The 144,179-nt window shown below is 42.8% G+C and overlaps 5 protein-coding genes and 1 long non-coding RNA gene across 10 annotated transcripts; 3 read left to right on the forward strand and 3 right to left on the reverse strand.

Moving 5' to 3' along the window:
* Positions 1 to 10,853: 10,853 nt before the first annotated feature.
* On the reverse strand, positions 10,854 to 25,424 carry LOC139543861 (proline dehydrogenase 1, mitochondrial-like). Of its 2 annotated transcripts, XM_071350353.1 has the most exons (15): positions 24,977 to 25,424; positions 20,927 to 21,135; positions 18,010 to 18,044; positions 17,880 to 17,921; positions 16,974 to 17,123; positions 16,694 to 16,758; positions 16,454 to 16,570; positions 16,121 to 16,200; positions 15,916 to 15,997; positions 15,566 to 15,658; positions 14,772 to 14,918; positions 14,114 to 14,289; positions 13,754 to 13,852; positions 13,426 to 13,514; positions 10,854 to 13,009 (listed from the first exon to the last, which is right to left on the reverse strand). In XM_071350353.1, the coding sequence occupies exons 1-15, from the start codon at positions 25,325 to 25,327 to the stop codon at positions 12,819 to 12,821; spliced, it is 1,926 nt and encodes a 641-aa protein (XP_071206454.1). In that variant the 5' UTR covers positions 25,328 to 25,424; the 3' UTR covers positions 10,854 to 12,818. The 2 variants fall into 2 exon arrangements, with proteins under 2 accessions (XP_071206454.1, XP_071206455.1); XM_071350354.1 differs by lacking the exon at positions 17,880 to 17,921.
* A 4,649-nt stretch (positions 25,425 to 30,073) lies between these two features.
* Positions 30,074 to 39,303, forward strand: LOC139544479 (scavenger receptor class F member 2-like). The gene is made up of 11 exons (XM_071351616.1): positions 30,074 to 30,502; positions 30,937 to 30,995; positions 31,139 to 31,240; positions 31,795 to 32,314; positions 32,726 to 32,944; positions 33,063 to 33,191; positions 33,327 to 33,430; positions 33,620 to 33,719; positions 33,836 to 33,939; positions 34,485 to 34,634; positions 35,325 to 39,303. The coding sequence occupies exons 1-11, from the start codon at positions 30,399 to 30,401 to the stop codon at positions 36,419 to 36,421; spliced, it is 2,688 nt and encodes an 895-aa protein (XP_071207717.1). The 5' UTR covers positions 30,074 to 30,398; the 3' UTR covers positions 36,422 to 39,303.
* A 5,470-nt stretch (positions 39,304 to 44,773) lies between these two features.
* On the reverse strand, positions 44,774 to 46,049 carry LOC139544480 (cytochrome b-c1 complex subunit 9-like). The gene is made up of 2 exons (XM_071351618.1): positions 45,872 to 46,049; positions 44,774 to 45,076 (listed from the first exon to the last, which is right to left on the reverse strand). Exons 1-2 carry the CDS (start codon positions 46,010 to 46,012, stop codon positions 45,035 to 45,037), a joined length of 183 nt encoding a protein of 60 aa, XP_071207719.1. The 5' UTR covers positions 46,013 to 46,049; the 3' UTR covers positions 44,774 to 45,034.
* Positions 46,050 to 52,987: 6,938 nt separating this feature from the next.
* On the forward strand, positions 52,988 to 57,923 carry zmat5 (zinc finger, matrin-type 5). Of its 4 annotated transcripts, none has more exons than XM_071351619.1 (6): positions 52,988 to 53,165; positions 54,134 to 54,310; positions 56,227 to 56,289; positions 56,380 to 56,460; positions 56,779 to 56,887; positions 57,035 to 57,923. In XM_071351619.1, exons 2-6 carry the CDS (start codon positions 54,184 to 54,186, stop codon positions 57,183 to 57,185), a joined length of 531 nt encoding a protein of 176 aa, XP_071207720.1. In that variant the 5' UTR covers positions 52,988 to 53,165; positions 54,134 to 54,183; the 3' UTR covers positions 57,186 to 57,923. The 4 variants fall into 4 exon arrangements, with proteins under 4 accessions (XP_071207720.1, XP_071207722.1, XP_071207721.1 ...); XM_071351621.1 differs by having other exon boundaries at positions 52,989 to 53,340; XM_071351620.1 differs by lacking the exon at positions 52,988 to 53,165 and adding an exon at positions 53,297 to 53,576.
* Positions 57,924 to 72,412: 14,489 nt separating this feature from the next.
* cabp7b (calcium binding protein 7b) lies at positions 72,413 to 109,640 on the reverse strand. Its single transcript, XM_071351623.1, has 5 exons — positions 108,505 to 109,640; positions 77,169 to 77,312; positions 76,921 to 77,033; positions 76,061 to 76,208; positions 72,413 to 73,033 (listed from the first exon to the last, which is right to left on the reverse strand). The coding sequence occupies exons 1-5, from the start codon at positions 108,617 to 108,619 to the stop codon at positions 72,909 to 72,911; spliced, it is 645 nt and encodes a 214-aa protein (XP_071207724.1). The 5' UTR covers positions 108,620 to 109,640; the 3' UTR covers positions 72,413 to 72,908.
* On the forward strand, positions 78,109 to 78,615 carry LOC139544483 (uncharacterized). Its single transcript, XR_011668882.1, has 2 exons — positions 78,109 to 78,341; positions 78,447 to 78,615. It is a non-coding gene; the product is annotated as an uncharacterized lncRNA (long non-coding RNA).
* Positions 109,641 to 144,179: the final 34,539 nt, after the last annotated feature.

Here is a 144,179-nt window from a genome sequence, read left to right on the forward strand (position 1 = left end):
TTCTTTACCATTCGGTCATCAGATTTTCCACCAATGCTCCTTATAGGACATATCACTGCACTCTATTCTCCTCTATAAACTGGTTATCTGTGTATAACGGTCGCAAGACCCACTGGTTGATGCTTATTTATAAAACTCTCTTAGGCCTCACTCCCCCTATCTGAGATACCTACTGCAGCCCTCATCCTCCACATACAACACCTGTTCTGCCATTCACATTCTGTTAAAGGTCCCCAAAGCACACACATCCCTGGGTCGCTCCTCTTTTCAGTTCGCTGCAGCTAGCGACTGGAACGAGCTGCAAAAAACATTAAAACTGTACAGTTTTATCTCCATCTCTACGTTTAAAGACTCAATCATGGACACTCTTACTGACAGTTGTGGCTGCTTCAAGTAACGCATTGTTGTCTCTACCTTCTTGCCCTTTGTGCTGTTGTCTGTGCCCAATAATGTTTGTACCATGTTTTGTGTTGCTACTATGTTGTGCTGCTGCCATGTGTTGCTACCATGTTGTTGTCATGTTGTGTTGCTACCATGCTGTGTTGTCTTTTGTTGCTGCCATACTATGTTGTTGTCTTAGGTCTCGTTTTATGTAGTGTTGTGGTTTCGCTCTTGTTGTGATGTGTGTTTTGTCCTATATTTTATTTAATTTTTATTTTTAATCCCAGCCCCCATTCCTGCAGAAGGCATTTTGCCTTTTGTTAGGCCGTCGTCGTAAATAAGATTTTTTTCTTAACTGACTTGCCTAGTGAAATAAAGGTTAATTAAATAAAAACACAAAATGAAAGAGGAAGAGGCAAAGCAAGAGGGTTTATGTAACAGTTTTGCTTCCGTCCCTCTCCTCGCCCCAAACCAGGGACCCACTGCACACATCAACAACAGCCACACTCGAAGCATCGTTACCCATCACTCCACAAAAGCCGCAGCCCTTGCAATGCAAGGGGAACAACTTCTTCAAGGTCTCAGAGCGAGTGACATCACCAATTGAAACACTATTAGCATGCACCCCGCTAACCATTTCACACCGGTTACACTCACCCCCCTTTTGACCTCCTCCTTTTCCACAGCAACCAGGGATCCGAGTCACGGCACCAATGTAACAGTTACGCTTCCGTCCCTCTCCTCGCCCCTACCTGGGCTCAAACCAAGAACCCTCTACACACATCAACAACAGCCACCCTCAAAGCATTGTTACCCATCGCGCCACAAAACCCCTTGCAACAACTACTTCAAGGTCTAAGAGCGAGTGACGTCACCGATTGAAACGTTATTAGTGCGCACCCCGCTAACTAGCTAGCCATTTCACACCAGTTACATTTACTCCACCCAAAATCTGTCCAAGAAAATAAGACCACCAAATGAGGAATTTTTGTATGGAGGTCAAGGAGAGTTTCGCATTTGGTCAACAAAAAATGTCATTGATAATTTGCTACGTTTGGCTTATTTGATGTAAAGATCTAATAGTTGTTTAATGGTTAGGCTGTTACGAATGCACTGAAGTGGAAGCATGTGGCATTTTGGCAACTTTGAAAAAAACTACTTAATATTTGCCCTCTCATTGGCTAGAATGGTCCAACCTGTTCTTGCCTCCTCCTGCCTGCCTTACATATGTAAGGAAATGAATTTCCATTGATAGTGCAATGACTGCTCTATCTTGTCAATATAATATATAATCTTTGCTTGAGATGTGTAGGCTGTGGGCTTCGCCCCAGTCACTCGCTAGCCACACCCATAGTCACTTGGTTTGAGTAAGTAAGGGCAGAAGTAGAGAGGAATCCCTCTATTATGCCCTGTTTTGACTGATTGACTGTTGCTGTTCAGGACACTTCCACATCCTGTCAGTCACATCCTCTCAGGTATCAGAGATCGGATTGGATCACATTACAATGCTCCCTCGCCCCCTTCAGCTCTCAAGACACAACATGGTAAATCCTGTGACTTTTGTTTACTACTGAATCCAGTAGCTGCTGGGTTTGACTTGACTGCCATCGTGTGGTTGTAATGTATAACACTGTACCACAGGTTCTTATATCTAAACCAAGATTGTCCCGTCCTTTCAAATGGGAACAAATGAGTCATAGTGGGCAGAACAAGCAAGGAGGTGGGCAGAGCCAAGCGCGAGCTAGCGAGATCCTATTTGTGCGTTCAAGCATATATTTGCATATTTCCATTAGGGAACGCCTACTCTGTGATGTGTGCGTGTGCAATAACTCAATTAGCCTTTGCACTCCTTTGACTTTGGCAAAGGGTAAAGTCTACAAACTTCACTCCACTCTGTTCGTAACAGATTATAGTTTTGGGAACAGAAAACTGTATTGAGATCAAGTGTTTCATGGATTAGAAAATTTGCAGAATGTCGGCCAAAATCCATCTCATTCCATCTTCTCCCACTGCCAGGCACTGGGCTTCCTCTCACTACCATATTTGGTAGTGATTGGAAACACCAAGCGGATGCTTCACATTTGACATCCGGTGAAATATCTGTCTCGTTGTTCTGTCCGCGACTGTACCATTAAAGATAGTACAGTTTGCTTCTCCCAATGTCATCGCGATGTTGGCTGGCAAAGCTCCAGCGTAGAAACACGTCATCGGGTCTAACAGTCGTCTGCGCCGATATAACGTTTTCTTTACGAAAATGTGTCAATTTGTCACTTTCGCGAGATTGGAGTAATAACATCTTCAACTACTTAAGACATTGACTTGAATATATAACAGGTTGTGCCTTTAGATTTAGAAAAAAACATTTTGTCACTTCTCTCATTGACTTCTCAAACCCCAAACCCCGGCCTCGTCTGTTTCGCAAGTGTTCCCGGAAGTCTCCCGATATTCCACCTCATAGATTATAAACTCTGTGGTGGCATGGTGCACATGTTATTATTTTATTTATTTTTTTACCTTTATTTCACGTACTAGCGGCATTGCTCTCAAAAAGTCACGACTTGGCATAATGATTTATATCATCACAATTCACGTCTAGTTGGACCTCAATGAAGAATATGCTCATGTGAATATTGTGTAGGAGACACAGAGGGAATGCAAGGCCTTCATCTTCACCTTCATTCTGCTCAATAAGCTGTCAGATAAATACATCAGTTCCTCCTTCCTGTCTGACAGTAATCTACTGTAGCCAGAGAAAGGTTACCAGGGATAATTAATTGATAATGCCCTCGAAGCGAGTGTTTGGAGGATATAGTGGGACAGGTGTTGTTAGGCCCGAGGCGACGTCGAGGCCCGGCAAACCGTGCCAATATATCTTCCAAACACCGGCTTCGAGGGCATTATCACTTCTATACAAAAGGTTACCAACATATTAAAATAATGTTGACATATTTTCATTAAAAACGTTATTTTGATTCATTTATTCATACCTTTTCATCCTTCCACAAAATATAGTCCCGACACAAATCTAGGGTTGTTGGAGACGCGACCCAGTCGTTCAGTATTTTTGTTTTGTATTACTATTCACCCGTTGTATAATAAAGAATAAAAGTGTTCCAACACTCCGCTATCTGTATAACACTTTTTTTCTCACTGTCATCTGTGTTGTTCTTTGTAATCTACCATAGAACATGTTCCACGCTGGCACAGCTGTGATACATGATGCACTGTACACTACAATGTTGTGTAGGAAATACTAGCACATCTGCAAATCATGGAGGGAAACCCATTTCAGCCCTCATACATCACTCTGTCGGCCCTGTGTGTCATCCTCATTCTGTCTTAATGTCCATCCCCTGAAACCCACCAACTCCCAATCTTCACCGAATATAGATTCAGTATAGAAAAATGATTTGAACCACAGGTGCATGCAATAAATTCTCTGTGGGTGAATTGATAATGATAATATTGAACTGAACCTGATTTACATTTTTATGTCCCCATGCATCCCACTGAAGCTATTATAATAAAGCTGTGTAGGTGCATGTGTGGTGCGCTGGTTGGAGTATAATGTTTATTATACAATGCTTGAATGCCATGGAACATTGAGTAATCCTGCACAGCAGTGGAACAATAGCTCTGTATACTGTCTCTACCATCTGCTGCAGTCTGTGCTTGCTTGCCAGAGACAGATTGTGTCTGCCCTGTTTGTTATCACAGCAATGTCTGAAGGCTAGAATCACTTCTGGAATGGAGAGATACCAAGGTCTCTAGACTCTCGAGAGCCACACAAACAAAAATAAAACATCAGATACTATTCAAATCATAGGAAAATATCTGAACTTTATCTTTTTCTCCTTTAACACAACTTCCCAAAACATTGGCAACGACTGCTTATATTCCTTTTTAGAAGTGGAGGCATCATTTCATGTCCTTTCCAAATTGCATGAATGTCTTAGGTTATGTAAGTTTCCGTGTGAGATATCCTATGTTAATTTTGACCTCAAGGGGACATCATAAGTCGACAGATGACAACGTCACGTGCATCCTACCATTGTCACTTTTGCATGAATGGTTGGGCGAATTATAATTTGCAGTCGCATGGTTTGCACAGTCTATAGACTGCTTTTAATTGTCATAGTTATTGGCTAGCCGGAGCATCCTAAATACATGCAAAAGAAAGTTCGATGTTCCTAACAGACTGGACATGTTTGTGGAATGAGCTAACATGTAGGGTCAGAAAATCATGTGTTATGGGAGATTTACTCTATTCACCAACTAATTGGTTCCATTAACCAGTTGCATAAGCAGGCTTATTTTAACTTCCAAACTTACATAACAATCTCTATTAAGTGGCTAGGCACCTGGCACACACGTGTATCAACAAAAGACAACAGGAGGGAAAGACTAGAAACATCTGTGTATGTGTAACTCATTGTTATGCCAACTATGCCAACTCCAGATGATCAGGTTGGACACCTCAAGTTGGACACTGAGGTTGGACCCCTCTCTGTAATGCTTCAGTGCTGTTAATGTAACCGTTGTGAAATGGCTAGCTAATTAGTGGTGGTGCGCTAATAGCGTTTCAATCGGTGACGTCACTCGCTCTGAGACCTTGAAGTAGTTGTTCCCCTTGCTCTGCAAGGGCCGTGGATTTTGTGGCGCGATCGGTAACGATGCTTCCTAGGTGTCAGTTGTTGATGTGTGCAGAGGGTCCCTGGTTCGAGGCGAGGGACGGAAGCTAAACTGTTACATTAATGTTAATGTATTACAGAATTGTTTTTCATTCACGGGACAGGTAACATGAATCCTGCAAAAAAAACATTGCATGCTTTACACATCAATCTGAAAACAACTACATACAGACCTTCATTTGTTCATTGTTCATTTATTGTTCAACTTTTCATTAAATAGTTTGGTGATACAGTATCTGAACGGCATATTATTTGATAAACAATCTACATTAACATCTGATTTCTGATACACACAGATATGACAGTTGAGGCAACAACAACTGAACTTATAACTCAACAAAGCACTGCTTATCATTTGACAATACATGAGCTCCATCTTCACATCAATACCCTAAAAGATTAGATATTTCTGTCACACCCTGGCCTTAGTTATCTTTGTTTTCTTTATTATTTTAGTTAGATCAGGGTGTGACATGGGGGATGTATGTGTTTTGAATTGTATAGGGGTTTTGTATGTTTATGGGGCAGTGTTCAGTCTAGGTGTATGTATGTCTATGGTTGCCTAGATTGGTTCTCAATTAGAGACAGCTGTCTATCGTTTTCTCTGATTGGGAACCATATTTAGGCAGCCATATTCATTAGGTAGTTCGTGGGTGATTGTCTATGTGTAGTGTTTAGTGTCAGCACTATTTGTTTATATAGCTTCACGTTCGTCGGTTTGTTGTTTTTTGTTTAGTTTGTAAAGTGTTCTTCTTTTCGTCTTCAATAAAAGAAGATGTATTGTTATCAAGCTGCGCCTTGGTCCTCCTCTCTTCCACAATACGACGATCGTGACAGAATCACCCACCAACAAAGGACCAAGCAGCGTGATACAAGGCAGCAGCAGCGATCGCAGGACTCATGGACTTGGGAGGAAATTCTGGACGGCGGAGGACCCTGGGCACAACCTGGAGAATATCGCCGCCCTCGTGAAGAGCTGGAGGCAGCTAAAGCCGAGAGGCGGTGGTATGAGGAGGCAGCACGGAAGCGCGGCTGGAAGCCAGAGAGGCAGCCCCAAAAATGTATTGGGGGGAGGCTCTCGGGGAAGGTGGCAAAGTCAGGTAGGAAACCTGCGCCAACTCCCCGTGGAGAGCGAGAGTACGGGCAGACACCGTGTTATGCGGAAGAGCGCACGGTGTCTCCTGTACGTGTACATAGCCCGGTGCGGTACATCCCAACTCCTCATATCGGCCAGGCTAGAGTGGGCATCGAGCCAGGTGCCATGAAGCCGGCTCAACGCATCTGGTCTCCAGTGCGTCTCCTCGGGCCGGTGTACATGGCACCAGCCTTACGCATGGTGTCCCCGGTTCGCCAGCACAGCCCAGTGCGGGTTATTCCACCTCCCCGCACTGGCCTGGCTACAGGGAGCATTCAACCAGGTAAGGTTGGGCAGGCTCGGTGCTCAAGAGCTCCAGTACGCCTTCACGGTCCGGTCTATCCGGTGCCACCTCCTCGCCCCAGCCCAGTACCACCAGTGCCAACACCACGCACCAGGCTTCCAGTGCGTCTCCAGAGCCCTGTTCCTCCTCCACCCACTCGCCCTGTGGTGCGTGTCTCCAGCCCGGTACCACCAGTTCCGGCACCACGCACCAAGCCTCCTGTGCGTCTCCAGAGTCCTGTACGTCCTGTTGCTGCTCCCCGCACTAGCCTTGAGGTGCGTGTCCTTAGCCCGTTACCACCAGTTCCGGCACCACGCCGGAACTGGTGGTAAACAATCTACATTAACATCTGATTTCTGATACACACAGATATGACAGTTGAGGCAACAACAACTGAACTTATAACTCAACAAAGCACTGCTTATCATTTGACAATACATGAGCTCCATCTTCACATCAATACCCTAAAAGATTAGATATTTCTGTCACACCCTGGCCTTAGTTATCTTTGTTTTCTTTATTATTTTAGTTAGGTCAGGGTGTGACATGGGGGATGTATGTGTTTTGAATTGTCTAGGGGTTTGTATGTTTATGGGGCAGTGTTCAGTCTAGGTGTATGTATGTCTATGGTTGCCTAGATTGGTTCTCAATTAGAGAAAGCTGTCTATCGTTGTCTCTGATTGGGAACCATATTTAGGCAGCCATATTCATTAGGTAGTTCGTGGGTGATTGTCTATGTGTAGTGTTTAGTGTCAGTACTATTTGTTTATATAGCTTCACGTTTGTCGGTTTGTTGTTTTTTGTTTAGTTTGTAAAGTGTTCTTCATTTCGTTCTCAATAAAAGAAGATGTATTGTTATCACGCTGCGCCTTGGTCCTCCTCTCTTCCACAATACGACGATCGTGACAATTTCCCTTTCTAAAAAGGCTATTTGCATTAAGATAACATGTTGATAGACCTCTCAAACTAATATCAGCGACAAACATTGCAAAACTCAAGAATAACATGCACAGGACTTTTCTCATTGGCATTACTTATTCCTTAAACAAATTGGAGAACATCTAAATAAGACTCTGTCACTACCTTCAATGCCGCTACAAAAAAAACGGATGAAAAAAACCCACATGGTTTTCAGACATATATGAACACATGTGAACAAATCACATGACCAGAGAATCTTGTTTCTCATGGTCTGAAAGTCCTTTAGGTGCCTTTTGGCAAAGTCCAAGCGGGCTGTCATGTGCCTTTTACTGAGGAGTGGCTTCCGTCTGGCCACTCTACCATAAAAGCGGGATTGGTGGAGTGCTGCAGAGATGGTTGTCCTTCTGGAAGGTTCTCCCATCTCCACAGAGCAACTCTGGAGCTCTGTCAGAGTGACCATGGAGTTCTTGGTCACCTCCCTGACCAATGCCCTTCTCCCCCGATTGTTCAGTTTGGCTGGGCAACCATCTGGTGGTTGGTGGTTCCAAACCTATTCACTTTTATGATGGAGGCCACTGTGCCTCGACACAATCCTGTCTCTGAGCTTTATGGACAATCCCTTCAACCTCATGGCTTGGTGTCTGCACTGTCAACTGTGGGACCTTATATAGACAGGTGTGTGTCTTTCCAAATCATGTCCAATCAATTGAATTTACCACACATGGAATCCAATCAAGTTGTAGAAACATCTCAAGGATGATCAATGGAAACAGGATGTACCTGAGCTCAATTTCGAGTCTCATAGCAAAGGGTCTGAATACTTATGTAAATAAGGTATTTGTGTATTTTGTATAAATTGGCAAAAATGTCTAAAAATATGTTTTTTGCTTTGCCATTATGGAGTACCATGTGTAGATTGATGTGAAAAATGTAATCAGTTTTAGAATTATTATAAAAAATGTTTAACTTTATTTAACCAGGTAGGCCAGTTGAGAACAGGTTCTCATTTACTACTGCGACCTGGCCAAGATAAAGCAAAGCAGTGCAACAACAACGACACAGAGTTACACATGGGATAAACAATCATACAGTCAATAACACAATAGAAAAATCTGAATACAGTGTGTGCAAATGAAGTAAGGAGGTAAGGCAATAAATAGGCCATAGTGGCGAAGTAATTACAATTTAGCAATTAACACTGGAGTGATAGATGTGCAGATGAAGATGTGCAAGTAGAAATACTGGTGTGCAAAATAACAGAAAAACAAAAATGGGATGAGGTAGGTAGTTGGTTGGATAGGCTATTTACAGATGGGATGTGTACAGCTGCAGCGATCGGTAAGCTGCTCTGACAGCTGATGCTTAAAGTTAGAGAGAGAGATATAAGTCTCCAACTTCAGTGATTTTTTTCAATTCGTTCCAGTCATTGGCAGCAGAGAATTGGAAGGAAAGGCAGCCAAAGGAGGAGTTGGCTTTGGGGATGACCAGTGAAATATAGCTGCTGGAGCACGTACTACGGGTGGGCGTTGCTATGGTGACCAGTGAGCTGAGATAAGGCAGGGCTTTACCTAGCAAAGACTTATAGATGACCTGGAGTCAGTGGGTTTGGCGACGAATATGTAGCGAGGACCAGCCAACGAGATCATACAGGTCGCAGTGGTGGGTAGTATATGGGGCTTTGGTGACAAAACGGATGGTACTGTGATAGACTGCAGCCAATTTGCTGAGTAGAGTGTTGGAGGCTATTTTGTAAATAACATCGCCGAAGTCAAGGATCGGTAGGATAGTCAGTTTTACGAGGGTATGTTTGGCAGCATGAGTGAAGGAGGCTTTGTTGCGAAATAGGAAGCCGATTCTAGATTTAATTTTGGATTGGAGATGCTTGATGTGACTCTGGAAGGAGAGTTTATAGTCTAGCCAGATACCGAGGTATTTATAGTTGTCCACATATTCTAAGTCAGAACCGTTCAGAGTAGTGATGCCAGTCGGGCGGGCAGGTGCGGGAAGCGATCGGTTGAAGAGCATGCATTTCATTTTACTAGCATTTAAGAGCAGTTGGAGGCCACGAAAGGAGCGTTGTATGGCATTGAAGCTCGTTTGGAGGTTTGTTAACACAGTGTCCAAGGAATGGCCAGATGTATACAGAATGGTGTCGTCTGCGTAGAGGTGGATCAAAGAATCATCCGCAGCAAGAGCGACATCATTGATATATACAGAGAAAAGAGTCAGCCCGAGAATTGAACCCTGTGGCACCCCCATAGAGACTGCCAGAGATCCGGACAATAGGCCCTTCGATTTGACACACTGAACTCTATCTGAGAAGTAGTTAGTGAACCAGGCGAGGCAGTCATTAGAGAAACCAAGGCTGTTGAGTCTGCCGATAAGAATACGGTGATTGACAGAGTCGAAAGCCTTGGCCAGGTCGATGAAGACGGGGGCACAGTATTGTCTTTTATTGATGGCGGTTATGATATCATTTAGGACCTTGAGCGTGGCTGAGGTGCACCCATGATCAGCTCGGAAACTGGATCGCACAGCGGAAAAGGTACGGTGGGATTCGAAATTGTCGGTTATCTGTTTGTTCACTTGGCTTTCGAAGACTTAAGAAGTAGGGTAGGATTGATATAGTTCTGTGAAAGTTTGGGTCTAGAGTGTCTCCCCCTTTGAAGAGGGGGATGACCACGGCCGCTTTCCAATCATCAGGAATCTCAGACAATATGAAAGAGGTTGAACAAACTAGTAATAGGGGTTGCAACAATGGTGGTGGATAATTTTAGGAAGAGGGTCCAGATTGTCTAGCCCAGCTGATTTGGGCCAGTTGCTGCAGAACTGTTGGCTGGGGTTGGGGTAGCCAGGTGGAATGCATGGCCAGCCGTAGAGAAATGCTTATTGAAATTCTCGATTATCGTGGATTTAATCAGTGGTGTTTCCTAGCCTCAGTGCAGTGGGCAGCTGGGATGAGGTGCTCTTATTCTCCATGGACTTTACAGTGTCCCAAAACTTTTTGGAATTAGAATAAGGCTGTAACGTAACAAAATGTGGAAAAAGGGAAGGGGTCTGAGTACTTTCCGAATGCACTGCATCTGACGTAGTATACCATTTTCAGGGACCACTATTAACTTGTGTGCGCTACTTTCAGAACTACTGGCTAAAAATGATACATTTACATAATTTTGCAGACACTCTTATCCAGAACAACTTACAGTTGTGAGTGGATACATGTATCATACTTGTCCTCCATGGGAATCAAACCCACAACCCTGGCGATGCAAGCGCCATGCTCTACCAACTGAGCCACATAGGACCACGTACATACTGTAAGTACCGGAGAATCTCTAAACTGGCAACTCCATTTTGACAAAACAAACTGTTTCTGAACATGAAATGAAACACACAAAGACAATGGACACATTAAAGAGCCTAAATAAATCCAGAAAAAATCTACTGTCAAATAGTTTAATCAATTTACAGTTAAACTGATACGACCACTCGATGTTATTTACATAAAAAAATACCACCGAATACAGCGCCTTGCAAAATTATTCACCCCACTTGGCATTTTTTCTATTTTGTTGCATTACAACCTGTGTTCTAAATTGATTTTTATTTGGATATCATGTAATGGACATTCACAAAATATAAATATATATTTTTTTATACTTGTTAAAAAAAAACTACGGAAAAGTGGTGTGTGCATATGTATTCACCCCCTTTGCTATAAAGCCCCTAAATAAGATCTGGTGCAACCAATTACCTTCAGAAGTAACATTAGTTAAATAAAGTCCACCTGTGTGCAATCTAAGTGTCACATGATCTCAGTATATATACACCTGTTTTGAAAGGCCCCAGAGTCTGCAACACCACCAAGCAAGCGGCACCATGAAGACCAAGGAGCTCTCCAAACAGGTCAGGGACAAAGTTGTGGAGAAGTACAGATCAGGGTTGGGTTATAAATAGATATCCGAAACTTAAACATCTCACGGAGCACCATTAAATCCATTATAAACCTGCCAAGAGGGCCATCCACCAAAACCAGGCAAGGAGGGCATTAATCATAGAGGCAACAAAGAGACCAAAGATAACACTGAATGAGCTATAAAGCTCCACATCTGAGATTGGAGTATCTGTCCATAGGACCACTTTAAGCCGTACACTCCACAGAGCTGAGCTTTACAGAAGAGTGTCCAGAAAAATTGCTTGAATAAAGAAATACCTTTGGTGTTTGCCAAAAGGCATGTGGGAGACTCCCCAAACAAATAGAAGGTACTCTGGTTAGATGAGACTAAAATGTAGCGTTTTGAAAACGCTATGTCTGGATCAAACCCAACACCTCTCATTGCCCCGAGAACACCATCCTCACAGTGAAGCATGGTGGTGGCAGCATCATGCTGTGGGGGTGTTTTTTATCGGCAGGGACTGTGAAACTGGTCAGAATTGAAGGAATGATGGATGGCACTAAATACAGGGACATTCTTGAGGGAAACCTGTTTCAGTCTTCAAGAGATTTGAGACTGGGACAGAGGTTCACCTTCCAGCAGGACAATGACCCTAAGCATACTGATAAAGCAACACTTGAGTGGTTTAAAGGGAACATTTAAATGTCTTGGAATGGCCTAGTCAAAGCCCAGAACTCAATCCAATTGAGAATCTGTGGTATAACTTAAAGATTGCTGTACACCAGCGGAACCCATCCAACTTGAAGAAGCTGGAGAAGTTTTGCCTTGAAAAATGGGCAAAGTCCCAGTGGCTAGATGTGCCAAGCTTATAGAGACATACCCCAAGAGACTTGCAGCTGTAATTGCTGCAAAAGGTGGCTCTAAAAAGTATTGACTTTGGGGGGGTGAATAGTTATGCACGCTCAAGTTTTCTTGTCATATTTCTTGTTTGTTTCACAAGAAAATAAATGTTGCATCTTCAAAGTGGTAGGCATGTTGTGTAAATCAATGATACAACCCCCCCCAAAAAAATCAATTTTAATTCCAGGTTATAAGGCAACAAAATAAGAAAAATACCACGGGGGTGAATACTTTCGCAAGCCACTGAACCATGACAAAAGCAGTGGATATAGATCATCGTATATAATAAGGACACTTTCAACAGCAATAAATAGAGCAAAAGGTAGGTAGAGGGTCACTTGGCATTAGGATCATATCTCAGTACTAGACACACCTATCTACAGTACATTCTAAAGCCACAGGGGTAAACACTAACTTCCACTTACTTTAAGTCAAATTTTCACTTTAGTCTCCCATTGATATCAGTGCATGACTATGTGAAAATTCCATTTAAGTGGCAGTTAAGGTTCCTCCATTGTGACCAGGGCAGGTTCAGTTAAGACACTGGAATGTTTTAAAGGGGCTTAGTGCTGGTGTGCCAGACAGTCAGGCAGCTCAGTCAGTCAGCTCAGTCAGTACACAGGCTTGTAGAGGATCTGTCCGTTGAGCAGCCTGCGTTTGAGCTCCTTCCACAGCAGGCTGCGCTCCCTCTGGGATCCCTTCATGAAGCCCCTGTTCTCCAGGGCACGGCGAGACAGGTAGGGGATGACCTCGTTGACTGGGCCGTAGGGGACGTACTTGTACACTGGGAATCCAGCCTGGCCTATTCTCAGAGACGGAGAGTGAAACATGTTACATGACTGGAGAAGCTACAACAGGCAATCTGTTTCACACGAGCACAAAAAACACGAGTTATTTTTGTCTAAACGTTTTAGTTTCTAAACTAATTTCGCAAAACAATAGAAAGCAATATTATATATATATAACAACCAAATGTGTAAGGAGAACTATGGTATGGTATCAGGTGACTGAGTGAGATCCTGAAGTTGTTGTTAGTTTCGCAGTCATCTATAGTTGAGTCTGTGGTATGGAGGCCTAAAGGAGGCTTGCCTTCAAGAGCTCTCTGGCGATTTCTCTCAGAAGATTCCTAACCAAAATGCCAATCAATAAATCTTCATCTCCAATAAATCCATTGACTATGCAGCAACAATCTACAGTACCGTGTTGATATTATTGTACCTAGAGGGAAGCTTATCTGGTCACACATGCCGAGCAGCTGTCCAAAATAGACCTTTTTCTCAGTGGGGGACAGACCCATCTCGTTCATCCTGCCAAAACAACACAGATGGGTTGCAAATATTAAAAAACATAACACTGCTCAATAATAAACATCACCTCACTGACGTAAGCATTTATATAATACATGTGCTTTCTATGAAGTTGTGTCACTATTGGTTTGGTGTTTTGTGTAACAAAATGTATGTACGAATTAACTAGCTGATGCACGTCCTACCCTAAACGAGTCTAACTGCCTCTTGATTGAATAAAGCCCAGAGGCTGGCCTTACTTTCCCAGGGTGAATTTGACAGTGTCCTCGTTGTGTGACGCCACCATGACATTAGCCTTTCTGTTGTTGTCGATCTCCTCCAACACAAACTCTAAACACCTTCAGAGGATCAGGGAAGAGACAATGAACTTCAGCTAATCCAGTGATCTGATATGACTTCATCACATAATGCATATCCCTATTCAAACAAGTAAATACCAAGTTACTAAAGTCACACAGAAAGCTACTGGGAGTAGGGTGAAGTTGATTTTAGGTCAGTTTAGCATTTTCCACACTAATGGTTAAGATTGGGGGTGGGAAGCTGATCCTAGATCTGTACCTAGGGGCAACTTCACACCGGAGCACATTAGGGGGCCTTACTTGTGGTACATTCTATTGGTGGCCTCGTAATCTGGGTTGATGGGGTCCTCATAACCGATTTCCTCCGCTCTGCTCCTCTCCTGGTACATGTAGGCTCCGCGAACCAGCTTGGCCCCAAAGTACCAGCCCTCACGCCGGGACAGCTCCACGTCCACAGACACATTGTCATACGCTTCCTGTATAAGTCATAATAGGTCACACAATTATATAACGCTGTGGTTAACAACACAAATCTTGCCATTCAAATCACCTGAGTGTCCATTACATCTCTTATAAAGGGTAAATGAGTAACACAGTCATGTTATTTTCATTTAATATGTTCATATCAGGTTTATGTGTACACACCTTATAAAACTACAAAGATGCAGCATAAACATGGATATAGCAGGTTTAAAAGGTTTATATAGTAGGTTGGTCTTTTATAGGTTAAATACGGAAGGCTTTAATGGGTTAACTATGAAAGGGGTTATGAAATCGGTTTTCCTCTATTCCTAGGGGCATGACAAGTCCATACACAGACAGATGGCCTCCCTACGCTACATAATCTATGCGATTGTACATGTAGTCCCAACAGTCCCGAGCTTGACAAAAATGCAAGGAACATTTTTCCATAAAGATGAACAACAACCAGAGATGGGGGGGGGTGTCGAGGACTCACCTTGAGGTAGCACTGGTAGGTGTTGAAGATGATGGGCTTCTCTCTGTTGAAGAGCCTCTGCATCTCCAGGGTCAGTCTGCTGATGGCCGGCTGGAAGTATGTCTGCTCAGCGTCCACCATCAGCCTCACCCCGTTGTCCACCGCATGCTGGGATATGAGAAGCAACAGCAGCCTTGTGTTAACCTCCGCTGATAGTCAGCTTTAACCCTAGGTACCTCCTGGGATACAAATGGTGCTTTACTTCAACACAAAAGTGAGGCCATTTGTCTGGATCACTTGAAACATTTCAGTGGTCATGCTATGCCTTCTTTTCTGTTGCTGAGCATTTGGAGGCACTTGGCCACTGCAATCTACTGTTGCCTTTAGTACAGCCATGATAACGTAATATCTAGGGACCAAGCTATTACTTTTATCTATAGAGACTCACTTCAGAGCAAACAGACTCTGGATACAACACGTCATAGAAGTAGACTCTTGCTCCTATTGGAGGGCAATTATAATTCAAACAGAGTGGCCTGAAACCTTACCCAACAATGACGACATTGCTGAAGTTGCGTTATTCTTTTTTGAAGTTAGTAAATCTGACAAACAAAACTATTGCCAAAAGGTTTATTTCCAATAAACTAACGTACGGCCTGCTCACTGAGGTTTCTCGTAAAATGTGAGATGTACTGCATCCCATGATCCAATTCATATGTGAACAGCTGGGTCAATATACTGTCGTTAACCAACTGTTGAATTGTAAAACCATGTTTGGCAACAGTGCCCTATATTGAACTCTAGAATCGCCTTACCTTGGCCAGAACATCCACTCTCTGCAGCATCCTCTTCATCTGTTTCTCCTCTTCAACAGTGAACTTCCTCAACAGAGGCTCCAGCTGACCATTCTAGAAGACCAGCGGAAACGCACATTTCATTAAGAGTAAACTTTGACTTGAACTACAAAATGCATTCATGTATGCATGCATATAATGTATGTACACTCTGCATGGATGAATGGACTTGTGCTTGTACTTCGAGTCTCTGTGTACAAACAAATTCAGGTGGATAGCATGGCCGCATGTTAAATATTGTAAGGATATGTATGTAAATGTATGTAAATGTGTGTAAATGTGTGTAAATGTGTAATATGTGGCTAGCTCACCTCAACGTTGGGAATGACGAGCAGGTTTGAGATCTTTGTTCTGTCGTTGATCAAGCTATTCCAGTCCAGGAGGTCTATTGTTCTGGGGAACATGATGAAAATGGCAGATTCAAAGTCAAATCCAGTCCTGTACACACATCCTTTCCATTGTATAGTAGATAGACTTTGTGCTCATGATGCATTCCAGGTGAGTTTAACCTCTTACCCTGATGAGCCCAGTTTCTCTCCAGTAAACCAGTTCTCAATCTCGTCTTTATTTCCAACACCCAGCTTAGTCAAACTCTCCTACGGGAAACAACATTTTTGAATAATTTCAATAACTAGCCTATTACTGATGAAACATTAAGGATAGAAGGAATCACTAGCATTTTTTCCCCCACGGGTATTTTTGTCTCAAAGAAACCATACGGGCTGTCACAGAAATCAAGTCTGTTAGCGCTAGGGAGTCTTTTCAGTAGCTGGGAATCTGCTTTTTAAGCTGGGAAACTGCTTGAACTCAGTCACATCTCCACTGAGTGTTGCTCCAGGCGATACGCACCTTCAGCTGTTCCAGTTCCAGTTTCTGCTCCAGTGCATCCATGCCAGACTTCCCCTGCTGTGCTGCTAGAAGGTTGAAGAACCTCCTCCATTTCACCAGCACCTCTGAGAACTGGAGCTGGAGAGGGGAGAAGCAGAAAGGTCATCATTTTTTACAAATAAATCTGGACTCTGTCACGATCACTGCCAATGTTAAATCAAGGGCTAAAAAGGGGTGTCTAACAGGCAGTGTCTTACACACCAGAAACTGTGGGCGGCCCAAGGCAGTCATCTTAATGGCAGAAAATCCATCTACAGATGCCCCCCCTGAGAGGAATAATGAAGATAAAACATCATATTTAGTGCAGCAACAACATCATTGATAAACAGATCATAAGAATCATATTACACATGATAGAAGAACATCTGCAAAGAGTCTGCAATGAGTTTGACCTTTCAAGGATTGTTAGTTTGACCTTTCAAAGACGTTTAGAAAAATGGCATGAATTGATGCATTCACTGCATTTTTATTGTGTGCTCGCCTGACGCTTTGATGCAGTTCAGGAAGGTCTCCATCTGGGCGTCACACTTGGCCTCGTCAGCATAGAAGTAGGTCCTGGCACTGACCACGCCCCCACGACGGTCCCCAAACTGACGGTGGGCCTTGTACTTCTTCTCACGGTGGTCAACGCCTACAGTCAGAAGACAACATGAGACGTCTATCTAGGCAACCAGACTTTCCTCTAGACTAGCCACACCGACCACTGGGAGGAAAGGACAGGAGTAGCCTAGTGTCAATAGGAATGACCCTCACCACCCTCGTCTAAATCATCTACCACGGCTCTAATTTGGCACAGATACCTGAACATCTTTTTCTTTAGAACGTGTGGCAACAGTGACATCAGTCTTAGCATATATCAGCCTAAACACATGCATGAGCAGGACTGTGCTTCTTTAATATAAACACTGACTCATATGCATACCATCCCATTTTTGGAAATGTGGACAATTCGTCAAAAGAAGTCAAAGAAAATAGATGTTTAGATATCTAGTGCCACTCAGAAAAAATACATGGGGGGAGAGTTACATACATTTAAGTTCAGGGCCCCAAAACATGCAACACATGACATGAACCACGGTTTCAGCTTCTCTCTAACTTAACATGCATATCTGCCCTCTTTAACCCCTCTCCTAGCCTCCAGAGTAAATCCAGATGAAACCACTTGCCTCAACCATGCAAACTCTCATGTCACCTGCTATAAGAGTCCTATATCAACCCTTAAATGACCGCTGGCATAGACCCAGGAGGTTAGCATTCAGAACACACGGCTGAAGTAACAGACATTTGGCAATATGACCCCCGCTGCTTTCACACCCCCCCACATCCACCAACCAGATTGCTTGATGCACCAGAAATAAATAAAAGTCTGTCAAGTAGTAACATTTACTGTAGTCATGTTCCTGCATTACAAAGTGTTCTCCAGCTGGCACTGCAACAAATTAAGTACACATTAAAAACAAGTCAATCATAAAGTACTGTAAATGAAAACTTTTGACATTCCACCAGCAAATACACACCTGGACTTTCTTTCTCAGCTTCAGACACACAGGAGCTGAAACAGATGAAACATCAAATTAACATGAAATAACACTATTACGTCTAATATCAATGCCGGTCTGCCACCGCTACTATAACAGCAAATAATAATTGTAAAAGTGTTCAGGTGTTTAGTACCATATAAGATGTTGGACATCATGTTGAAGTACGTAGATAAGGTGTAAGATGAGGTCTTCAAATGCATTAGGAGTTAGAATTTCATAACTCAAGGTCATGCGCTAAAGATTATCACGTCTTGTGACAGGCTCCCCATGCAGGAGCTGTTAATATCAGTTTGCGCACAGCGTTTTACAACCTATCCAGTGTGTGTGCCAATATGTTGACTGTGCTATAAACGGTACGCATGGCAGCACAGGGGGCCTAACGTTAGGTAGAAGTACAAATGTCCTGCTATTTGATCTCTTGTGCTGTTGTGGACTTCTGATAACAGAGTGCTGACTGTGAGTCACAAGGGGGGCTGTTTCAAAACCTCAGTGCATCACACATGGCCTAAACTAATCCAGTCTAGATCCACCACTCTAAAACCCAAGCTTGAATAAAATGAAGGATATTGATCTCTCATCAGCACATTACTGAATTGATCTCTTTGAGCTATTTGTTGTCTCAGTGGCTGCATCGCTCAATGTTATTAGGGCTGAGAATTGCCAGGGACCTCACGATACAATATTTAGGTGCCGATACAATATGTATTGCGATTCGATACTGTGATTTGCTGTCCCAAGCATATTGCTCACTATATGTCTGCTGCAGAGGAACAAGAGAGAGCATGAGAAAACAGGTTTTGATCAGTCAGAGAAATAAAAGTGCTGAAAAAATGTTGGCTCACTGTTTAAAAAGAAGAGGGAGAACAAGCTATAGGATAAAAGAATATCGGAGTTTTGGCGCAAGTAGATCCGACAAGCTCTACCTACAGTAACACATGTTATTTGTATTATTTATTTTTCCACAACCGATACTTGGAGTCAAATATCTACACTGAGTATACCAAACATTAGGAACACCTTCCTAATATTGAGTTACACCCCCTTTGATCCCAGAACAGCCTCAATTTGTCAGGGCACCTACCACCAAACCCTGTTCAAAGGCACTTAAATCTTTTGTCTTGCCCATTCACCCTCTGAAAGGCACATATACACAATCCATGTCTCAATTGTCTCAAGGCTTAAAAATCCTTCTTTAACCTGTCTCCTACCCTTCATCTACACTGATTGAAGTGGATTTAACAAGTGACATCAATAAAGGATCATAGCTTTCACCTGGATTCACCTGGTTAGTCTATGTCATGGAAAAATGTTTTGTATACTCAGTGTATATAATATTGTCCCCCAAAAATATTGCGATATGTAGCTATCTATTTTTTGCACCATCACTAAATGTTATCTGGGGATAAATAATTGCACAGGCTGAACTCTACAATCTCAATGGAGATTTGAACATCCTTTAGTTGAGTCTGGAGGTTTGGAAGCCATAGACTTCTGAAACTCAAAGCATGCCCTTTGCCAACGTTAATTAAACAAAAAAAAAGGTTGACCGGAACTCTGGTACACTCCCACAATGATTAATTCACAAAAGGTTGATCCTGTACGGACGGACCATCATCACGTTAAGGGGGTGTTAAAGCCTTACTTGTCTGAACAATTCCAGTGAATATGAGTCATCCTTCACCCTGGTACATCCAATTATTAACACGAGAGGAGAGGATGTTACGCGTTATTCCATCCGTGTAGTTTGGCTCTAAAGGTGCTATGCAGCAACTCCCTAATCATTATTTTACATCAGAACAACCCAGGGGAAATGGAGAGGGAGGCAGCTGGCTGATGGGTAACCCAAAATACTGAGCCACCTAGTACACAGCCTTCTCTAGGCTGTTCCATAACTTGCAATGATTTGTAGACCCCAATACTGTCATATATGGACATTTCCTTATGGTTGAGTTGATGGAGACAGCAGGATTTTATTCACATGTTTACTGCAACATGTTTTTAATAACGAAATGCACACTTTGTATGCATAAACGGTATGCATCACTGTAACACAAAATATACCATTTGTTAACATTTTACGTATTTCTGTTGGACTCAAGCCCTTTCCTCAAATGTACACTTTAATTGGAACCATTCAGTGGGCCCGCTTCAGTATTCCGATTGTTAGTTCAGCTTGAATGTGTGCATAGCCTGTCTGTAAGAAAATCCCTGACCAAACATGAGAGGGCTGCTTTCCAAAACACATTACATAACACTCCCTGGGCTTCCTTTGAAAGGCTGCGTCAAGTTACCCAACACGGCTGGCTTGTCTCAATCCACCTCATGTGACGGCATTCTCAAAGGGACTGGAATAAATGTGCTCCTTCAACTCAACAAATCTGGCGAGAGGGGTATGTCTGAACTGACCAATAGTGTCTGAGTATTGCTGGGCAACGTCAGATACTGAAAGTGACGCAAGAAAAATGTTTTATGGTGGGAAGTTGTAAACACCGGTTTTAATGAATATGAAACATGAGTAGGGCTGTGGGTTTGAAAGGGAGAAAGACAGACATAGCAGGGAGAACCTACAGTAAAATCAGAGAAAAGTACAACATATGGAACTGCATGCCGTAACCTTGCCAAATAGTATAGAATCAGACAGGGTGATTTTGACAGTGGCGTTTTGCCGTCGGTCAATTGCATAACATGTTTACATAGTTGCCACTGAGGTAGCAATATAGACATCTCACTCCATAGCACATAGCTATAAATAAATCAATGATTCCTAATCAATAACTTATGAAACTAGAAAATGTTGACGCTTGTGTTTGAAGTGTGGAGCCCTATATCCTTTATTAGAGTTATAGAGGCCGGGTTTGTGAGATATAGACTAGGGATGACAGAGACTACTTACTCCATCTCCTTCTTCTCTGCCTCCTCTTGCGTCAGGTCCTCCTCCACACTGTAATCTAGGACTGACCCCACGCCAAAGGCCTGGTTCTTATGGATCAGAGGCTTGATGGAGTTGTGGTCCTCTCCAGCCACAAACTGCCCGTAGAACGTCATCTTCATCAGCGTCTCAAACAGCCGCTTGCCAAACACCTTCTTGGTGAGGTCCATCAACTGAGACAGAGGAAACAATCAACCGAGTTAGACCCACAACTCCCCAGCTCGAGTAGTGTTCCTTAAAAATTGTAGGGCTGTGACGATACCAGTATCGCAATATTTTTTCCATGTGGAAAATGAAAACACAAAGCAGATCAAAGTCTTTGGTCCTTTAAAAACCTGCTGTATGTTAAAATATTGTGAGCTAGAGCTTGGAAAATACATAAATGTAACTCTGGGTGACAAGTTTTTCACAATTACTAACATTTAATCCTAGTAAAAATACCCTGTCTTAGGTCAGTTAGGATCACCACTTTATTTTAACAATGTGAAATGTCAGAATAATAATAATAGAGAGAATGATTTATTTCAGCATTTTTTCTTTCGTCACATGTCAATTAGACTATCAGAAGCTTCTAAAGCCATGACATATTTTTCTGGAATTTTCCAAGCCGTTTAAAGGCACAGTCAACTTAGTGTATGTAAACTTCTGACCCACTGGAATTGTGATACAGTGAATTATAAGTGAAATAATCTGTCTGTAAACAATTGTTGGAAAAATTACTTGTGTCATGCACAAAGTAGATGTCCTAACCGACTTGCCAAAACTATAGTTTGTTAACAAAAAATTTGTGGAGTGGTTGAAAAACAAGTTTTAATGACTCCAACCTATGTGTATGTAAACTTCTGACTTCAACTGTAATTGTTTGTTTCCAACATTAGGGCTGTTTCCCAGAAGTTAAATCTGCTTCGTCATTTGTTTCCTTGCCACGATACTTACAAGTATCACGATACTGGTATCGTCCCGGCCTATTAATTTTATCCACCCAGGACCTGATCTGAGAAAAGCACTTAGGTTCATGTGCAATGCACATTTAACTTTCACTTAGGGCGGCAGGTAGCGTAGTGATTAGAGCGTTGGGCCAGTAACCCGAAAGATTGCTAGATCGAATCCCTGAGCTGACAAGGTAAGAATCTGTCATTCTGCCCCTGAACAAGGCAGTTGACCCACTGTTCCTAGGGTGTCATTGTAAATAAGAATTTGTTCTTAACTGACTTGCCTAGTTAAATAAAAGGTAAAATAAAAAATATAAGATTCAATGCAAATAGTATGATAATAAGCCTAGGCTACTTGTACACCTGGAAATGCTTGGTCCCAGAAACACACCAGCGTCATTTAGTGCTTTTAACCCCTTTTGAACATTGTGCCTCTTGAGCTACAGACTTGGGGGCTGAGCTAGAGTGGTGTTTGAGACAATGGCGAATCCTGAAGACGGTTCTCCTCACAAAACAAACCAAACGGTTTGAGCTGAAAACTATTATGACATCACAAGCCACACAATAATTGTTATAAGACAAGGGGTTCTTCTACATAGAAGACCATAGGAAATCCAAGGACATAGTGTCTATAATAAGCTCACATAGTTGCTGTCAAACTCCACACAGTTGTCACTGACTAGTTGGATCTTCATTTCCCACTGACCAAACAATTTCTGTACTTACAGCATTCTTATTCATGTTATTTTTTTTTTAAATCAGGTTTTTGATTGGTGGACCTTATTTAGATATTGACATTTGTCAACTCGTAAATGTTTATGTCAAATTGTTTTGTGTTCTACTTGTAGCCCTGGTTGTCCTTTAAAGAAAATGGTAAAACACTTCAGTGTGAGGCTAAATATGAGTAGTCTCCAGGGCCGCAACTTTAACTGGGGACGTCCCCCCCCTATTCTGAAATATAATTTTAGTCCCCCCAGTTTTATCATTGGAATGTGATACACTGACGCCTCGTTTTGTGCTTTAGGACCATTCTGACGCCTCAGAGTGGTCGGGTAGGCTGTTTGGGGTCTTTTAAAAAATATATTTTAAAAAAGTGTCCTCCCCACTTCTAAAACCAAAGTTGCGCCCCTGAGTCTTGCTAACACCAGCCTCTCTGAGAAGCCCCTGAGTCTTGCTAACACCAGCCTCTCTGAGAAGCCCCTGAGTCTTGCTAACACCAGCCTCTCTGAGAAGCCCCTGACTGCAGTGTGAAATTCGGGTCCGGGCTCAATGTGGGCGGATTCAAACGCGTTTAACCCGAACCCTTCCAGTCTCCTTCAAGGTCACCCAAGTTGAGGTTCACGTCAGAGGTATCAACGTCAACGAAAGCGAATCTTAAATCGAACCTAACCTACATGGATAAAAATATAAACCATGGAAGTAAGTGAGACTGTCATTATGCATAATGCACTTTGTAATATTCATGTTATACCAGTGCAGTGGTATATTCTTATATACCCAACTACCGCACCGATGTTAGCATAGCATTAATTAGTATCCATTTGCACATGAGCTATCTAATTAGCAATAGCACCCTTTGGCACATGACCTAGCTAATTGCTTACGAGGGAATCTTATTTGGACAAATTTGCCTACTTGAGCAGTAAGCCTAGGTTTACATGTACAGTTATGTAATCGAATTTGATCTTCTGTGTTTCTTCAATGTATGCCTTGTTGTGTTTGTTGCCGACGGCCATTCCCTAAGTTACACATAGCGAGTCTACACAGCCTACACATAGTATATACAATACTGTAAAGAAATGCCTATTGCTTATTTTATGCCTTTCTAATTATCATTCCTTTTATGTCTATGCTTATTTTCTTTGATGTATAGAGGCACATTAGTGTGTTATTGGAGGGCCAGAGTCCCAAAATAAAAAAATGCAGCAGCAGTCAACTCCATCACTGCCCCTTCTGCACATATACGGCTGAACAATATAAGGTCAACAACCACATCAAAGGTCCTGCTTCAGTGAGGCACAGAGGTACTATTTCTTTCTTTCTTTATTGAATATATTTGACGTTCACGTTTTTTGATTTGCCCTATTTTTTCAGTTACATCAGTGTATTTAATTTAATAGTATAACTTGTTACTTTACTGTTATTCCTCTCTTTCAGAGTTCACAATCATAAAGTGTGGCTTCAGTTGTAGAAATACGACACACTTTCATTGTTGCTATTGCACGGCAACAATAATCAACAGACCACAGTTTCTGAAGCACCTGACATACCATCAGCACCCAGAGGCCCTTAAACAGGGGGACTGTGCTATGTGGTTTAGTAAAGATGACATAGAAGTCACCCGAGTCGCTGATCTCTTTACTGGAGCTGGTATAACTTAATGTACAAAGCACATTCAGCTTGTCAGTATGTCTATATGGTCTCCATTCTCATGAGGAAAGTAAATAGCACTATAAATCAGGATAGGTAGTAACTGTATTGCTCAATGAAATAATATAATTACAAAGTTAGCATTTATCAACACAATTTTACCAGTACATGACATACATAACAAGTCTGTTGTTCACTGCAACAATATCAGTAGCTTGTCTCAAATATAGCATGAACCAAAATGTGTTACAACATGTGCTGGTACCACTTTATATAATATTTCTTACGATGCCTTGCACAAACATGTGTGTTTGTATTCAGTGTCTGTCAAACCTCAAATGGGCAAAAAAAACACCGGTGGGTGGGGTCAAACGTGGGCCTCCGCCCACATTGAGCCCCACGCAGAACTGCACACTGCAGTCAGGTGTACTTGGCCTCTCTACATCCTTGTATTGCTCGCTATGTAGTCACGTGGGTCGCGCGTAAGGCAGGCTAAAATATGAGGTCAGCGCAAGCAAGTGAATAAAAGTAGTGAATTTGAGCTTTTTTACTGTGAGAATCCCTGGACCCTTGTTAACATGCCGTTTCGTGTTTATGAATAATGGCTATTTGACAGTCAAATGTTATCACTTGTATCATAGTTCTACTAAACACACCAATTACTACTAACCACAATGTAGCAAAAACAATCTCATCAAAAGAATGTCCCTACCTCCTTGTTCTTGTCAACGAGGAAGTCGAATGTGCAAAGCTTGAAGACCAACAGACTTCTAAGCAGCTCAATGTTATCTTTACTTTTATACGCTTCATGTGTATTATCAAAGTCGATTGCGATCTTCCGTGTTTGAGCATCGGTGTTATTTTTTGTTTGGCTGATGAGGTCTGCTTGAACAGCTTTCACCACGGTGCACTCAACAAGTTGCTGCTCTTCTTTCCCTCCTTCAACCTCCTTACGTTGCTTGGATGCGATCGTGGACCGAAATCTCCCCTGAGACAAGCATATTCTCTTGATATTGTCAGAATTTGCCCTGACTAGACCTGGTATTACTTTAGTGTACGACATTAGTTAGCTGTATTTAAAGTCGTAAAAAAAATTAAAATCTTGCGTTAGAGGGCGCGTGGTTATAGCAGTTCTAGTTTGTGGTTCGACTGAGTTGGCGCGCATGCGCATTGCTTATAAGCCAAGGACCGCCTACTCTGACGCGTTTAGCATGAACTCGGTGTTATAAGGAACTCCCCCTTCCCACTGTTCTGCAAATAATAAGGCGACAGCATGTCCTTCATAAGAAATACAATACAATCAAAGGTGATATTTGGGTTGTTGAATTATAAATCTTGAGATGGCGTATAGCTGCAGAATGCTGTGGTAGCCATGTTGGTTAAGTGTGCCTTGAATTCTAAATAAATCACAGTGTCACCAGCAAAGCACCCCCACACCATCCCACCTCCTCCTCCATGCTTCGCGGTGGGAACCTCACATGCAGAGATCTTCCATTCACCTACTCTGCGTCACAAAGACACGGCGGATGGAACCAAAAATCTCAAATTTGGACTCTTCAGACCAAAGGACAGATTTCCACCGGTCTAATCTCCATTGCTCGTGTTTCTTGGCCAAAGCAAGTCTGTTCTTATTTGGGCTGCAATCTGACGTGCAGTTAACTCTATTGAATTTATCCTCTGCAGCAAAGGTAACTCTGGGTTTCCTTTTCTGTGGGGGTCCTCATGAGAGCCAGTTGCATCATAGCGCTTTATGGTTTTTGTGACTGCACTTGAAGAAACGTTCTTTAATAAAATCCTCTTAAGGATCGGACCCTTTAAAAAAATGTTTTGCCTACAATGACATACCCAAATCTAACTGCCTGTAGCTCAGGCAGTGAAGCAAGGATATGCATATTCTTGATACCATTTGAAAGGAAGCACTTTGAAGTTTGTGGAAATGTGAAATTAATGTAGGATAATATAACACATTAGATCTGGTGAAAGAAAATACAAAGAAAAAAAACAACCGTTTAAAAAAAATGTGTACCATCATCTTTGAAATGCAAGAGAAAGGCCATAATGTATTATTCCATCCCAGGCGCAATTTAGATTCTGGCCACTAGATGGCAGCAGTGTATGTGCAAAGTTTTAGACTGATCCAATGAACCATTACATTTCTGTTCAAAATGTATCAAGACTGCCCAAATGTTCCTAATTGATTTATTAATAACTTTTGAAGTTCATAACTGTGCACTCTCCTCAAACAATAGCATGGTATTCTTTCACTGTAATAGCTACTGTAAATTGGACAATGCAGTTAGATTAACAAGAATTTAAGCTTTCTGCCAAAATCAGATATGTCTATGTCCTGGGAAATGTTCTTGTTCTTACAACCTCATGCTAATCGCATTAGCCTAAGTTAGCTCAACTGTCCCGTGGGGGACCCATTGATCCTGAAGAAGTTTTAAGCCACTGAGGCGATAGTATATGCCAGTCTGGATATATATACTACCAGTCAAAAGTTTGGACACACCTACTCATTCAATGTTTTTTCTTTATTTAGACTATTTTCTACATTGTAGAATAATATTGAAGACATCAAAACTATGAAATAACACATATGGAATCATGTAGTAACCAAAAAAGTGTTAAATATATTAAAATATGTTTTATATTTGAGATTCTTCAAAGTAGCCACCCTTTGCCTTGATGACAGCTTTGCACACTCTTGGCATTCTTCATACTCATCGCCAAACCCACTGGCTCCAGGTCATCTACAAGACCCTGCTAGGTAAAGTCCCCCCTTATCTCAGCTCGCTGATCACCATAGCAGCACCCACCTGTAGCACGCGCTCCAGCAGGTATATCTCTCTGGTCACCCCCAAAGCCAATTCCTCCTTTGGCCGCCTCTCCTTCCAGTTCTCTGCTGCCAATGACTGGAACGAACTACAAAAATCTCTGAAACTGGAAACACTTATCTCCCTCAATAGCTTTAAGCACCAGCTGTCAGAGCAGCTCACATATTACTGCACCTGTACATAGCCCATCTATAATTTAGCCCAAACAACTACCTCTTCCCCTACTGTTTTTATTTATTTATTTATTTTGCTCCTTTGCACCCCATTATTTCTATTTCTACCTTGCACATTCTTCCACTGCAAATCTACCATTCTAGTGTTTTACTTGCTATATTGTATATACCTCGCCACCATGGCCTTTTTTTTGCCTTTACCTCCCTTATCTCACCTCATTTGCTCACATTGTATATAGACTTATTTTTCTACTGTATTATTGACTGTATGTTTGTTTTACTCCATGTGTAACTCTGTGTTGTTGTATGTGTCAAACTGCTTTGCTTTATCTTGGCCAGGTCGCAATTGTAAATGAGAACTTGCTCTCAACTTGCCTACCTGGTTAAATAAAGGTGAAATAAATAAATAAATAAATTATCTCAGCCAGCTTCATGAGGTAGTCACCTGGAATGCATTTAAATTAACAGGTGTGCCTGTTAAAAGTGAATTTGTGGAATTGCTTTCCTTCTTACTGCATTTGAACCAGTCAGTTGTATTGTGACAAGGTAGGGTTGGTTTACAGAAGATAGCCCTATTTGGTGAAAGACCAAGTCCATATTATGGCAAGAACAGCTCAAATAAGCAAAGTGAAACGACAGTCCATCATTACTTTAAGACATGGAGGTCAGTCAATGCGGAAAATTTAAGCCTATTGGTAAGGTGTGCTAGCGTGTTTGCCTGACGGCATCTTCTGTCTGGAAATACAGCAATCAATGAGCTTATCCTACACCTTACTACTGTCTGGGAGCCAGAATTTTACAACCATGCAGTCATAAAGGTTTTATGTTCAGCTTCTGTTTGAGAAGATAACACTTCACCCAAGTCAATACATATGCATACATGGCCTGAATAAATGTCGAACCAGTTGTCATACGTCAAATAAAATAAAATGTTATTGGTTACATACATATGGTTAGCAGACGTTAATGCGAGTGTAGCGAAATGCTTGTGCTTCTAGTTCCGACCATGCAGTAAGATCTAACAAGTTATCGAACAATTTCACAACAACTACCTTATACACACAAAAGGGTAAAGGAATGAATAAGAATATGTACATATAAATATATGGATGAGCGATGGCCGAACGGCATAGGCAGGATGCAGTAGATGGTATAGAGTACAGTATATACATATAGAGTACAGTATATACATATGAGATGAGTAATGTAGGGTATGTAAACATTATATAAAGTGGTATTGTTTAAAGTGACAAGTGATACATTTATTACATCCAATTTTTTATTATTAAAGTGGCTAGAGATTTGAGTCAGTATGTTGGCAGCAGCCACTCAATGTTAGTGATGGCTGTTTAACAGTCTGATAGCCTTGAGATAGAAGCTGTTTTTCAGTCTCTCGGTCCCAGCTTTGATGCACCTGTACTGACCTCGCCTTCTGGATGATAGCGGGGTGAACAGACAGTGGCTCGGGTGGTTGTTGTCCTTGATGATATTTTTGGCCTTCCTGTGACATCGGGTGGTGTAGGTGTCTTGGAGGGCAGGTAGTTTTCCCCCGGTGATGCGTTGTGCAGACCTCACTAGCCTCTAGAGAGCCTTGCGGTTGTGGGAGGAGCAGTTTCCGTACCAGGCGGTGATACAGCCCGACAGGATGCTCTCGATTGTGCATCTGTAAAAGTTTGAGAGTGTTTTTGGTGACAAGCAAAATTTCTCCAGCCTCCTGAGGTTGAAGAGGCGCTGTTGCGCCTTCTTCCCCACGCTGTCTGTGTGGGTGGACCATTTCAGTTTGTCCGTGACGTGTACGCCGAGGAACTTAAAACTTTCCACCTTCTCCACTACTGTCCCGTCGATATGGATAGGGGGGTGCTCCCTCTGCTGTTTCCTGAAGTCCACGATCATCTCCTTTGTTTTGTTGACATTGAGTGTGAGGTTGTTTTCCTGACACCACACTCCGAGGGCCCTCACCTCCTCCCTGTAGGCCGTCTCGTCATTGTTGGTAATCAAGCCTACCACTATAGTGTCGTCTGCAAACTTGATGATTGAGTTGGAGGCGTGCGTGGCCACGCAGTCATGGGTGAACAGGGAGTACAGGAGAGGGCTGAGAACGCACCCTTGTGGGGCCCCAGTGTTGAGGATCAGCGGGGTCGAGATGTTGTTTCCTACACTCACCACCTGGGGGCGGCCCGTCAGAACGTCCAGGACCCAGTTGCACAGGGCGGGGTCGAGACCCAGGGTCTCGAGCTTAATGATGAGTTTGGAGGGCACTATGGTCTTAAATGCTGAGCTGTAGTCGATGAACAGCATTCTTACATAGGTATTCCTCTTGTCCAGATGGGTTAGGGCAGTGTGCAGTGTGGTTGCGATTGCGTCGTCTGTGGAGCTATTGACTAGTCTCTCAAAGCACTTCATGATGACGGAAGTGAGTGCTACGGGGCGATAGTCATTTAGCTCAGTTACCTTAGCTTTCTTGGGAACAGGGACAATGGTGGCCCTCTTGAAGCATGTGGGAACAGCAGACTGGGATAGGGATTGATTGAATATGTCCGTAAACACACCAGCCAGCTGGTCTGCGCATGCTCTGAGGACGCTGCTAGACACAGAAAATACATAAAGCATATGCAACAGAACAGAATCATGTCCTTTGTGTCAAGTTCTCTCTCTCTCTCAAATTGTTCGGTAACCCTTGATTTGGATAGTACATCTGTAGAGAGAGAGAGTGTGTGTATGTACTGTGAGGATGTGCAGCTTCCTATTGTCAACAACAGAGGGAGCCATTGGCTAAGTGCTAAGTCTGCTCTGTAACTGCTAATGTTTTCTTAGGGTAGTCTGTTTTTACTGGGGGTGGGGAGGTTTTATGCAGTCTGTGGTGACGTTGGTTCTGTGGGGAGGTCCCAGGGAGAATTACAACTTGTTGCCATTACCTCTTCATACCGAATTTGCAAATTGTCATTCAAGTACCGACTTTAGGGTAACAGCCTACCGGTAGGCTACATCATTTACTACTGTATACCGCCACCCTCTGGATGGGTAACTTTTTGGACAATGCAAGAAAAGAGTTGATTTCCTTTTTGGAAAAAAGTCAGACATATTTCCACGGGAAAGCCTTTGGAGGGATGCTGTTCATAACAACATGGAAACAAGATATGTCTTAGTCATTGTGCTTCTAAGTATCTTCTGTTGTTGGACTTACAGCCAAGAAGTAAATCCCAGCGGCAGAAATGTATGCAAAACTGGGTAAGTCATTGTGTACCTGTTTTAAATAAGTTTTATGCTTGAAATTGATGGACAAAACTATTACAGTAGCCTGATTCATGTCAGTGAAGGTAGATAAACATGCATTCAATTGTTTTAGATATGTTGAAGTTTGAGATTTTCTGAATACCCAAGCCCTTCTATACACAGATAATCTTCCTCAGATCTCTGCTCATTTAGTCTACTGCTACATTGTGTCTTTGTGCCAGTAATTCCCTGCATTATGAATGCTGTGACAGATTTGCATCTGAACGTGATCAGGATAATGTTCAGTATTTAAATGTCTTAGTCTATTTGTCATGACTGAAATGTGATCATAACATTAGTTTGGATGGAAGGAGTTCAATTACGTTAGTTTCTATAAATCAAATACAGATGATTTCCAGATGAACTAATGTTATTTTTCTCCCTCCCAGATCTGACAGGCTCCAATGCTGTAGTGGCTGGGCACAGCAAGGAGATGAGTGCTTAATACGTGAGTACTCGAAAGCCTGTATTATCCCATTCAACAAACCTGAACCAGATCATTGGGAGTAGACTCCCCAACCATTTTTCCTCTTCATTGCTAAAAGCATAAATATTTATTGTGAACTAACTTGCCCAATGGTTTTTCTTCAGCAATTTGTGAGGGTAACTTCACCTGCCAAGAGAATGAAGTTTGTGTGCGACCCCACGAATGCCGCTGTCGTCATGGTTATTTTGGAGCCACTTGTGATATGAGTAAGTTAGTTCCCTGTTCCGTCCTCACAGCAATCCTTAAAGCAGCAATCAGCAGTTGAAACAATAACAAAGTGTTCTCCCTGTCTCTGTTTCAATAAAAGCTCAAATGTATAGACATAGCTATGGATGCAAGTACTGACCATCCATGATATCAAAAGTATAGTTTTAACCATGTTTTGAGGCTATAAAATGTTTGTTAACATTTACTTTGTTTACAAACTTTGGAGTAAAACAAGCGTATATTTGGGGTTCTGATGGGGTACGACAGTTAATAAACTAAGCTCTTGAGGCATTAGTAAGTTATATTCTTCAAGAATCAATGGCTACATATAACTAATTTATACATAAGGAAAAATGGAAGTAGCAATTGCAGATTGTAATTTTGATATTTATTTCAAGCATAAATTCCTTTGAAAGGTAGTGTAAGTCTGTTAACACTGCAGTCATTTTCACATACAGCCAGTCCAGGTAGCCTACTTCTCAGAACTAAGTAGCCTACATCCAGAGAACTTAGTGTACAAATGATCTCTTTGTCTATACATATTTGCCTGTAGAATGTCCGTTCAAGTTCTGGGGGCCTGACTGCAAGGGTAAGTGTGATTGCCATCCCAACGGGAGGTGCGATGATGTCACTGGGGCCTGCACCTGTAACCCTAATCGCTGGGGGCCAAACTGTGAGCGAGCCTGCGGCTGCCAGAAGGGCCAATGCATCCAGGAGACAGGCGCTTGTACGTGCTACACAGGCTATTGGGGCCCTCAGTGCTCTAACAACTGTTACTGCAGAGTAAACTCTATGTGTGATGCGGGAACTGGCCAATGCCACTGCAATCCTGGCTGGTATGGGAGGAATTGCGGTGCCAAGTGTGCCTGCAACACCTCTCCGTGTGACCAGCTCACCGGCCGCTGCAAGTGTCGAGAGCGTCTGTGGGGTACTCACTGCGAGCACAAGTGCCAGTGTCTCTATGGACGCTGTAACCCGGCGGATGGATCGTGCACCTGCAAGCCAGGATTCAGAGGGAAGATCTGCAGGGAGACGTGTCCAGCTGGATTCTATGGACAAAATTGCAGAAACAGGTGTGTGACAGCTGTGTTTGACAAAGCTGACTTACTTGGAACCACTCTGGTAGCCAGAGGTTATTTAGCTGGATAAGACATGCATGTCTTTGCTCTTTCAGTCTGCTGTACGGTGGCCATTGTGGTAACCATGTGGTGAAGCTGGCAAATCTAATGTGGTTTACAAACTGTTTTGAGCTGTGAAACACCTAAAGAGTTTGGCCACCTGAAGCTGTTGGCAATAAGACCTCTAGTCACAAGCCAGTTTCTAACCACAAGGGAACCAGCCTCGGCTGAAAGGCTCTGGAAGAGGGAACCAACCATTTGGAAACACTATTCCAGCATGAATATTACTGTAAAGAATTTAGTTAGTCCATTCTATTCATGTTTTGTTACAATATTACTCAGGACTTGGTCTTACTGCTCTTCCAGGTGTGGTCACTGCAAAGGCCAGCAGCCCTGCATGGTGGCAGAGGGACATTGCATCGCATGTGAAAGCGGTTGGAATGGCACCAGGTGTGACCAGATGTGTACTCCTGGGTTCTTTGGTGAAAACTGCAAGGACGTTTGCTCATCCTGTAAAGACGGACACTTCTGCAACCGCATCGATGGCAAATGCCCCCACTGCAACCCTGGATGGATGGGTGACCGGTAGGAATACGATTATGAGCTTCCGATCACATTCGGCATCTCTAATCAAATGTAGATAAGAAAGGGAATTACATCACCTCTGAGTTTGTGCGTGATCTTCAACCATTTGTCTTCACAGATGTGAGGTCAAGTGCCGAAATGGAACCTATGGAGAGAACTGTGTCAATGACTGCAACAGCTGCTTCAATGGGATGTGTCACTTCGCCACAGGAAATTGTCTCTGCGATCCTGGCTTCTCTGGTGCCTAGTGAGTGCAAAGCATTTTACATGCAAATATTGAAAAAAGCTAATTGAATGTAACAAATAGAGAAAGTAATATGGATGGTGTCAAGACCAATTTTGAAAATTTCATCAATGAAATTTCACACTCTTTCCTATGCAGCTGTAATGTGAGCTGTTCAGCGGGTCAGTATGGGCTTAACTGTACCCAGACCTGTTCCTGCCATGACAACAACTGCAACATAGTGACTGGAGCATGCAACCTACGTGAGAACCTTTCCTAAAACAGACTTATCTAATGTGATGAGGGAAAAAAGTGTAATGTATTATTTTTCCAGAGAGCTTATTGGTAACATATGTATCCACCATAAAAACACACATGGCAGATCTTTATTTTTAAAAGGAGTCTATTCTGTGGCAAGTGGGACAGATGTATGACCTCTGCTCTTTGAACAGAGCCTAACCAAAGGATGGGTGTGATGGCAGCAGGGGTGCTGGTCACCTGTCTCCTGCTCCTCTCCTTGCTGTGTTGCTGCTCTGTCTGCAGACAGAACGAGTAAGAATGATTGTTGTTTGTATTGAGGCACAGTACATCATAAATATATTGTCACATTAGCTGGAGTTAAACTTATACTTCACATCTTCTTTGGTTTCTCTGTTGATTGCATTTAGTCCTGAGAAAAGGTCCAAAAGAAGACTATGTGGAGGGTTGACACGAATCAGCTCTAAACTTCCTCGTATCCCACTGAGACGGCAGAAGCTACCCAAAGTTGTTGGTAGGTCCTACCTGCACAAGCTCTATGAATGTTAATGTATGTTTTCACTGGGTTCTCAGGATTGATGATAAACCTGTCCAATACCCAAAGATAGTTCTCTCCAAAATCAAAGTAGCATCCCTTCTCCTTGGTTTTTTGCATTGCCTGCTCTCTGAATGGCTGTGACAGTGAACTCAGCGTCTATTTAAAACCATACTTAAACAGCGTCCTGCTTCCCCCCTCTTCACCCTCCCCATTTCTCTACATTCCATCGAGGGCCCCTCTGGACCACCAACAGGAAGTGGCAAAAATTATCCTAACCTGCAATTTCTCTCTACTGGAACAGGGGCAGCGGGGCTAGAAGGGGGAACTTTTGGGCTGGGTGGACTGATGTATGACACAGGAAGTCAGGGGGAAATATAAGGTCCCATGTGTAACACAATTTCTTTGAAGGGACAAAATGTAGTGAAGGATTATTGTTGTTAACAAATAAGTTCAAAGCTTTAGTGAATGTAGGTTCTAACGGTTAAGAGGCTAAGTGTTTGCTCTGTTTCTGTTCTCCACAGTGTCCCACCATGACCCTGAGAATACTTTCAACTGTAGTTTCATTGAGCCCCCCTCTGCAGTGGAGCAACCCACCGCCTCCGGGTCATCCAGAGCGTCCTTCTCTTCCGTAGAGACCACAGAGGATGGACATGTCTATGCTGTGCCTGACGGTGAGTGTCCCAGACTAAGTCTTCCCTGTCACTCCTGCATGATAGTGAGTGCTGCATTAAAAACCCCTCTGTCTGTTCTGTCTGTGACAGTCACACCTGTCTATCCTAGAACCTTCATTTCTGCAGGTGATGGGAATTTGTTAAGGCAAATTATTGTACAAAATATGTGAAGGAAGGTTACATTTTTCACATTGAGCTCCGATAATGATGGGAATGTCATTCCAAAAACAAGAGATCATTTTGGAATGACAGAACATTATGAGGTGATGTTGAGTCCTTGGCTGCACACAACGTTTTGTTTTCGTATGATTCACTGATTTTCTGCAATGACTAGATTTTTGTCAAAACAACTGCTGCATAGTCATATCCGGTGTAAGATCCAGAGGGTGATGTGTAAACTACAGTTCTTGATAGAGCTTCATTTTACTCATCTGCCCTAAATACACTGCCTAATCTGCTGCCATATCATCTAATTAAAGCCCTTGCTTCTAAAGTAAACATGAACAGGAAAATGTTACTAGTAGGTAATCCAGTACTTAAAACATTCCCAAAGCATTTGTATTTATTTCCTTAACATCTTTAGAGCTGAAGGGGAGTCGGATTCTAATGATCTTTTATTTTATTTTATAAAAATTGACGTTTGAACCTCTCTCGCCCTCTCTCTCGCCCTTTCTCTCACCCTCTGAGAAGAGAACAAAAAGAAAGGGGACAGAATCAACACAACGGAGACTACAGTACTAGCTGATGATGTCTCTGAGGTAGACACATTGCCGGAGGACAGGTATATGACTGAGCAGGCTTCAGTTAACACCAGTGAGCTGCCACTCCAGAAGTCAGAGAGTGAGGGCTCCTGCAGTGGCACAGAGTCAGCCACCAGCACCCTCTGCCTCAGGGCCTCTTTCCCTCAGCCACCACAGCAGTCCAGCAAGGAGCCAGAGAACAATGGCAAGTCAAACAATGTCAAATATAATGGAAAGCCTATAGCTGCTGAGAGGATTAAACCACAGCCACCAGACCCCTCCACCAAGCCCAAGCTCTCCTGGATCCATGCATCTCCTGGGCCAAATCAGAATCAGATAAGTCAGGAAGAGACTGTGGCTGAGGATAACATTTGTTCCAGAAAGAAAGCCAGCAAGCAGCGAGCTCCCAACGCCCCAGAGTCTGCAGGTACAGATGGGGCCAGCTCCCTAGGTGAGAAGAAGCCTAATAAAAGCAGACCAGGTCTGTTGCAGATAGAGCACATCAATGGGGCAGTGCAGAGTGTCCTGAGGAAAATGGGCAATTTCCGTGTTGACCGGAAAGCTGCAATCCCCAAAGAGTCCCCAGAGAAGAGGCCCAGCTTATCCCTAAACAGGGAGGTTAACCAACCGAACATACACCCTGAGGTAGCCTCCCTCTTAACTGCTCAGCTGAAGGAGAAGACTAAGAGCCTGAACAGGAGCGAGGCCGGCAGCTGTGAGGAGAGCCTGTCTCACCTCCAGGCCCAGAGAAAGAAGCCCACCCCGCCCCAAAAGACCTCGGGCACCCAGCCTGGAGCTGGAAAGGATTTGCTTCCCACATCCGACAGCTCACAGAAGCCTCTGCCAGATACTCCATCTAAAGAAGCCAAATACCAAGAGAAACAAGACTCTAACAACTCTGAAAGCAGCTCAGATAAGGGAGAGACCAAAAATAAGACCCCAATGAAAAAGCCTCCTCGGAAAAAGAGCAAGGAAGGTAATGTAGACTCAAAAATACAGACTACTGCTCCAAAGGTTGCAGTGATGCCACCAAAGGCTGCAAATTAGCACAGCCAGTCTGGATGTTTCTCAATTCTGGAAAAACAATGACGCACATGTTGTGATGCTTGAAAGAATTTATTGGACACATGTTTCATTGTTTTTAGCACCAAATCGAATAACGATGGAATCTTTTCCCTTGGGTGGATGTTTTTGATCTTGAGAAATGTTATGATACAATGCAGTATTCTTTATATGTTAACTTTTTATATTCCTTCACTTTAGTTATTGTAAAATCAATATATTAGTAAAAGTGCTAAGACATCAGAATAATTATTTACCTTTGTTATTTTATTCATTTTCTAATTTGTTCATATCGAATAGACCAAACACCCCAAAATCTGGATTTTGCATCTCCCATATCTAATCAATGTTTTAAGTTGGAAAGTCGATCCCACTGCCCAGAACTTTGGAGCCACGACAGGACCTCAGACAAACAAGAGGTGTGGTGTATTGATGGTGGAACAGTCTGGGGTCTGTGTAGAGGGCCCTGTGGCTGTCTGACACATGTGCTACAGTTGTGTGTGTGCAGTTTGTTGGGGGGGGGGGGGGGGGATAGACTTTGAGGCAGCTGTAAAGACTACAGAAGATCATATGGTGTTTAATTGAATCCAGACTGTTGGCACCGGTCGTCCTGAATCCATGATGTGACCTGCTTAGACAGGAACATCTCTCCCTTTGCTATCAGGAGGCACAGACAAAGCAAAGACACATTTAGGAGCAGCAAGGTCCTGAAAATAAGTAATTAAACGTAAATAAGTAACATTGTAAGTAGGTAACATAGTATGATTGGCAGATCACTTGAAATAATACAGGAACATGTCCTCACAGACCAGCTGCCTTGTTGTGAACGTTAGATCATAATGAACGCATTTATAGAGGCTCCAATGGTTTAGTGAACAAACATGCTTTCAAGGCATGACTGTGTGCATTGCTGCATGCATAGGCGTCTATACATCATTATTTAATTCTAGAAGTTTTACTGTGGAAAAGGGATCGGGACTAGTGGTGGGAAGGGGACTAGAATTAGGTTTTTGACTGCCTGTTTAAACATCTCCCTGGAGCTTCGTCTGTAACTGAATGCCAGGCCTTGAGAAGCAACTGCCAACTCAATCCTGTCCCAGAATCCTCTTGGGAGACAGTGGTTAGCATAGAGACACCCTATGAAAGCATTAACATCTTGTAGCCATTACATCGATGGAAAAACATTTACGACTTGAGGAAAAAAAGCGAATATTTTGCGCTAAGCAAAGCAGAAAACCTAGAGTGATAACACCTAAACATCAGTATGACCTAATTGGAAACGTTGGTCTCAGAAAAACACAAGTTGTTACCTAAATATGGTTTGAATTTGTTGTCAATATATTTTTGTTATGCCAAGATGATACAGGATCATTCATTGACAATTGTATTTTCTGAAATTTTGTATAAAAAAATTACTTTGGATATAGGCCATACATGTGTTAGATTCTAAGTTCTGGTACAAATCCAGTCGGACACCAAAGGAAGCTGAAACTAGATTTATTCCATCCAAACTGAATGCTGCAGCTGCATAGCACACATTTTACACAAGCATATATTTATGCCTTCCGATTAGGAGTCACCTCCTTGTCTGTCGAGGATAAACAATCAGTGTTGCTGGGCAATATACAGCATACCACCCTGCATACCACTGCTGGCTTGCTTCTGAAGCTAAGCAGGGTTGGTCCTGGTCAGTCCCTGGATGGGAGACCAGGTGCTGCTGGAAGTGGTGTTGGAGGGCCAGTAGGAGGCACTCTTTCCTCTGGTCTAAACAAAGATCCCAATGCCCCAGGGCAGTGATTGGGGACACTGCTCTGTGTAGGGTGCTGTCTTTCGGATGGGACGTTAAACGGGTGTCCTGACTCTCTGAGGTCATTAAAGATCCCATGGCACTTATCGTAAGAGTAGGGGTGTTAACCCCGGTGTCCTGGCTAAATTCCCAATCTGGCCCTCAACCATCACGGTCACCTAATAATCCCCAGTTTACAATTGGCTCATTCATCCCCCTCCTCTCCCCTGTAACTATTCCCCAGGTCGTTGCTGCAAATGAGAACGTGTTCTCAGTCAACTTACCTGGTAAAATAACGGTTAAATAAAAAAATAATAAAAAAATACAAATAAAAATAACTAAGTATGTTCCTCCTATTGGTGTTCCAGAACCTTCATGGGCAGGGATGTGTATGTGTGTGTGTGATAAGACTACAGTTGGAGTATTGTTGGGATGGGCCCCTCTAGCCCCCCCCCCCAGAGGTTTCTTCTCTCTTCAACTTTCTCCTCACCTCAATGTTAAACTCCACGTCTCTCACTGCTTTAGTTCCACAGAATCTCACCTGACCTTACCCGGAACTGAGAGTCAGCTGTGGCTCTTTACCTACTTTCTTAGAAATACGAATATACAACAATAACATATGTGGACATAGACACTTTCTGTACTTCCCTTTGTCCCAGCAATAACACTCTCCGGCTCCAACATCCTAACCAACAACAAATTATTACTACTAATAAGCAGATTATGCAATTACTAACGGACTCATTATGCAACTAAAAACCGGCTCAAGTCAAATACATGGCTCCAAAAGTACTGTATATAACACCACATGCAAATGGCAGGACTTTTCTATGGGAATGACTACATGATTGCGAGTGTCTTAGTCACTGTGGTATGAACGGGATGGTGGGAACCTTCTGTGTAGGCAACGCTACACCATGATCTTTTCATTTTCTCTGTTCTCCGAAACAGGAATGGAAAGTACAGACAACATGAAATATCATAATTGGAAACCAGCACAAGCGACCCAGAATGAACAGACAGGATCATAGCCAGGACCAGTGTTATGATGTGACTCATTAAAGAGGGAATTTCCTTTGTATGTTGTGTAAGAACTTTTTATCAGTCACATGGTCATATTGGAGCCACTCAAATAAGGGTGTCAATCAATGTGTGCCACAATAAACTGGAAAAAGCTGCTATCATCGTCAACAAGTAGGCCAAAGCACACGCTATCTCATCTCTGCAAGCAATACCAAAACTGGCTCCATCTTTCCATGCTAACATACTTGTTCTGCTAACATTCAAGTTCATTGTCTGTTAGGACCACATTCTAGTCTTCTTGAACTCATCTGTTATTCTCTGGACACAATCACAACATCCACAATAAAACTGCTCATGATCTCTCTCTACCCCCGTAGATTATACTTGACCAGAATCTGCAATCTGGCTGTATAGCATTCATTTTAGTGTCCATGCAGGTGCTCTGACTACATGTTCATACTATAGAAAAATGTGTCAAAACATCTGGGCTGTACCAATGATGTATATAAACCCTGGATTGCTGATGCTATGTATTGGCCATTGAGAGGCTTTGAAGCCACCGGACGGCCATATTGGCACTCCCCAGTAGAAGCAGTCCTCCATAGGAATGAATGGAATTCTACAGTATTTCAATGCAATGTTTCAAGGACAAAATGACATGTACAAGTATTTCTTTATTGTAGTGGGGACATCAACATGAGTAATCTCAAAATAAATAATACTTTCATTTTTATGTTTAGCTGACTAAATATAATTTAAAAGTATGCATTAAGGTGTCTGTAACTGGGGCGGCAGGTAGCCAAGTGGTTATCACATCCAGTAAGCAAAATTTGCTGGATCAAATCCCTGAGCTGACAAGGTAAAATCTGTCGTTCTGCCCCTGAACGAGGCAGTTAACCCACTGTTCCTAGCCGTCATTGTAAAATAAGAATTTGTTCTTAACTGACTTGCCTGGTTAAATCATTTTTTAAATTAAATGTAGAAATTAATAAATGCATTTCTATAGCTTCCAAAATATTTTTTACATTGGAGGGGGAGTCCCAAGATGGAGGCACTATTGCATATATAAATCATTGGGTTGTACCAACCTTAGATGTGGGATATAAAGCATTACATAAACAACACATGGATAAAAATAGATGGATGCTGAACGGACTCTACAAAAAGAGAGAATTGCTCCATCTGCTGGACACTGTCTTCCTTGAGTTACCTACTATATCTGGGTAAAAGAAATGCCTGAAACTATACTGAACAAAAATATAAAACGCAACATGTAAAATGTTGGTCCCATGTTTCATGAGCTGAAATAAAATATAACAAAAACTTGCATACGCACCAAAGGCTTCTCAAATTTTGAGCACAAATCTATTTACATCCATTGCAAAGATTTTGGGATTTTTCAATTTAACTAGGCAAGTCAGTTAAGAACAAATTCTTATTTACAATGACAGCTTACTGGGGAACAGTGGGGTAACATCCTTGTTTGGGGGCAGAACGACAGAATTGTGCCATGTCAGCTCAGGGATTCGACCCAGCAAACCTTCGGTTACAGGCCCAACGCTCTAACCACTAGGCTATCTAACAGCCCCGATAATCCATCCACATGACAGGTGTGACATATCAAGAAGCTGATTAAACAGCATGATCATTACACAGGTGCACCTTGTGCTGGGGACTATAAAAGGTCACTAAAATACGCAGTTGTATCATATAACACAATGCCACAGATGTGCCACATTTTGTGGGAGCTGCAATTTGCATGCTGACGGCAGGAATGTTCACCAGTGCTGTTGCCAGAGAATTGAATGTTCATTTCTCTATCATAAGCCGTCTCCGTCATTTTAGAGAATTTGGCATTACGTCCAACCGGCCTCACAACCGCAGACCATGTGTAACCACGACAGCCAAGGACCTCCACATCCGGCTTCTTCACCTGCGGAATCGTCTGAGACCAGCCACACGGACAGCTGATGAAACTGAGGAGTATTTCTGTCTATAATAAAGCCATTTTGTGGGGGAAAACTCATTCTGATTGGCTGGGCCTGGCTCCGAAGTGGGTGGGCCTATGCCCTCCCAGGCTTTTTCATGGCTGCACCCCTGTCCAATCATGTGAAATCCATAGATTAGGCCCAAATGAATTTATTTACATTGACTGATTTCCATATATGAACTGTAACTTATTAAAATCATTGAAACTGTTTAGTTTGTATTTTTTTCAGTATAGATCCCATTACATACTGGTCTTGACGAGAAGAAAATAAAACAGTTTGGGGATCTCTTCTGCACTGTTCAACCAATCCCATAAATGTGGAGAAGATTGAGTGTCACCTTGTTAACATCCAAAAAGTTGCTTCACAGGCTCTTTCCATTTCCCCTGAAAAACTAAACATCCGGTTTTTGGGGACTGAGGCTGTGTGTTAACCAACAGAGCAGGACCTGGCTGTCACACCTGTGACCATAGATCAATTCTCCCAGTGAGGGAAACCAAGGACAGCAGTGCCTTTTTTATTTTTATTTATTTTAGGGGTGGATCAGCTTAATATTGCGGAAAGAATGTTGCTTCCAATGTAATTGTCTGCATCATTTCCAATCCCCCATATTTTTTTGGGGTAAATATATATATCCACACACGCATGCATACATATACACATATATACATACACATACCTATATAGACATACATACTTTTTTAAAGAATATACCTTTATTATTATTCCCCGCAACCCTACCACCGATCCCCCAATTGGAGTAAACTGATAAACATTTCTGCTTTTACCTTCAATTTATACATCTTATACCCATTTTACAGACACAGTCTACTTTATAATAGTTCTCTCTTGTTTGTTCTTAGTCCTTCCTCTATTTCTGTTGTCCATCCAGTTTTATTTCCACTTGTAACTGTGCTATTTCACAAAAGCTCCGCACCTATACACATTTCACAGATCCCGTATGCCCTACATTGTTTATCTTGTTATTAGTCCCACCCTTCAGTTCCCCTCAACATCTATCTTCCAACATCATCCATTTCGGATTTTTATTTGCCATATATTTTTCAACTGTGCTGTGCTGCTTCACAAAATATTTGAACCTTCCTATTCTCATAGCTTCTACAGATTGTAAATTAAAAATAAACATTTTTGCTAAAATAATTATTATATTATTGATTGATTGACTATGGCTTTTCAAATCCCCCAGTATTGCTATCTGTAGCGTTAGTTCTAGGCAAATGTTGCAATTCTTCAGCCATTCCTGGACCTGTGACCAAAAACGAGCTACATATGGACAATACCAAAATAAATGATCTAATGACTCTGCCTCCTCACAGCAGAATCTGCAGAGCTGGGAAGATTGTATCCCCCATATATATAACATTCTATTAGTTGCAAGAATTTTGTACAGTAATTTAAATAGAAAAATTCGAAGTTTTGAATCCGGACAGCAGTGCCTTGGTTGTCGGTAACCATTCGCTCACATCTTCTGATATTCTGGTAAATAACCTTTGGGGTCCTCTCTCACCAGGAAGTGGCTGAATATTTCAATTCAGAAGATGGGCCTTTTATTAAATTAGCTCACCTCCTGCCTCAACTCCTTTTGAAAAGGTCAAAGTTAAATTGAGGAGAGTGATAGCGGATGGAAATGCACTTGCTTGAAATGAGACTGTCCTTCTCCACAGATTTGCTCAACTCCTGTGTCCTCTCTAGCCTCCGTTTGAACAGGTCACAGGTAATCAAGGCAAGACGGCGAGAAGACGGAAAGTGGACACATCCGCTTGTATGAAATGGCTCCAAATGAGACTGTCAAGTAGTTGATGATTATCTAGCTACTTATCTGATTCTACAAATCAAAACATGTTTATGTTGAATTTATTAACAGTTTTAAAGTATCAGCATTTACAAATGGTGAGGGAGAGGAGATCAGGCAAATTACATTTACAGGAGAACCTCCACATAAGGCAAATTATGTTTACAGGGGTGAATCCCAAATAAAATGTGTAAAGTGATCCAAACAAATAAAAAAAAGTTAGGACACTTCGATTGCCTACTAACGAATTGACACATTCCTCGACCACTTATCGATTTCCGGGTCACAGAGGACTGAGGCAAGAGGATGGTCTTTTTCCCCATACGAGAATCTCCCATGGTCCTCCCTTAATCAATAGCCTCCTTCTTTCAAGGAAGCACAGGTATATTCTACCTGAATACACAAGTGTATCCTACCCCCTTTGAATCAACTATTATTTTCCCGAAGGAGAAGAGCATTGATAAGAGAATTATGTTCTCAATGTTCATAAACCAATTCAAACTACTCAGTCTGCTAGATGAGGATTTGTAAGATACTGATTGAAATGAAGCAGAAAGAGGCCCAGCTAAAATAGTCAATATGGTTTATTCACGGGAACATTCTAAAGTCAAGAATACAAAACAATGAATTTTATACTGGCTTCTCACGCACACACATTCACACTAACATTCGCACACAATGTCCTGCTACGCACACACATTCACACAAACAGAAGATATCCTACACACATACTGTCTCACTAACCAGACGACAGAGATTAGGGAGACCTTGAGACGTACTCCCCGTTCTCTCCCAAATCTCCAGTCAGGTCGGCGCCGAATTTTGCTCAGACAGTCTGTGATTAAAATACCATAAAGACATAAACATTAGCTATATTGTTTTACCCTAATTCTGACTAGGACTACACATTTATTGATTATGATTTCATACATTCTAATCAATTCCATACAATTATATGTTTCAGGGTGGAATATTCTAATCATTCAATTAACAGACAAATCCCATTAACAAGCATGCAAACATTTAATAAAAATATGCTACTTAACCCTTTATTCAATGTATTGCACAACTAGATACATTAGTTTTGATCACTTCATACATTTATTTTGGGATTCCACCCTGAAACAGTCATTTTCCTGATGACGCGCAATTGGAGTCATTTCATACAAGCGGATGTGTCCACTTTCTTCTCACGGCCTCGCCTTGACTACCTTTGACCTGTTCAAAAGGAGGCTAGAGAGGACACAGGAGTTGAGCAAATCTAATTAATAGGCCTGTGTTTCTTCTATGACTAACTGAAGGATAAACCCAGTGCTGTTGACCTTTGACCTGTATTGGACTTTCTTTGACTTGTGGATAGGTGCTGTTTATGAAGTTTGCGTGCTTCTCACAGCATCCATAAATAACACTATCCAATAAGGCCATAGTCATACACATACCTAATGGCAACACAATCAGGTCTCATTACCAGTTATGGGATCCTAATAACTAAAAATGGGCCAAATATTACTGCCCCAGTTGATGTGAAATGCGAAACAATCTCCACGACAGAACTCTACAGCACTGTACTAAAGTGGTTAACTAGACATCCTGTTATCTTCTACAATGTAATGCTAATACTACAATAGTAGATGTAGTGTAGTAACAGCGTGCAATATCTAACAAGAGACAAATGTCAGGTACAGTTGATGGCTAGCTAGCTACTTACCTGATTCTACAAATCAAAACATGTTTACGTTGAATTTATTAACAGTTTTAAAGTATCAGTACATTTACAAATGGTGAGGGAGAGGAGATCACAGTATGCAAGGTCAAGTTGAAACACTTCCATGTTTTGACCAGTCTTTTTTAAACTCCCATGCCATGGAGTTTCTGATTGCGAGGCTGATTGCTCGCTGTGACAGGTCAATGCAGGTGATGGTTCAAGTAGACCGACTCAGGGATGGAAATTGAAGTGTGGCGTTTGCTTCCTTTCTGCCGAAACTTCTCTATTCCTCCTCGTTTTGGTATTTAATGTGTTTCCAGAGTTTCTACGAACCAAACACAACATTGAAAGTTGGATCACACGTATAACGACTCATGCTGTATCCCAACTAAGGAGAGCATTTTGCTAAACAAACAAGTTAAAGGAAATAAGCATAGCTAGCTAAGCAGTAACTACTGACAAGCCAGTTAAAGCCGAAATCACTCCGAGATGCCGTCAACGACGTCAATTTGCGCACGATACTAGAGTGCTTCAATTCACATACATGCTTCGCATATGCCAACTTAAGTCATGAGAATCTATAACAATATTGGCACTGGCAGTATTATCAACACTAAATATACACTTAACTATACATGTCACAATTCCAAAACTATGTACAAAACGTATTTTCGCCCAATGTATCTGTTCACACACGACAAACGTACTTTCTAATTTGACGCCCCGGCCCGTCTGCGCACTTTCACTACAAGTGCGTTCCAGTGCCAGTTCAAAACTACTGGGAACTGGAAACTCGGAAAGCTCCGACTTCTGTAAGTCCAAAACAACTGGGTACTCGAACAAAAGGGAGCTCTGACTGGAATTCCAGCTCGGGAACTCGGGCCGCTTTATAAAACTCCGACTTGGATGACCATTCAAACAGTTTGAGTTCCCAGTTGTTTATTTTAAAGCACTAAATTCGGTGATTTTCGAGTTCTGTGTTCCCAGTTGTTTTGAACGCGGCATCATTCCAGCGCGTAAACACTTTTCGTTTGAGTTGGGCTTTACGCTAACCACTGGCAGTTGTCCTAAGCAAGGTCGGGCTAAATGAAGTTACGAGAAAATCTGTCAATAGACTTACCCCCCGATTCAATTGCTCGAATATGGCATCTCCTCCTTGGTCAAATATTCGTTCAAAAAACACTGCTCCGAACATGATGGTAATGGCAAAAGTAGATGTTCTCCTGAAGAGCAAATTGTAGACTCCTTTCGCTAGCGACATGTTGGCTGACGGTGATTAGAGAGAGGAAATTACGTCAGAATAACGGAAACCGAAGTGTATGATGGGAAATGAGGTTGTAAACATGTAGGTCATATTCTTGTGCACCAAAGGAAATTCTAAAACAAAATACTGACGATATAATACATGGTCTTTAAAAAACATACTTGTCTAACAAATATAAGTACAACAAACTGCGGTGTACCTCAAGATGGAAAGATATCAAACATGCTACAGAGAGGACTCCAACCTGTAGCAAAGATTATGGATATAGTGACAAGATACAAGATATCTCCGGCCTAACAATGGGAGTCGTTGTCCACATAGCAGCACGGCGGGTTGCTTATAATTTCTTTGGATTGGTGGTTACATCTCATTATTGTAATCTATTTTTAAATATTCAATGAGGGTGACGTCAATCGAGAGAGATGCTATGCTCCTAGCGTCATACTATGAATATGCAGAGTTATCTCCGATATGAAGTGTTTTTTCTCAAGTTGCCAGGATGTTACGTGTGCTACTTATACCAGTACACTCATAACAACTTAAGCATTACTGAACTTCGATTACATGCAGCAAATGCAGCAAATAAGTGATGCATTTGTTGTTGGCCAAATTCGACACTCATTGACCTCCATACAAAAACTTGCTTGGTGGGCGAAAAAAAACTCTGCCTGCTGGAGGGAAGCAAATTTTCCACTGAGTTGGGCATCTCTGCATCTAGTCTAGGTCAAGAGAGAAAGAAAGAGGACTAATCTTTATATCTGTGCCTTTATAGAGCCCCAAGGTGGAGGTGCCACGATACCCATAAAACCTAGCGGTCAAACAGGGAAATAGTTCCAAACGTTTTTCCACCATAGGGAATTCTAGACCAAAAAAGAAAGAAAATTGTGCCGTCTGGTTTGCTTAATATAAGGAATGTGAAATGATTTATACTTTTACTTTTGATACTCAAGTATATTTTAACAATTACATTTACTTTTGATACTTAAGTATATCTAAAACCAAATACTTTTACTCAAATAATATTTTACTGGGTGACTTTTACTTGAGTGATTTGGGTACTTTTCCCACAACTGCCTGGCGTGACGTTTTGATAACCATGAAAATCTCTCTAGCAGACACCTTCGCTAACAGGTATTGTGTCAATTTAAAACTTGCACAAGACAGTTCACAGAATTGTACATTTCAAGTTTTTGAATTGTTGCCAATTTATTAGTTGCTAACATGAGAGTTAATTCAGAGATTCTTACCTTTGACTCGATTCGGCAGTCTGTCCAGATCACCATGGTATTTGTAGTTCTTTATAATAGCCACATTAGCATTTCATTTTTTGAGGGTAAATACAGGTGAATATATTGATACAAGTAACCTTCGAGAGTTTCACACAGTTATCAAAATGTCACACCAGGGTAAGCCTACACAAAACACAGCCCTTATTTTAAGTTTCTCTAAAATCCATTATAAAATGAATGGTTGAAAAATGATTGGAACCATTTCCGTTTGACTGCTAGGTTTTATGGCCATTAAGACTCATGCTGTGGTACTCTATAGCGCCTGTGACAGCATGGGCAGCGCCATTGAGGCTACAACCCATAAGGAATACCCACTATTTTAAAATGGCAGAAGCATGGTGGAAGCCCTCAATGGCGCTGCCTATGCTAATATTGCCTTTAGAGAATGATGGAGGCCTCCATCATTCTCTATAGGTAGGTTTTCCTGTTTGGGAAAAGGCCATATAGTGGACCCGGAAAGTGACCCGGAAATTAATAAGTGGTCGAGGAGTTTGTCAATTCATTAGTAGGCAAACAGAAGACAGTCCCCCCCTCCTGAATTTCCACCTTTTTGGAAGTATGTTTGGGGTCATTGTCCATTTGGAAGACCATTTGTAACCAAGCTTTAACGTCCTGACTGATGTCTTGAGATGTTGCTTCAATATATCCACATAATTTCCCCTCATGATGCCATCTATTTTGTTAAGTGTACCAGTTCCTCCTGCAGCAAAGCACCCCCACAACATGATGCTGCCACCCCCGTGCTTCACGGTTGGGATGCTGTTCTTCGGCTTGCAAGCCTCCCCTTTTTTCCTCCAAACATAACAATGGTCATTATGGCCAAACAGTTCTATTTTTGTTTCATCAAACCAGAGGACATTTCTCCAAAAAGTATGATCTTTGTCCCCATGTGCAGTTGAAAACCGTAGTCTGGCTCTTTTATGGCGGTTTTGGAGCAGTGGCTTCTTCCTTGTTGAGCGGCCTTTCAGGTTATGTCGATATAGGACTCGTTTTACTATGGATATAGATACTTTTGTACCCGTTTCCTCCAGCATCTTCATAAGGTCCTTTGCTGTTGTTCTGGGATTGAGTTGCACTTTTCGCACCAAAGTACCTTCATCTCTAAGAGACAGAACGTGTCTCCTTCCTGAGTGGTATGATGGCTGCGTGATACCTTCAGGCGTTTGGAAATTGCTCCCAAGGATGAACCAGACTTGTGGAGGTCTACAATTGTTTTTCTGAGGTCTTGGCTGATTTCTTTTGATTTTCCCATTATGTCAAGCAAAGAAGCACTGAGTTTGAAGATAGGCCTTGAAATACATCCACAGGTACAACTCCAATTGACTCAAATGATGTCAATTAGCCTATCAGAAGCTTCTTGAGCCATGACATCATTTTCTGGAATTTTCCAAGCTGTTTAAAGGCACAGTCAACTTAGTGCATGTAAACTTCTGACCCACTGGAATTGTGATACAGTGAATTATAAGTGAAATAATCTGTCTGTAAACAATTGTTGGGAAAATGACTTGTAGATGTAGATGTCCTAACCGACTTGCCAAAACTATAGTTTGTTAACAAGAAATGTGTGGAGTGGTTGAAAATGAGTTTTAATGACTCCAACCTATGTGTATGTAAACTTCTGACTTCAACTGTATTTTCATTTACTTCTAAATAAGCTGATAAGGAAAAGCTATATGTCAATGATTTTCTCTCCATTTTGTAAATCAAATCACTCGTTGAATTAACTGTCTTCAATTCGAATTGACCCTACCGAACTCATGTAGTTCTATTCAATTAACAACACATAAGTATACACACACAAACAGTAATAGTAACAACAAAATTGACCAATAAACAACAAAATCACTGTATTGAGACCCTGTTGCATACCTGATAAAGCAACGAGGCCTCTCTCCAATGGTCGCTGAAGAGATCAAGTTGAAGACAGTTGATTCCCCAAACTGAATCAACCAAGGTAAGTCCAACCAAGGTGTGTGTAAATATTGTCCCGTTTCTCTGGTTTAGGGGATATGAGGTTTCTGCAGGAAATGCTACCCAGGTTCCTGACCTTTTACTGTGGTGAAACAGCTTAAAATTGGGTCCCTGACACTATTTGGAACAAATATAGCACTGTATAGGAAAAACTAGTACTCAGTAGGGTCTGTAGAATCCATATACAGTGTATTCGGAAAGTACTTGACTTTTTTCACATTTTGTTACATTACAGCCTTATTCTAAAATTGATTAAATTGCTTTTCCCCCCTTATCAATCTACACACAATACCTCATAATGACAAAGCAAAAACAGGTGTTTAGAAATGTTTGCAAATGTATAAAAAATACAAAACTGGAATAAAACATTTACATAACTATTCAGCGATTACAGCCTCGTGTCTTCTTGGGTATGACGCTACAAGATTGGCACACCTGTATTTGGGGAATTTATCCCATTCTTCTCTGCAGATCCTCTCAAGCTCTGTCAGGTTGGATGGGGAGCATTGCTGCAACGCTATTTTCAGGTCTCTCCAGAGATGTTCGATCGGGTTCAAGTCGGGCTCTGGCTGGGCCACTCAAGAACATTCAGAGACTTGTCCCGAAGCCACTCCTGCATTGTCTTGGCTGTGTGCTTAGGTTTGTTGTCGTGTTGGAAGGTGAACCTTCGCCCCAGTCTGAGGTCCTGAGCGCTCTGGAGCAGGTTTTCATCAAGGATCTTTTTTCGCTTTGTCATTGCGAGGTATTGTGTGTAGATTGATGAGTTTTAACTTTTTTTTAAATGCATTATAGAATAAGACTGTAACGTAATAAAATGTGGAAAGGGAAGGGATCTGAATACATTCTGAATACACTATATGAAATAGGTGTTGATGAGCCTTTACACATTCATTAAATCAGCCCATGGCCGGCCACGTGCTAACAAATGCATCAGGTCAATCACTTGGCCTGACAAATAAAATATTTTTTAGGCAGTATAATAAAATCATGTTTCTATGGGTTTATATCACCCCAATTATACATAGCCTTATAACGTTTTTCTTAAACCGTCCTTGGTGGTCTACTCAATAGCAATCAATCAAAATGTTCGCTTCTTTGACTTGGGTTTTGGACTGAAAGTCAGAGGAACCTGTGTTCTGGTTTTGGCAATTGTGTGAACATTTTATTTGCCTCATAAAATATGTGCTCACTAGGAAATGTCTTAATCCATGGATCATATCGCCTATATCGCTCTATTGTCATTTGTGAGAAAAAAACAAGATTATACCTTGTTTCATTCAGCTTCAAATTATGGGTGGGAGCTGCTTTGACAAGGTACAGTAAATGACCTAATGTCTTATTAGAAGGCTATTTTAAAGTTCTGAACAAGCACAAAATGAGGATGAAATACAGTTTTCACAAGTTTTATACTGTACTAGGGGATTGATTGGAAAATAATGGTTGTTTTTAACTTGTGCTCCTCCTGTAGCACAACCATCAGCCTCCCTTCCATTGCAGGGGCATAGGCAATTGTCTCAATTGTCTCAAAGCTTAAAAATCCTTCTTTAACTGGTCTCCTCCCCTTCATCTACACTGATTGAAGTGGATTTAAGAAGAGACATCAATAAGGGATCATAGTTTTCACCTGGATTCACCTGGTCAGTCGATGTCTTGGAAAGAGCAGAAGTCCTTTATGTTTTGTAAACTCAGTGTATATTGGCAATAATAATACATTTTATTTGGCAGATGCCTTTCAGGACACTCAAGGACATATTATATAATAAAATAATGTGCGGGTTCTTGCACTTGCCACTTTGCACTGAATCCATGTGCATTAAACAATAGCTAGGCTACAACGTGTAGGCTACTCACATTAGCTAGCTAGCTAAGACTCACTAGCCAACTTGTTTAGCAAAAACAAGTAAAATGGCCAAACAAAGCTCAATGTTCTATTTTTTCAAGAGACCGTGTCTGTAGAATTTGCCAAGTAATTTGACATCAGGGATTTTGCCATGAAGGGCCTCCAGTCTCCTTCTATACCAATCACTGATTGCAATGATTTAATCCTGGTCCTTAAAGACAGTTTCAGTACATTCAGAGACAATGACCAGACCTACAGCGCTGTTTTTATTCAGCACTTTTAAAAAGCATGAAAGACTTATCCACTTGCGACTTGCACATTCTCTCTTCCACCGCGGAGACATGACCATCAGTCCAGTGAAAAAAACAACAACTGTTATTTCAATTTTATTTCAATTTGTGCCTCAACAACTGACCTCTGACCAGTGTTATCATATAGCCTAGCTTAAGACTTCACTTTTGAAATATAAGGGACACTACGTTATTTATAATAAGGGAAAGGCCGACATGGAGAAAATCAGACATTTCTTACTATATATGAAATTAGGCAAATGAATTAAACAAATTTATTTCCAATCAATGTTAATAACCTATCATTTTTAGGAAATGCACTCGGCTTGCATTTTGACTCATGATGGGATTTTGACTAAAAAGAGGTTTGTGACCACTGTTCTAGTCTATATAGCAGGGATCATCAACTACATTCAGCCGAGCGGATGGTCAGGTGGCTGGAACATAATTACAAATCATTTGTAGACTGCAAATTGACCGCAAGAAGCCCAAACAGATATAATATTTTACTAAAACATAATAATTTCAAACCTTGCTTACATTTGTAAACGATCACATATACTGTATCTATCTATTATGGGTGGGAATACTTTGGAACAGATTTCCAAAATGTAAATTACTTGGAGCTGATTTGCTGATGTTTTTACAGTATTTTATGTACAACAACAAAACTTGGGAGGCCAAATAAAATCACCCACTGGGCTGAATTCGGACAGTTGGTGAACTCTGTTACATTAGGATTATTATTGTTATACCAAGGCATTATGTTCTAGTCTCATAGTCTATTAATTATAGGCTTATGGTTTTTTATGTGTAGGTCTATGTCAGTCACATGTTAAATGCAAGAGTCAGGGATTTCCATAGGCCTACAAGACTATTTGGTCTGTAATGCAAAATCACATGTTAGATGGTTTGTTGTGTGCAATCGATTACAGTTGGGTATATGGTAGGCTATGCTTTTATGATTATTTAATGATGATTTGAGTTTCCAAATTTTGTCCCACCTACATTTTTGCTGGCACTGCAATCAACGGATTTCTGGCTACGCCACTGCCAGGAACACTCCATATTATTCAAAGCCCCATGAAATGACACCCTATAAATATTCTACAGACACTACTGAGTACTCCCCACCCCACTTTAATATCAGCACAAATAATATTTTTTCCTGTACAGTGTTGTATTTGTACCATATAGTGTCCAGTCAACACATTTTCAGCTGTTTGACCAGAGTAAAAGTCCAGCAACACTCCGTATTATTCAGAGCCCCATGAAATGACACCATATCTAGATTCTGTAGACCCTGCCTACTGAGTACTCCCACCTCACTTTTATGTCAGCACAAATCATATTTTTTTCTCTATAAACGAATATGTCATGCATTTGCATTGGGGGCATTTATTTGACCTTGGAGCATGTTCTAAAACACAAATGCAATGCAAATGTCACTTAAATATGAACAAATATGAAATCCTTATTGATGTTTAAACATACATCATGAATAACTACAGGTTAATTACACTTTTCTACTATTACGCGGGGGACTTTTATTTTGAAATAGTCCGCCATTCCGTGACCCGGATGTACTTATTTTTAGTGTTGCTGATAAGATGCTGACAAATTCATTCGCTCCGAATAATCTTTTGTCGAAATCATAACAATTTAACAGTTTACAGCTAAACAATTTCCTAAAATGTAACGTTGGCTGAAAACTTTTACTGAGTGTCCCTTGGATTGTCTTTAAATTCTCACATAAAAGGGTTCGTATTGCTTATTTCTTTACACTAAAAGACAAATGTTGCGTTAGCTTCCGTTCCTCCCCCTCCCCTCCTGGCTGGAGTGAGAGGGTCTGCAGTCGGCTCTCTCCAGCCCTGCTTCAACTAATCAAATCCCTGATGAGCAGGGGGTTGCGGGATTAGTAGCCTATATAATCAGGTGTGTAGAGTAAGGTTGGAGCAAAAGCCTGCATACCCAGTAGTAGCTGCTATTAGCAACGCTGGTGTGTTTACACTACAGCGTTGGTCCTTTTTGTATTGGCATTGAGTTGCACAAAAACAGTCCGTAGCGTAGGAAGCCTGGGACGTATTAATTTCGGAAGCCGTTTATTGTTTAATTAAGAACCAAACGGAAGCAAACAGAGCAACACGAGAGTTTGTATTGAAAAAAGTAAGGTATGTCCCTCCCCGTTTCGTTCCGTTTGCTTCCGTTTAAGAAACGTTTTGCAACAGGTTCGGCGTAATGAATGCGCCTCAGAAGTTAAATATAGCGTTACTTACACAAACGTACTGTGCCGGTGGTCATGACGGTTGGTCATTAACACGGGGGAATTTGAGTCAAAATATCTGAAGAAATAACATTTATTGAAGAGTTTCCGAACGTGGTTCTGTTGTAGACCCATTTCTTATCCACTTACCTCATGTCAAAATAAAAGTCCTGCAGGTGCGCCATATGTTGACAAAAAAGGAATAACTTGTGGGGGACTTGTATTTTGACATGAGGTAAGCAGAGGACTTGGGTCTACAACAGACCCACGTTTGGAAAGTTGTTTAATAATAAGTAGCTTTAGATATTTTGACTCAAATTCCCTCTGTTTAAAGAACCAACTGTCCTACCCACCGGCTCAGTAAGTTGAAGTGGAATTTATGGTAAGCACCTCAAGGTCTGAGCACTTTGATTTGGCCTATATTGTGGTGGTCATTGTTGCAAATCATTGTGTGTTTTGTTTCAGAGATGTGAGGGTATCTACAGCTGACTGAAGTGAAGACCAGCATCTCAACCATGGGGAAGCGGTATTACTGTGACTACTGTGACCGGTCCTTTCAGGACAACATGCACAACAGGAAAAAACACCTGTATGGTGTTCAACACCACAGATCTAAAAAGGCCTGGTTTGACAATTTCAGGGGTAAGTCGTTTCATTTCCCAAGAGTTTCATGGTGCCTTTAAGACAAAAGACTAGGAGAAATCTTTACGTTAGTGATTTTCAGGTCAGGGAAGTCAGAAATCTAGGATGATGGCTGCCTTTCCTTACAGTTCTCTGCTGCCAATGACTGGAACGAATTGCAAAAATCTCTGAAGCTGGAGTCTTATATCTCCCCCTCTAACTTTAAGCATCAGCTGTCAGAGCAGCTTACCGATCACCAATCTGTAAATAGCACACCCAACTACCTCATCCACATATTATTACTTACCCTCTTGCTCTTTTGCACCCCAGTATCTCTACTTGCACATCTATCACTCCAGTATTAATGCTAAATTGTAATTATTTTGCCTCTATGGCCTATTTATTACCTACTTCCCTACTCTTCTACATTTGCACACACTGTACATAGATTTTTCTATTGTGTTATTGACTGTACGTTTGTTTATGTGTAACTGTTGTTTTTGTCGCACTGCTTTGCTTTATCTTGGCCAGGTCGCAGTTGTAAATGAGAACTTGTTCTCAACTGCCTACCTGGTTAAATAAAGGTTAAATATTATTATTATATATATTTTTTGATGCTTGAGTTTCTGACTTACAGTTGGATGACTGTAAAAAAATCTGACTGGGAAAACAATTTTTTCTGGGGTGGGAGTTCCCAGTTGTCTTGAATGCACCATTTGTCCAACATGGTTTGGTGTCAGAAAAAAACTGCATGGTGCTCTTAGAGGGCCAATCAGTAGTTAAAACAATAACAAAGCCACTGTTTCGGTAGAAAGCTGAGGGATGGGGCTGGAGAAATGTAATCACTCCCAAATTCCTAGACAGAGCTATGGATGCAAGGACAGGGACTGACCATCGATAATATCAGAATTATTGTTTTAACCATGTTTTTTAGGCTATACAGTGTTTGTTTACATTTACTTTGTTTACAAACATTGGAGTAAAACTAGCATATATTTTGCATTCTGATGACAGTTAAACTAAGCTCATGAGGCATTTATAAGTTATATTTTTTAAGAATCAGTGGGTACATATCATTAATTTGTAACTCTAAAAATGGATTTAGCAACTGCTGATTGACCTTTTAAAAAAAATGATAATAACGGAGTCTTGGTATAAGGTGCTCTTTGAAAAAGGGCACTCTATAGACTGGCAGAAAAAAAGAAAGAGGATGGTGGCCACCACTTCGTAAATGTTAAATGTAGAAAAAATAATTATCTTGCACTCTTAAAGAACGAATGCAGGCACTTCTTGATTTAAAAAGGCTTTATTTACTTGGCATTTCAGTAGACATATTTAAAAATAGCATGTTTTGACTTCAGATCATCAGATCAGGGCTTAAAGGTTTGACACAGTAACCAATTAGAAGACATGGAACGTAATTAAACAAAATAACAGCATAAAGAGATGGTTGTGATTCAATTCAGAATGATGTGATCAAATACATTTCAGTTCGAGTCCTTTTCTGAATGAAATTGCAGTCCATTGTTGTTATGACCGTTGCCAGAAGATACCAATCCTACCCTTACACTTGTTTACACTGAGCTGCACTGTGGTCAGAAAACATACCTCAATGCAGGGTTGGGGATATGCCATTGTACTCCAAATGTTTACCTTTATCCACACTGTTCCATCGAGAAGATTGAAATACTTACAGCCAGTTTTCCTGGAAAACTGCCCTTATCGTCTTCATGCTAGCTAGCAGTAGCCACAGCAGCCATTACTGAATGGCACATCACGTTGAACAACAAAGGAGATAATTGGCTGACACTGCCATTCCAAAGTGGCTGTTGTGGCTACTGTATGTTTTCCGTTAGGGTTGGTATCTTCTGGCAACATCTGACAGATACTTGTCGTAACAGGCTGTAGACAATATGGCACCTCTTCTCTCATCACAGATGCAGCAGCCGTCCTGTATGATGAACAAACTAAGAAACCCTGCAGGAAATTTCTTCAGACAGGTAAAGACAACAAAGATAGAATGAACATTTTAATGAAAGACCCTTACAACAATCGGTGTGTAATGCTTCTTTTTTTGTCCTTTGCATCAGGCCAGTGTGTGTTTGGCAACAACTGTAGGTTCTCTCACATGTCAGAGAGGGACATGGAGAACTTAAGAATGCAGATTGAAGGTGAGTTGTTTCCACAAGATGGCACTGTCTGCCATGGACATGGTCCTCAACTTGAGAGTGGTAATTTATGAGCAATGCTGTCGTTGTTGTCGCAACCTTGCATGATGCTAACATTTTTAAGAAGTACAATTTTCCGTCATTATGGTGGCAAGTTACTCTGGTATTTCAATTATGAACACACAATGCCACTCTGTTAATTTAGGTGGTTCAATGAAATCTATAATAGTAATCATCTTCACTAATTTCACTCAGAATTCAAAGTTCCCATGGTGATTGTGTTAATGAAATCCATATTAAGAGGTGTAGTCTAATGTCTAGATGAAAGACGGAGCAGAGAGGACCCGGAGCACAGAGCGTCCCCTGAGCGGAGCATAGAGGAGTGGCTCACCAGGAGAGAGAAGAAGAGAGCCGCCCTCAGCAGTGGAAGGTACAGTATGAATCAATGGTCAAAGGCTGTCAGTACTTACATACAGTGCATGTTAGTGCTAAAATATGTTATTTACGCTTGCATGGAGTCAGATTTGATACAGTTAGTGTGAAAATATACTTTCTTAAAGTATTTTACTCTCTACAGTGTTCTGAAAGAGGAAGATGAGGAGGATGAAGATAATCAACCAGAGAATGACATACCGCAACATTTCCTCACCATTCCTGACCTTCCTCCCTCCCTTCGGCCCCCTCCCCCTGGAGGATGGAAAGTCAAAGTCCGAACTGAATGGGGTTGAAGGGGCAGTGCAGTTAATGGCAGTTTCACACTGAAATTTGTTAAAATTGTGATAATGCCCTTTTTGTGTAAGAGCTGTTTGGAAAAAAAAGAACTGGATTTTCAACCTGTTCAGGTGGGGTGGATTTTTTTGGTAACTGATTTGATTATTCTGACCAATGACCAGTCATCTTTTATTTGTATATGTATCCTGCTTTGAAGGGGTAAGCAGGGTAGGCTCAGAGTCTAGACGATCCTATCCACCAATCGGGGTTGTGTATGTTAATATATTTAAATTTGTATCAACACGCCCACACGATCAGACTGAGCATTTCAATGGCAAAAGGAGCCTCAGGGAAATAAATATTTTCATGAAATAAACACACAGTGATTTATTAGACATACAGTGAATAAAAAAAGTATTTAGACTGCATGGGAGCTTTAAAGCTGGTTCATCATTTCTTGCTCAAAGTTTGATGTGGTGATGCAAGAGCGGATCATTAATTGCTATTAGGGCTCAAACTTTTACTTGAAAGAAGTGAGTGAATTTGTAATCTTCACATTTTAATAGATTTTTTTCCATCAGACTACATTCAAATTGAGTTGCGTGCATGCAGAGATTTTGTTGAGTTGGTCCTTGTATTCTGAGTTGGAAATGTACAGAATGTGAGGTTCTAATGCTTTTTAAATGATTGCCTCAGGAAAGCAGCAGTAGTGGAGTGGCTACCGTGATATAAACTCAGTAAAAAAAAGAAACGTCCTCTCACTGTCAACTGCATTTATTTTCAGCAAACTTAACGTGTAAATATTTGTATGAACATAACAAGATTCAACAACTGAGACATAAACAGAACAAGTTCCACAGACATGTGACTAACAGAAATGGAATATTGTGTCCCTGAACAAAGGGGGGATCAAAAGTAACAGTAAGTATCTGGTGTGGCCACCAGCTGCATTAAGTACTGCAGTGCATCTCCTCATTGACTGCACCAGATTTGCCAGTTCTTGTCGTGAGATGTTACCCCACTCTTCCAGCAAGGCACCTGCAAGTTCCTGGACATTTCTGAGGGGAATGGCCCTAGCCCTCACCCTCCGATCCAACAGGTCCCAGACATGAGCAATGGGATTGAGATCTGGGCTCTTTGCTGGCCATGGCAGAACACTGACATTCCTGTCTTGCAGGAAATCACACACAGAACGAGCAGTATGGCTGGTGGCATTGTCATGCTGGAGGGTCATGTCAGAATGAGCCTGCATGAAGGGTAGCACATGAGGGAGGAGGATGTCTTCCCTGTAACGCACAGCGTTGAGATTGCCTGCAATGACAACAAGCTCAGTCCGATGATGCTGTGACACACCGCCCCAGACCATGACGGACCCTCCACCTCCAAATCGATCCCGCTCCAGTGTACAGGCCTCGGTGTAACGCTCATTCCTTTGACGATAAACGCGAATCCGACCATCATCCCTGGTGAGACAAAACCACGACTCGTCAGTGAAGAGCACTTTTTGCCAGTCCTGTCTGGTCCAGCGACGGTGGGTTTGTGCCCATAGGCGACGTTGTTGCCGGTGATGTCTGGTGAGGACCTGCCTTACAACAGGCCTACAAGCCCTCAGTCCAGCCTCTCTCAGCCTATTGCGGACAGTCTGCGCACTGATGGAGGGATTGTTGTTCCTGTTGTAACTCTGGCAGTTGTTGCAATCCTGCACCTGTCCCGCAGGTGTGATGTTCGGATGTACCGATCCTGTGCAGGTGTTTTTACACGTGGTCTGCCACTGCGAGGACGATCAGCTGTCTGTCCTGTCTCCCTGTAGCTCTGTCTTAGGTGTCTCACAGTACGGACATTGCAATTTATTGCCCTGGCCACATCTGCAGTCCTTATGCCTCGCAGCATGCCTAAGGCACGTTCACGCAGATGAGCAGAGACCCTGGGCATCTTTCTTTTGGTGTTTTTCAGAGTCAGTAGAAAGGCCTCTTTAGTGTCCTAAGTTTTCATAACTGTGTCTTAAAGACCGTTCCACCAGTGCATGTTCAGTAATTGTTTATGGTTCATTGAACAAGCATGGGTAACAGTGTTTAAACCCTTTACAATGAAGATCTGTGAAGTCATTTGGATTTTTACAAATTGTCTTTGAAAGACAGGGTTCTGAAGAAGGGACGTTTCTTTTTTTGCTGAGTTTATTTTTAAAAATTATTTTGTATTTTGTGATTTGCTTCCCTCCACATATTCTATGTGATGGGAAAGTCGTTTGTCCATGTTGGGATGATTTATTTATAATGGATGGCATACTGTTTTACCTCCAATTAAGTTCTGGGTCCGTATTAAGAGAACGAGGATCGGAACCGGAACAAAGAGCTCCACCCTCTCTCTGAGTTACAGGCAAGTCTATTGGCCAAATGTCCCCTCCCCTTATGTTTTTCGAAAGAAGAGAAAATCGTGATTTGTCCAAAGCATCGGAACTAATGCTGCTCGTTATCAAACCTTTTCGTATCATGACAGATCTACGATACCATTTATGTTTACGTAGTCTGTCCACGAGTGATTACCTCGCCAATGATGTTGTCCACGTACCAAGGATGGCTGGCCACTTGTGTAACAAAATGGTTTTAAATTTCCTATCTTCTGGTAATAAAATAGTGTTTTAACTGGACGTATTGTCATTTCCCCTGTTTCACTTGCAAGAACAACTAGACAAGTGGTATTCAGGACATTACTTCAGTGTGTTAATGGAGGTCTGTCCGTATGTGCCACACAGCTGCGGTCCAGACCAGATCTTGGTAGGATGTCCCATCACCCTGTGACAGGGACCCTTTGCTGGCAGCATCTGCCTTTCCTGTGACAGTGACACAGATTGAAACCGAAACCGCTACACCCTAAAAGAACATTTTCAATTTGTTTCAGATAGGCTCCCTGAGGGAGATGACAGGACAGTTGGATCCTGCCCTGGTTGGTTGGCCGGCAGTGTGAATAATATTCTGATGAATATTATGACCGTGCTGGCTGTCTCGCATCTCTGGGCTCTGTGATAAAAACTTTCAAGGCCAATATTGGAACAGGACTACAGTTAAAGACTTGTCTCAAAGCCTTAGTGTCTGCGTAACTGCCACCGAGAGCTTTGATATGTTTCACTGGCCCTGAGATTCCCAGGCATACAATAACTTAACATAATTAAGTTGGTAATTACCAAAAAGTTATTACATTTTACTGTGGATGACTTGCATCCACACTTGTAGTTTTGCATGTACTCAAACTATTCACCAACATGTACAGTCATTTTAACCAAACACAATTCCAAGTACAAAAGTTTTTAGCTATCACTAGTAACTTCAATGTCATTAATATGCAGCTTGCATTGATTGCTTAATTGTCTGTACACTCTGTGCCCTTTAGCTGCACTGCTCTCCTTTACCATCATAACTGCTCTTTAAGACCTTAACCTCCACAAATGAGAAGTTACAGTACTGAATAATGAGTCAATTCCCTGCTGAAATGTGACACATCAACAAGCTCTCTCAACTCAGCAAGAGAGACTTACAAGCCGAGTCCCAATGGAGCTCTGTTGTACATAGAGGCTGTCTTCCTTGAATCCATGATTAAACAAGTTGCCTGTGTCTTGGAAATATCGCAGTAGGCTATTTTATAACAGGTTGATGTTGAACGTTCTTGCGAGAGTGATTGCGTTTGACATAGGTGTTACTAAAAGCGGCTTGTGTTGTTTTGTTAATCTTCAGAAGTCCCTACAGATGTTTCGTTATTGACTTGTGCTCTAGGCACCAGGCAGTAGCAGAGGTCCAGACTGTGAGTCGGTTTGTTTTTCACAATCCAGTCATTCAAGCATGGAATCTGAATTTTATGGGCTTACGGTTAAATGCAGAGTAACACCAAATCAACACTACCATGTTTTACTTTTGATTTGTAACACACAGTTGTAAGAGAAATGGCTCCCTAGCAGCAAGTCTTCAGCCTGTCTGCTGAAAGCATATGCACCAGGAACAGATGTTGATGTTGACTCAGTTGTTTGAGGAGCAGCACATGCCAGCCAGGTCAAACCTCATTTCACAGATTGGTCATTAATCATTAATGTAATCTTTTTATCTTTTATATCCCCCTAGTAGATAGCTTGGAATTAGGGGCAACACATGGAATTTTCATGGTAAGAATGTAGATCATTATGCAGTTCTAGAAAACAAACAACATAAAACGATTGGAAATTAATATTTGGCTGATAAGTATCTAATAAACATTTCACTGCTTTGTTTGGAATCCAAAGGTTGATTGAAAATTAATGGAAAATAAAGGTTGATTAATGTATTATGCCGCAATAATAGTTGGTAAAGACGAAGTGGGATAATTTATCATATATTCATAGTGTAGGCGGCTGCTTGATTGGACCCATCATTGGTAGGCAGTCCGAGATGCATGAATGAATCATTATTGAGGCTGGGCACATTCTCCCCTTCCCGAGACAAGCACCAAAAGTCTAAACGTTTAATTAAGAGACGAGCAACCTTTTGCATCGCCTTTTGGGGAACGAGTCCCAGGCTTACCCCCAGTTGCTCTCTTGCCTCTCAGTAATTCAGTACCTGCAGGCACTATTCCAAACGTAGATCCTGTTTAAAAACCGTCCAACCATTTCATCTTTCTCTTCAGTGGATGCTCCTCAGAGGAGGAATGGGAGGACCATCCTCCTCAATGAATTTCATAAAAATCGAAATAGTGAAACAGAAAAAAATATATCCTTTTTAGATAAAACTATACTAAATACAGATTCACTTAACCAAATAATTGATTAAAACACAATGTTTTGCAATGAAGGACTACAGTAGCCTCAGCAGCACTCTGTAGGGTAGCACCATGTTTAGCCGGAGGACAGCAAGCTTCTGTCCTCCTCTGGGTACATTGACTTCAATACAAAACCTAGGAGGCTCATAGTTCTCACCCCCCATAGACTTACACAGTAGTTATGACAACTTCCTGAGTATGTCCTCTAACCTATCAGAGCTCTTGCAGCATGAACTGACATGTTCTCCACCCAATCAAAGGATTAGATAATTAATCTAGTACTGAAAACATAAGCTACAGCTAGCTAGCACTGCAGTGCATAACATGTGGCGAGTAGTTGACTCAAAGAGAGAGAAAGACAATAGTTGAACAGTTTTGAACATTCATTTCTTCCTAAATTAAGGAAACGCAACACAGAGAGAGAGAGAGAGATTTGGTTGTGTTTTTTTACTTTCACATTTACTTAGCTAGCAAATACAGCTAAATAGTTTAGCCTACTCAAACACCCACCTCAAACAGAGAGGGATGATTTGTTAGCTAGCTGGCTATGGCTATTCAATACTGGAACTTCCAAGTCAAGGCAAGCTTTTGGTTTTATTAATTTATTGCCACCGGGGCCCACCGGGGCCCACCGGTGTAACGGCTAAACTGCTTATGCAGCTAGCTAGTTTAGCCTACTCAAACACCCGGCTCAAACAGAGAGGCATGCTATGTTAGCTAGCTAGCTATAGCTATCCAACACTGGAACTCTTCCAAGTCAAGGTAAGCTTTTGGTTTTATTAATATATTGGTGTAACTGCTTAACTGTTTTCTGACTACACTGTACTGCATGATTGTAGCGGGTTTACTAAGTTCTAATAGTTCTAGTTGACTCTAAAGTGACAATGATGTAGGCTGTGTGTAGCGGTTAGCGGTCATAATATGAAGGTTTGGCCTGGAAAGGTTTTTCCGCCTGGTCACAGACAGCTGACGCGTTGTGCACTGAAGTCCACAAGCGAAGGAAAAAGGAGAGAGGAGGAAAGCACATATATAGTTGCAAGAAGGAATTATATATACAATGAGCAAAGTGATCATGCTGTTTTTATGTGGCAGCTATGAAAGTGAGCTGTTTGTGTGTGATCAGGGGTGTATTCATTCCGTCGATTCTGTTGAAAACCTTTCTTAAATGGAAGCAAACGGAGATAAACATACTTGTCCAATATAAACTCAAATTTGCAACTGTTGGACTAATGATTACACCCTAGATCAGATAGATGCAGGCAAGAGTGTGCAAGGCGGTATTGAATGTGTCACTGTCACCGCGATTACTCAACATTCTCTTTACCTGTGCACCTACATTGTAAACTTTAAATAATAGGCTAGGTTGTAGCAAACTCATGATCGGTACAGGAAATTTTTGAGTATTTTATAGTAGCCTAAACCTATTGATGTTACATTGAGCTGGGTGAATGGAATATGAATGACAGTTATCCAATATGCTGTAATAGAAATAAGCCCGTGCTCATAAAAAACAAATCATCCTCCCTCATCTTAAACGGCACCGACCTCTGTTTCTCTTCGAACAAATATAAATACTTTAAACGGCTTGGCAAATCTCAGGAGAATAACATGTTCTATGAATCTTTAAAACAGAAGTGTTGAGTCTTACTCTATCCACAAAAATATGCTAAACTTAAAATGTGTCTCAGGGATTTCTTTTTTTCATTGTCTGGAAAGTTGTCTAGATGTTTTCAAAGGGATGTCGATATTATTAGATTTTGTAGTCCCCTAGAATATAATTTATTTCGACTCTTCTCTTTGCTAAGATGGTATGTGTTACAGTCTATGAAGGGCGATAAGGAGTTAGGAAACCGGATATGCAAAAGAAAAAAGATGGAAAAGGAATAAAGGCATAGATTACCATCATTCAATTTTAATTAGTTTCTGCATTGTAACGACCTGGGTGTCGGGGAGGTGCGAAGTCAGACGCAGGAACAGCGGAGCTTCAATATGTTGAGTCTTTAATACCCAACTGGCAAACAAAATGTCCAACACGGACGTACTGGGTGTCACACAACGGTCCAACGACACGATAAACAAACCCAGTCCACAATAATAATCTCCACTCCCGAAATCCAAAAAGCTACAATGTAACAATCCCGCACAAAGAAGCGTACGGGCTGGCTGACTAATAAAGCCACACTAATAAACAATTAACTAAACACAGGTGATACAAATCAACACATAAGGAGGGGGAGGAAAAAGAGTCAGTGGCAGCTAGTAGGCCGGTGACGACGACCGCCGAGCGCCACCCGAACGGGAAGGAGAGCCTGCCTCGGTTGAAGTCGTGACATGCATATCTGCACTGCTGAAAGAAAGCCGTTATAAACAGCACTGTGGTGTATGGGCACCATATCCCCTTTTAGATCCATTACATCATCATTTCAGTTTATTGTATTCTTTGGCTATTTACCAGCATTCAAAAAAATAAGTTCTTATGATCAAGTAAACAATTAATTTCTGTTCTTCTCCCAGGGGACCAAATATACAGTCATCAATATGATCCAAAGTCTGTCTAAAAGTCTGAATTGTACTGCCAGTCACATCCATCCCCTTCTGTCTCATCACTTCTGGAGCTCTCCCTTAGCGCCATTAGAGTCCTTTGAGAGATCTTTGGCTAGCTAAAGCCAGCAACTAGTGTCTGCCAAAGTCCCCTTAGGGGAATGTTATAGACAGTCTGCCAGACTCGTGTTGTGAGATGGAGGACCTCGAGAGAGAAAGGGAGTGCTTTTCCTGTGTGTGAGTCATAGCCCTGTCACTGTCAGAGGGGTAAAGAGAAGGCATGCCTTGTTTGGAACTAAACTCAGAATTCAGTGAGAGCCTCCATGTTAGAGCCTCTCGGGTCATCAGCTTGTCAAGACACGATATCATCAAGTAGGATTCTGACACGTAAACAACCAGAGATTTAGGAACCCTTTGGGCAGTAACTGGTGAAATAACAATAAACAAAGTATCTGTGAAGAATACTGTGTAGGAATTTGAATATGTTTAGCTTAGTTGCTTGGTTTCATAGAAAATTAAGCCGCGTGATCAAATGACAGATTTCATTTGCAATGGGACAGTAACTTATTATTGTCAACTATGTTCCATCTGTTTCCAAAAGAACCTTGCCTTTACTGTGGTGTATTGATTTGACACTATTAATATTGATTTTACATTCATGGTGATATAATATTAATGCTAGGTTGGCTGTCAGGTTAATATACCACCCATCCATCCCTTGAAAATATATTTTCATACAACAGCATAGCCACATGTTTTACTGCTGATTTAGCTTCAGATAATGTCACTTTATCAATCACACTTGAGTATTCACTGTCTTTATAATTTGCATCATGTTAGGAAACAGGGCAGAAAGAAGTTCCATTCTGTAGTTCAGACCCTAGAGGCTGTGGGTGGGAATTTCATACAGGTTTCCTGGAACTTTGCCATATGAATAATTGATTCATAATTATAGTCACCTAAAACAGAACTTTCAATTCACTCTCCTCTCTGGTATGACTTCCCATGTGATTTACTATAGTAGGCTGAAAAGAAAGTGAAATGGACCAAGAACATTGACATTCCAATTTCCAGTCTGTCTCCTACCCAGTCTGTCTCCTACCAAGTCTGTCTCCTTTTCCATCACTGTATGGTTTACTGAACATTGGGATGTTTCGTAACAGAAGTGGGGTGATAAACTGAAAACTATCGACACCGACCATACCGATCACTTTTGCTGATGTAGTTTATTACAACAAGTAGCCTATACTAGAGAAATGTGAAGTTTGAAATTAAATAAGTTTGCTACTATGGGTGATTGTTAATGGGACCCATATAACCATCAAACTAGTAGTAGTAGTTTAAAGGATATTTTTTTTAAACGGTGGTGCACATTGTTATAAACATATCGTACTATTTATCGTTATTGCATCAATTCAGGCAATTTATTGCGATATGGATTTTGTCCATATCACCCAGGGCTATCTCTTAATGATGTCTGCCACTGTTCAGTATAAGAAGTTGTCCTGTCTACACATGCTGGGATTTGAGTCCCAGGGACCCAGAGCTCCTTACGTCTGTCTGAAGGGAGGGCCACCATCTGTCCTGTTGGGATTAAACCGTATAGATACAGCCACAACACTAATGGTGTTGTCACAGAAAGCAGCTGGAAGATTCATATTCAAACCTCATTAGAAAGCAGCTACACAATTCTGTATAATTTCCTCATTTCTGTCACATTCTAGTAACTTCCCTGAGTAGATTTTGAGACCATCTTATATGAATGTGTATATCACCTATTGGCTCACAACATAACACATGGTACCCAAACTGTGGGGCGTGCCCGCTAGGGGTGGCGCAAGGGGTCGGCAGGGGTGGCGCGGGGTCCCCCCCACCCACAGAATTACAATAATATATATATATATATTTTGTTCAGGAACTCAGTCCGGCTTTAAACGTACTCTTGAAAGTTGTAATAGTAGAATGCCTAAGGTGCAATTTCAAAATTGGGTAGTGCATCATCAGTTCCTCTTGTCATGTTAGTCATTGCATACCCTAGAGAGCTATTTATAACTTGTCAGAAATGTCCAGATCAACTAGCCCATGTCAGCTAACGTTTTTCTATTTTGTTTTTTAGCCCATACATATTGTTGTAATTTTTTTGTCACTCAAATAACACATGAAAACATATTAGACATGGCAAAATGTATAGAATTGCAAGCAAATCTGCTTTAAAACTGCAAAGTTTTCTTTGCACCCCATGACGAAATGTGTAGAATTTCAGGAAATAAGCTTTGAACCTGCAAAATTCTCTCCACCAACAAGAGGGGTGTGAACAGTTTGTGTCATAAACAGTGCTTGTGCCCATAGAAATAGATGTGGCATGTGAACGCTTGCGCGGCGAGGGAGACTTGTACACACTAGAGCTTAAAACATTACAATACTCATGTCTGTTCCCTTAAAAGTTACTGTATCCGTACGATAGGTATAAAATCAACATTGGACAAGGCTATCACATTTGTGTTTGTTTATTGGACAACATGCATCCAGACATCATGTTAATAAATGTATATTTGATGTGGTGACGGGTACATATGTGCAATTACAGTGCATAGGATGAGATTACTGATGCTGAAAGAATGCCATAGAATGTTCAACCAAAGGCAACAACAGACAGTGCGAGGACACTTGAAGGTTCACATGAGGGGTCATTTCTATACACCATGTCCATACAGTATACAGTATATTGCGTTAGTATTTATTTGTAAGACATTTATTTCTGATAAGAAATACATTTGTTTGCAAGTTATATTTCAATCAAGAATATTCAATCCCTAAAACATGTTATTCTGAAATTATTGATATGTGCATTTCCCCCCGCGTTTGGCACAAAGTATCAGAGCTGCACTATGTTTGACTTGATGAAAATCACAGTCACATGTAAAGAACAAAACTGCTTCATATGACAACACATTGACAGATATGAAAAAACATCAGATCACTCTCAACAAACTGTACATTAACATATTCTCCTCATTAATGCAATGTAACATTGGTCATATACAATATCATTGCTTTACTATTTTTGTATGTATTGTCTATTAAACTGGCTATTTCACATTTTGCAAATGCATATAATGTCAAACAGTTATTTCTCATATATGAACAGATAACCGAGCAACATTTAGTCACCCTCATCAAGGTAGACTATTGCAAGCCCTGTTCTTTTTCACTATTTGATATACTATTTTCTGGTATGATACAGACTTGATTCAGCTTGTGATAAAAAGAGCAAGAGAATATATATAGCATTTCATTAAAATGATAGTTAAATTCTTCATATATGATAAAGAGAAAACATAGATTTCTAAAAAAGCAATATGACAAAAGAGCAAAATGTCAAGTACATGGCCAACAAATGTAAGTACATGGCCATTAACAGATTACTAATTGTGTTAGAATGATATTCCAGTTTCTGTAAACCTGGGAATCATACATTGGAACCCTGATTTAAAAAAAAGAGTATATGTTTGCATTCTTGATATCTTGATCTTTGATAAAAAGTATCTCTTCTTACATTAAGAAAATAGAACCATGTAAAAATCTAAATAATAGCTTAATGTTGTTTTGGTGGACCATGTCAAAAGCCAAACAAAACATACATTTAAATGTCCTTTCAAACTGTCTCCACATTCACAGAATATAAATATTTACAGAAAACGTTCATGTACGATGTACTTTTTTGCAATAATAACTATCATTTGCATAATCATTTTAATAAATACATCTGACTTAGAAGATAAACACCACAGAGGAAGTACACAAATCATATTACTTGGTATTATTTACATGTACATGTGCTGTGTGTTTAGAAGTAGAATTGGGGTGAGCCAGCAATCGGAACAGTGACTCTAGAGATAGAGATTGGCAGATGCATCTCAGGTTTGCTGATGACAACTATTATAATCGGTGTCTACGAAATTCCCCAAATGATATCTCCACATCTCTAAATTCATTCTCTACAATAGGTAGGGTAATTTCTTTAGAAACTGCCGTTGGTACTGTAGAGTTATGTTGTGTATGTACTGTGCATGTTCTTTATGTGCTGATGAATAAAAATATATGTAGAATAAATGCCGTTGGCTACGTGCTTTGCAAGGGCAGGCTGTAGTGCCACATGTTATACACTGTCACACCCTGGCCTCAGTTATCTTTGTTTTCATTATTATTTTAGTTAGGTCAGGGTGTGACATGGTGTATTATGTGTTTTTGTATTATCTAGTGTGGTTGTATGGTTTAGGGGGGTTCATAGAGTAGATGGGGTTGTGTTCAGTGTAGGTGTTTAGAATAGTCTATGGTTGAGTGATGTGTCTAGGTATGTCTATGGTTGCCTGAGTGGTTCTCAATCAGAGACAGATGTTTTTCATTTGTCTCTGATTGGGAGCCATATTTTAGGCAGCCATAGGCATCATGTATTGTGGGTAATTGTCTATATTGAACGTTTGTAGCCTGTGTGTGTGCACGACGTTAGTAGCTTCACGGTCGTTTGTTTGTTTTGGTTTTTGTTAGTTTGTAAAGTGTTTCGTTTCGTGTTTGCTCTCTTCTTAATAAAAAGAAGATGTTCTTTTCACATGCTGCGCCTTGGTCCTCATTCTCTCCAGTAGACGATCGTGACAGAATTACCCACCAACGGACCAAGCAGCGGAAAATAAAGCAACAGCAGCGATGTCAAGACTCCTGGACGTGGGTGGAGATCCTAGACGGGAGAGGACCCTGGTCACAGCCAGGGGAATATCACTGCCCCAAGGCAGAGATGGAGGCAGCACGGCGACACGGTAGGAAGCCCAAGAAACAGCACAAAAAAATTCTTGGAGGGGGGCACTTGGAGAAGTCGGCGAAGTTGAGGGGTGAGTCTGAGATGGTCGAGGAGTTATTGGACAGATTGGAGGAGAGTGAACGAAGGGGAGATTATGAGACATTCGAGGAGTTGTGAAGAGAGTGAAGAGAGAGAGCTGTTGGTTTGGCAGAGTATGCATGGCATTTTCCCTGAGGAGCGTGTTAGCTGTCCGATGCCACCTGTGTCAGTTCCTCGTACTCAGCCTGAAACTGGTGGTAAAGTTCCGGAAGATTTGATGCCGGCTATACATACCAGGTCTCCAGTACACCTTCACAACCCGGTGTGTCCTGTTCCTACCTTTTGCACTCATCCTGAGATGCATGTCCCCAGCCCGGTACAACCAGTTCCGGCACCAAGCACTAGGTCTAATGTGCGTCTCCAGAGCCCTGTACGCACTGTTCCTGCTCCCCGCAATAGCCTTGAGGTGCGTGTCTCCAGCCCATTACCACCAGTGCCTACACCACGCATCAAGCTTCCTGTGCGTCTCCAGAGCCCTGTTCCTCCTCCACGTACTAGCCCTGTGGTGCGTGTCTCCAGCACATTACCACCAGTGCCTACACCACGCATCAAGCCTCCAGTGCGTCTCCAGAGCCCAATTCCTCCTCTACGCACTCTTCCTGTGGTGTGTGTCTCCGGCCCGGTGCCTCCAGTTCCGGCACCACGCACTAAGCTACCTGTGCGTCTCCAGAGCCCTGTACGCACTGTTCCTTCTCCCCGCACTCGCCCTGAGGTGCGTGCCCTCAGCCCGGTACCTCCAGTTCCGGTACCACGCACCAGGCCTATAGTGCGCATCGAGAGTCCAGTGTGCCCTGTTGTTGTTCCCCGCACTAGCCTAAAGGTGCGTGTCCTTAGCCCGGTACCTCCAGTTCCGGCGCCACGCACCAGGCCTATAGTGCGTCTCAGCCGGCCAGAGTCTGCCGTCTGCCCAACGGCGCCTGAACTGCCCGTCTGCCAAGCGGCGCCTGAACTGCCCGTCTGCCAAGCGGCGCCTGAACTGCCCGTCTGCCCAACGCTGTCTGAACTGTCCGTCTGCCAAGCGCCGCATGAATTGCCCGTCTGTATTGAGCCTTCAAAGCCGCCCGTCTGCCATGAGCCTGCAAAGCCGCCCGTCTGCCATGAGCCTACAGAGCCGTCCGCCAGACAGGAGCCGCTAGAGCCTTCCGCCAGACAGGAGCCACTAGAGCCTTCCGCCAGAACGGATCAGCCAGAGCCTTCCGCCAGACCGGATCAGCCAGAGCCTTCCGCCAGACCGGATCAGCCAGAGCCTTCCGCCAGAACGGACCGGCCAGAGCCATCCGTCTCCCCAGCGCCATCTGAGCCATCCGTCTCTCCAGCGCCATCTGAGCCATCCGTCTCTCCAGCGCCATCTGAGTCATCCGTCTCTCCAGCGCCATCTGAGCCATCCGTCTCCCCAGCGCCATCTGAGCCATCCGTCTGCCCAGTGCCGTCTGAGCCATCCGTCTGTCCCGAGCCATTAGAGCCGCCCGTCTGTCCCGAGCCGTCAGAGCCGATAGTCAGTCAGGAGCCGCTAGAGCCATTCGTCAGACAGGATCTGCCAGAGCCGCCAACCAGACAGGATCTGCCAGAGCCGCCAACCAGACAGGATCTGCCAGAGCCGCCAACCAGACAGGATCTGCCAGAGCCGCCAACCAGACAGGATCTGCCAGAGCCGCCAACCAGACAGGATCTGCCAGAGCCGCCAACCAGACAGGATCTGCCAGAACCGCCAGCCAGCCATGAGCAGCCAGATTCGTCAGCCAGCCATGAGCAGCCAGATCCGTCAGCCAGCCATGAGCAGCCAGATCCGTCAGCCAGCCATGAGCAGCCAGATCCGTCAGCCAGCAATGAGCAGCCAGATCCGTCAGCCAGCAATGAGCAGCCAGATCCGTCAGCCAGCCATGAGCAGCCAGATCCGTCAGCCAGCCATGAGCAGCCAGATCCGTCAGCCAGCCATGAGCAGCCAGATCTGTCAGCCAGCCATGAGCCGTCCAGCCAGGATCCGCCAGAGCCGTCCAGCCAGGATCCGCCAGAGCCGTCCAGCCAGGATCCGCCAGAGCCGGTCAGCCAGGTTCCGCCAGCCAGCCAGGATCCGCCAGAGCCAGCCAGCCAGGATCCGCCATTCAGTCCGGTGCTGCCCTTCAGTCCGGAGCTGCCGTCCCTTAGTCCGGAGCTGCCGTCCCTTAGTCCGGAGCTGCCGTTCCTTAGTCCGGTGCTGCCCCTTAGTCCGGTGCTGCCCCTTAGTCCGGTGCTGCCCCTTATCCTGGTGCTGCCCCTTATCCCGGTGCTGCCCATTATCCCGGTGCTGCTGCCCCTTATCCCGGTGCTGCCCTTTATCCCGGTGCTGCCCCTTAGTCTGGTGCTGCCCCTTAGTCCGGTGCTGCCCCTGAATCCAGTGGGGTTAAGTTGGAGGGTGGTCATTTGGAGGAGGCTACGAAAGCGGGTAGTGACTATGGTGGGGTGGGGACCACGACCAGTACCAGAGCCGCCACCATGGACAGACGCCCACCCAGACCCTCCCATAGACTTTATGCTGGTGCGTCCGGAGTTCGCACCTTAAGGGGGGGGTTATGTCACACCCTGGCCTCAGTTATCTTTGTTTTCATTATTATTTTAGTTAGGTCAGGGTGTGACATGGTGTATTATGTGTTTTTGTATTGTCTAGTGTGGTTGTATGGTTTAGGGGGGTTCATAGAGTAGATGGGGTTGTGTTCAGTGTAGGTGTTTAGAATAGTCTATGGTTGAGTGATGTGTCTAGGTATGTCTATGGTTGCCTGAGTGGTTCTCAGAGACAGATGTTTTTCATTTGTCTCTGATTGGGAGCCATATTTTAGGCAGCCATAGGCATCATGTATTGTGGGTAATTGTCTATATTGAACGTTTGTAGCCTGTGTGTGTGCACGACGTTAGTAGCTTCACGGTCGTTTGTTTGTTTTGGTTTTTGTTAGTTTGTAAAGTGTTTCGTTTCGTGTTTGCTCTCTTAATAAAAAGAAGATGTTCTTTTCACATGCTGCGCCTTGGTCCTCATTCTCTCCAGTAGACGATCGTGACATACACTAGTAATGTCGATATGTTTCAGACAACATGGTTACCAATAGAGCACAGACACTACAGCTTTACTCATTTATCTCATAGGAAATAAAAGGCTAATAAATGACCTTGTGAATGGTATAGGGCAACATTATGGTGAGTTGAATCAAAGAGATTGTATAATTGCTTAGTATTTGTTCTTTGTGTGTGTGATACAGTGTGTTTGGTGGTAACCTTCAGAACATCTGAAACTAATGGTGAAGGGTAAACAAGACATTTTGTTCCTCAGGTTCCTGGCCTATATCCATTTGTCCAGTTGACAGTTTTGGTATCAGTCTGTGTTTTGGCTCTAAATGGATCTCAGGACAGAATGGTCATTAAATATATGTCTCTGAAAAAAAATTCATGTTATTTTGGTTCCTTTCTATCAGTTCAATTTGTCTATGCTTAGTCACTGGGTTGAGTGTGAAAGGATAACAAAGGAAACAACCATTCTGGTAGTGGAGGACAGGGCTTTCTACTTCATACCTCTACGAAGCATCTGGTTAGCTGCAATAAGCATTACGCTGATGATAAATGCAAAGGCGAAGGCACAAATTAGGCTCTTCCGCACACATGTGTGCTTCTGTTGTGTTGGGCTGGCTGTGAAGATAGAGAAAGTCAGAGAGAGTTAATATACTGTATATATAGATAGAGAGAACGTCACAGCAAGAAAACGACAGAGACAGATATGTACAGTTGAAGTCAGAAGTTTACATACACCTTAGCCAAATACATTTAAACTCCGTTTTTTTTATACAAATGCTGACATTTAATCCTAGTAAAAATGCCCTGTCTTAGGTCAGTTAGGATCACCACTTTATTTTAAGAATGTGAAATCTCAGAATAATAGTAGAGAGAATGATTCATTTCAGCTTTTATTTCTTTCATCACATTCTCAGTGGGTCAGAAGTTTACATACACTCAATTAGTATTTGGTAGCATTGCCTTTACATTGTTTAACTTGGGTCAAACGATTCAGGTAGCCTTTTACAAGGTTCCCACAATAAGTTGGGTGAATTTTAGCCCATTCCTCCTGACAGAGCTGGTGTAACTGAGCCAGGTTTGTAGGCCTCCTTTCTCGCACACGCTTTTTCAGTTCTGCCGACACATTTTATATTGGATTGAGGTCAGAGCTTTGTGATGGCCACTCCAATACCTTGACTTTGTTGTGCTTAAGCCATTATGTCACAACTTTGGAAGTATGCTTGGGGTCATTGTCCATTTGGAAGGCCCATTTGCGACCAAGCTTTAACTTCCTGACTGATGTCATATAATAAAATGCAAATTAATTACTTAAAAATCATACAATGTGATTTCTGGATTTTTGTTTTAGATTCCGTCTCTCACAGTTGAAGTGTACCTATGATAAAAAAATTACAGACCTCTACATGTTTTGTAAGTAGGAAAACCTGCAAAATCGGCAGTGTATCAAATACTTGTTCTCCCCACTGTATATACAGTATATATACAGTTGAAGTCAGAAGTTTACATACACTTAGGTTTGAGTCATTAAAACTGCTTTTTCAACCACTCCACAAATTTCTTGTTAACAAACTATAGTTTTGGCAAGTCAGTTAGGACATCTACTTTGTGCATGACACAAGTCATTTTTCCAACAATTGTTTAAAGACAGATTATTTCACTTATAATTCACTGTATCACAATTCTAGTGGGTCAGAAGTTTACATGCACTAAGTTGACTGTGCCTTTAAACAGCTTGGAAAATTCCAGAAAATGATGTCATGGCTTTAGAAGCTTCTGATGGGCTAATTAACATCATTTGAGCCAATTGGAATTGTACCTGTGAATTTATTTCAAGGCCTACCTTCAAACTCAGTGCCTCTTTGCTTGACATTATGGGAAAATCAAAAGAAATCAGCCAAGACCTCAGAAAAACAATTGTAGACCTACACAACTCTGGTTCATCCTTGGGAGCAATTTCCAAACGCCTGAAGGTACCACTTTCATCTGTACAAACAATAGTACGCATGTATAAACACCATGGGACCACACAGCCGTCATACTGCTCAGGAAGGAGACGCATTCTGTCTCCTCGAGATTAACGTACTTTGGTGTGAAAAGTGCAAATCAATCCCAGAACAAAAGCTAAGGACCTTATGAAGATGCTGGAGGAAACAGGTACAAGAGTATCTATATCCACAGTAAAACGAGTCCTATATCGAAGAAACCACTTCTCCAAAACCGCCATAAAAGAGCCAGACTACGGTTTTCAACTGCACATGGGGACAAAGATTGTACTTTTTGGAGAAATGTCCTCTGGTCTGATGAAACAAAAATAGAACTGTTTGGCCATAATGACCATCGTTATTTTTGGAGGAAATCGGGGGAGGCTTGCAAGCCAAAGAACACCATCTCAACCGTGAAGCACGGGCGTGGCAGCATCATGTTGTGGGGGTGCTTTGCTGCAGGAGGGTCTGGTGCACTTCACAAAACAGATGGCATCATGAGGAGGGAAAATTATGTGGATATATTGAAGCAACATCTCAAGACATCAGTCAGGAAGTGTAACGACTCTCGTCGGTGGAAAGAGAGGAGGACCAAAGCGCAGCGTGGTACGTTTCCATATTTATTGGAACACTTTTTCAACACGAACAAAAACAATAAACAGACGAAAACCGACGAAGCTACAGTCCTGAACATGGGAACACAAAATACATGAACACACGAACAGGAACAATCACCCACAAACAAACAGTGAAAACAGGCTACCTTAATATGGTTCCCAATCAGAGACAATGACAAACACCTGCCTCTGATTGAGAACCATATTAGGCCAAACAACAAACCCAACATAGAAACACAAAACATAGAATGCCCACCCAGCTCACGTCCTGACCAACTAAACAAAGACTAAACAAAGGAAATAAGGTCAGGAACGTGACAGGAAGTTACAGCTTGGTCGCAAATGGATCTTCCAAATGGACAATGACCCCAAGCATACTTCCAAAGTTGTGGCAAAATGGCTTAAGGACAACAAAGTCAAGGTATTGGAGTGGCCATCACAAAGCCCTGACCTCAATCCTATAGAAAATGTGTGGGCAGAACTGAAAAAGCATGTGCGAGCAAGGAGGCCTACATACCTGACTCAGTTACACCAGCTCTGTCAGGAGGAATGGGCCAAAATTCACCCAACTTATTGTGGGAAGGTGTGGAAGGCTACCTGAAATGTTTGACCCAAGTTAAACAATTTAAAGGCAATGCTACCAAATACTAATTGAGTGTATGTAAACTTCTGACCCACTGGGAATGTGATGAAAGAAATAAAAGCTGAAATAAATCATTCTCTCTGCTATTATTCTGACATATCACATTCTTAAAATAAAGTGGTGATCCTAACTGACCGTAGACAGGGAATTTTTACTAGGATTAAATGTCAGGAATTGTGAAAAACTGAGTTTAAATGTATTTGGCTAAGGTGTATGTAAACTTCTGACCTCAAATGTAAGAGCAGCACAGCATTTGTTTATGGAAGTTTGTCCTGTCATTATCAGAGACTAAAAGATCAACACTAACCCTGATCATTTGGTCAACTGTAAGCCGATCAAAACACAACGACGGGACAACCTACACCGGTCACACTTATTGATAGTGGTTGAAAACTCTTACTGTCAATGTCCACTTGGCACTCTTGACTGTCCAGGTGGCTCTCTTCGGTCATGATGATGTTCTCAATGTCTTTCATGGTGAGGTGGTCACAGAAGGTGTCATACAGTAGCCTCTTCAGCTCATCCACTGTCAGCTTCGACATGTCACACTGGGGGACAGTACCAGACACAAACGCTTGAGCACAGGTCTCTGTCTGCATATCAATGTTTGAGCAAGGTTACACAGAGGAGCATTTCTATGTAAGACAATTAGAGGTGGTGCAAAGGTTTCTATCCCATCCCATCACCGACACAGTTGTGGTGAATACATTTCAAATAATAGATTATGTTATATCAAATTTCACATATTTGATTTAGAAAAACATCAATTTTGATTAGCCTGGAGCTGTTTTAGATGTGAATTCTTTGTACTGCTATAACGTTTAAAATCATGAACAGCCTCCTGACTATTACGACATCCAATGTAATGAACCATTCATCACAGTGATGAAGAATTTAAATGATAAAGCAACTAATAAACTGTTTGTTTTAATTGTCTGAACATTGCTCTGGAATAGACTCTCTCTCATGAATAAATTGAATAGAAATTTGAATCTCTGGGGAACGCTTGCAACGGCAATTAGGAATATAATACGTGATGTCATAACCACAGTGGCATTGCCCTCTCTTTAATGATTATTTAGCTCCTATCATGTTTTTATGGTAATTTTAATTAGACTGACTGTGGTTTATAATCACAAAAGCTTTGAAAGCCCTCAGGAAAATCATCTCACTCCAATGAGGAAATATTAAGCCATAATTAGCTCTGATAAAGAAAGAGGAGAAAGAGATAGATGAGTGGGCTGATAGCAGATGCCTTACCTTCCAAAATACAGAGTCAAAGTCCGCCCCATGGAACTTATCAGGCATCCCAGCAGCAATAAGTTTAGGTCCAAGCAGTGCAACAAATTCCTCGAAGTCAACCTGGCCATCACCTGCAGGGATAGGAGAGTGGATATTTAGTCAATATGTCGGTCAGCCAGACACTTTTACACATGTAAAGGAGGAAAGGCCTTATCTTGAATGATCTCAGTGAACAGCATTTAAAATTGTGTGTGTTTGTGATTCACCATCCATGTCCAGCCTTTGGATAATAATCTCCAGCTCCACCTCATTGGGCATGTATCCCAGCGACCGCATAGCCACCCCCAACTCCTGCTTTGAGATGTATCCGTTTCCATCTCGGTCAAACACCTTGAAGGCCTCACGGATCTCTGTGGAGAAATGAAGGAACAAAACTCAGATAGGAGGATTGAGACTAGTCTGATGTACTAATGCACTGATAATGGGAAGTTCAGATTTCCCCACCACACAACATAGTTGTCCTGACCTTTCAAACTACCCACAGATAACTGTTAATAATGCTCAGACTTAGAGTTGGGTGGCTTTAGGTTCATATCTTATTGCAGCTAGTTAGATGATATTTTTATTGCTCAGCTGAATTTGGAGAGCTTTAAATCTCTGAGTGTGTATTTGCATCAAACAGCAGAGAGAGTGAAGTTTTGCATATTTGATGCCAACTGTACCTTTTTCACTTCAAACAGAATACTTTAGCACATGATGAGAGGCTACAAGCCTATTAGCAGTAGCTAGGGGGTTTGGAATAGTTTCCATACCAGATCTTGGAGGGAATAAACAAAATCCTCAACAAAATGGAAAAGGGCTTGATAAGTTTGTTTAGATCAGGTGTGAAATATCCTTGACCTGGAGTTTACCTAGATACAGTACATCACTACTGAGAAATGTGTGCATAAGAAGATCCACAAATAAAGGCTGAGCCTGGGCAGGACAGGGAAACACAACAGATAATAAGGTGAGGGCCTTCCAGAATCAGCTAGTACAAAGTGAGCAAATCATTTGTATTTTTACTTTATTTCACCTTTATTTAACCAGGTAGGCCAGTTGAGAACAAGTTCTCATTTACAACTGCAACCTGGCCAAGATAAAGCAAAGCAGTACGACAAAAACAACAACACAGAGTTACACATAAACAAACGTACGGTCAATATGTCACGAATCCCGCTTCCTGAGTCTGGGTTTGCCTGTGTGTCTGTCCTGGAGTGTGTTTCAGGTGTCCTGGAACGCACCCTGTCTGGTTGCCGGGCGAATTAGCTCATTGGGAGATTGGTTTCACCCGCACCTGTTTCCCGTCAGTAATCTGCACACCTGTCCTGATCATCATCTCTACCCTTCAAAAGCTCTGACCTGACTTCCATTCCCTGCCGGATCGTTAGCCATGAATAGTATGTTGTGCCTGAGTACCAGACTCCAGTTGGATAGAATTTGTTTTGTTGTTTTCATTTACGTATTGCTTGCCTTGAACTTACCTCCGTTTGTTTTGTCTTCAGTTACTCACCTGGATCATTCACTCCATTCCCGCCTGGTTGACAGAGGATTCTGCTACTACATTGGATTCACCTATTTCCTCTCATCTACTCACCACCGCTGCCCGTTACGCCATCTGGATATATCTACCTTTTCACATTTCACTGTAAATAAATACTCACCTTCTTCCTACGCTCCTTGTCCTGGTCTGCTTCTGGGTTCGATCTTGAAAGGTCGTGACAGAACGATCCGGCCAGTAATGAACCCAGCGGACCTGGACTCCGTTTGCCATGCCATTACCCTGCAGGAGAAGAGATTGGGACAACACAATACGGCGCTACAGGAGATAGCGAGTTCGATCCAGAATTTATCTGCTAGCTTGACACAAGTCCAGGATCAGCTCAGTTTGCAGGTGATTCATTCACTACCGGTTTCACCCATCTCACCTGCCGTGTCTGAAGCGGTTCCATTTCGTGAACCCAAGGTACCGACGCCTGATAAATATGAAGGGGATTTGGGAAAATGCCGTTCGTTTCTTATGCAGTGTGGGTTAGTGTTTGATCTACAGCCCCATTCTTACGCCACTGACAAGGCTAGGATAGCCTTTGTTATTGAACTGTTGCGTGGAAGAGCTCTGGAATGGGCTTCAGCCGTTTGGGAACGACAGGGAACCTGCACGGCTTCATATCAGGAGTTCACGGGAGAGATGAGGAAGCTTTTTGATCATCCAGTCCGAGGTAAGGACGCAGCTAAACGTTTGTTCTCTCTTCGCCAAGGAGATCGCAGTGTGGCAGATTTTATGATTGAGTTCAGGACATTGGCTGTGGAGAGTGGTTGGAATGAGGAGTCACTACAAGCGGTTTTTTACAAGGGGTTGTCAGATGAACTTAAGGATGAGCTGATTTCTTATCCAGAGCCTAGTGACTTAGACAGCTTGGTCGCTTTATCTATTCGGGTTGATAATAGAGTCCGAGAGAGAAGGAGGGAGAAGCAGTGGGGTCTATCCAATCAATCTGTAACTCGGTTACCATTCGGTTCAGGAGGTGAACCAGGACGTATTGATCGTTATTATCCACAAGGGATTAGTGGAGGAGTCTTGCCACCAGATTCTGAACCAATGCAAGTGGGGCGACACGGGCTAACTAAGGAGGAGCGCCAAAGTAGACGTGAGACCAATAGCTCTTTCTACTGTGGTAGATCGGGACATTACAACTCCGCTTGTCCACAGCGCCCGTTAAAACTGCCCGGCTCGCTAAATTTGGGAGGAATTTTAGCGAGTCAGTTTCAATCTCTCAAGGATCTTGTCAGACCCCGTTTTCCTGCGACCCTTATGAATAAGGATCAGAGTTTTGACCTGAACGCTTTTATCGATTCAGGTGCCGATGGCAACTTTATGGATGCCGACCTGGTGGAACAGCTGGGGCTTTCCAAGGAGCAATTGCCGGAAGCCATTGAAGCAACCACTCTGAACGGCAGTAGTCTGGCACGGATCACTATGAGGACTGAACCGGTTAAGATGTTGGTGTCGGGAAATCATTCAGAGTTTATCTCTTTCTTCATTTTGTCCTCGCCCCATGTTCCTCTGGTTCTTGGTTACCCCTGGCTGAAGGAACACAATCCCTCGTTTGATTGGGTGACAGGGAAGGTAACTAGTTGGAGCATTGAGTGTCATGCTAACTGCCTTAGGACTGCCTGTTCTCCTGCTGTTTCCAGTCAGGTCAGTGACTCTGCTCCTCCTGATTTGTCCCTGGTTCCAGAAACATATCACGAGTTGGGTGAGGTATTCAGTAAACAGAAGGCTCTGTCTCTTCCTCCCCACCGACCTTATGATTGTGCGATTAATCTGTTTCCTGGATCTGCCTTTCCCAAGGGACGGTTATACAGTATCTCTCGACCGGAACGTGAGGCCTTGGAGACCTACATCAAGGAGTCTCTAGCTACAGGTCTCATTCGGCCATCCTCATCACCTTTGGGAGCAGGATTTTTTTTTGTGAGCAAGAAGGATGGTTCTCTTCGACCGTGTATTGATTATCGGGGTTTGAATGACATTACGGTTAAGAACAAGTATCCCCTGCCCTTGATGAGCTCGGCTTTCGATTCCTTACAGGGTGCTACGGTTTTTACGAAGCTTGATTTACGTAATGCTTATCATTTGGTTCGGATCAAGGAGGGGGACGAGTGGTTGACTGGGTTCAATACTCCGATGGGACATTTTGAGTACCAGGTGATGCCGTTTGGACTGACCAACGCTCCGGCGGTGTTCCAAAGCATGGTGAATGACGTTTTGAGAGATATGATTGGGATTTTTGTGTTCGTTTACCTGGATGATATCCTCATCTTCTCAAAGGAGCTTTCTAGCCACGTTCTGCATGTCAAGCAGGTCCTGCACCGGTTATTGGAGAACCGTCTGTTCGTGAAGGCGGAGAAGTGTGATTTTCACGCCCATACAACGTCCTTCCTCGGGTACATCATATCCAGGGGAGAGATCAAGATGGACCAAGAGAAGGTTCGGGCGGTTCGGGATTGGGTCCAGCCCGTTACAAGATTGCAGCTCCAGAGATTCCTGGGGTTTGCGAATTTTTATCGGAGGTTTATCCGTGACTACAGCCGGGTGGCGGCACCTTTAACTGCTCTGACGTCTTGCACCAGAAAGTTCTGTTGGACTCCTGAGGCAGACCGAGCATTTCTGGACTTGAAGAGCCGATTCACCAACGCCCCGATTCTCTCTCAACCTGACACTTCCCGTCAGTTCGTTGTGGAAGTGGATGCTTCTGATGTGGGTGTGGGCGCCATCCTGTCCCAGCGTAGCTCCACTGACGGTAAACTCCATCCCTGCGCTTTCTACTCTGGTCGTCTTTCTCCAGCTGAAAGAAACTACGATGTGGGTAACCGGGAGCTTCTCGCTGTGAAGCTTGCCTTGGAGGAGTGGCGGCACTGGTTGGAGGGAGCGGAGCAACCGTTTGTGGTCTGGACTGACCACAAGAATCTGGCTTACGTACAATCGGCTAAACGTCTCAACGCCGATCAGGCTAGGTGGGCCTAGTTTTTTGGACGTTTCAATTTTTCCCGGACATTCCGACCTGGGTCTAAGAACGGGAAGGCGGACGCCCTGTCCCGGATGTTCTCTAAGACGGAGGAGAGTGGGGTCAAGACTGAGACGATTCTTCCCCAGAATGTTGTCGTGGGAGCCGTTACATGGAGGATAGAGGAGGATGTGATGGCGGCCCTTCGGACGCAGCCCGGCCCCGGTAACGGTCCACCCGGTCGGTTGTTCGTACCCGAGTCGGTCCGTTCTGCTGTCCTTCAGTGGTCCCACGCCAGCAAGATAGCTTGTCACCCTGGCGTTGCTCGGACTATGGCACTACTGCGCAGACGTTTTTGGTGGCCTGCCATGGGAGAAGATACCCGGAGGTTTGTTGCCGCATGTCCTGTTTGTGCCCAGAACAAGAGTACCAATCGGCCCAGCTCTGGGCTTCTTCATCCCCTACCTATTCCTCGGCGACCTTGGTCGCATCTGGCCCTGGATTTTGTCACGGGATTGCCCCCTTCTGTTGGGAACACGGTCATTCTGACCATTGTGGACAGATTCAGCAAGTTTGCTCATTTTGTTCCTCTCTCCAAGCTTCCATCGGCTACGGAGACGTCCGAGATCCTGGTCAGGGAGGTTTTCAGGGTTCACGGATTGCCCAGTGACATTGTGTCTGACCGTGGTCCTCAGTTTACCTCTGCTGTCTGGAAGTCCTTCTGTTTGGCCATTGGAGCTACAGTCAGTCTCACTTCTGGATTTCACCCACAATCTAATGGTCAAGCGGAGAGAGCCAACCAGAAGATGGAGTCCACGCTGCGTTGTCTTGTCTCCTCTGATCCCACCTCTTGGTCATCACAATTACCCTGGGTTGAGTATGCCCATAATACCCTTCCTTCATCTGCCACTGGGATGTCCCCCTTCCAATGCCTTTACGGATACCAACCTCCTTTGTTTCCTTCTCAGGAGAGGGATCTCTCGGTTCCTTCTGTCCAGACCCATATTCGTCGTTGCCACCGGACCTGGCATCGGGCCAGGAAGGCTCTCCTTAGAGTTTCTGACCGGTATCAGATACAGGCGAACCGTCGCCGTATTCCTGCCCCAGCTTATACGGTTGGAGATAAGGTTTGGTTGGCTACACGGGATCTTCCTCTACGGACGGAGTCAAGGAAGTTGTCACCTAAGTTCATTGGTCCGTTTGTAGTGGAGAGAATCATAAATCCTGTGGTGGTTCGACTCAAGTTGCCTGCAACACTTAGAGTGCATCCCACTTTTCATGTCTCCTGTCTCAAGCCGGTTCACCTCAGTCCTCTGTTGCCTCCTCCTCCTCGTCCTCCTCCTCCTCGGATGATCGGAGGTGGTCCTGTCTACACGGTGCGCCGCATCATGGACTCCAGACGGCGGGGTCGAGGGTACCAGTTTCTAGTGGACTGGGAAGGATATGGTCCAGAGGAGAGGAGTTGGATTCCTCGGCGACAGATTCTGGATGACGACCTGATTCGTGACTTCTACCGCCTCCATCCTGGCGCTCCAGGTAGTCCGCCCGGTGGCGTTCGTCGGAGGGGGGGTACTGTCACGAATCCCGCTTCCTGAGTCTGGGTTTGCCTGTGTGTCTGTCCTGGAGTGTGTTTCAGGTGTCCTGGAACGCACCCTGTCTGGTTGCCGGGCGAATTAGCTCATTGGGAGATTGGTTTCACCCGCACCTGTTTCCCGTCAGTAATCTGCACACCTGTCCTGATCATCATCTCTACCCTTCAAAAGCTCTGACCTGACTTCCATTCCCTGCCGGATCGTTAGCCATGAATAGTATGTTGTGCCTGAGTACCAGACTCCAGTTGGATAGAATTTGTTTTGTTGTTTTCATTTACGTATTGCTTGCCTTGAACTTACCTCCGTTTGTTTTGTCTTCAGTTACTCACCTGGATCATTCACTCCATTCCCGCCTGGTTGACAGAGGATTCTGCTACTACATTGGATTCACCTATTTCCTCTCATCTACTCACCACCGCTGCCCGTTACGCCATCTGGATATATCTACCTTTTCACATTTCACTGTAAATAAATACTCACCTTCTTCCTACGCTCCTTGTCCTGGTCTGCTTCTGGGTTCGATCTTGAAAGGTCGTGACACAATAACACAATAGAAAAATCTATGTACAGTGTGTGCAAATGTATAAGAGTAGGGAGGTAGGCAATAAATAGACCATAGAGGCACAATAATTACAATTTAGCTGTAAGGGGTGCGTAACTGGTGGCAGGAAAGTCAGACGCAGGAGAGCAGAACTAGGTAATAGCCGGAGCAGTTTAATAGCAAAACCAACGGCATCAAGAAAATAACAACATGGGTACAAAACCCGACGCGCACTAGTCATGTGCACAAGCACTTACAACAAACAATAGCACACAAAGACATGGGGGGAACAGAGGGTTAAATACACAACACGTAATGAGGGAATGAAAACCAGGTGTGTGGGAAAACAAGACAAAACAAATGGAAAATGAAAAATGGATCGGCGATGGCTAGAAGACCGGTGACGTCGACCGCCGAACACCGCCCGAACAAGGAGAGGAACCAACTTCAGCAGAAGTTGTGACATTAGCATTAACACTGGAGTGATAGATGTGCAGATGATGATGTGCAAGTAGAGATACTGGGGTGCAAAAGAGCAAGAGGGTAAGTAATAATATGTGGATGAGGTAGTTGGGTGTGCTATTTACAGATTGGCTGTGTACAGGTACAGTGATCGCTAAGCTGCTCTGACAGCTGATGCTTAAAGTTAGAGAGGGAGATTTAAGACTCCAACTTCAGTGATTTTTGAAATTCGTTCCAGTCATTGGCAGCAGAGAACTGGAAGGAAAGGCGGCCAAAGGAAGTGTTGGCTTTGGGGATGACCAGTGCAATATACCTGCTGGAACGCGTGCTACGGGTGGGTGTTGCTATGGTGACCAGTGAGCTGAGATAAGGCGGAGCTTTACCTAGCAAAGACTTATAGATGACCTGGAGCCAGTGGGTTTGGCGACGTATATGTAGTGAGGGCCAGCCAACGAGAGCATACAGGTCGCAGTGGTGGGTAGTATATGGGGCTTTGGTGACAAAACGGATGGCACTGTGATAGACTACAGTCATGGACAAAAGTGTTGAGAATGACACAAATATTAATTTTCACAAAGTCTGCTGCTTCAGTGTCTTTAGATATTTTTGTCAGATGTTACTATGGAATACTGAAGTATAATTACAAGCATTTCATAAGTGTCAAAGGCTTTTATTGAATATTACATCAAGTTGATGCAAAGAGTCAATATTTGCAGTGTTGACCCTTCTTTTTCAAGACCTCTGCAATCCGCCCTGGCATGCTGTCAATTAACTTCTGGGCCACATCCTGACTGATGGCAGCCCATTCTTGCATAATCAATGCTTGGAGTTTGTCAGAATTTGTGGGTTTTTGTTTGTCCACCCGCCTCTTGAGGATTGACCACAAGTTCTCAATGGGATTAAGGTCTGGGGAGTTTCCTGGCCATGGACCCAAAATATCGATGTTTTGTTCCCTGAGCCACTTAGTTATCGCTTTTGCCTTATGGCAAGGTTCTCCATCATGCTGGAAAAGGTATTGTTCGTCACCGAACTGTTCCTGGATGGTGGGGAAAAGTTGCAAAATTGTGAGTAAGCCCACTCCCTAGGCCGAGAAGCAACCCCACACGTGAATGGTCTCAGGATGCTTTACTGTTGGCATGACACAGGACTGATGGTAGCGCTCACCTTGTTTTCTCCGGACAAGCTTTTTTCCGGATGCACCAAACAATTGGAAAGGGGATTCATCAGAGAAAATGACTTTACCCCAGTCCTCAGCAGCCCAATCCCTGTACCTTTTGCAGAATATCAGTGGCTTCTTTGCTGCCCTTCTTGACACCAGGCCATCCTCCAAAAGTCTTCGCCTCACTGTGCGTGCAGATGCACTCACACCTGCCTGCTGCCATTCCTGAGCAAGCTCTGTACTGGTGGTGCCCGATTCCACAGCTGAATAAACTTTAGGAGACAGTCCTGGTGCTTGCTGGACTTTCTTGGACGCCCTGAAGCCTTCTTCACAACAATTGAACCACTCTCCTTGAAGTTCTTGATGATCCAATAAATGGTTGATTTAGGTGCAATCTTACTGGCAGCAATATCCTTGCCTGTGAAGCCCTTTTTGTGCAATGCAATGATGACGGCACGTGTTTCCTTGCAGGTAACCATGGTTGACAGAGGAAGAACAATGATTCCAAGCACCACCCTCCTTTTGAAGCTTCCAGTCTGTTATTCGAACTCAATCAGCATGACAGAGTGATCTCCAGCCTTGTCCTCGTCAACACTCACACCTGTGTTAATAAGAGAATCACTGACATGATATCAACTGGTCCTTTTGTGGCAGGGCTGAAATGCAGTGGAATTTTTTTTTGGTATTCAGTTCATTTGCATGGCAAAGAGGGACTTTGCAATTAATTGCAATTCATCTGATCACTCTTCATAACATTCTGGAGTATATGCAAAATGCCATCATACAAACTGAAGCAGCAGACTTTGTGAAAATTTATATTTGTGCCATTCTCAAAACTTTTGGCCACGACTGTACATCCAGTTTGCTGAGTAGAGTGTTGGAGGTTATTTTGTAAATGACATCGCCGAAGTCAAGGACGGGTAGGATAGTCAGTTTTACGAGGGTATGTTTGGCAGCATGAGTGAAGGAGGCTTTGTTGTGAAATAGGAAGCCGATTCTAGATTTAATTTTGAATTGGAGATGCTTGATGTGACTCTGGAAGAAAGGTTTACAGTCTAACCAGCCACCTAGGTATTTGTAGTTGTCCACATATTCTAGGTCAGAACCGTCCAGAGAAGTGATGCTAGTCGGGCAGAGGGTGCGGGCAGCAATCGGTTGAAGAGCATGCACTTAGTTTTACTAGCATTCAAAGCAGTTGGAGGCCACGGAAGGAGTGTTGTATGGCGTTGAAGCTCGTTTGGAGGTTTGTTAGCACAGTGTCCAATGAAGGGCCAGATGTATACAGAATGGTGTCGTCTGCGTAGAGGTGGATCAGAGAATCTCCAGCAGCAAGAGCGACATCATTGATATGCACAGAGAAAAGAGTCGTCCTGAGAATTGAACCCTGTGGCACCCCCATAGAGACTGCCAGAGGTCCGGACAACATGCCCTCTGATTTGACACACTGAACTCTATCTGAGAAGTAGTTGGTGAACCAGGCGAGGCAATTATGCATACATCAAATCAAATCAAATGTATTTATAAAGTTCTTCTTACATCAGCTGATATCTCAAAGTGCTGTACAGAAACCCAGCCTAAAACCCCAAACAGCAAGCAATGCAGGTGTAGAAGTACGGTGTAGAAGGTGTAGAAGCATACATTCATATCAGATTTCAGCACACCAAACTTCAACAATACTGTGCTCAAATAAGGTATACAAATTAAATCAAAACGCTATACTAAACCTGTACACAATCCATGCAAATGTGCATAGGCTGTTTTCCCTCAACTTGTGCCAATTTAAATCCACATTTGTTGGCAAATAAACCTTCTAGTGCGAAATAGGTTTTAAATATTGCAGTTACTTAATTTTAACAAGACTCAACGGGTTTGAAAACGACAAACTGCAAAGTGGAGCATGTGTTTCGAGGAACTGGTTGCTATATTCCCCTGTTGAATGCATAATCCAGGTTACTTAGACAGTAACACAATTGTATGTTTACTGTGAAACAATGAGCAACTGAGTGGCCATAGGCCATTTATATTTAGTGAGCTGAGACAAAGTCCGAAGGATTTGGCTTGTGGGATCGACCATCAAATACCTTCACAGCATCCACTATAAAACATGCATGGGGTCTGAATTACAATATAGTGAAGTAATTAGACACCACAACTCAGTTCCATTTGACAGGAGAATGGTAATAGTCATAGTCATAGCATGCAAACGAATTAGTCGAGACTCCCATTACTTTAGTTGTGATGAATAGTTTGAGCACTTGCATTCATGTGTTAACCTTCTGTTAAATGTTTGCAATTGATCAAAGGCATATCGGAACCTCTTTTGTGTACTTAGGACTGAAAATAAATGTGTCTGAGTGTCCCTAACTATAGGCAGAGTGCCAACTATTCTGCGGCCAGGGTCAGACTGACCTTACTGCTCTGGGACACAACAGCAGGATCAAGACAAATCACACGTTACAATTACAGTGAGTGCTTTTATAGCAAACTGTTATGCTTCCCAGAAAGCACATCAAAGGAAAACTATGATTCATGAATTCTATAACAGTCAAATCAATAAGTAAGTTGTTTTGATAGCTATTGTTCAGTCTTCACATCCTATGTACGATGGAGATTAATACGCCATTGCCAAGGTTATCTTTTTCCGTACACTCTTAAAAAGAAAGGTACTATCTACAACCTAAAACGGTTCTTTGACTGTCCCCATAGGAGAACCCTTTGAAGAACCCTTTTTGGTTCTAGGTGTAACCTGTGTGAAATGGCTGGCTAGTTAGTGGGGTGCGCGCTAATAGTGTTTCAATTGGTGACGTCACTCGCTCTGAGGCCTTAAGTAGTTGTTTCCCTTGCTCTCCAAGGGCCGTGGATTTTGTGGAGTGATAGGTAACAATGCTTTGATGGTGTCAGTTGTTGATGTATGCAGAGGATTGCTGGTTCGAGCCCAGGTAGTGGTGAGGAGAGGGATGGAAGCAAACTGTTACACAGGTAGAGCCCTTTTGGGTCTGGGTAGAAGTCTTTTGGGTTCCATGTAAAACCCTTTCCCAGAAAATTCTTCATAAAACCAAAAAGAGTTCTACCTGGAACCAAAAAGGATTCAGGCTCAGGTGAAACTGTTTTTGGTTCCAGGTAGAACTATTTTGGATTCCATGTAAAACCCTTTCCACAGAGAATTCTTCATGAAACACAAAAGAGTTCTACCTGGAACCAAAAAGGGTTCTACCTGGAACCAAAAACAGTTCCAACTGAGCCTGAACCCTTTTTGGTTCCAGGTAGAACTCCTTTGGGTTCCATGTAAAACCCTTTCCACAGATAATTCTACATGAAACCCAAAAGAGTTCTACCTGGAACCAAAAACAGTTCCACCTAGAACCAAAAAGGGTTCTACCTGGAACCAAAAAGTGTTATTCTATGGGGACAGCCGAGTGTACCAAGTAGTTTTATGGATTTCTCTACTCTTGGCTGTATAAGGAAGGTCGATACAAATACCAGCGCCTCATTGTAATAAACAGTTTATGATAATAATGATACCACATACAATGATAGAGATAGGCGGTTAAAACAATAAAAGGAGTGGCTCAATAGCTTGCGTTGACAGTCCTTTGCCAATATAATCATTGTTTAGTGTGTTCTCTTGGAAGCAGACAGCTAGGCTGATGTTTGTTTATTTTTCATCTCCCTCCTGCGTGGCTCTGTTTGTTGGCTCTGTTTGATCTGCTGTCAGGTTATCACCTTTGTCTTTCCTTCATCATCTCACTGAAAGAGAGATCCTCCTCCTCCTCCCTCACAAGTCTCGCATAACCCTATTTGTGATTTCAAGGCTTTACATCAGTCAGACTGACATCCCATGAGCTCTAACAGAGAGATGGGGTCACATCGCCCTGGCCATCAGACATCATTCAGCCCTGCTCAATGCCTCACAACAATAATAGCAACCAATGTCCTACTTCCACCTGACCAATGGGTGTAATTGAACAATTGTCTCATAGCTCATATAGTGCCAACTCTTGTTGTCTTTTACTGTTGAGATATGATGCCATCAGAATGACAAATGCAACACCCCTTGGAGTGTTGTGGCTGTAGAGACAGTCACTAGTCACCAGACTGTTATGTGGGCAGCAATAAATCACTTATTTTTGTTTGTACTTCTTTACTATTTCAGCACAGCTCCACTGATATACACATATCTTGATATGTTCATTGACAAATACTGAATATAAAGGTATGACTTTGCTAGCCAGTGACCTTGGCTCTTTGTCACATATGATTATGAATGAGTTATTAATGAGTGAGAGAGGTTGAGGGTCATAGATTCTTGACTAGGACCACCTTCTTGGAAAATGAGTTTGTCATTTTGATTTGTCTTAGTTCTTCATTAAATGTCAAGGGTATGGCCACCGCATTGGTCCTGTTCCAAGAAGAGTTACACTTGAACGCCTTTTAGGTTCCATGGCATATCCTGATTTCATTTTTTTTCCTCTGAACTTTGAAAGTTGGTCAAAACGTAATGTTTTCCAAAGTTAGCTTAAGCTGTAGAGGTATTGAGTTAAAGTCATGGTCTGTTGCTTCAAGAATGTAAAACGACAAAGTCTAGCTTGCTGCCTGCGCCTGTCAATTTTCTTCAAAGTCATTGCACAGCTGCAGAACATTGACTGGAGTTGAAGTCTCATGTCGACTATCATTATTAATGCTCACAGTACAAGTCTGATCTTTGGAATTGCTGACATTCCTGAGCAGTGAAAGCACTATGAATACGCACCAAACCACATTCCATTATTGTAGAATTCATTTACGTTCATTTAAGTCAATTCCTCCATTTCCACCTGGAAGTCACTTAAAAAAAGATTCCAATCTAGATGTGTATTAAAATCTCCTCGATCAATCTGCTCTTTATTGAATAGAGCAGAGATAAAACATTTCTGGTGTAGCAAGCCCAGAAAGGGGATCTCGACAGGGGTCTGTCTGCGCCGTTCCCCTTGGAAAAAAAAGGTAACCTCTGAGCCTGAGCTCTACTCTTCCCCAGTACCTCAGGACCATTGGTTCTCTCTCTGAGGAGGACAGTTTTTTCTGCTCGTCTGTCTCACTCGGCTTGTAGCTCTTGTATGGGCGATATAGCTGTATTCTGCACTGTCCCTAATGCTTTCCCAACCGATGACTAACGACAATGAAACCAAAATGAAAAAAAAATTGCTAGACTGTGCGGAGCCAACGGATTGATAATGGGGTTTATATGGTCGTCAAATATTTAAAAGCCTCTTTGGTTGTGCATACATCTATCAAAGATTAAATTACTTTATTCACAGCCATCTCACTGTATTTGCTGAAGCTGGTGTCAGATATATTTTTTTAGAGACCTCCCACTGTGCATAAGCTGGTTGAATCAACATTTTTCAACATCATTTGTCAAGTATTGTGACGTGTAATCTACGTGAAAAATACATAGGATTTGTAAAAAGTAATCAATTGTTGTTTTTGAGGGTGAAATTTCATCATGGCAACCACATTTCAACACAGACATACTTTATATAGTATGTTGTCGCTACCCCCTCAGGTGTCACCCATTTTCCCCATTATCCCCTGGGTACTTATACCTGTGTTCTCTATTTGTCTGTTGCCAGTTTGTTTTGTTTCGTCAAGACTACCAGGATTTTTACCTCTGTTCCTAACTACGGATTGTTCCTGGTTTTCCCGGTTTTGACCTTTTCTGCCCGCCCTGACCCTGAGCCTGCCTGACGTCCTGTACCTTTGCCCCACTACTCTGGATTACCGACCCTTGCCTGCCTTGACCTGTCGTTTGCCTGCCCCTGTTGCTGTAATAAACAATGTTACTCCAACACAGTCTGCATTTGGGTCTTACCTGAAACGTGATAATGTTGAATTATTTGTACCTTTAAAATAACATCAGATCTTCAACTTTAAATCCACTATAAAAAAATATTTTTGAAAATAGGCTGGGTGGGCAGCACCTTCTATTGGAGAATTGATTTACAGTGCCTTGCAAAAGTTGTTGCATTACAACCTGTCATTTAAATGTAGCTTTATTTGGATTTCATGTAATGGACATACACAAATTAGTCCAAATTGGTGAAGTGACATGAAAAAAAGAACTTGTTTAAAGAAAATAATAATAATTGAAAAGTGGTGTGTGCATATGTATTCTTCATATGTATAATTTGTTATGAAGCCCCTAAATAAGATCTGGTGAGAGTCTGCAACATCACTAAGCAAGGGGCACCACCAAGCAAGCAGCACCATGAAGACCAAGGAGCTCTCCAAACAGGTCATGGACAAAGTTGTGGAGAAGTACAGATCAGGGTTGGGTTATAAAAAACATCCGGAACTTTGAACATCCACCGGAGCACCATTATTAAAAAATGTAAAAAATATGGCACCACAACAAACCTGCCAAGAGAGGGCCGTCCACCAAAACTCACGGACCAGGCAAGGAGGGCATTAATCAGAGAGACAACAAAGAGACCAAAGATAACACTGAAGGAGCTGCAAAGCTCCACAGCTGAGATTGGAGTATCTGTCCATAGGACCACTTTAAGCCGTACACTCCACAGAGCTGGGCTTTACGGAAGAGTGGCCAGAAAAAGCCATTGCTTAAAGAAAGAAATAAGCAAACACGTTTGGTGTTCACCAAACGGCATGTGGGAGTCTCCCCAAACATATGGAAGAAGGTACTCTGGTTAGATGAGACTAAAATTGAGCTTTTTGGCCATCAAGGAAAACGCAATGTCTAGCACAAACCCAACACCTCTCATCACCCCGAGAACACCACCCCCAAGGTGAAGCATGGTGGTGGCAGCATCATGCTGTGGGGATGTTTTTCATCGACAGGGACTGGGAAACTGGTCAGAATTGAAGGAATGATGGATGGCACTAAATACAGGGAAATTCTTGAGGGAAACCTGTTTCAGTCTTCAAGAGATTTGAGACTGGGACAGAGGTTCACCTTCCAGCAGGACAATGACCCTAAGCATACTGCTAAAGCAACACTCAAGTGGTTTAAGGGGAAACATTTAAATGTCCTGGAATGACCTAGTCAAAGCCCAGACTTCAATCCAATTGAGAATATGTGGTGTGACTTAAAGATTGCTGTACATCAGCGGAACCCATCCAACTTGAAGGAGCTGGAGCAGTTTTGCCTTGAAGAATGGGAAAAAATCCCAGTGGCTAGATGTGCCAAGCTTATAGGGACACACCCCAAGGGACTTGCAGCTGTAATTGCTGCAAAGGGTGGCTCTACAAAGTATTGACTTTGGGGGCTGAATAGTTATTTACACTCAAGTTTTATGTTTTTTTGTCTTATTTCATGTTTGTTTTACAATTTAAAAAAATTGCTTCTTCAAAGTGGTAGGCATGTTGTGTAAATCAAATGATACAAACCCTCCAAAAAACTATTTTAATTCCAGGTTGTAAGGCAACAAGATCGGAAAAATGCCAAGGGGGTGAATACTTTCGCAAGCCACTGTATCTACAGTTACCATTTAATCTCCCATCCAGGGTTTTATCCAAGAACAGCCTATCTTATTTGTCACTGTCTATTACTACTATTGTGCTATTGTGAGAACGATTGTTGAGAGATCTCCACTCCAACTAAATAGATTCACTGTTCCTATCAAAGTCATTCCAAAGGGTAAGTTTAACATAATAAATGAAATGTGACCGACCATACTTTCTCATACAGTATATCATCAATGATGCTGTTTAGGCCTATATAGCAATTGCAGTCATCCACAGCTATACAGCTAAATTCAACCCAGAATTCACAAAAATAGGCAATACAATAGGCCTAGGGTTTCAAGCTCTGATTTATTTGAGATTAAAATAAAAGTTAAAGAACGGGATTAAGCCAGTGACTCAGATGGAACTATCCAAGCAGTACATACATCTCCTTTAAATGTTGATATTTGGTTGAGTTGTCAACCAAGCACAATTCAATCCTACTTTTGTAGTACAGTAAATAGCCTAAAGTTAAGGCTATCTTGCAAACTAATTTAACATTCAACCTTAAAATGAGTAACACATCCATGGCCACATTTTGAGGTTACTGTAACTTAAAATGTGTAACGGCTGTCGCTCTCCTCATCCTCGGATGAGGTGAGGAGAGAAGGATCTTCAGACCAAAATGCAGCTTGAGGGAAATAAGCCATCTTTATTATAAATACGACGATGGCAACACGAAAACACAAACACTTTCAAATTTACAAAATAACAAAACGACGTATACGAAACCTGAACATAAACTTACATAACTAATACGTAACACTTACGGACAGGAAACATACTACATCGAAACACACGAACAACCGAAACAATCCCGTATGGTGTAAGACATAACACAGACACAGGAAACAATCACCCACAACGAACACTGTGACAACGCCTACCTAAATATGACTCTTAATTAGAGGAACGCCAAACACCTGCCTCTAATTAAGAGCCATACCAGGTAACCCAAAACCAACACAGAAACAGAAAACATAGAATGCCCACCCAACCTCACGTCCTGACCAACTAACACACAAAAACTAACAGAAAATAGGTCAGGAACGTGACAGTACCCCCCCCACAAGGTGCGAACTCCGGACGCACCAGCACAAAGTCTAGGGGAGGGTCTGGGTGGGCATCTAACCACGGTGGTGGCTCAGGCTCCGGGCGCGGTTCCCACCCCACCATAATCCATCCTAGCCTCCTCCCTCCAAGAATGTCCACCCTCTTACTTCCCCCACAAAATCCTCCTAATAACAAATCTAATAATGACAATACCGGGACAGAGAGATAAACCAAGACAGAGGGATAGATAAGACTATAGAGGTAGATAAAGATAGAGAGGGAGATCAGGATAGAGGGGCAACTCCGGACTGAAAGGCAGCTCCGGACAGAGAGACAGCTCTGGACTGATGGGCAGTTCTGGGTATCTAGCCTTTTCAGGCTGAAGGGCAGCTCATGGCTGACTGACGACTCTCGATGCTCATGGCTGGCTGACGGCTCTCGACGCTCATGGCAGGCTGACGGCTCTCGACGCTCATGGCAGGCTGACGGCTCTCGACGCTCATGGCAGGCTGACGGCTCTCGACGCTCATGGCAGGCTGACGGCTCTCGACGCTCATGGCAGGCTGACGGCTCTCGACGCTCATGGCAGGCTGACGGCTCTCGACGCTCATGGCAGGCTGACGGCTCTCGACGCTCATGGCAGGCTGACGGCTCTCGACGCTCATGGCAGGCTGACGGCTCTCGACGCTCATGGCTCTCTGACGGCTCTGGCTGCTCATGGCTCTCTGACGGCTCTGGCTGCTCATGGCTCTCTGACGGCTCTGGCTGCTCATGGCTCTCTGACGGCTCTGGCTGCTCATGGCTCTCTGACGGCTCTGGCTGCTCATGGCTCGCTGACGGCTCTGGCAGATCCTGTCTGGCTGGCGGCTCTGGCAGATCCTGTCTGATTGGCGGCTCTGGCAGATCCTGTCTGGTTGGCGGCTCTGGCAGATCCTGTCTGGTTGGCGGCTCTGGCAGATCCTGTCTGGTTGGCGGCTCTGGCAGATCCTGTCTGGCGGACGGCTCTAGCGGCTCCTGTCTGGCGGACGGCTCTAGCGGCTCCTGTCTGGCGGACGGCTCTGTAGGCTCATGGCAGACGGGCGGCTTTGCAGGCTCATGGCAGACGGGCGGCTTTGCAGGCTCATTGCAGACGGATGGCTCAGACGGCGCTGGGGAGACGGATGGCTCAGATGGCGCTGGGGAGACGGATGGCTCAGATGGCGCTGGGGAGACGGATGGCTCAGATGGCGCTGGGGAGACGGATGGCTCAGATGGCGCTGGGGAGACGGATGGCTCAGATGGCGCTGGGGAGACGGATGGCTCAGATGGCGCTGGGGAGACGGATGGCTCTGGCCGGATACGGCGCACTGTAGACCTGGTGCGTGGTGCCGGAACTGGAGGCACCGGGCTAAGGACACGCACCTTCATACTAGTGCGGGGAGCAGGGACAGGGCACACTGGACTCTCAAAGCCCACTCTATACCTGGTGCGTGGTACCGGCACTGGTGGCACCTGGCTGAGGGCACGCACCTCAGGACTAGTACGGGGAGAAGTGACAGTGTGTACAGGACTTAGGAGACGCACAGGTGGCTTAGTGCGTGGGGCCGGAACTGGAGGCACTGAACTGGATACACGCACTATAGGGAGAGTGCGTGGAGGAGGAACAGGGCTCTGGAAATGCACTGGTAGCCTAGTGCGTAATGTAGGCACTGTAGGTACTAGGCTGGGGCGGGGAGGTGGCGCCGGAAATACCGGACCGTGCAGGCGTACTGGCTCTCTTGAGCATTGAGCCTGCCCAACCTTACCTGGTTGAATGCTCCCAGTCGCCCGCCCAGTACGAGGAGGTGGAATAACCCGCACCGGGCTGTGTAGGCGAACCGGGGAAACCATGCGTAAGGCAGGTGCCATGTATGCCGGCCCGAGGAGACGCACTGGAGACCAGACGCGTTGAGCCGGCCTCATGACACCTGGCTCAATACTCAATCTAGCCCTACCAGTGCGGGGAGGTGGAATAACCCGCACTGGGCTATGCACTCGTACAGGAGACACCGTGCGCTCTACTGCGTAACACGGCGCCTGCCCGTACTCCCGCTCTCCACGGTAAGCCTGGGAAGTGGGCGCAGGTCTCCTACCTGCCCTTGGCCCACTATCTCCTAGCCCCCCCCCAAGAAATTTTTGGGAATTACTCACGGGCTTTTTTGGCTTCCGTGCCAGACGCGTTCCCTCATAGCTCCGGTTCCTCTCCCAGGTAGCCTCTGCTCTCCTCAATGCCTCCACCTGTTCCCATGGGAGGCGATCCCTCCCAGCCAGGATCTCCTCCCAAGTGTAGCAACCCTTTCCATCCAAAACATCGTCCCATGTCCATTGCTCCTTTCTCTCCTGTCCCTTACTCCGTTTCGTTTTCCCTTGCCGCTTGGTCTTAGCGTGTTGGTGGGTGATTCTGTAACGGCTGTCGCTCTCCTCATCCTCGGATGAGGTGAGGAGAGAAGGATCTTCAGACCAAAATGCAGCTTGAGGGAAATAAGCCATCTTTATTATAAATACGACGATGGCAACACGAAAACACAAACACTTTCAAATTTACAAAATTACAAAACGACGTATACGAAACCTGAACATAAACTTACATAACTAATACGTAACACTTACGGACAGGAAACATACTACATCGAAACACACGAACAACCGAAACAATCCCGTATGGTGTAAGACATAACACAGACACAGGAAACAATCACCCACAACGAACACTGTGACAACGCCTACCTAAATATGACTCTTAATTAGAGGAACGCCAAACACCTGCCTCTAATTAAGAGCCATACCAGGTAACCCAAAACCAACACAGAAACAGAAAACATAGAATGCCCACCCAACCTCACGTCCTGACCAACTAACACACAAAAACTAACAGAAAATAGGTCAGGAACGTGACAAAATGTCTTATGTAAACTTGTAAAGTGTGTGAGTAAGGGGCTTAATACAACTGTGTGCATGTTTAAGATAGCATGCATTGGTCATCACAGCTCTGTGGAGATTTTCACAATTGCTGTAATAATCTGTGTAGAATCTCGAACGCCATTGATCACCTGGACCATGTAAACTTTTAATGTAATCTCAACTGCAATCCAGGTAATTTGGTTCTGATATTAGATTAAGAACAGTGATAACAGAATCTGTTGTATAAATCTTCTTGAGGGCAGGGGGCAGCTTTTTCACTTTTGGGAAAAATAGCATGCCAAAATTCAACTGCTTGCTACTCATCCCCAGAATATAAGATATGCATATTATTAGTAGATTTGGATAGAAAACACTCTGAAGTTTCTAAAACTGTTTGAATCATGTCTGTGAGAATAACATAACTTATGTAGCAGGCACAACCCTGAGGACAAACCATTCAGAATTTGTATTTCTTTGATGTCACTGTCTTTTCAATGTTTTTTTTTAGAGACACCAGATTTCTAACGGACTTGCTTGCAGTTTCTACCGCTTCCACTGCATGTCACCAGTCCTTGGAAATTGGTTGAGGTTATTCCTTTGTGTACTGAAGAAGTAGGGCTATCGTAAATGAGGGTCACATGAAGTAAATTTTTGGAGAGAGTCACGTTATTACATTTACATTTACATTTACATTTAAGTCATTTAGCAGACGCTCTTATCCAGAGCGACTTACAAATTGGTGCATTCACCTTATGATATCCAGTGGAACAACCACTCTACAACAGTGCATCTAACTCTTTTAAGGGGGGGGGGGGGGGTTAGAAGGATTACTTTATCCTATCCTAGGTATTCCTTAAAGAGGTGGGGTTTCAGGTGTCTCCGGAAGGTGGTGATTGACTCCGCTGACCTGGCGTCGTGAGGGAGTTTGTTCCACCATTGGGGTGCCAGAGCAGCGAACAGTTTTGACTGGGCTGAGCGGGAACTGTACTTCCTCAGAGGTAGGGAGGCGAGCAGGCCAGAGGTGGATGAACGCAGTGCCCTTGTTTGGGTGTAGGGCCTGATCAGAGCCTGAAGGTACGGAGGTGCCGTTCCCCTCACAGCTCCGTAGGCAAGCACCATGGTCTTGTAGCGGATGCGAGCTTCAACTGGAAGCCAGTGGAGAGAGCGGAGGAGCGGGGTGACGTGAGAGAACTTGGGAAAGTTGAACACCAGACGGGCTGCGGCGTTCTGGATGAGTTGTAGGGGTTTAATGGCACAGGCAGGGAGCCCAGCCAACAGCGAGTTGCAGTAATCCAGACGGGAGATGACAAGTGCCTGGATTAGGACCTGCGCCGCTTCCTGCGTGAGGCAGGGTCGTACTCTGCGAATGTTGTAGAGAATGAACCTACAGGAACGGGTCACCGCCTTGATGTTAGTTGAGAACGACAGGGTGTTGTCCAGGATCACGCCAAGGTTCTTAGCACTCTGGGAGGAGGACACAATGGAGTTGTCAACCGTGATGGCGAGATCATGGAACGGGCAGTCCTTCCCCGGGAGGAAGAGCAGCTCCGTCTTGCCGAGGTTCAGCTTGAGGTGGTGATCCGTCATCCACACTGATATGTCTGCCAGACATGCAGAGATGCGATTCACCACCTGGTTATCAGAGGGGGGAAAGGAGAAGATTAATTGTGTGTCGTCTGCATAGCAATGATAGGAGAGACCATGTGAGGATATGACAGAGCCAAGTGACTTGGTGTATAGCGAGAATAGGAGAGGGCCTAGAACAGAGCCCTGGGGGACACCAGTGGTGAGAGCACGTGGTGCGGAGACAGATTCTCGCCACGCCACCTGGTAGGAGCGACCTGTCAGGTAGGACGCAATCCAAGCGTGGGCCGCGCCGGAGATGCCCAGCTCGGAGAGGGTGGAGAGGAGGATCTGATGGTTCACAGTATCAAAGGCAGCCGATAGGTCTAGAAGGATGAGAGCAGAGGAGAAAGAGTTAGCTTTAGCAGTGCGGAGCGCCTCCGTGACACAGAGAAGAGCAGTCTCAGTTGAATGACTAGTCTTGAAACCTGACTGATTTGGATCAAGAAGGTCATTCTGAGAGAGATAGCAGGAGAGCTGGCCAAGGACGGCACGTTCAAGAGTTTTGGAGAGAAAAGAAAGAAGGGATACTGGTCTGTAGTTGTTGACATCGGAGGGATCGAGTGTAGGTTTTTTCAGAAGGGGTGCAACTCTCGCTCTCTTGAAGACGGAAGGGACGTAGCCAGCGGTCAAGGATGAGTTGATGAGCGAGGTGAGGTAAGGGAGAAGGTCTCCGGAAATGGTCTGGAGAAGAGAGGAGGGGATAGGGTCAAGCGGGCAGGTTGTTGGGCGGCCGGCCGTCACAAGACGCGAGATTTCATCTGGAGAGAGAGGGGAGAAAGAGGTCAAAGCACAGGGTAGGGCAGTGTGAGCAGAACCAGCGGTGTCGTTTGACTTAGCAAACGAGGATCGGATGTCGTCGACCTTCTTTTCAAAATGGTTGACGAAGTCATCAGCAGAGAGGGAGGAGGGGGGAGGAGGGGGAGGAGGATTCAGGAGGGAGGAGAAGGTGGCAAAGAGCTTCCTAGGGTTAGAGGCAGATGCTTGGAATTTAGAGTGGTAGAAATTGGCTTTAGCAGCAGAGACAGAAGAGGAGAATGTAGAGAGGAGGGAGTGAAAGGATGCCAGGTCCGCAGGGAGGCGAGTTTTCCTCCATTTCCGCTCGGCTGCCCGGAGCCCTGTTCTGTGAGCTCGCAATGAGTCGTCGAGCCACGGAGCAGGAGGGGAGGACCGAGCCGGCCTGGAGGATAGGGGACATAGAGAGTCAATGAATGCCGTGGCCTTTGTGGAGCGATGGGTAACGACACTTCGTGGGTGTCAGTTGTTGATGTGTGCAGAGGGTCCCTGGTTCGCGCCCGTGTCGGGGCGAGGGGACGTACTAAAGTTATACTGTTACATTGGATGAATGAGGTTATGAAAAAAGTTGCGTCAGTTTGGTTTCGTTTTGTATTGAACACAGATCATCCCGTCTTCAAATTGATCGATTATTAACGTTTAAAAATACCTAACGTTGTATGACAAAAGTACTTTGAAATGTTTTGGTAAATTTACATGTAACTTTTGATATTTTGTAGTGACTTGGCGAAAGTTGGAAGCTGTGTTTTTCTGGATGAAACGGTCCAAATAAATTGACATTTTGGATATATATCGACGGAATTAATCGAACAAAAGGACCATTTGTGATGTTTATGGGACATATTGGAGTGAGGCAGGATTTATATTTTATTTCTGCGTTTTGTGTCGTGCTTGCAGTGTTGAAATATGCTACTCTGTTTGTTTACTGATGTGCTATCATCAGATAATAGCATCTTATGCTTTCGCCGAAACGCTTTTTTGAAATCTGACATGTTGGCTGGATTCACAACGAGTGTAGCTTTAATTTGGTATCTTACATGTGTGATTTAATGAAAGTTTGATTTTTATATCATGTTATTTGAATATGGCTCGCTGTATTTTCCCTGGCTATTGGCCGGTGGGACGTTTGCGTCCCACCTGCCCCAGAGAAGATGATGAAACAAAATAGCTGACATTGTTTTCCCATTTGAACTTTACTGTGCTTTTAATTTGTTGAAAGTGCAGTGATTGACATTTGGGATACAACTAACCTAAAAATCAGACATTGTTTTTTCATTGGAAGTTGGTTGTGCTTTTAGATGGTTGAAAACATAGTGACAACACATTGGCAATTCAACTAACTTTTGGCTGTGATTTTGAGTGGGTTAATATAGGTTGTAATCTCATTGAATAACGTCTCAACCAAATATTACCCAATTATCAATGTTGAAATGGCGTGGTGTGCCCAGTGGGCTGCTCATCCATTTCATGAGATTTCTCTATCTTTCAACAGGCTTTTCTTTTTACGATAATACAGCCGAACTCGCACTGTGACATTGGTTCTGCATTCATTGAGGCTGCATTGAGGCTGCATCTAAGAGAGAGAGAGATAGAGAGAGAGAGAGAGAGAGAGAGAGAGAGAGAGAGAGAGAGAGAGAGAGAGAGAGAGAGAGAGAGAGAGAAGAGCCCTCCTCTTCAAATAGCTTACTGTAAGCCTAGAGCGCGCCAACAAATTATCACAATCTCCATTCCATCTTTGTTATGACTAATCCCGGGTTATCTCTTCAGGTTTACAGATAATACAAGAGACTAAGCTTCTTCTGATGTGCCATGGGAATTGCAGTACAAGCTGTCTGCTTAGATATAGCAGAGCTGAGCTCTTCACAGTGGTGGTGAGGTAAGGTGAGGAAACCACCTCATAGTTCACAGTATTCTGGGACCCTGCAAATGAGAGGAAAAGCCTCACTGGTACTAATTTAAACTGCTGGTGAGTCCATTGGGACACCACTGCTTACCATATGTCAACATTTGGCATAGGATTCCCCATTCTGGGAATTTACCCAGCTACATACAGTAAGTGATCAGGGTAACAGTGTTTGATGAGAACAGCACTATATACTAGTGTTATAGTTTGTTCAAACAATGCCATGCCATTTTGTTCGATAGCACTTAGAAAACCTTGTAAATCTTGCTCAATAAAATATAATGCTAATGATTCTTTCTATTACAGATGTAAGATCTTAATTTGATCACTCTTTTGTTGCTGAGAGTTTTCCTGCAGATGAGCTTCGTTATTTACATAAATTCACTAACACATGGTTATATTAACAGTTTTCCACTTTTCATGTAGCCTCATTTTGACCAGCCAATAGTTTAACCACCGATCAAGCAACAGTATGGACTAAACCTTCAAATCCTGTTGCTGCAGGATTATTTTGCTGTGACAATACTGGTCAAATTAAGATCCTACACCTGTATGTATGCACTCTATTATATCCCGAGTCCAGTGTGTTTCAACTGTGTGTTTGGTACTATGTGGGAATCAGCTGATGGGGGACTAGAGGTTTGTGGGTCTCTGTCAAATGTTAACATTGTATCAAATATAATAGTAGATTAATTGATTTGCAGATTTACAGATAGTAGAGACAGAAGCCTCCCTCTCCTTTATATGAGGTGCTTACTGCAACCTCTTCCCATTTGTAACCATGCATGAAGATAGCTTTTGCATACAAAGTGGAAAGTGATCTGAGCCCTACTCCAATGCCTGGTGTCTGGGGGATTCTTTGACATGCTGTGATCTATAAATAACGTTTGCAGGCTCCGTCAGTTGTGCGTTGACAAACAGGAAGAGGGGTGGGGAGAGACCGAGATCTGGGACCTCACTCTAAGGAAGTCAGTGCTGTGTGGGCGAACCACCAGTCTTATCTAGCTCGGCAGACACATTCAAGTGCCACAACTGGCAGTTAAAAACACTTTCCTGACTATGCAATAGTTGTCGAGGTACACTTGAATTAACTGTGCAGTCTGATTATTTTGAGGAGTTGACTCTTGTTTGTAGGGACTAGGGATTCGGAAGAATGATAAAAAGTGCCATTCTCTTAAATCCCTATTCCCGTTTGTTTTCACTGATGATGAATATAGTATCACCTCCCCACTACATATTTAAAAACATATTTTGAATATAATTTTTAAATGCATGATTTTTGTCACTTAACAACTATAATAATTGTAATTTTGGTGAGAAAATGTAAATGTCACAATTATCATATTAACACATTGCAGTGTTATCTTCAAGGAGCACGCAGGTTTTCATATTTGAACTTGGACAGTGCAGTATTATAGTGTAATCAGTCACAGCAGCCAGCCAGCCACCCAGCCAAAAACACAAGCCAATTATTTCAGGGAAAAAAAGACAATTGGCTCCTGTGCAAATTTTATCAAGCCTTTCCCCTCATAATCAACCTGTCCTTTTTCCACCCCCCTGTCTGAATTTGGACAGCTCACTGTGCCTGTTACATTGGATGATCCTCAATGAGTAAACAGCAGTCAAATGGCTTCCTCAATAAGTCAATGATTTGCTGCAGAGCTCTGCCTGCTGCACTGTCCTTTGGCTGGCACTCCACCTGCAACATATGGCATCTTGGGCATTTCTGTTTTGTTCTAATTCTATGAGTTGGGCCCCGTCATGGCTGGTCTTTTGATTAGAGTCTCAGTTCCCCAACAGCTAGTTTTTTTCTCCATGCCAAATAAGTTGCTCAAAGCAATGATGGAATTTTAGGGCGAGACAGCTTGGCCAGATCTGGGGCCAGGGCGACCAACTAATAGCAGAAATAGAAATGTCATTATCCGTGTGAAAGACACAGCCATATCTGATCTGACTGTCATCTCTATTTTTCTTCTTGTTGACTTTGCTCCAAAAACACTAGCCTTTAAACAGATTTTGATTAGGGTGTTACAACAACAAAATCTCCACTCTCAACTTTCACGAAATGTATGAAAACACATTCTATTTCATGCAGGGCCTTGTTTGTGCCCAAAGCCATCCGCCTGGTTAATAGGAACATTAAGGAAGTCTGATGGACTATTCTAGAGATAGTTTACCCCTACAATTAATTAAGAACTGTGAATACCATTAACTTTAAGTTTCTTAAATTGCACTATGCACCCTGAACTGATGCCTTAATAAGTGTTTCTATTTATTTTTTACACTGTCAGTGTGTGTTTGTCCTGTCTGAAGCACCCTGTCAGCCTGGAAGGAATTGCCCCTTGGGGATTAATGAAGTTGTGTTGTGTTGTATGTGTATCTCATCATTGCTGGAACCACCAAACTGCCCTTTCAGACAGGAAGAATGCTACTATATTCAGGCAGGGTTTTGGTTTTTACCCAATGCCAGACAGAGGATCTCTTTAATGATCCCTCTGCTGAGATGCAGCTGGACACCAAAAGCCAGGGAGATTTTGTTACGATGTGAACTTTAGAATCAGGCTTTTTTAAATGAAGACATCCCCTATGAATTGAACTACACAGCCCATTCTTCCTGGAGTAGTAAATTAATAATAGTCTCGAGTTGTGATATTTGGTTAATCTTGTAACCCAGGACCAAATCTACTGTGGAAGACTAGGTTCTCTATTACCCAAACCCATAGGTTCTCTATGGTTTGCAACCTCTATCGACAAACTAACGTCAACTAGAACAATGATGCATCAATGTCAATCAATCCCTAACTAAAGATTTGTATTATACTGTTGATTGTTTTAATATCTATGTATTTACTGTAGTTCACAAATCTCCACCATGAACCACTTTATTTCAGAATAAAGTGGCTTTTTTCATTATCATCTGGTGCTTCCAGGTAGCATTCACACCTCCCTGCCCCATGTCATATTCTGCTGTCAATCATCAATGACCTTCAGAAAAGCAGCCAATGTCATGAATATATTCACTTCTTATTGGCTGCTGTGAGTCACACTCGTCATCAGCAGTCATCACAGATTGTGAGTTCCAATGCCATACCAGGCAACACATATGGACTGAAAGGCACAATATCCTCTACTTCAGGGTCACGTCACGCTGGATTGTACTCTAATGACTGTTCTTTTCTTAAAGTGTGAAAAAGTTAATAATTGCCAAATGTTTTTTTTCTTCCATTTGAATTGTAAGTACTTTGTTCTCTATGATTCAGATCTGGAAAAGACAGACGTACCCAGGTTATATTCTGGAGTGTCGGCTCGTCTCTGCTACTTTATGTTCTCTCAGGAAATGCCGGTGGAATTATTTGTTTTTTTTATCCTGCTACACAATTACACTTGGTGATTTCATCTGTCTCCTGATTTTTACTCTATATGTCCCTTCCCTGCAGCACCAATGCATTACTTATAAGTCATAGCTTTAATTGAATCACATCAGAAAGGTTATTAGAGTAGGCAGATAGATACACTCTGTGGATGCTGGGTGGCTTCCAAAGGAAATACTGTAACTTGGAGTGGGAAATAGACAGGGGCTTCAATAAATAATGTATTTATCTGATTAATGGAGTTAATTGAGTGATTGCTGTTGAAATATATAATATCTGTAACAGACACATGCTTACTCACAGGCAGTCTGAATCAGCATTGTTTTGCAAGATACAGACGATTGATAAATCATCTATATTGAGTGAGAGCTATTCCATTTACTGCTAGACATAACAAAGATTTGGAAGATGTAGGTCCAGCAAGTTTTCTGTGAAACAGGAGTGTATGGAGTCACTATAAGTATCATTATGTGGGTGTTCTTGAATTGCGGTGGCATTTGGGTCCTTTACCTTTGCAACCATGAAGAACACTTTAAAATGACAAATAGTTACACATCTATTAGGGTTGCAAAGGGTTGGGTACTTTCCGGTAAATTTCTGGAATTCTTCCAGAATTTTTCCATGGGAAGTTAAGCCCGGTAATTTTGGTAATTTTGCTTAAATTCATCAAAAAAGTTAGCTTATAACAGTGAACCTTTTTTGTGGGATACATATAAGGCAATTCTAGGTCTTGTGACATATTTTGGTTAAACTATCCCTAATTCAATGGAATTGCAACTCTCTACATGCACAGTGCATTCTTCCATCACATGTACAGTGCATTCTTCCATCACATGTACAGCTGATTCTCAGCTGCATCAATGTACAGTGCACTCTTCCATCACATGTACAGCTGATTCTCAGCTGCATCAATGTACAGTGCACTCTTCCATCACATGTACAGCTGATTCTCAGCTGCATCAATGTACAGTGCACTCTTCCATCACATGTACAGTGCATTCTTCCATCACATGTACAGCTGATTCTCAACTGTACGTGAGAGACATTTCACTGCAGTGGACATTTCACTACAGTGGACATTTCACTGCAGCAAATGTAGAAGGAAAACCTGTGTACATTTGCAAATATTGTGCCAAATCGTATGTGAAGAATGCAACAAAGATGCAGAATCATCTGGCCAACTGCATAAAGTTCCCTCAGCGCTCACAACAAGCAACCTCTGACAAAGTCCCTCTACTTCTATTCGAGGTGAAAATGATGAATCAGCCACCTTATCAATAGCAACAGCTCATGGTCCTCCTGGAATCAGAAGGTTTTTTGACTCAATGGAGGAACGCAGTCAGAGAAATGCTGATGAATGTCTTGCTTGAGCTGTGTATGCAACTGATTCACCTCTGATGCTCACAGGCAATGTGTATTGGAAGAGATTTCTGAATGTTCTTCGCCCAGCACACACCTCTCCAACCAGACATGCTTTATCTACTAATTTGCTGGATGCAGAGTTCAACAGAGTTCAAGTGAAGGTCAAGCAAATCAAAGAGAAAGCAGACTGTATTGCAGTCATCTCTGATGGGTGGTCGAATGTTCGTGGGCAAGGAATAATTAACTACATCATCTCCACCCCTCAACTAGTATTCTACAAGAGCACAGACACAAGGGACAACAGACATACCGGTCTCTACATTGCAGATGAGCTGAAGGCAGTCATCAATGACCTTGGACCACAGAAGGTATTTGCTCTGGTGACAGACAATGCTGTGAACATGAAGGCTGCTTGATCTGAAGTGGAGGAGTCATACCCTCACATCACACCCATTGGCTGTGCTGCTCATGCATTGAATATGCTCCTCAAGAACATCATGGCACTGAAAACAATGGATACACTCTACAAGAGAGCCAATGAAATGGTTAGGTATGTGAAGGGTCGTCAAGTTATAGCAGCAATCTACCTCACCAAGCAAAGTGAGAAGAATAAGAGCACCACATTGAAGCTGCCCAGCAACACCCGTTGGGGTGGTGTTGTCATCATGTTTGACAGTCTCCTGGAGGGGAAGGAGTCTCTCCAAGAAATGGCCATATCACAGTCTGCCGATATGGACAGCCCCATCAAGAGGATCCTCCTGGATGATGTATTTTGGGAGAGAGTGGTAAGCAGCCTGAAACTCCTGAAACCTATAGCAGTAGCCATTGCACTGTTTTAGGGAGACAATGCCATCCTGTCTGATGTTCAGACTCTCCTTGCAGATGTAAGAGAATAAATCCCTACTGTCCTGCCCACTTCAATTTTGCTCCAAGCAGAGGAAACTGCAGTTCTGAAATACATCAAAAAGCGTGACGACTTCTGCTTGGAGCCCATACACGCCACAGCAGACATGTTGGACCAAGTATGCTGGCAAGAGCATCCTGTCTGGTGCAGAGATCAACAAGGCCTATGGTGCCATCACTACCGTTTCTTGCCACCTTGGCCTGGATGAGGGCAAGGTTGTTGGCAGTCTGGTGAAGTATACTTCCAAGCAAGGACTTTGGGATTTTTTACATTTCTATCGGAGGGATATAATCATTTGCAATTATGTCTACTTATGATAAGGTAAAAGGTTTATGTTTCTGTCTCCGTATGATATGGTAAATATATCCAATGCAAAAAACATCTACATTTAAATGGTATTAATATGAATGTGCATATATTTCCGTTAATTCCCATATATTCCCGTTAATTCCCACGGAAAGTTTCCACCTCTGAATATTCCCCAAAATGTGCAACCCTACACATCATACATTCTTTTTTTTTGTATTGAACGGTTTGTTAATGATAAAACATAACATAAGTTCTTTATATTGCAAAACATTATGTTTATGCATTGTTTAAGGTACTTAGGCTAAGCTAATTGGCTTCTTCCAGTTGTGACATGTTTGGGGGGTTTAGAGATATCTATTATTTTGAATGCTAGAAAGTAAACAAAAGTATGTAATATATTGTATAGATCAATAAAAACAAAGAAGGCTAATTAAAAGTTGTATGTCATTGGTGTTAACGCCTTAAAATTCACTCATTACAAAGATATACAAGGACCATTCAAGCAACATTCAAACAAATATTGTCTAGCAATATTCAAGGCATACTTTTACAAGCCTGTAAGCCTTGGAATGAATAATAGTTCCTCATAGCACTCATTCAGATTGGCATGCCTACAGGAAAAAAATTGTTAGAAAGGGCTATTCTTAAGGATTCTTCGGCTGCCCCCATTGGAGAACCCTTTTTTCTTCCAGGTAGAACTCTTTTGAGTTCCATGTAGGGATCTCCAAAATGGTTCTACCTGGAACCTAAAAGGGTTTTTCAAACGGTTTCTCCGACCTATGGGGACAGCCAAATAATATTTTTAGGTTCTAGGTAGAACCTTTTGTTTTAGAAATTGTTTTGTAGTTTTTATTTAACCTTTATTTAACTAGGCAAGCCAGTTAAGAACAAATTCTTATTTACAATGACTGACTACCACGGCCAAACCCTCACCCGGACGACGCTGGGCCAACTGTGCTCCGCCCTATAGGACTCACAATCAAGGCCAATTGTGATAAAGCCTGGAAACGAACCAGGGTTTGTAGTGACGCCTCTAGCACTGAGATGCAATGCCTTAGACCGCTGTGCATACATTCACTTTGGTTTTAATGACTTTGCAGATGGTAGAACTACCATCAAAACAGATTATGAACAACAATTACAAAAACGTTGTGCTAACTGATGTCTCCCAACCATAAGTAAAATGTATTCACGCATGACTAAATCGCTTTGGATAAAAACGTCTGGTAAATGGCATATGTTTATGCCGCAATTTTAACAGCTGGGAACATGTACGTTGTCTTCTGAACAAGTGAATGAGTCAAGACAAGTATGATAGAACATACTTGGGCAATCTGCGTGCATTTGAAGTTGTAATTGCTGCTCTTGTGTGAGACCATTGTGATGTGCTAACATTTAGCCCCGTAGCTGTGGCGCGCTCTCCAAGGTGCTGAACCGGTGAGATCGAGTGACTCATTGCACCGTCAAGGCAAGGGTCATTTTCTTGACCTGGCTGTATCGATCCTCCACATGCAGAATGGATTTAGGCAAGACATGAAACAATAGATATAATAATCATGACTCACCTTCCACCTCATCCTCGGGCAGGTTAATGGGGGTCCGGTATGATAGGATATCTGGAATAGTGCAATTTCCCTTGTACATGAACCTTGTGGTTCGCACTGGCATTCGCACGGGCATTTCTGCGAGGGAAAATCTGTGTCGCGATCTTCATATAGCTCACTGTAGTTTGCTGACCGAAACTTTGCTATAGTCCACTTTGGAGAACAACATTTTGCAAACAGAAAAAAAGATCTCTGTTCAGGTTCTGTCACTTGACCGTTATTGTTTTTTGGTGTAGCCTGTTGAGAAAACAGTGGCTGAATCGAAGCTCGCGAAGTCCCGGACAAAGTGGCAGGTGTCTCTGCTTTGTCTTCAATGCATGTAATGCCTATACATCAAGAGTGCTTGTGTAGCCTATATGTCACATCAACTTTGCATTACAATTACCGAAGGATATAAGTAGGCCTACTAGATATATTGCTTAAACTTTCTTTTTGGTCGTAATTCTATCTATTTTATTGTCTCAAATAAACATAGCAAATATCTTTGTTACATCAAAACCAACTATTTTAATCGGCACATTGCAAGATATTTTATTACGCATATATGGGAATAAAATAATGATACAAAAATAGAAACTACAACTATATATATAAAAAAAACGTGTTAACTACAAATCCAATTCGAGAGCAGTTTATGTCTGCGCTGGCTTTGAAATGCATGTCATTTCATATTTGTTAGACTGAAGACTTCTATTTTCTGTTTGATAGGATTAACATGAACAGATTTTTTTTTTTAAGTCCTACAGGTCGTTGTTTTGTACAAGGTATGTATTGCCTTCCGTCTCCTTACACTTTCCTTTTCCGTTTCCTTTATCTTCACTTCTGGAGACCAGTCGATAAAACTGTAAGTAGCCTAGCTAATAGCCCCCAAAAGCTTCTAACGGTAGCCTATTGAAGATATTTTTGTCTGTAACGTTCTCATTGAAAATAAAACCAGAAAAACCCTGAAATAACATCAAAACAAAGATCTAGAGTTGTCAAAGTATTCAACTGTCAAGGGGTTTCCTGGGCGACCCACTGCGTCTTCAGATGGATCCTTGAGGTTGATCCTCCTCGAGCCGTCTGCTCTGCACACTGCCGTCTCATTTTGTTTTTCTCAGTCCAAGCTCCCCAAGCTTTTCTCTCCCTCCAGTGATGACACTTCCTCCACCTCCCCTTTCTAAGTAGACTAAATTATCTAATTGAACACAAAAGTGTCTCTCAAGGTTGACATTGATGACTGACTCGTTTTACTAGTGATGCTTGAACATGATGGTCATTGTATCTTGTATTACGGCACATAATGTTGAATGAATGGATGGACAGTGTAATAGAGATAGAGACATGATGTCGTTTTATATAAGAATATAGTTTTATTTCTAGAGATTTGTATTTGATAATACAAATGTGCAAGGGCTGATCCCGAGTAGCAAGAGGTGAACTTCAGTTTGATTTTATTGGAGGACACCTGCTGTGGTAGGAAGGTCAAAGCCGCGCACCGTAATTCAATTTCAGCACCAAGGATAGCGCATTCTAACGTTCATACACTTACCGCACTGCCTCTGCTGCATGTCAGTCTGAAATCGAAGAAACCAAATGCCCCTACCATTTCCTTTTGAAGTTCTTCAATATGTTTTCAATGAAGCATCATTTAATAAAGCATGCATCACTCAAGTCTGTGGATGAAGCAAACTAGAATCACAATTTCTGAAATTATTCAGCAGCGTGTGTGCATATGTGTGTGTGTGCCTGAGTGTATATATATTTATGCGCTGCTTGTTTGTTGGCTATGTGTCAGGATTCTTTACATAGTTGAATGAGAATCCTGTGGTGAGGGCTCTCTATGGTTTCTTTGGCTGTTTTCGTGCTGGTTTGGCTGACAGGTCTATTCCCTTCTGGATGCTGGGGGATTGTCTCTCTCTGCTGCACCTGCGCCCCTCCCGGAGCCTCTGTCTGGGCTCTGACAGCAGCAGGCTTTATGAAAGCTGAATAACAGGCCCCTCTCATTCCAAACCCCTCCACAGTACAATGGATATATGATGGCTCAGACCCTGAGTCATCCTCTCAAACCAAGAAAGACAGGCACAGCTTTTTAGAAGAAGAACAAAACAGTAGGCTACTAGAAATGTCTATAGGAACCCACCTGTTGACCTTAACATCAACATGTGTGCAGTTCATAAACTGAACAACAGGTAGCTAGCATTTCTTTGCTGAGATCACCATTCCACAGTTAGTGAGACTCTGTTTTCCCCCACACTGCACAGTACGTGTCTTGTTTTCAAAGGCATCCTTGCATATATGGTGAATGAGTACGTCACCTTTAAATATGTATTGATTTTCAATGTCCTACTAGCTCTGCTAGTATAACATATAAAATAACCTGTTGTTTCTTCACTGTGTGGGCACTGCACTGCATGAGTTTGTTTGTGTCTTTGTCTCTGTGCGTGTAAATGTGCAAGTGTGAGAGAGCAGGTTTAGGGCAAAAGGTGCTCCTCAACAGTGTACACATTCTTTGTCCACAGGCGGTATTAGAAGGTCAGACATCTATCTATACAGCGTTTGACGTCCAAACTGCTTTCAGCCAACAGCCAGCATGGGTTCCTCTTTTGTTCTTGTCAAATATTTAATGGTCTCAGACCATTTTTATAGACCCAGGGGTGACAGGGTCTGTCGATATTAACACGTTTCTTCCCTTAGTTTTTTTGCTTGTACTGCACAGGTGAAAAATAACGATTTGTCCCTCTTTGTAACAGTAAACCAATGAAGTAAGATCCCCTAACTTGTCAGTATCAATTTCATTAGTCTCATAACTTCTTCAATAGTGTGATGGAGGTCACAGTGAAATGTTGGAGTCACGGTAAAAAGACAGACAAAATCCCATTAAAACAAACCTCTATTGCTACTTGTTTGTTTTATGGCTGTTTCAGAGAGAACATATGTTATATAAATCATTCTCCACTGGGGGAAAACCTACATTAAGGGATTTCAGACTTTATGCCTCGGCAGGGCAAAATAAGTAGAAATGTTCTTAGTCGATCCACTAGACGAGGCATCGGATTTGATGGCTTGAAATGTAGTTTGTCTTTTGCCTAAAGCTATCAACCTCTCAAATGTCTGCACTCAGTGTTACAGATGCACTGTAGCTCCTCCTGGAAATGCTAGATAACAAAGGGAAAAAGATTCCTCGTTCTCGACTAAAAACGTTGGAACATGCGTTAAGATGTCTCATTTATTACATAAGATCATAACAGCACACAATAAAATTATTGTAACGCCCTGACCTTAGAGAGCCTTTTTATTTCTCTATTTGGTTAGGTCAGGGTGTGATTTGGGTGGGCATTCTAGTTTTCTATTTCTTTGTTGGCCGTGTATGGTTCCCAATCAGAGGCAGTTGTCTATCGTTATCTCTGATTGGGAATCATACTTAGGCAGCCTGTTTTTCCACCCTAGTTTGTGGGATGTTGTTTTTGCACAGTAGCTGTATAGCCCTGCAGAACTTTACGTTCGTTGATCTTTTGTTGTTTTTTGGTGTTCATACTAAAATAAATTAAGATGTACACTTTCCACGCTGCGCTTTGGTCTACTATTCCTGCCACCAACGAGAGCCGTAACAGAACATCCCACTACCAAAGGACCAAGCAGCATGCCCAGGAGGAGCAGGGATCCTGGGCTCGGGAGAAAAGTGAGTGGAGGACATCATGGACATGGGAGGAGATTATGGCAGGGGACAAGACCCTGCCATGGAAGCAGGCGGAGGCAGCGAAGGAGGATCAACGACGACTCCGGGAGTCGCAACCACGACGGAGGCCCGAGAGGCAGTCCCCCACCCCCCCCCAAAATTGTTTTGGGGGGGGGCACACGGAGTGGTCGGCGGAGCCGAGGGGTGAACCAGAGCCAGTCAGGGAGTCGAGTGAGGAGCTCGACGCAAGATTCCGGAGAGAGGTGCTGGCGTTGAGAGCGCTGCAGAGCGGGCGTGCTGAGGAGCGTGACACCAGTCCGGTGTCATGTGCACCTGTTTCACGCATCTGGCCTCCGGTGCGCCTCCCCAGTCCTGTGCGTCCTGTGTCTCCTCCGCACACTCGCCCTGGGGTGTGTGTCACCGTTTAGGCACCATGTTATGCGGTTCTACACACCGTGTCTCCTGTGCGCCTTCACAGCCCAGTGCGTCCTGTGCCAGCGCCCCACACTTGCCGGGCTAAAATGAGCATCCAGCCAGGACGGCATGTGCCAGATCTACGCTCCAGACCTCCAATGCACCTCCACAGTCCAGTACGTCCTATGCCTCCTCCCCGCACTCGCCCTGAGGTGCATGTCATCAGCCCGGTGCCACCTGTACCGGTCCCACGCATCAGGCCTCCAGTGCGCCTCCACAGTCCAGAGCTTCCGGCGACAGTTCCCAGTCCAGAGCTTCCGGCGACAGTTCCCAGTCCAGAGCTTCCTGCGACAGTCCACAGTCCAGAGCCTCCGGCGACAGTTCCCAGTCCAGAGCTTCCGGCGACAGTTTCCAGTCCAGAGCTTCCGGCGACGTTTCACAGTCCGGAACCTCCAACGACGGTCCACAGTCAGGAACCTCCAACGACGGTCCACAGTCCGGAACGTCCTGAGACGGTCCGCAGTCCTGAACCTCCCGCAGTCCAGAGTCTCTGGACTGTTCAGCACACACACATTGTGTCACGCCCTGGCCTTAGTTATCTTTGTTTTCTTTATTATTTTTAGTTAGGTCAGGGTGTGACATAGGGGATGTACAGTGAGGGAAAAAAGTATTTGATCCCCTGCTGATTTTGTACGTTTGCCCACTGACAAAGAAATTATCAGTCTATAATTTTAATGGTAGGTTTATTTGAACAGTGAGAGACAGAATATCAACAAAAAAATCCAGAAAAACGCATGTCAAAAATGTTATGAATTGATTTGCATTTTAATGAGGGAAATAAGTATTTGACCCCTCTGCAAAACATGACTTAGTACTTGGTGGCAAAACCCTTGTTGGCAATCACAGAGGTCAGACGTTTCTTGTAGTTGGCCACCAGGTTTGCACACATCTCAGGAGGGATTTTGTCCCACTCCTCTTTGCAGATCTTCTTCAAGTCATTAAGGTTTCGAGGCTGACGTTTGGCAACTCGAACCTTCAGCTCCCTCCACAGATTTTCTATGGGATTAAGGTCTGGAGACTGGCTAGGCCACTCCAGGACCTTAATGTGCTTCTTCTTGAGCCACTCCTTTGTTGCCTTGGCCGTGTGTTTTGGGTCATTGTCATGCTGGAATACCCATCCACGACCCATTTTCAATACCCTGGCTGAGGGAAGGAGGTTTTCACCCAATATTTGACGGTACATGGCCCCGTCCATCGTCCCTTTGATGCGGTGAAGTTGTCCTGTCCCTTTAGCAGAAAAACACCCCCAAAGCATAATGTTTCCACCTCCATGTTTGACGGTGGGGATGGTTTCTTGGGGTCATAGGCAGCATTCCTCCTCCTCCAAACACGGCAAGTTGGGTTGATGCCAAAGAACTCCATTTTGGTCTCATCTGACCACAACACGTTCACCCAGTTGTCCTCTGAATCATTCAGATGTTCATTGGCAAACTTCAGACGGGCATGTATATGTGCTTTCTTGAGCAGGGGGACCTTGCGGGTGCTGCAGGATTTCAGTCCTTCACGGCATAGTGTGTTACCAATTGTTTTCTTTTTTTTTCTTTTTTTTTCTTTTATTTTTTTTAATTTTATCCCCTTTTCTCCCCAATTTTCGTGGTATCCAATCGCTAGTAATTACTATCTTGTCTCATCGCTACAACTCCCGTACGGGCTCGGGAGAGACGAAGGTCGAAAGTCATGCGTCCTCCGAAGCACAACCCAACCAAGCCGCACTGCTTCTTAACACAGCGCGCCTCCAACCCGGAAGCCAGCCGCACCAATGTGTCGGAGGAAACACCGTGCATCCGCCCCCCTCAGTTAGCGCGCACTGCGCCCGGCCCGCCACAGGAGTCGCTGGAGCGCGATGAGACAAGGATATCCCTACCGGCCAAACCCTCCCTAACCCGGACGACGCTAAGCCAATTGTGCGTCGCCCCACGGACCTCCCGGTCGCGGCCGGCTGCGACAGAGCCTGGGCGCGAACCCAGACTCTGGTGGCGCAGCATAGCACTGCGATGCAGTGCTCTAGACCACTGCGCCACCCGGGAGGCCACCAATTGTTTTCTTGATGACTATGGTCCCAGCTGCCTTGAGATCATTGACAAGATCCTCCTGTGTAGTTCTGGGCTGATTCCTCACCGTTCTCATGATCATTGCAACTCCACGAGGTGAGATCTTGCATGGAGCCCCAGGCTGAGGGAGATTGACAGTTCTTTTGTGTTTCTTCCATTTACGAATAATCACAGAAACTGTTGTCACCTTCTCACCAAGCTGCTTGGCGATGGTCTTGTAGCCCATTCCAGCCTTGTGTAGGTCTACAATCTTGTCCCTGACATCCTTGGAGAGCTCTTTGGTCTTGGCCATGGTGGAGAGTTTGGAATCTGATTGATTGATTGCTTCTGTGGACAGGTATCTTTTATACAGGTAAGAAACTGAGATTAGGAGCACGCCCTTAAAGAGTGTGCTCCTAGTCTCCGTTCGTTACCTGTATGAAAGACACCTGGGAGCCAGAAATCTTTTTGATTGAGAAGGGGTCAAATACTTATTTCCCTCATTAAAATGCAAATCAATTTATAACATTTTTGACATGCATTTTTCTGGATATTTTTGTTGTTATTCTGTCTCTCACGGTTCAAATAAACCTACCATTAAAATTATAGACTGATAATTTCTTTCTCAGTGGGCAAACGTACAAAATCAGCAGGGGATCAAATACTTTTTTCCCTCACTGTATGTGTTTTGTATTGTCTAGGGTTTTTTGTATGTTTATGGGGCAGTGTTCAGTCTAGGTGTTTATGTAGGTCTATGGTTGCCTGGATTGGTTCTCAATTAGAGACAGCTGTCTATCGTTGTCTCTGATTGGGAACCATATTTAGGCAGCCATATTCATTGGGTATGTCGTGGGTGATTGTCTATGTCTAAGTTGCCTGTGTCTGCACTTATTGTTTATATAGCTTCACGTTCGTCGGTTTGTTGTTTTGTTTAGTTTGTAAAGTGTTCTTCGTCTTCGTTAATTAAATATGTATTCATTTCACGCTGCGCCTTGGTCCTCCTCTCTTCCACGTTACGACGATCGTGACACATTGTCGATGACAAGATTTATGTCAGTTGTTACCAACAAATGCTCTGGTGTGAATAACAATGGTCTACATCTATTTGAGAAATAAATAAATGTGGAAATAAGCCTCTGTTGTTCTGGTAAATAGCCCATCGGTGGAGGTTGAAGAAATTCCTCTAAAATACCTTTTTGATGAGATGTTGTTGAAAACAGAAAATAAAACAATTATAATCTGTAAAATAAACAAACTAGAACAGATTTTCCCTCCATGAAAAATACAATCTGTAAAACTAACAGAGCAGAAAGAAGACCCCCAAAATCTCATCAATGGGACCTGCATTGCTACAGCTTACCATGGCCGATTCTGTTGGCAATTTTGATTGCCTCTGTAATTGACTGGAGGACCCTCAATTCCAGAGTATACACTTCTCTGACAGCATGCATGTGATCAGAATGAAACGTTGCCCATTATCCATATAACACACTCTCAACTTCCAAGGCTTATCTATGGCAGTACTTGAGTTGGTCTGCCAGTACTCTTACAACACTGTCATTGAAGTAACATAAATGACCAAATACAGCTGTGTTTGATGTAATTTGTTGACTGGCAAAACTACCCATTTATGTTGTAACATAATCCTAATCTCCAAGTGGTTTTAATTGAGAAGATTTAATGGGCCAATCAGCAGTTGAAACAACAACAAAGTGTTATTGAGGCTATACAGTGTTTGTTCACATTTACATTGTTTAGAAACATTGGAGTAAAACAAGTGTACATTTTGGAGTTCTGATGGGATACAACAGTTAAAACTCTTAGATGTGAAGTCCCCTGTTTTGAGGAGTTGCGTGTTTCTGGTACCGTTTCCGACCAACATTTGCACTTATAAATCGATCTGTGGACACAGTAGATCGAAATGGCTTGCATTAAGCGATGGCTCTGGTTCCCACAGATACAATAGTATATTGTCTGAGCCTGTGTGACGTAGGATGTGAAATCTGAAATCACAGCTGGGAGCACTCCTACCATTTCATTCGATATTCAGACTGTCGATCAACTCCTGGCTGAATCCTATGTCATAGCCATTGACAAAGCACATGCCTGCAATCCTTACATCGTAGCGCAGCAGGAGAGAGTGGTTTCATCACTGTAGCACATTCAGAGATCGATTTCTAGCCATTCATCTAAAATAATGAATAGATTCTAAACACAAAACACGTACTGATTAAAATGAGATTAAAGGCGAGTTCCTAACGAGTTCAAGAAGCCAAACTAGAGCTCTGTGAGACGTTAACAGCGACGGGGGAAGACGTTTGATCAAGAGAGACCATTAGAAAATATGCGCATTTTCTCTAACACTAAATATACAAATATGTGCAGTATTTTCCAGTTATAAGGAAGGTGAAATCTTATACTTAGTCATTTTATAATTTGATTATATTATATTTAGAGAGCATATAAGTCATTTCAAGCCTTATTCATACATTGAATAGGAAATACATCATATAACATATTTCATATTTTTATCGTATTTGTGTCCTTGAGCTTGTGTCCTCAGAATAACTATTTTTGATAAATAATTACATACAGTACCAGTCAACAGTTTGGACACACCTACTCAATCAAGGGTTTTTCTTTATTTTTACAATTTTCTAGATTGTAGAATGATAGTGAAGACATCAAAACTATGAAATAACAGATATGGGATCATGCAGTAACCAAAAAAGTGTTAAACAAATCAAAATGTATTTATATTTTAGATTCTTCAAAGTAGCCACCCTTTGCCTTGATTACAGCTTTGTACACTCTTGGCATGCTCTCATCCAGCTTCACCTGGAATGCTTTTTCAACAGTCTTGAAGGAGTTCCCACATATGCTGAGCACTTGTTGGCTGCTTTTACTTCACTCTGCGGTCCAACTCAACCCAAACCATCTCAATTGGGTTAAGGTTGGGTGATTGTGAAGGCCAGGTCATCTGATGCAGCACTCCATCACTCTCCTTCTTGGTAAATTAGCCCTTACACAGCCGGGAGGTGTGTTGGGTCACTGTCCTGTTGAAAAACAAATGATAGTCCTACTAAGTGCAAACCAGATGGGATGGTGTATCGCTGCAGAATGCTGTGGTAGCCATGCTGGTTAAGTGTGCCTTGAATTTTAAATAAATCACAGACAGTGCCACCAGCAAAGCACGCCCACACCATCACACCTCCTCCTCCATGCTTCACGGTGGGAACCACACATGCAGAGATCATCCGTTCACCTACTCTGCGTCTCATAAAGACACGGTGGTTGGAACCAAAAATCTCAAATTTGGACTCATCAGACCAAAGGACAGATTTCCACCGGTCTAATGTCCATTGCGCGTGTTTCTTGGCCCAATCAAGTCTCTTTTTCTTATTTGTGTCCTTTAGTAGTGGTTTCTTTGCAGCAATTCGATCATGAAGGCCTGATTCACACAGTCTACTCTGAAGAGTTGATGTTGAGATGTGTCTGTTACTCAAACTCTGTGAAGCATTTATTTGGGATACAATTTCTGAGGCTGGTAACTCTCATGAACTTATCCTCTTCAGCAGAGGTAACTTTGGGTCTTCATTTCCTGTGGCGGTCCTCATGAGAGCCAGTTTCATCATAGCGCTTGATGGTTTTTGTGACTGCACTTGAAGAAACTTTCAAGGTTGAAATTTTCCAGATTGACTGACCTTTATGTCTTAAAGTAATGATGGACTGTCATTTCTCTTTGCTCATATGAGCTGTTCTTGCCATAATATGGACTTGGTATTTTACTAAATCAGGCTATCTTCTGTATACCCCCCCCCCCCCCCTACCTTGTCACAACGCAACTGGCTTAAACGCATTAACTTGTAACAAGGCACACCTGTTAATTAGAATGTTTTCCGGATTACTACCTCATGAAGCTGGTTGAGAGAATGCCAAAAGTGTGCAAAGCTGTCATTTTTTTTGTTGTTTTACCTTTATTTAACTAGGCAAGTCAAATTCTTATTTACAGTGACGGCATACCATCAAGGCAAAGGGTGGCTAATTTGAATAATCTCAAATATAAAGTATATTTTGATTTGTTTAACACTGTTTTGGTTACTACATGATTCCATATGTGTTATTTCATAGTTTTGATGTCTTCACTATTATTCTACAATGTAGAAAATAGTACAAATAAAGAAAAACCCTGAATGAGTAGATGTGTGCAAACTTTTGACTGGTACTGTAGATTACATTTTCGATTGCATTTAGTTACTTTAGTTATTAAGCTCATAAGGCATTTATAAGTTATGTTCTTCAAAGATCAATGGGTACATACCAAAATCGATGTAGTAACTGCTGATTGCCCCATTAAGAGACTTTGGTGTTTTGTTATTTTATTTGCTTTGGTTTTTATTTATCCCTCAGTCTGGAATAAACTATTAGGAACCTGAGAGCAGATCATCTGAATGGATGCTTCCAATATGAATTCCTGGTCGTAAAATGTAATCGTAATGCACTTTCGCATATCTATGGGGCAATAATCGTAATATTGCGGTGGGGTTGACACTAATGGATTTCCTCCTGATGATGATTTGAACACATTCTCCTTAGATTGATGATAGCATTAAGCAGCAGAATTAACATTCTGTAAATGAAAAGCTATGATTTCCATTATTATTGTCCCGCTTAGACAGGGAATTCTAACTCACTGTTGTTGCCTGTGTGAATGTTGTGATCATCACCAGTTTAATCACCACTTTAAACAGTTAACCCACAGGACGTCTTGCTCTAACACTGCCAGGGAAGAATGCCAGGGGTGTTGTGTTACTTCTGCCATGGCACACTGCATTATATCTGCCTAACGTCACCAAACAATAACATTTTGTGGTGACAAGGTGTTTCACCCGCAGTTATTGTCAAGTTGTTTGTTTTAAGTACAAAGACTTTTTGCCATGAACATAGACCTCTCAATACTGCTTAATGTAGTTTGGGGACAACATTCTGTTGACTTCACTAACTCTGTGTTTGTATCAAGCTGACATCTGCAAAACAGTCATCTTACTTAATATTCTCTGTATGCTCTTGACTTGCCTAGAGTGCTTGAGCGTAATGAGGCACAATGATTCTTCGCATTTAATTGTATATATTTTTGGATTTTATTTATTTATACTTTGAAACCATTGTATTTTGTCCAACCTCCAAGTATACTATTACCAAACCTTTATTTCTAAAAAATAACTAATGATGTTTACACAGCATATCAACGAGCCTCTTTGACAACTCAGATAGGCACTGAAAATGAAATCCAAAGCTTTCAGATCAATTCTCTAAACCAAAGAATCAACAGCAAGGGGGTTTTATTTATTTTTCCTGCACATTCAGTTTATGCTTTAGTATGGGAGAGTATGGAGAGAGGGACTAGTTGTCGCTGCGTAGGTTGTCACAGTGCTCATAAATAACACATCTTGAGGGTGCTGTCAGCTTCGGGAAACTTTTGAGATAGGGACAACTTTCTGCTTTTCGTGACCAAGGAAACGTTTTTCATTGTTGTTGTTGTTGTTGTTTATGTCATTACTGTTAAACTGTCATTAAATCACATAGGCAGTCAGTTTAAACCACTGTATCAATTCTCATGTTGAGCCATGAACATAGAGAATCTTCAGAAATATTTTGCATAAGCATTAGCTGTACATCTCACAGAGACCATCAGTCAACTGCACAAAAGTTCCCCTGCTTTGACACCAAGATTACTCAGAATAAGCTAACATGTTCATGAAGTGAAAGTAACATAAGTTCCTTATCTTCTTTGGAGAAGTTTTTCATGTGGAGTTCTGCACCAGTCAGCCAGTCAGGAGAAAAATGGGCCACATGACGCGAGTTAAAAAAACTGATTATGTAAGAAAGGGCCTTGAGGTTTTTCTGTAGTTCTTTTAGATTGCTTCCCACTTGAGAGAAGCTCCTCTGAATAAAAATACTTCCTTTCCAAAGTTATTTTCCTATTCCCTTTTTCTGCAAAGTATTCGACATCCAAGCAGGAGAGTGGTACAAGGATGAGCCTGCGGTGGTTTAGCAGACTGCTTCTTTCCCAGCGCAGATGTGACACGCCTCATCAGGCTCCAAGTTATAGAGCTGATTTGTAGGAGCTGAATCAATATTAGAGACAGACGTTTTAACACCAACTCCCTTTCTTGACAATCTTCCACTTCTCAAATAAGTTTCTCTTGGTAGAAAAAAAAGCATTAAAACACTCAAACAGACCCTCAGCTTGAATATAAGACAGTTCATCTTTCATCAAACGATGCTCTTCTTGAACACAACTTCAGCACAACTGCAGCCCTAAGCACTACATAATGGGTGTCATAAGCAATAATGACAGAGCAGTGGCACAGTTTGTGGTGATGAATGATGCAGCAGCAAAGCCTTGTGAATCAGCCCCCAGATGAGCCTGTCATTGTTAGCTTGACTATGGTGGAACATTGACAGCATTATAGGCCTATAAACTCCAAACTATACTACCCACTGTATGTCAACTTCCATGCTCTCCCTTTGACAGCATGAGGTACAGTAGGCATATTGATGGACGGTTCCAATCAAATGAAAATGATGGATCAAACGAATTCATGTACATGTTGACTTCAGATTATGCACTTGAAGGCCCAATTAAAACCAGTTTATTCAGAGGAGAGTTTGTCGGTGGGTAAAGGTGGAGAGCAGCCAATATGTTGATCCATCCTCTGCAGCTGTTCCCTTCACTTTAGAGAGGCACTCCAGATCACATATACCACTGAATAACAAATATTGTTCGCAGGGAATCATGTCAAGAAAGGATGAAAATAAACAGTCAAAGTGTTCTTTTCCAAACCCTGTTTAATTGAGTCTCTGTGGGAGATCTGAGTTATGCTTGCTATCTGTTGTTAAAGGATGTACATGGACATCACAAGTTATGAGGGTCTAACTGAGGCATTCTCAAGAGTCACCAAGTGAGTGAGTGGGCACTGTATATTACTGAAGGTGTGAGACTGACCTTATTTTCTTCCACAGCTATTGCCAGGGCCATACGGGACTCCAGCCAGGACAACTTTCTCTCTGATCTGATTACCCTGCATTAACTGTGACTGTAACTCAATCAGAGCTTGGGCCCAATGTTTGCCTGGAATACATAAACCTTTTCTACCCCTTTAGTAAAGATTGCCTATGACATTAACACATCTGTTGAGGCGGCTCTCACTGCAGGGAATAGTCTTCATTTTCATTTGTAATTAGTGTGAAGGAAAACAAACAAATACTCATTGAGTAGTTAACCCAGAATGTTATTATTATTTACACTATTCAGCCATATGCTGCGTCAAGTGTGATCAACTGGATACTGGATTGTTGGAATAAGTAGTTTGTTGATGGTTGATATTTTATTTTCTTAAAGAGAGAGAGGGAGTGAAGGCTTACTGCTGTTGCCGTTTTATCTAGGTGATTTGCAAGATTGAGTTGGACAACTAAAAAGTGGCCAAATTACATTCATGTCTCAACCTTAAGTCTGCTCTCACAGCCAACTGTTGTTCAATTACAAGATGTTGATAGAAATTACTCCCTAAATCCATCAGTGTAGGAGGTATTAAAAACCAAATATTGCTTTTCTGTTCTCATAACAAATGAGACTGTAACGGCTGTCTAATTCCTCGGATGAGGAGAAGGAGTAAGGGTCAGACCAAAACGCAGAGTGGTTAGTGTTCATTATTTACTTAAAGTCAACAAAACACTTCAAAATACAAAACAACCAACAAACGTGACAAAACCGAAACAGTCCTGTGTGGCACAAAACCTGACACAGGAACAAACACCCACAAAACACACGTGAAACCCCGGCTGCCTTAGTATGATTCTCAATCAGGGACAACGATTGACAGCTGCCTCTGATTGAGAATCATACCAGGCCGAACACAAAACCCCAACATAGAAAATCACACATAGACAGCCCACCCCAACTCACGCCCTGACCAACTAAATAAATACAATAAAAAGGAAAAACAGGTCAGGAACGTGACAGAGACGGACCTCACATTACATGTTTAATCTCTCAATATTGGCTTACATTTCTGTAGATCAACATAGCATTGGATAGGTGTTCATTCAATTACAGTACAACAGTGAGATTACCTAAAAATACTGCATGTGTTTTTATTCTGTTTAAGTATAAACTGTGCCTTGACAATACACTTTCTGGACTGTGTCACTATGTCTGATCACAGAGCTTAATCTTTTCCTGCTATGCATAAACTCAGGTAGAGAGGGAAATGTGGAGAGAGGGAGAGAGAGAGTAAGGGAGAGAACACCACTGTAGTGCAGAAGAGCCAAGGTCATTCAGATTGAGACATTACATCAGCCTCCAGAGACAGACTTACATTAAAGATGCACTATGCAAAACTTGCGCCGCCATTTCTTGGTTGCAAAAATTCGAATAGGTCGCCTATTTCAGTTTATGTGATAAAATGAGCAAGTGTAGAGAATCATTGTACCATCTAAACTACTGTGAAATATATTATCCATAAGCAAAAATATTATATATTCAGCTTTTTGAAGCTGGTGCACAAAATCAAAAGACGCAAAAACGAAACTTAAGAACGGGAAGCATAAAAATAGTGCACATAGAACAGATCTTAGACTTGCTTTCAATGAGAATGACAGATCTATAACATACATTTCTATGTGAATTTGGTCGGGTTGCCCAAAGAGTTACATATTGCAGCCTTAAATAACAGTAAAGAATTTTCACTTGGCAGCTATAACTTATAGCTCTATTTGGCTGCTTGATTGCTGGATGAGGGAAATTAGTATTGCTTTAATATGGGGAAATAGTGCTCTCTATCACACACACACACTGCTTACTGGACTTGTACAATACCAGGTAGTATATATTACTATATAATAATTTAATACTATTACTATACTATACTATATACAGTACCAGTCAAATGTACGGACACACCTACTCATTTCAGGGGTTTTCTTAATTTTTTACTATTTTCTACATTGTAGAAAGTAGCCACCCTTTGCCTTGATGACAGCTTTGCACACTCTTGGCATTCTCTCAACCAGCTTCATGAGGTAGTCACCTGGAATGTATTTCAATTAACAGGTGTGCCTTGTTAAAAGTTCATTTGTGGAATTGCTTTCCTTCTTAATGCGTTTGAGCCAATCAGTTGTGTTGTGACAAGGTAGGAGTTCTATACAGAAGATAGCACTAGATTATTGCAAGAACAGCTCAAATAAGTAAAGAGAAATGACAGTCCATCATTACTTTAAGACATGAAGGTCAGTCAATGCTGCCGTGACTTGACTTTAACATCAATCTGAAGACTCTTATTTATCCAATTAACTAACTATGTTTAATTGTTACGCGATTAAATTAATAATGTAACAATTAACTCATAAGGATCTGGGGCACCACGAGAGTGGTTCTTTAAAGAGTTACCACATCACATCTATAAACAGTCAACTTATCAAAAAATTAATCATATCACCATTCTGTACAGTCGTAACCTCCTTGCATCTGAAAAAACAGAGCCTTACTTATGATTCAGTACTACACAAATTTGTTTAATTATTTATTTACTAGATAATTAAATGGGAACACAAGATAAACATACACACTCTGCACCGGTTATTGACTGTAATACACTGAAAATAGGTCCCTAGTGGAATGACAACAGCATTGATGCTTGTTAAAGGAGATATGGAGAGTGAGAGAGAGGTACTGTAACGACATTCGTCTGAGGAAGAAGGAGAGGACCAAGGTGCAGCGTGATACGTGTTCATGACTTTTAATAACACTGAACACTAGAACAAAAAATAACAAAATGGAACAAACGAAACAGTCCTGTCTGGTGCAGACACAAAACAGAAAACAACTACCCACAAAACACAGATGGGAAAAGGCTACCTAAGTATGGTTCTCAATCAGAGACAACGATAGACAGCTGCCTCTGATTGAGAACCACACCCGGCCAAACACATAGAAATAGACAACATAGAACAAAAACATAGAATGCCCACCCTAACTCACGCCCTGACCAACCAAAATAGAGACATAAAAAGGATCTCTAAGGTCAGGGCGTGACAGTACCCCCCCCCCCCCCCCCCCAAAGGTGCGGACTCCGGCCGCAAAACCTAAACCTATAGGGGAGGGTGTTCTTAGCCCGGTGCGCTATATCCCAGCTCCTCGCATCGGCCGGGCTAGAGTAGGCATCGAGCCAGGACGGAGTGCGCCAGCCCTGCTCTCCAGACCTCCAGGACGTCTCTACGGCCCAGGATATCCTGAGCCGGCTCTGCGCACTGTGTCTCCAGTGTGTCTGCACAGCCCAGTGCGTCCTGTGCCTGCGCCCCGTACGTGCCGGGCCAAAGTCACCATCCAGCCAGGACAGGTTGTGCAGTCTCTTAGCTCGAGACCTCCAGTGCGCCTCCACGGCCCAGTGTATCCGGTGCCTCAGCCAAGGAAGAGGCCTCCTGCATGTCTCCCCAGCCTGGTGAGTCCTGTGCCTGTGCTAAGCCCTAACCCTCCTGCATGTCTCCCCAGCCTGGTGAGTCCTGTGCCTTCTCCCAAAGCCAGGCCTCCTGTGTGTCTCTCCACTACAGTGATGATCCATGACACAAAGCCTACAGTGATGATCCATGGCACGAAGCCTCCAGTGATGATACATGGCAAGAAGCCTTCAGTGATGATCCATGGCACGAAGCCTCCAGTGATGATCCATGGCAAGAAGCCTCCAGTGATGATCCATGGCACGAAGCCTCCAGTGATGATCCATGGCAAGAGGCCTCCAGTGATGATCCATGGCACGAAGCCTCCAGTGAGGAGTCATGGCACGAAGCCTCCAACGAAGGCCTCCAGTCCGGAGCCTCCAGCGACGTTCTACAGTCCGGAGCCTCTAGCGACGTTCTCCAGTCTGGATCCTCCAGCGACGTTCTCCAGTCCGGAGCCTCCAGCGACGTTCTCCAGCCCGGAGCCTCCAGCGACGGCCTCCAGTCCGGAGTCTCCAGCGACGGCCTCCAGTCTGGGGCCCCCAGCAACGTTCTCCAGTCCGGAGCCCCCAGCGACGTTCTCCAGTCCGGAGCCCGCAGCGACGTTCTCCAGTCCGGAGCTCCCAGCGACGGTGCCCAGTCCGGGGCACGCAACGAGGGTTCCCAGTCCGGGGCCCGCAACGAGGGTGCCCAGTCCGGGGCCCGCAGCGAGGGTGCTTATTCCGGGGCCCGCAACTAGGGTGCTCAGTCCGGGGCCCGCAACGAGGGTCCCCAGTCCAGGGCCCGCAACGAGGGTTCCCAGTCCGGGGTCAGCGACGAGGGTCCCCGCACCAGAGGTTCCACCAAAGTGGGGTGAGCCAGTGGTGGAGCGGGGTCTGCGTCCCGCACCTGAGCTGCCACCGCGGATAGATGCCCACACAGACCCTCCCCTATAGGTTTAGGTTTTGCGGCCGGAGTCCGCACCTTTGGGGGGGGGGTACTGTCACTCCCTGACCTTAGAGATCCTTTTTATGTCTCTATTTTGGTTTGGTCAGGGCGTGAGTTGGGGTGGGTATTCTATGTTGTATGATTTGTATTTCTATGTTTTGGCCGGGTAGGGTTCTCAATCGGGGACAGCTGTCTATTGTTGTCTCTGATTGAGAACCATACTTAGGTAGCCCTTTTTTCCACCTGTCTTTGTGGGAAGTTGACTTTTGTTTAGGGCACATAGCCTTTGGCTTCACAGTTTGTTTTTTGTAGTTTTTGTTGTTTTGTTCGGCGTCTTTTTCCCAAATAAAGAGAAAATGTACGCTCATCACGCTGTACCTTGGTCCTCTCCTTTCAACAGCCGTGACACAGCCTCAGAAATTGCAGCCTATACAAATGCTTCACATCTCAACATCAACTGTTCAGAGGAGACTGTGTGAATCAGTCCTTCATGGTTGAATTGCTGCAAAGAAACCACTACTAAAGGACACCAATAATAAGAAGATACTTTCTTTGGCAAAGAAATACAAGCAATGGACATTAGACTGGTGGAAATCTGTCCTTTGGTCTGATGAGTCCAAATTTGAGATTTTTGGTTCCAACTGCCGTGTCTTTGTGAGACGCAGAGTAGGTGAACGGATGATCTCCGATCTGTGGTTCCTACTGTGAAGCATGGAGGAGGAGGTGTGATGGTGTGGGGGTGCTTTGCTGGTGGCACTGGCTGTGATTTATTTAAAATTCAAGGCACACTTAACCAGCATGGCTACCACAGCATTTGTCAGCGATACACCATCCCATCTGGTTTGCGCTTAGTAGGACTATCATTTGTTTTTTAACAGGACAATGGCCCAACAGACCTCCAGGCTGTGTACGGGCTATTTTACCAAGAAGGAGAGTGATGGAGTGTTGCATCAGATGACCTGGCCTTCACAATCACCCAACCTTAACCAAATTAAGATGGTTTGGGATGAATTGGACCGCAGAGTGAAGGAAAAGCAGCCAACAAGTGCTCAGCATATGTGGGAGCATATATCATAAAATATATTTTGATTTGTTTAACACTTTTTTGGTTACTACATGATTCCATATGTGTTATCTCATAGTTTTGATGTCTTCACTACAATATACACTACCGTTCCAAAATTTGGGGTCACTTCAAAATGTGTTTGTTTTTGAAAGAAAAGCAATTTTTTTGTCCATTAAAAAAGTATCAAATTGATCAGAAATACAGTGTAGACATTGCAAATGTTGTAAATGACTATTGTTAGCATTTTAAAAGGCTAATTGATTGAAACCTTTTTGCAATTATGTTAGCACAGCTCAAAACTGTTGTTCTGATTAAAGAATCAATAAATCTGACCTTCTTTAGACTAATTGAGTGTCCGGAGCATCAGCATTTGTGTGTTTGATTTCAGGCTCAAAATGGCCAGAAACAAATAACTTTCTTCTGAAACTTGCCAGTCTATTTTTGTTCGGAGAATTGAAGGCTATTCCATGGGATAAATTGCCAAGAAACTGAAGCTCTTGTACAACGCTGTGTCCTACTCCCTTCACAGAACAGTGCAAACTGGCTCTAATCAGAATAGAAAAAGGAGTGGGAGGCCCCAGTGCACAACTGAGCAGGAGGAGTGTCTAGTTTGAGAAACAGACTCCTCACAAGTCCTCAACTGGCAGCTTCATTAAATTGTACCCGCAAATACTCTGGGATGCTGGCCTTCTAGGCAGAGTTCCTCTGTCCAGTGTCTGTGTTCTTTTGCCCATCTTACTCTTTTCTTTTTATTGGCCAGTCTGAGATATGGCTTTTCTTTGCAACTCTGCCTAGAAGGCAAGCTTCCCAGATTCTCCTCTTCACTGTTGACGTTGAGACTGGTGTTTTGCGGGTACTCTTTAATGAAGCTAACATAATTGCAAAAGGGTTTTCTAATGATCAATTAGCATTTTAAAATGATGATCTTGGATTAGCTAACACAACGTGCCATTGGAACACAGGAGTGATGGTTGCTGATAAATGGCCTCTGTACGCCTATGTAGATATTCCATTAAAAACTAGCCGTTTCCAGCTACAATAGTCATTTACAATATTAACAATGTCTACACTGTATTTCTGATCAATTTGATGTTATTTTAATAGACAAAAATGTTGCTTTTCTTTCAAAAACAAGGACATTTCTAAGTGACGCCAAACTTTTGAACGGTAGTGTATGTGTTTGAACTTTTGACTGGTACTGTACATATATATATACGGGACAGTACCTGGCTTTATTGCAATATTAGTATTGTATTATTTAGATGAATAGCTACAGGAAGTTGATGTGTTATATTCCAAATGTTAGCACACATAATGAGACTGGAATTACATTAATATTTAATCAACTAGGTGATGAAGGGAAGTATAGCATGAGTTGTGTGTATCCAATGTCAAACAGATCGTTACCTTGAATTTGGCAGAAGATATTTGTCACACTGTCTGTGGCAGACAGGTATAAACACAGCAACCTAACCCGTAACCCAGGGTTCCCCAACTGGCGGATTGGGGGCTGTATTTGGCTCACAGGTGGTTTTATTTGCCCCCCCAAGTTTTCTGATTAAAAACAGAAACATTTTTTAATTTTTTATTGTTGGACATAAAAGACTGTTAAAACACAGGAAATCAGCTCCAGCGCATAATAGAGAGACATTTGATCGTATACAAACGTAAGCAAGGTTTGAATTAATTATGCTTTAGTCAAACATTGTATCTGTTTGGGCACCATCGGTCAATTTGCAGTCGACAAATTATTTGTAAGTATGTTCCAGCCCCCCGACCATCCACTCAAGAAAAAAATGGCCCGTGGCTCAATCTAGTCCCTGCCGTAACCCTTCTCTTTTATTAGTGCAAAACGCAACAAAATCTGATTTGTGTGCCTGTGTGGTTTTATATGTTGCTTAAAAAACTCCAAACATGCCTTCTCTATCTGTGTTCTACAGAGTAGAACATCTAGCAGTGTAGCCTGTTTTTCTGTTTGTGAAGGGCACACAGACACTCTGTATCCAATTAGGTTACCTTCTGGAGCTTTCCAGTACGCTCACTGGGAAAGTCAAAACAGCATAGATACATAAATTACACAGTCCTTTTGTGAAGCGCTCCTGGCACTTGCCAGCAATGCACAGCCATCAGAAATGTCTTCAACAGTGCAATGGAGTGTTCAGTCTATTCAAAACAATGACCTTCTAGATTCAAAACACTAATACACTTGAATGTCAGCTAATAATTCACGCCGTTTATTTGCAAGATGGACCAACATGAGTATAGTGGACTACATTTTAAGCAATATTATCACTACTGTTTTCGATTTTAGCATAATAACTTTCACAGACTAGTCTGGGATGAATTCAAATGATTATTAAAGTCTAGCATCAGTGGGTGAAACTCAGGGTAAAATCCATTGACTGGTGCAGCCAGAAGACAAGCATGTCTTGTTTGTGCTGTTTCAATGATCTAAGTATTTTGTCACAGATCTTAGACACAAGATAGTGTCTTTACCCTCAATGCAACTTAGATAATTAACGAAAATGTATCATCAATGAGGTGGTGTAGAATGCTCCATGTTAATGAGCAGGTTTGTAAATCTTTGAAGACAAACAGAAGACTTTCAATTGAGATTCCTGATGAAGACCGGTCATTATCCTATGAGGAGAAATGATAACTGAGGATAAGCAGGCACGAGTTATTATTTTCACCACACTCTCATTTGGAAATTAAGGAAGGAAATTGTCAGTTCGAGATGACCTAGAAATGGTTAAAAAGTTACATATGCTCAAAAATGTCATTATTGCATGTATGTTTGGACCTATCAGCATTATAATTCAAATACATTTCACACTTATCATGCGTAGTCATTATGAGTCTGTGAACAATATAGTAATTACCCATTCAGTTGTTTTACTTTTTGATGGTTAAATCTTGTGACAATGGCCCTTGATAATACATTTAGCAAAGCCTGACAATCTGATTGAAATCTGATTAGAATGTAAAAATTACCATGAGTAATAAACCAAAGGGCAAAACTTGATTAATTCCAAATTATTCAGAAAGACAGTGGAGTGCCTCTGGTGAACAAGCCATCGTGAACTGAAATTGTTCAATGTAGGCTTATAGCAGGTGTTAGAATATTCATGTTTTTTTTAAAGGCAATCAAAAAGTGTTCCATTATTTCCTGAGGTGACGGGAGCTGCCACACCGAGAGGCATCTCTATTACTGTGACTGCTAATAGGGCAGTCTCCTCTTTGACATGCCAATGGGGCCATAGAATGACAAGCGTTGGCATTTGTGACAAAGAGGAAAAATTATTTTGGAGAGAAGCAAAAAGACAGGAAGGGAAGAATGAACGAATGAAAACAGGACAGATGGAGATATGTCACTTCCTTCCAGTCTGACCGACATAAGGGAAAATGACACCTCAAGGGCATCCTTGTGGGTTTCTTTGTGAAAGTGCTGTTACTGTCAACAAATCTCATCCAAACAATTATATTTCCACACAGTTGGTTTTCAAACGTTAGTCCCTTCTCTGCAGTCTCATGCAGTGACTCATACTTGGAAGATTCTATGGTGACTTTAGTAGTAATTCCAGGTAAAGGCTCTCAGTCAGGTCAGTGTTATAGTTATATTATAAATGTAGTTATTCAGTACAGTGTGTCTCCAGCTGTTTCTACTATTATTCATTCACTGGGAGAAGAAAGAGGACACTCCACTCTTCCACTCTATTGTGTTCTGACATGACTATTTTTCACCATCAGCAAAGATGACTGATGCAGAGCTGAATGTGCGTGGTATGAGTGTTTGAGTTCCAACTTAAAATGGCCACCTTATCTGGTTTGACTCATCCTGAAATCCATTGTCTATCAAATGGAATTTGCATGATAAACAGGCTTTTGCACCAGCTTATGTTTCAGCATAAGTATTGATTTTCATTCTGCAGACCCTCTGTGTGAAGAAAGAGATGATACGCCTGGTTTTACATTAGTTTGAGATGCATAATCTGTCACTGAGCATTATCCTAGGGTAGAGCATAATCCCAGGATAGGTGGCTACAGTGCCTTGCAAAAGTATTCACTCCCCTTGGTGTTTTTCCTATTTTGTTGCATTACAACCTGTAATTTAAATTGATTTTTATTTGGATTTCATGCAATGGACATACACAAAATAGTCCAAATTGGTGAAGTGAAATGAAAAATATTACGTGTTTCAAAAAATCAAAAAATGTAAATCAAAAAGGAAAAGTGGTGAGTGCGTATATATTCACCCCCTTTGCTATGAAGCCCCTTAATATGATCTGGTGCAACCAATTACCTTCAGAAGTCACATAATTAGTTAAATAAAGTCCACCTGTGTACAATCTAAGTGTCACATGATCTGTCACATGATCTCAGTATATATACACCTGTTCTGAAAGGCCCCAGAGTCTGCAACACCACTAAGCAAGGGGCACCATGAAGACTAAGGAGCTCTCCAAACAGGTCAGGGACAAAGTTGTGGAGAAGTACAGATCAGGGTTGGGTTATAAAAAAACATCAGAAACTTTGAACATCCTCCGGAGCACCATTATTTAAAAAAAATAAGAATATGGCACCACAACAAACCTGCCAAGAGAGGGCCGCCCACCAAAACTCACAGACCAGGCAAGGAGGGCATTAATCAGAGAGGCAACAAAGAGACCAAAGCTAACACTGAAGGAGCTGCAAAGCTCCACAGCTGAGATTGGAGTATCTGTCCATAGGACCACTTTAAGCCGTACACTCCACAGAGCTCGGCTTTGAGGAAGAGTGGCCAGAAAAAAAGCCATTGCTTAAAGAAAAAATAAGTGAACACGTTTGGTGTTCGCCAAAAGGCATATGGGAGACTCCCCAAACATATGGAAGAAGGTACTCTGGTCAGATGAGACTAAAATTGAGCTTTTTAGCCATCAAGGAAAACGCTATGTCTGGAGCAAACCCAACACCTCTCATCACCCCGAGAACACCATCCCCAAGGTGAAGCATGGTGGTGGCAGCATCATGCTGTGGGGGTGTTTTTCATCGGCAGGGACTGGGAAACTGGTCAGAATTGAAGGAATGATGGATGGCGCTAAATACAGGGAAATTCTTGAGGGAAACCTGTTTCAGTCTTCAAGAGATTTGAGACTGGGACGGAGGTTCACCTTCCAGCAGGACAATGACCCTAAGCATACTGCTAAAGCAACACTCAAGTGGTTTAAGGGGAAACATTTAAATGTCTTGGAATGGCCTAGTCAAAGCCCAGACCTCAATCCAATTGAGAATCTGTGGTATGACAAAGATTGCTGTACATCAGCGGAACCTATCCATCTTGAAGGAGCTGGAGCAGTTTTGCCTTGAAGAATGGGCAAAAATCCCAGTGGCTAGATGTGCCAAGCTTATAGAGACATACCCAAAGAGACTTGCGGCTGTAATTGCTGCAAAAGGTGCCTGTGCAATATATTGACTTTGGGGGGGTGAATAGTTACGCACGGTCAAGTATTCAGTTTTTTTGTCTTATTTCTTGTGTGTTTCACAATAAAAAAATATTTTGCATCCTCAAAGTGGTAGGCATGTTGTCTAAATCAAATGATACAAACGCACCAAAAAAACAATTTTAATTCCAGGTTGTAAGGCAACAAAATAGGAAAAATGCCAAGGGAGGTGAATACTTTCGGAAGCCACTATATATCACATCTGCCATATTTTATTTCAACCTTACTTACATACACTTCATCAACCCATGAATATGTTATCCTCATGCCAGGACAATACTTGGAAAACATTCCTATTTTATCTCTTTTTACAAGCTCATTTTTTTGACAATTGCTTTTTCATTCTGTTTCATCGTACATTACAAGCTGTTATCTTCATTGGTCTGTTTATCAGCTTAGAGTTGTGTTTTCAGTGGGTGGTAGATTTGTTTTTTGTTATGATATTGTTATTCACTTCTAAGGAACTCTTGCAGTCCTTTCAACCTCGAGAGCTGGTTTACAGGTATTGACCAACTCTGGTTTACACACTGACCAACTCATCAACCATTGCATCATTAGCCTGGGTTCCTGTCATGCACTGAAGGATTGTCCCTGTTCCTATAAAATGTGTTAAGCCCTATTTAAACCACATGAGTGATTTTATTAATTCTATCCTGACAAAAGAATGATAGTAATGTTTGACTGTAATCTCTTGGGAAAAAATAAGCTATTATCACAGACAAAACAGTCTGTCGTTAGGTCCCGTTGTCATTGAGCTCACAACTAGTTGTTTGCTCAAGGTGCGTAAAAATACAATCCGTCCTATCCATCAGCCAGCGGTCAAGTAATAGTGTCAGCCTCTTGCATGTCCTTCATGTCACCATGTGAGAATCACCATTCACATTCATTTGCTGACGGTGAAGAGGCACCCTTCCTTCTAGCCCCTCTTACCATAGGAGGACCAGGCTCAGGCAGAGTAACAGAATTACTGGAGACCCAGACTGCACTTCGCCTTGAGCGTGAGGGCAAACAGCCCAGTCACTGCCTGCACTCTGCAGCACAAATTATACACAACAAAGATACATTGGCATAAAGGCAGATACACACACAGACAGGCATACACACATAGAGGCACACATACAGTACAAATGCATACGAGCACACACACACTCACATTCATGAATAATCTCTTTTGAACGGGCACACGGGAACTTCATAAAGGTTGAAGAGTTGGTGGCTTCAGCTGGGAATACTAAAAGAATACTAATAGGCCCCTTAGCTTACATAGTTTGAGAGCAACCTGGATAAGGGATGGGAGGGTCAGTAGCCATAGGAGAGGCCATAAAGGAAACTCCAAGAACATTTGTGATGGCATTTGAATTATGTCACGCTCCTCACTTCACACTCCCAATTGCAATTAGGTCTTATTCATTTACTATTCATTGAGTTCTCTCCTATATCTCCTCAGCATGCATTATTCAGAGGTCAGTAAAAACTGTCTAATGGTGCCACAATAGCCTCCTCGTGTACACATGGGACTGATGGGAAGCTATCTGCATTCCCATCATCAGCCACACTGACTGCTCTCTCATTGTCTTTAAATCTAAAAAGTAGCATGGACCTCCTTTCAGTTAGGCAAATTACCTTGGACACAGTTCCATTGAACTATTCACACACATTGATTCCCACATGCTGTTAGCCTGGTTCAGTCAATGAAGTCAAGTGGGTGTATCCGCTATACGACGGCTCATCTCTTCACATTCACAGATCATGACAAGGCAACAGCATGTGCCAAGAGGTGGTGGTGAAACGTAACTCTTAAATGACCTGTTGCTGCAGCAGATGCCAGGCTTTGTCAGTAACATAAACGCAGGGAAATAACATGGCTTCCGGATTAGACATTCAACATGGATGTTCATGACTAATGGCTGTGTCATTAATGTGTTCCTCCATCCTGTGAGGACAGATAAAAGGCCAACAGAGACAGATAGAGCTTCCAGTGTTAAAGTGTTGTACGTATTCAAATATTTTTGAACGCTTTAAAGTAAAACACAGGCACATCTGTATTTACCTCAATCTGGACATTATCTTCTTTCTTTTCATGAAATTGTCTTACCATCTCTTCTGTAAAGTGAGGTGTCAGCCCACCACCTCAAGCTCAACCTAGACAAGACAGAGCTGCTCTTACTACCAGGGAAGGCCTGCCCGATCCAAGAGCTCTCCATCATGGTTGACAACTCCACAGTGTCCCCCTCCCAGAGTGCAAAGAACCTTGGCGTGACCCTGGACAACACCCTGTCGTTCTCTGTAAACATCAAAGCAGTGACTCGGTCCTGCAGGTTTATGCTCTACAACATCCGTAGAGTACAACCCTACCTCACACAGGAAGTGGCACAGGTTCTAATCCAGGCACTTGTCATCTCCTGTCTGGACTACTACAACTTGTTGTTGGCTTGTGCCATCATACCCCTGCAACTTATCCATAACTCTGCTTCACGCCTGGTGTTGAACCTTCCCAAGTTCTTCAATGTCACTCCGCTCCTGCTCACATTCCACTGGCTTCCAGTCGAAGCTCGCATCCACTACAATACCATGGTTCTTGTCTATGGAGCAGCAAGAGAAACTGCCCATCCCTACCTTCAGGCTATGTTCAAACCCTACACCTCTAGTCTCTTGGCCCTCCCACCCCTACGGGAGGGCAGCTCCCGCTCAGCCCAGACTTAGCTTTTCTCTGTTCTGGCACCCCAATGGTGGAACCAGTTTCCCCCTGAAGCTAAAATAGCAGAGTCCCTGCCCATCTTCCCGAAAACATCTGAAACCCTTTATAGAGTATCTTAAATAATCCCACAGCACCCCCCCCCCCCCCCGCATACCCTCTTCACCCCTCCCCCATCCCACCTGAAAAGTAAAAGCCTTTTGTGAACTAACACTCTCATTTGTCTTTTTCCCCCTTACTGGCACTGACTTTTCTGATAGTTACTTTATTGAGGGAAAATGTACTTACTATCACTGAGATATGTGGTTGTCTAACCTAGCTAACTAACTGTAAGTTGCTCTGGATAAGAGTGGGATCTCCATCATCATGTTGTCTGCAAGGCCCACGTGGCAGTTGCGTACCGCAGTTTCACGGAGCCCCCGGCGAGTGCCACGCTGGTCATGAAAGTGCACATGCTATCCCTCTGCTTTGTCTCTCCATCAAGAATGCATGCCTGGTACAGGCAGCCTGGACATGAAAACTTCCTGACAGGTGGAAAAGACCTCTAAGGGGACCCTTCATGTTCAATGGCCAGCCCCTCATGGAAGACTAGTCTTGTAGGGGCACTTGGAGAGTCTGCCTGGAATGAGAAACATGTTCCTGCATCTCTACCATTCTCTCTCCCTCTCTCTCTATCTCCCTCAATCTCTCTGAGCATTTCACCCTCAAGCCTGACAGGCTTTATGGAATACATTCCACATTCAGAGACACACTCGTCTGGTGCTGCCAGATTACCCTCAAGGTAACACAGTCCTGTTTCACATGGTATTTACATGATATTTCACATAAATTACTTGGCAACCATGGTTACTTTGCCTTAAAATTATACAATACATTGGAAACCATAGAATTAGGAATTCGAATAATTGAATAGGATATCTATGATAGTAACTACTTGGTAGGGAATTGAATGTAATGTTGCTTGTTTTAAAACAAAAGTGACATTATTACTGTAGGTAAGATTTATGTCATTACCATTTCGCTGTGTAATTGAACAACAAGTAAATAGTGATCTCAAAAAAAGGATGAGTCAAAATTGAGTAGGTTCGTTGAGGGAACATTTTGGTAACCTGCCTCAAGGTATAGACACCTCAAAGTTAAATTGTTAGTTTTCATTTGACAAGGGCGATGAGTGTTTTTTTCTCTAGCTCAGTTTGTTTTGTTTCTCTGAGCTAAAAACATATTGTTCCGAGGCCAACAGCTATGATGTAGCTTGTTAATCTCACTTTGTTGGTTGGTGTAGAACCCTACATTAAGTGTGTGTGTGTGTGTGTGTGTGTGTGTGTGTGTGTGTGTGTGTGTGTGTGTGTGTGTGTGTGTGTGTGTGTGTGTGTGTGTGTGTGTGTGTGTGTGTGTGTGTGTGTGTGTGTGTGTGGTGTGGTGTGCGTGCGTGCGTGCGTGCGTGCGTTTCCGTCGTCTCTATCTAGCTGTAGCATATAAGCAGCTGTTTTCCCCTCTTTTCCTGCGACGGTGCAGCTCTTCCATCCCAGCCGTTCTCTCAGGTTATGTCAGTCGTAATGGAGGTGTAATGGAAAATCCCCACCTGCCATATACTTTCCACTGAAATTCCTCTTGTGACCTTCTCTGTGAATCTATGTGAAATCCATGGGAGGGAGGGGTGCATCTCTCGGTGGTGAATCCCTGGAGGGAGAGAAGAGAGAGATAGGGGTCTCAACCAGAGGGGATTACAGAACAGGGCAGGCTCTAACAAATGCCCTGACAGATTTCTGTGACCCCTGCAGGTGATCTCCACAGCCTCGCCTCTCATCACTACCATGTCACACAGCTCACACTCAGTCTCATCAGGTTTGCATGGCAGCAGGCTGGACAGGGCCTTGTGAAGTCTCTCAATGCCTCTCCTCCTCTTATGGGTCGTGGCCAATGAGTGTGTAGGAGACTCCAGGTGCTTTATGAAACTAACCCAGCACATTCGATGGTTAGAGGCATATTGATGCAACACAGACAGTGTCTATAGTATGAGTTATTGACCTGTTCAGCAATATAAAGTCTCCAGTGCATTCCAGGAAGTGATTGTGTCAATAGCTGAGGCAACGAAACATCAACAGTCAGTGACCTCGACCAGTGTGTGTCGCAAAGCAACACTCATCGTTAGGTCTCAGGATGCTCAGAAAGCACCAAGGCTTTTTCAGAACAAAAACTGTTCAATAAATCCTTATGTCTACTGCTGGGTCGTGTGGCACCGTGGAATCCCAGGGTACTTCAGGTTATAGGACTGGAATACACTACACATTATACAGAAGTGTTTGACCCTGTGTCTCCATGGATGAACCATCGCCCCTTGTCACACAGGGAAAAAAATTGAAACATTTAAGTCATGAATGCACGATATGGGGGACATAATTTGCCCATTTGACACAGATATTAGAGACAACAAAACTGCCACAAGGATTTAAAGGATTTCTCTAGTACTCTGATCATTTTATGACAGTGTTTGTGTTAGTGTTTCCGTGGGGATGCTCATATGCGGCCACGGGTCAGGCTGGACATTCAACTAGTATTCCTGTCACATCCCTTGAGGGGGCCGTTAACCACTGAGAGTGACACAGTGGTAGGCTGTCTCTGTCGAGCCACTGAACGCCTGTGTGTGACAATCAGTCATGGTAAGAGACACAGCAGACCGACAGATGCTTGATGGGTGCTGACACTAAATACGCTGTCATTGAGCCAGGAAAGAGAGTCAAGCTCAATTAACCAGCCTCCCCAAAGAGTCAGAGCCAAGTTCCCAACTCCTTGGTTCCTGCTATACACCTCTTTGTTTTCTGATGGACTGGAGGAATACACTGAGTGTACAAAACATTAAGAACACCTGCTTGTTCCATGACATAGACTGACCAGGTGAATTCAGGTGAAAGCTATGATCCCTTATTGATGTCACTTGTTAAACCTACTTCAATCAGTGTAGGTGAAGGGGAGGAGACAGGTTAGAAGAAGGATTTTTAAGCTTTGAGACATTTGAGACATGGATTGTGTATGTGTGCCATTCCGAGGGTGAATGGGCAAGACAAAAGATTTCAGTGCCTTTGAACGGGGTATGGTAGTAGATGCCAGGCGCCAAGAACTGCAACGATACTGGGTTTTTCACACTCAACAGTTTCCAACAGTGATTCAAGAATGGTCCACCACCCAAAGGACATCCAGCCAACTTCACACAACCGTGCGAAGCATTGGAGTCAACATGGGCCAACATCCCTGTTGATCCATGCTCTGACGAATTGAGACTGTTCTGAAGGCAGAAGAGGGGGGTGTGTTCCTAGTGTTTGGTATACTCACTGTATATGCCTGGAGTGTTAGCTACTAACGAAATTGCCTCCAGTGTGTTATATTCCCTGTGTGTTATGTTGTTTATCACAACTTTTCACATTTTCAAGTGTTTTAATGAGTTAGAGAAGGAAAAGTTTTCACACCTTGAGGTGTTTGGCGAAGCACACTGAATAATTTAAAACATAAACTCCTGCACACTGGCTGGCATCACTTCAAAACAATATTATGGTCAGTCGACCTTCATAAGTGTTAGCTTTGAAGTTTAAGAGAACATACAGAACTGTGGGCCAAATTCAATTAATCCTGTAGTAGGCTATGTCCCGTATAAATCATTTAATGCTTGTTGCACATTTCGATGAATGTACTCACCAAAACCATGTCTACAAGGTGAAACAAATAAAGCATGAACAGCAAGTCAATATAAACTTCAATTCTCGTAACACAGGGAGAACAGTCATTGACTTATAACGTTACAGGTTACAGTTTTTAATTGAAGAGGGCCCTGGGTTAGTGAGAGTGTTGGCCTCTGACAGATGCTACTCTACACAAGGTCATGTATAATGGCTTTACGTTTTTACCTTTTGATCTGCATATTGGGACGTCTTGACATGAACATCCTCATAAGAATGTTGCTTCCTGCGCAAAAAAAGTGATATTGTGGATAAACCGTTAGCCCTTGGGGATCTTCTCTGCCACTAAAGTAAATTATGTAGCAGTAATGCAACATGTATGGTTGCATTCCCCAGGCAATCAGTCATTGTCCGCAAGAACCGGTTGCACTGTCGGCCTCATTCCACACATCTACCATCCCATTACATCCCAGCCTAGGTGGGGATATGCGTAGGGACCATCCCCGCTTCTCCGCTTCCTCCAAGGTGACCCTGTGGAGACGTATCCAAGGCGACAAGACAGTCCGGTGTTTATTTACGATTACACAACTCAATATTATTGATGGAAGCTGAGTCCAAGCACTCATGTGGGATTTCCTGAAACCAGCATACCTTTGCAGGGGTATAATTGTCTGCATGTGTCCATCTCGTGTAATCTCATTTCCACTAAAATTAGCATTACAGTTGTTATGTTCTTCCTCAAGAATATCAGTTTGTTTCAATGGAAGAATATTAAATCATGCCATGTCTGCTGCTCCAACACCATCACGATAGCAGACACGACAGTCTGCTTCCGATATTTGAATTTCAATGTTCATCCATTGCTCATGACTGAGAGGACTTGCACAATACCATTCAAAGGAAAAGATTCCAACAGCGCAAAATATTTCAAATTGTTTTGTACGGGACAGTTGGGCTATGTGAGATCAATCCTAGATGAACGCAGACAGATATTCTAATAATGGCGCCCGGAGAAGATGGCTGCCGTTTTACGGGCTCCTAACCAATTGTGCTATTGTGTGTATTTTCTATTATTTGTAACTTATTTTATACATAATGTTTCTATCACATCTCTTATGACTGAAAAGAGCTTCTGGATATCAGAACAGCGATTACTCACCGCGTACTGGACGATGATTTTTTCTTTAACAAGTCGGACGCAAAGGATTTAGTTCAGACACCCGACAAGGCCCTCATCCCTGTCATTCGCAGGAGAAAGAGACAGAGATATCGGGGACGTAGGTCGGGGTGCCTTGTAAGGATCCGTCGGCTTGTGGGTAATCTACCTCTACCATCAGTCCTATTAGCCAACGTACAATCATTGGATAACAAAATAGACAAGCTATGATCACAAATACCCTACCAACGGAACATTAAAATCTGTAATATCTTATGTTTCACCGAGTCGTGGCTGAACGACAACACGGATAACATACAGATGGCGGGGTTTACGCTGCATTGGCAAGATAGAACAGCTGCCTCCAGTAAGACAAGGGGTGGCGGTCTGTGTATATTTGTAAACAACAGCTGGTGCAAGAAATCTAATATAAAGCAAGTCTCAAGGTTTTGCTCGCCTGAGGTAGAGTATCTCATGATAAGCTGTAGACTACACTATTTACCAAAATAGTTTTCATCTATATTTTTCGTAGCTGTCTATTTACCACCACAAACCGATGCTGGCACTAAGACCATACTCAATGAGCTGTATAAGGCCATAAGCAAACAGGAAAATGCTCATCCAGAGGTGGCGCTCTTGGAGGCTGGGGACTTTCATGCTAGGAAACTTAAATCCATTTTACTTTAATTTCTACCAGCATGTTAAATGTGCAACCAGAGGAAAAAAACTCTAGACCACTTTTACTCCACACACAGAGACGCGTACAAAGCTCTCCCTCGCCTCCATTTGGCAAATCTGACCACAATTCTATCCTCCTAATTCCCGCTTACTCACAAAACTAAAGCAGGAAGCACCAGTGACTTGGTCAATAAAGAATTGGTCAGATGACACAGATGCTAAGCTACAGGACTGTTTAGCTAGCACAGACTGGAATATATTCCGAGATTCTTACGATGACATTGGGGAGTACACCACATCAGTCACTGGCTTCATCAATAAGTGCATTGATGATGTCGTCCCCACATTGACTGTACGTACATACCCCAACCAGAAGCCATGGATTACAGGCAACATCCGCACTGAGTTAATTCTTAATAGGAGGCGCTATTTTCACTTTGGGAAAAAATCGTGCCCAAATTAAACGGCCTCGTACTCTGTTCTAGATCATACAATATGCATATTATTATTACTATTGGATAGAAAACACTCGGAAGTTTCTAAAACTGTTTGAATTATATCTGTGAGTAAAACAGAACTCATTTGGCAGCAAACTTCCAAATAGGAAGTGAAAATTCTGAAAATGGGGCTCTGTGTCAGGGCCTGCCTATTCAACTGGCTTATATTTATGGATCTGTATGCACTTCATACGCCTTCCACTAGATGTCAACAGGCAGTAGAATGTTGAATGGGGTGTCTAGCTTGATGTGAGACCGAATGAGAGCTTTTAGAGTGACAGGTCCGCTCTATTGGCAGTATTCAACTGCGCACCAGGGAACCTCACATTGTCTTCTGAAATGCGTTAAGTATACACGACGAAATGCTCCGGCTCGGATTTTATTGGATACATATGAGAAAAACATCATAAAGTTGGATTTTCAACCGACTTTGACCAGTTTATTAGACGTTTATTGGGACTTTTGGAATTTTTCGTTCCATGCGCTAAGAGTTCTTGGACATGTGCGCTCCACATGGCTAGCCAAAGTCGCTAATTCGACAGAAGATATGGACATTCTAAAACAAAACAACGATTTATTCTGGAACTAGGACTCCTTGCACTACATTCTGATGGAAGATCATCAAAAGTAAGAGAATATTTATGATGTTATTTCGTATTTTTGTGGTTTATGTTGGCTCCAACAAGGCGGAGAATTGTTGGGCGCTGTCTCACAATATTGCATGCTGTACGTTGTACTAAAGTTGTTTTTTTAAATCTAACACAGCGGTTGCATTAAGAACCAGTGTATCTTTCATTTGCTGTACAACATGTATTTTTTTGTAAAGTTTATGATGAGTTTTTTGGTTAGATTACGTGACTGTCCAAAATTTCTCCGGACAATTTGGTGCATTATGGCTACGTATTCACAATGTAAAACCACGATTTGTACCTCTAAATATGCACATTTTCGAACAAAACATAAATGTATTGTATAACATGATGTTATAAGACTGTCATCTGATGAAGTTGTTCAAAGGTTAGTGATGAATTTTATCTCTATTTGTGGGTTTTGTGAAAGCTATGTTGGCGGTGAAAACATGGCGTTGTGTGTTTGGCTATTGTGGTGAGCTAATATAAATATATATTGTGTTTTCGCTGTAAAACATTTTAAAAATTGGAAATGATGGCTGGATTCACAAGATGTTTATCTTTCATTTGCTGTATTGGACTTGTGATTTCATGAAATTATATTATATGATATCCCTGTCGCGTTAGGCTAGGCTATGCTAGTTAGCTTTTTTGATGAGGATGATCCCGGATCCGGGATGGGTAGTCCAGAAAGGTTAATTAAAGGGTAGAGCTTCAAGGAGTGGGACTCTAACCCGGACGCTTGTAAGACATCCCGCAGTGCCCTCTGACAAACCATCAAACAGGCAAAGCATCAATACAGGACTAAGATCGAATGCAATCTCTATTGCAGTCCACACTGCCCTTTCCCACCTGGACAAAAGGAACACTTACGTGAGAATGCTATTCATTGACGACAGCTCAGCGTTCATCACCATAGTGCCCTCAAAGCTCATCAATAAGTTAAGGACCCTGGGACTAAACACCTCCCTCTGCAACTGGATCCTGGACTTCCTGACGGGCTGCCCCCAGGTAGTAAGGGTAGGTAACAACACATCTGCCACGCTGATCCTCAACACGGGGCCCCTCAGGGGAGCATGACCCCATTCTCATCAACGGTGTTGTAGTGGAGCAGGTTGAGAGCTTCAAGTTCCTTGGTGTCCGCATCACCATCAAACTATCATGGTCTAAACACACCAAGACAGTCATGAAGAGGGCACGACAAAGCCTATTCCCCTTCAAGGAGACTGAAAAGATTTGCAATGGGTCCTCAGATCCTCAAAATGATCGACAGCTGCACCATCGAGAGCATCCTGACTGGTTGCATCACTGCCTGCCATAAGACTCCTGAACAGCTAATCACATGGCTACCCAGACTATTTGCATTGCCCCCCCACCCCCTCTTTTACGCTGCTGCTTCTCTCTGTTTATTATCTGTGCATAGTCACTTTAACTCTACCTACATGTACATATTACCTCAATTACCTCGACAAACCTGTGCCCCTCCACGTTGACTCTGTACCGGTTCCCCCTGTATATATAGCCTTGATACTGTTATTTTACCGCTGCTCTTAATTATTAGTTATTTATTTTTTATTAATTTTTTTTCTTCACTATTTTTACTTAACACTTATTTTTCTTAAAATGGTGCAGTGAGGGTCTGGAGTCTTGGTTCAGAGAACAGCAGCAGGAGGACCGCACAGAGGAACTATCACACAGAGATGTTTGAGAGTCTGGTCACAACTGTGCTGCTTTGAGAGGCTGGATCAATACCATCTTTGAGACCAATTTTACAGTTCTGTGGGTAGTCAGCCTCTCAAGTAATGAAGCTGTTCACTTCTATGCGGGCTCAACATCCACAATAGAGAGGAACTAGCATTAATGGAAAAATATTACACAACACTGATCTTTAAGATACAGTTGAAGTCGGAAGTTTACATACACTTAGGTTGGAGTCATTAAAACTCGTTTTTCAACCACTCCACAAATTTCTTGTTAACAAACTATAGTTTTGGCAAGTCTGTTAGGACATCTACTGTGTGCATGACACAAGTAATTTTTCCAACAATTGTTTACAGACAGATTATTTCACTTATAATTCACTGTATCACAATTACAGTTGGTCAGAAGTTTACATACACTAAATTGACTGCCTTTCAACAGCTTGGAAAATTCCAGAAAATGATATCATGGCTTTAG

The sequence above is a fragment of the Salvelinus alpinus genome, chromosome 18 (assembly GCF_045679555.1).
Source record: "Salvelinus alpinus chromosome 18, SLU_Salpinus.1, whole genome shotgun sequence".
Classification (NCBI taxonomy): Eukaryota; Metazoa; Chordata; class Actinopteri; order Salmoniformes; family Salmonidae; genus Salvelinus; species Salvelinus alpinus.

Coding starts and splice junctions, on each gene's coding strand:
- zmat5 (XM_071351619.1), top strand. CDS start 54,184: ATGGGGAAGCGGTATTACTGTGACTACTGTGACCGGTCCTTTCAGGAC. Junction 54,311..56,226: donor CTGGTTTGACAATTTCAGGG/GTAAGTCGTTTC, acceptor CTCTCATCACAG/ATGCAGCAGCCGTCCTGTAT. Junction 56,888..57,034: donor GCCGCCCTCAGCAGTGGAAG/GTACAGTATGAA, acceptor TACTCTCTACAG/TGTTCTGAAAGAGGAAGATG.
- LOC139544479 (XM_071351616.1), top strand. CDS start 30,399: ATGGAAACAAGATATGTCTTAGTCATTGTGCTTCTAAGTATCTTCTGT. Junction 32,945..33,062: donor CCTGGATGGATGGGTGACCG/GTAGGAATACGA, acceptor TTGTCTTCACAG/ATGTGAGGTCAAGTGCCGAA. Junction 33,940..34,484: donor GAAGCTACCCAAAGTTGTTG/GTAGGTCCTACC, acceptor TGTTCTCCACAG/TGTCCCACCATGACCCTGAG.
- cabp7b (XM_071351623.1), bottom strand. CDS start 108,619: ATGCCCGTGCGAATGCCAGTGCGAACCACAAGGTTCATGTACAAGGGA. Junction 77,313..108,504: donor GCCCGAGGATGAGGTGGAAG/GTGAGTCATGAT, acceptor ATTTCTCCACAG/AGATCCGTGAGGCCTTCAAG. Junction 77,034..77,168: donor CCAAAGGCTGGACATGGATG/GTGAATCACAAA, acceptor CTATCCCTGCAG/GTGATGGCCAGGTTGACTTC.
- LOC139543861 (XM_071350353.1), bottom strand. CDS start 25,327: ATGTCGTACACTAAAGTAATACCAGGTCTAGTCAGGGCAAATTCTGAC. Junction 17,922..18,009: donor AGCTGAGAAAGAAAGTCCAG/GTGTGTATTTGC, acceptor AATTTGTTGCAG/TGCCAGCTGGAGAACACTTT. Junction 17,124..17,879: donor AATGCAGGAACATGACTACA/GTAAATGTTACT, acceptor TTCTGACTGTAG/GCGTTGACCACCGTGAGAAG.
- LOC139544480 (XM_071351618.1), bottom strand. CDS start 46,012: ATGTCGCTAGCGAAAGGAGTCTACAATTTGCTCTTCAGGAGAACATCT. Junction 45,077..45,871: donor TCGAGCAATTGAATCGGGGG/GTAAGTCTATTG, acceptor TTTGGTTCGTAG/AAACTCTGGAAACACATTAA.